Source organism: Pteropus medius, unplaced genomic scaffold, assembly GCF_902729225.1.
Source record: "Pteropus medius unplaced genomic scaffold, Ma_sr-lr_union100, whole genome shotgun sequence".
NCBI lineage: Eukaryota > Metazoa > Chordata > Mammalia > Chiroptera > Pteropodidae > Pteropus > Pteropus medius.
In genome coordinates, this window is record NW_024340693.1 from 4,262,928 (window position 1) to 4,388,810 (window position 125,883).

Sequence of the window (125,883 nt, forward strand, 5' to 3'; positions counted from 1 at the left end):
AGAGGGGAGGGACCTGGGTCCTCGGGGACACCGTGGATCAGCCACATCGTGCTGATCAAGCCTCCTTCTCATTCCACATACGGGTATGGAGACCTGTTACCAGCAGCGCAAATGGATCCCCAGGTCACACTCAGAGCAAGCGGGTGAGACGAGCCTGTCTGATGTGACTCCTGGAAGCATGTGCTGAGTGCCGTATTCAGCCAGGGCTGTGCCAGACGCCGGGAAAACGGCGTGGGCATCGGGGACAGGCACGGGGAGCGAGGGGGGGTACGGGGGGCGGGGAGGCTTCTGCCCTTTCCCGTAACTGGGGCAAAGACAACAAGAACATTTACAAATTCAAACCATCACACTGGAAACTAAATCACTTCTATAAAGTTGGAAAACATGTAATTATGAAAAACATCTCCCTTCCAAGTAATATATTATGAAATAATAAAAGAAAATAAGGAAGTCCAAGACCTGAAACCTGACATGGAAAACTGCATGCGGGATGCAGTCTGCGTTAAACCCGACTACGAACTTCTGGTCGCTGGATCTCAGCACCGAGCTCCGGAGAAGCTGGACAGCGAGTGACCCGGAGAAGCGGGGCAGCAAGTGACCATGATGACAGATGTGGCTTTTTTTTGTTGCTCAGTATGAAATTCATAATTACCTATTAAAAATGATTCTAAAAGAGACTACCGTTGAATGACGTTTAAGATCGGATTTCCTTACTGAGTTTTCCCCTTCGCGCCCGTAACTGGACTGGCGAGGACAGGGGGCGGGGTGCAGATGGGGGGCCGAGGACTTGGTGCTGGTCCCCAGGAGCCCAAGCGCCTGGTGCAGAATGAGGCCGCCGCGATGCCTGTGCCCCGGCTACAGGTCAGCCCCATGGGGCCCTGGAGGAGGGCTCGCATGAGGCCACCTGTCACCGAGGAGCTGGGCCTCCGGGGCGGGCCCGGCATTGGTCTGCAGCACCATCACGTCTGCCCGTGCAGTTCTTGGTCAGGGCTAAGCCACGGTGCTACAGAGCAGACGACAATGCCCAGTCTTCACCTACGAGGCTGGCAGGACCCAACCAATGGCCCATGTCGCCTAACACTACGTCTTCCAAGGAGGAAATGCTCGGTGTGACAGAGCAGGTAGCGGCAAACAGCACTTGTGACCCCCACAGATCCGCAAGTGGCACGTAGGGGAGATGCTGACATTCGCACTACATGCCGGACGAAGGGAGAAGGCGGCCGAAGCGGTGGCCGCGCAAACTTGCAGCCTGCTATTCCTGCAGGCCAGCCCGGAGGCCCCGCCGCACACAGACGCCGCCGCAGCTAGCCAGGCTGGGCTGTGACGCTGACCCCGGCCTCTCGCTTGTCCGCCCCCCGCACTGACCTTGCCCGCCAGGCACTGCAGCCTGCTCTCTTCTGCAGACCCCAGGGACTGCAGACCCCTGGCTGGCCAGGGCCCGTGCCGTGCACGCGGGTCAGCCACTCGGGGAGCAGGTGTGTTCCTCGAAAAGTGTTCTAGACCTTGCATCCTGTTGTAGCGGGGAGGAGCCAACGTCGGGCACTCAGTGAGAGCGTCCCCACGTGTGGCAGTTTTCTGCTACTTCTAACTGAAGGACTAAGTACCCAGGGACAAACTCGGAAAAGCGCTGCGTGGGGGAAACTACAACGCGAGGAGAACAAGTGGGGGGCGGGTTCACACTGGGGCTCGGACAACCTTCGCGGCCGGCCGGGCGTGAGGGACTCGTCGGAGCAGAGCTGGTACCGCGCAGGCGCGGCAGGTGTGGGGAAGTCTGCGGGAGGCGAGCCCGCTGGCCGGGCCACAGGGGACAGCAGGGAGAGCAGGGGAGAGCGGGCAGCAGAGGCCCAGAGGCTGCAGCGCGGGCCCTGCCTCCGGCCAAGACGCCACCCCAAGTGCGGTGGAAGAGGTTTCCAGAAAGAAGTGACAGCGTCCCTGGAGGCTCCTGCGGGGGCCAGGCAGGAGGGGAAAGGTCAGGCAGGGGGCGGGGCCAGGCAGGGCGGGGCCAGGGAGGGGCGGGCAGGGCGGGGTCAGGAGTCAGGAGGGAAGATGCGGGCTGCGGCGGGCTGGGGAGGGGCCAGCACACCCTGGAGAGACCAGGAGCGCTGGGCGGTGCCTAGGTTAGGGGTGAAGAGGGACGTGTCACACACGTGGCATTCTGTAGCCACAGAACTGGGATCGCAGTTTAGACACAGTTTGTGGCCAGCTCTTTCCGCCTGTCACCTCTGGCACATCCCTCCTCAACTTCCTTAACTTCCTTGAATTAGAAAAATTTTGGCCGCTTTCACCAAAATGCTCAGAGTGCTCATATCTGGGCTAATAGAATTATAGACAATTTTTATTTTCTTTTTATTCTTTTCTATATTTCCTCAACTTATGCAACCAACACACAGCATGCTAATAACCAGGGCCAGGGGGTATGACACAAAGGTGTGACTGCTTGTGCCTGGTCAAAGCACTCTGAAGTAAACCCTACTTTAAAAAGGTATACAGCTTATCTTTCCTCAGGGCCAAACTTAATTTGAAAGTCAAAAGGAAAAGGGGGGAGGGGCGGGGAGGGACCTCTACACCCAAACCCACTGAAAGGGCTCCTGACATCCCATGACATGTGACATCGTAACATCACTGACACTCTTCAAGCTAAGTGCTTCTCTTCTGCCCCTGGCCCATGTTTCCAGTGCTTCTGGGAGGCGCTGGGTGTCCCTCTCTGAGGAGGAAGGACAGGCATGTCCTCTCAGCCCTTCATGAGGCCCTGACGCAGGGTGTCGTGGCGGCTAAGGGCTGGAGGCTGGTGGCGGCCTTTCTCCGACCAGCCAGCCCGGCTTCTGTGGGCCGGGCTCCTCCTGCCGGACTCACTCACCCTCAGCCAAGCACATACCGCAGGCAGAACGGGGGCCGTGGGGCCGGGCCAGGCCCGGAGCAGCGGCACAGGACAGGGGACGCGTGACGGGCACAGCGACGTGCCCGAGGAACAGGAAGACAGTGGCCACAGAGTCTGCATGGGAGCAACTCACTGGCGGATGGGTCAGGAAGACCCTCGAAGGCAGGCATCAGAGTTGACCCGCCCAGACCCACGCCCAGACACAGCTGTAGGTGCAGGACCAGCCAGCAAAACGAGATGTGGGCCAGTGGAGGGCGACAGGGAGCGGGCCAGCCACAGGGCAGGGGTGGGGACAGGCCAGCCTGGGGCTGCAGAGGCTGCTGTCCGGCTGGCCTGGCTGTGCGAGGGGCTCGGGGACTGGAGAAGCTGAGCAGGCGCTGCCCACGGCAGTGAGAGCAGAGGGGTAGCGCCCCACTGGACGAGCGGGAGGGGACAGGAAGCAGTCCCAGGACGGGACGCACGGTAAACCCAGAGGTGACGACGGCTGCAGCAGTCCACCCTGAGGTGACAGCAGAACACACCGGAGCACCGAGGGAGCACCGCCATCCTTCCCCGTCACGTGCGTGTGACAGACACGGCTAGTCCGCACCTGCCAAGACACAGGGCGCTGAGAAGTGCGGAGGCACCGGGTGGGCAGAGCCGCAGCCACCGCGTGACCCCACGCTGGGGGAGAGCCACCGGGTCCAGCTCTAACGGCTGCCGTAGTGCGGCAGTGACACCGTGTGACCTGGGCTCAGAGCAGGACCCGGACCGCGGGCCACTGGGAACCCCAGACGCGTCCTCCCAGGGGGCTTTTGGCAAAGGGACCCAGCGGGAGGGATGCGGGAAGGATGGGGCAAAAAGCCTGGCTTTCTGGACTTTTTGGCTTGAGAATGCAAAGAATTCCGCCCCCTTCTCCTACTAAGCACATGGCTCTGACCTCTCCACGCTGCCCCCGCCCCGGGCGTCCTGACCGCATGGAGCACGGAACTCGGCAAATAAATCGACCTGCTTGTTTGTTTGCATTTCCTCCCAACCTCATTCCATTAAAGATTTAGATCACTTAACACGAATACGAGAGAGAAAGCCTGACTGAATCAGGATCAGGAAAATAACACCAGCATGGACATTTGGACATTCGGACATTCGAGAGCCGAGGAAGGCAACATGCCAGGCCGGCCCCGGGCCCAAGAGTTCGCCAAGCTGCTGCGGCCCACCCCCCAGTCCATCTCCTGCCCCCCAGCCGATCCCCCGCCCCCCCAGCTCATCCTGAGGAGGGGAGGCTTGTGGAGGGCAGGACATAGTTCGTCCACAGATGGAAAGCCTGCTGCCTGCCCTGGGAGGCGAAACGCTTCCTGGTGCCCACACAGGAAGGAGATGGGACCTGTGTTCCTCTAGGGATACACGTGCTGACGGGCTCCGATACCCTGAGGGCCTGGAAGCCACTGAAGCAGCCCCTGGGCCCCCAGCCCACCCCTGACACCCAGTGCTCTGAGCACAGGGAGCACACCCACTCCTGGAAGGCCCCGCAACCAGTGAGAAGACATCACACGCTTCCGAAAAGCACAGATGGCACGTGTGCAAACGTCACCGCCAGATCAGATGAGTGGTTTTTAACAGTCAGAGGAAAAAGAGGAAACCTGGAAATGTTATTTGAAACTATAAAGACTAAAAGCAAAAGCAAGGGTTATAAGAAATAAAAGCTAAATTTAAATTATTTACTTATTCCAGTAATAAGGGCATCCAACAACACAGAATATGACTCAAAAACCAAACACTTATCTTTCCTTTTCCTCATGGCTGCATTTAAAGCACAGCTTCCTTCCTCAAGGAGTATCAATCTGTCCGCCTCAAGTATTTCCCATAGAAATTTTCATTCTTTAGTAACTTATGCACAAAAGATTTGTGAACATGTCATTTGACATATACATCATTACCTGGAAAATACTAAAGTCCTTTACTTTTCCAGAAATTTCTATTTAAAAATATTTTAGTTAAAAACATACCCATACCTGCTAGTCACATGGCCGTAATTCACTAGGTAAAAGTCACAGAGCTGTACACTTAGAAATTGTGTACTTTTCTTATATAAATTTTATTTTAACGAAAACTTTAAAAGAAACACTCATTTGTAAACACTCAAGTAAATACTTTCAATAAGTCTTAAACCAAATAAAATGAAAAAATGTGTGCGTGCAGGTGCCACAGATAAGACACTGCACGTGAAAGTGTGTCACCACTAAGCACCTGTAAGGCCTCGAGAAGACGGGGTTCGCCACGATCTGCTTTCCTCGGGCCACACGACCCTCGGGGGCAGCTGGCCTTTCTCTCTCCCGTGACTGGGGCTCCCATATTGCCTTCTGGCGGGACCCTCTGAGAGCAGACGCACGCTCTGTCCAGACAGAATAGCCAGAGTCGGGGCGAGGGGGCGGCTGGGCAGCCTCAGGCTGTGAAGCAGTGCACACCAAACCCTGCCCTGGGTTGGGAGTGTGACCCAGGGGACTGTGCTGACGGGGACCTCCGCTTCCTTTACTGTGCCAGAAGCAGCACCGGCTTCGCCACTTCTCGCGCTGTGACTACCACTAACAGAATCCACCACCGTGCGAGCCCACCTGTATTTTGGACTATTTACTCGTTGCTTTCTGTCACAGTTGAATCACAAATGCAAAGACCGACCATCTGATTCCCTCCCTTGTTGGCAAGTGATTTGCAGGAGGAGATTTTCGCTCTGCTGTGGGGCTGCCAGTCTTGGCAATGTCACCCCAGCATCCCCTGCAGCGCTCGGCAGCGTATTCAGCGTCATGTTAACAGCGAGACGCACCCGGCTCTGCTGTCAGCTGCCCCCGCGGGAGCCCTCGCACTGCACGGCCGTGGCGGGCATCATGAGGCAGCTCCCGGGTACGTGGGTCCCGGCCCGACCCACGTAGCAGAAAGGCCTGAGGCACAAAGCTCTCCACCGGAGTCCTGCAGGACCCAGCACAACGAGAGGGGACAGGCCGCTCCGGGAAGCTCCGAGCCTGTCCCTGAGCCCAGGAGAGCAGGACACTTCTGAGCAAGAGGGAGCACGTGAGCTGCCTCCGGAGCTTCGCGCATGGCACCTCGCCCCCTGGCAGCAGGGCACCTAACTCGTTTCCCTCTCTGCAGCCGCGACGTGAGCTGGCGGACGGTAAGGAAGCACTGGCCTGAGGAAGTGGCGTTGTGGGACAGCGGCATTTTTACTAGTTAGGCCCACGCGGCACGTTTTTCCTCCGCGGACACTGGTCCCACCCTGAACCCAGTCTTATCCGGCTCTGTGAACTGCCAGAGGGTCATGGAGGCCCATTTGTGTGCCATGTTTACACGGGGCGACTGTCACCTCCAGTAAGGTGTCCTGAACTCTCAAGCGGCCGAGTGGTCAGGCCGTCGCCACCACGCAATGATTTCTCTAGCCCGTCTCACTTCTCACCGCGGGGCCCTCTGCCACTGCGTCACGGGACTGCTTATCACACAGGAGAAAACAGAGTCCCGGGAGAGACGTCGGTCACCCTGCCCCAGCAGGCAGACTGCACAGATCGAACACCAGAGGGAAGCCAGCCTCGTCCCCAGGACAGCCCGTGGGAAGCCACCGGACCCAGGGATGGCGCTAAGTGGGAGGGCCCACTGCAAGGACAGGGCACGCCGGGGTGCCAGCGGCAGTGTGCGGCCCCTCAGGGTCTCGGCGGAAGGGAGGGGCAGCGGAGAAGGCCCTGTGGGGGGCAGAGAGAGCCCAGGGAGCCGGGAGGCCTCCGGGGGCCGGGACGGTGGCGTGGCGCACCTACCTGGTCACAGCCAGCGCCCACCAGCTCCTGCAGCATCTGCCGGTTCACCTGGGGCTCGTTGGCGAAGGGCAGCAGCGAGTAGCGGATCTCCCTCAGGGCCTTCTGGTGCGGCCCGAACCGCGGGGCGGCCCGCGGCTGCTGCCGCCGGGCGCCATCCTTGCCCCCCAGAGCCTTGGCGTCCGCGGCACTGTCGCCCGGCCCTGCGGGCGGCCCCTGAGCCGGAGCCTTGGGCGGCTGCTTCAACCCCTCGCGGATCTCCTGCAGGCGCTGCCGGCTGTTTCCGGAGTAGGCGGTGGCGGGGAACGTCTTCGGCCTCATCGTCCGCCCCGTGACCGACCACGGCCTTCGTCGCCGCCTGAGCACTCCTGGAAACCGTCACTGGTGGCGGCCAGCGGTGGACGCGCTCCCAACCGCTGCCCTCAAAGTGCGCTTCCCTTCGATCTCTGGAGTCCTACGGAGAACCCGGAGCCTGCAGGGCCTTCATCGCCAAGATCGCAGCTGCCTGGAAGAGAGCACGGCAGACGGCGTTCACACCCGGTCCCCACGGAGCGGCGTCCCCTCCTCCTCCCAGGACTGAGAACCAGCCAGTCCCAGTCCGCTCACAGTGACGAAGTGCTGCTCGAATCTGGTCGGCCCACAGGACGCCAGGGCTGTCCCAGGCATCCCTGGCCAAGGCAGTCTGCAGCGTGGCAAGCCCCACCGGCTCGCACCGGCTCAGAGGCTCCAGCTCCGGCGGGGACAGTGGCATCAACCACCGAAGGCTGACGGCCGCTGCAGGGGCTTCGTTACGAGACAGCTCCACCGGGCACAAGTCTCTCTTACATGCGGCCCTGGCTTTCTGGCGTGTCCCTAACAACCCGGTCAGCTCCCGGTCCCCACCATCGTGCTGTATCCCCGGGACCCCACCAACCTTTCACCCGCTGGAGCCGAGGTTCGTCCACGTCTCTGGAAATTTTTCCTTATAAGCTCCCCCACCCGCAATTTCCCAGAAGATACCACAAAACTTGTCACATGAAGGTGTCTTATATTGCAACTGAAAGTAGTCCCAGCGCAAAAGTATCAGGAGACTTTCAAGGTGACTACTTCCTTGATTCTTTATAAATTGGTCAACTTCTTATCAGCATTCTGACCTAAATACCAAGATGAAAATGACTTTCCTGTACAGACTGACACTTACAAGGAAGGGGACTGGCAGAGGCACATGGGTGACTCCTTGGAGAGCAGGGTGACCACACTAGCAGCAATGTCATGCACGCAGGCCAGCTAGGACACCACCACACCCACCCCAGGCCTCACTGCACACCCCTGTTCCTGCAGCGCAACCCGACACTGCCCTTAGCAGCCAGCGAGGCGTCCAGCTCAAGTCACTTATCTGGGTGACCTTGGGCCAGTCGTGTACCTGCCCAGCCCCCACGCCCCCGCAGAGCAGGCTGACACTTGGCAACGGGGGGTGGCGAGCACAGAGCGAGATAGTGCGTGAGTGTCTGTGCAGTCCTTGGAGCAGTTACTGTCACTTCCACTGGCTGCCACAGCCTGGGCACTGAGGCCCAGTGGCTGGCCTCTGGGCTCAAAGAAACACTGACCCAGAAAAGAATGTCCTTTAAGTGGGGAAGGTGAGGAGGGCTGGGGTTTGCCTCAGTGAGGGACCGCAGAACTGTGAAACAGGACTGTCCCTCACTGACTTCCTCACATGGGAAAAAGGACAGCTCATCTTTACTACGAGCCAGGCTTGTTCCGGTGCCATGTGAATGACCTTACACACACCTGCGCATAACCGTGCACGAGAGCAAACCGAATAGACAACGCTGACACCGAAATGTCTTTTCTTCCCCACGGCTGGAGAATGGGGCCTAACCACGCCCTTTCTCAGCCTGAGCGCAGGTGCATTCAGAAAGAATGCCAGACCAAGAAGACTCCTCGACGGGAAGCCCCTGCTTCGGGGTCGATGTCCACCCCAGGCCTGTCGTGGAGCCACGCAGAGCCGCCGAGCCAGCGCTGGCCATCTCCGGCGTGTGCCGGCCACGGACCAGAGGCCGAGAGGTTGGCCTCATGGCGCAGAACACAGCCCACTGCGAACACATGTCTGGTTTCTTCATGGTCAGAGCATCTGCTGTGAAGCACCTCACTTTCCAAAACGAAGAGGTCCCCAGGACGCGCTCCTGCTGAGCATGGACGGAGGGTCCCAAGGGACTGTCTGGGAACAACGGCACGCTGGACAGCTTCTCCTAGGGAGCGCGTGCCACTCGCTTTGCTTCCAATCTGGTTTTCTTCCCTTTCTTTGAGAACTAAAATCCAGAAGATGGAAATCATATCATGTCTGCGGCAAGTAAATATGCCAAGGAGGAGCCTGACAATTCACTGGGAGGGCTTCTGGTAGTCAGCGTGCTCACACCCTGTGCCATCCACCGTCTCCCCAGCCCCACCTATCCACCTGGTGAACATGTATCCCAGGCCTGCATCCAGGCACCGCCAGAATAAACAAGAACCAGGCCCGGCCCTCAGCCAGTTTACAGCCAGGTGGAGGGGGAAGGGGCCCAGGCAAACAGCTTCCAAGAAAGATGCCCAAGAGGAGAACACATCATCATCAAGATGGGAGAAGGAGGAAGCCAGAGAGGCTTCAAAGAAGAGCCTGAGGGGAGGGAGGGCTGGATGTCGAGCCAGAGGGAGCACTGTATGCAAAGCAGCAGCATGTGGGGGCCCTGCCAGCTCGTCTGGGTCTGTGGGGTGCAGGCTCCTCCTGGAGAGTAAGGGGGATGAGACGGGAGGTGCAGTAGGCCCCCACAGCCATGTCACCTGTCAGGGCCGAGTGCACGGTCTGCAGTTAAGCTGAGCAGTGACACGGCTCAGTGCCCTGTAGGGAGCCGAGCCTGGAAGGGACAACCGCAGCCCTCCAGGTGGCCAATGGGAGCTGGGTGAGGGGCACGCAACCCGGGATGTACGGGGCAGGGCAGTTCAGGAGCTACACCTTGGCCCCGGGTCTGGGTTTAAAGATATGGGGGGTGGGGGGCGAGCCGCCAGCACCTGAGACATTTACCCAGCTGGTGGCCTGCATCCCTCAGGGGAGCAGTCAGTGACCCAGCTGGTGGCCTGCATCCCTCAGGGGAGCAGTCAGAAGCAGGGTGCTTCTCTCTCCGCCAAGAAAGGGCAAGAGCCCCAAGAGATGTCCACGCAAAAGGAAAAGGAGCTGTGAAGAAACCAGCCAGGCCACGACATCCTCACTGCCCGGCCACCCCGGCAGACACGGGAGTTGGGGACAGGAGGAGGCCGGCCCTGGCTGACTCTGAGGGGAGTTGCCGACAGCAAGTGCACAAGTCCGAGGACAGACCAAACTCCGGCAGCAGCAGGGGGCGGAGGCCGCACCCGGCCTGAGAGGGCTCACCTCCTCGGCCAGCCTCGGGGCTCCCCACCCAGGGGGTTACTCAGCCTGGACTCCAGCGTCCAGCTGCGCCATCCAGCCTCCGTCTGGTTACTTGCGCTGCACTGTGTGGTGGTGCTCTGCCACCTTCCATTGCTGGGTGAGACCCCAGGGCATGACCACGCACTCCTTTCTGGGCTTCCCCGTGGAAGGAGTCGGGGTTGGCCCTGGTCTGGGGCCACCGCGAACGGTGCTGCTGCCCCCAGGATGCTGGTGCCATGAGGAGTGGGCGTCTTGCTCCAAGGCTGTGCTGCCGCCGGCAGAGCAAACACCTCCGTGTGGCTATGGGGGTCACGTGGTCCCTTTGTGGGCTACAACAAGGCGCCCCCTTCCTCGTGTCAACGGGTTTGCTATGTGACCTGGCACCACGTGTCACAATCCACACACGCACACACCAGGTGAGGGGGCGGGTAAGGGCTGCATCAAATGGAGGGTGGGGACTAGGCCTCTGCGGCACAGGAGGGAAGGTAATGGCCTTGCTGCAGGTCCCAGAGGAGTGTGACCGCGTGAGCTCACCACACCCTGCACAGGGCACACGTGCCGCAGGGCCACACCCTGCACAGGGCACACATGCCGCTGCCTGTCTACTGCGGGTGGCCCAGAGCCTCCACGTGGGCTGAGCGCACCCTCATGCGTGTCTGCATGATGTGAGGCCCTCAAGTGCAGGGCGCTTGAGCAGTACGCAGCCAGAACACCTGTACGAGGTGGCCCCGTCACTAGGCCTTAGGAACTCGTGACCAGCCTCTGGAGACAGACAAGGAAACAATGATTTAAACAACCTAACAATTTAAATAACACGAGTCTAACATGATAAAGGCGACAACAAAGGACCGTCCAAAGGATGAAGGGCCCGAGATCGCACAGCAGCAGGACAGAGATGGGGTGCGGGGCCAGCCATATGTGAGAGGCGGGGCCCCCAGCTGGCAGTGTGCCCTACAGTGACCGCCGGAAGGACGGAGCCCCAGTTTCTGCATGAGCATCCGGAGCCCACGGTGGTGCCTCCTCTGAGCCGGCACTGGGACCTTCAGGAGGGCGAGTACAGGCTGGGGACCCTGGTTCAGGAGACGGCGGTTTCAGTGCCAAGAACAAAGCGTGGGCTCTGGCACCAGCTCCGTGTGAGCGGACAGGCGGCACCTCGCTGAGTGTCTCCTGCTCGCGGACAGGCCTCGCTGCCTCTGAGGAGGATGGCAGGCGACTCTGCGTGCGACTCTGCGTGCGCGCGCTCTCCTCGGGGAGAGCACGGCGCCTGGCCCACAGGGATGGCTCCTGGTGGGCTTAGGGCTGGAACCAGGACGACAGGCTCTGCTGGAAGGAGATGAGGCCCGGGCAGAGCGCCAGCGGGCTCCACGGCAAAGACGCCAAAGTGGGCGCAGGGGCGGCGGGTTCTGCGCACGCACCCAGTTAAAGCTCCTCGCTCCTCACTCCAGGAGGAGGCACACGGAGGGAGGCTCACAGCAGACTTCCCACTCCCCAGGTGGCCAGGGTGGGCTTCAGCCTGGGTGACCCGGGCTGGGTAGAGGGTCCCACCCTCCCTGCGCCCCGTGTCAGCGGCCTGTTGACTCAGAGCCCCGCTTCCCCGTGCCACCTTCCTGGGACTGCTGTGGGGCAGGGCTCACTACCTGCTCCCAGGAGCGGGTGACGTGTCACACACATCCTGCGATGCTGTGTGCCAGGAGGTGGGCGGGCAGGTGGGGGTACTGGTGGGGAGCAGGGCGCTATCAGGGGTTTCAGATTGGCACCCAAATGATCGTCCTGAGTGAGGGTTACACGTAGCGGGTCAGTAAGTCTCAGAATCACGACGCTACAACGTGGGTGGACCTGGCACTGTGCCAGGCGAAACTCACCAGACGCGCAGGCCAACCCTGCATGGCCGCACTCACATGAGGCAGCCAGTGGGCACGCCGAGAGACGGAGACCGTGAAGGGTCCCGGGCCCATCGGTGGCCGTGTGATTCCCTGAGCTTCCGTTTGGGATGGCAGACAAGTCCTGAGCACAGAACGCGGTGAGGACCGCGGCAAGGACGTGAACGTCCTTAACACCAGCAAACCACACCGGAGGACAGTTCAAAGGGTGAGTGTTACGTATATGTCGCCCTGACTTTAACGGTGAGGGCGAGGCTGCCTACCTATTCACACGCAGCCAATGGGTGTTGGACAGGGCTCCCCCTAAATACAATAAAGAGACTGGACCTCGGGACCGGGTGCTGGCGGTCGGGCCAAGTCCCCCGGCAGGGGAAGCCTGAGCTGCCGGACACACGGTCACCTGCCGCCGGGACGCTGAAACACACGTGGGGCGCCCACTCTCAGAAGTGCCGAGTGTCCCTCGGACATTCCGGTCACGAAGCTGCCCGGCGCAAGACACACAGGCGCTCCCGTGCTCAGGTCCGTCCGTGTGCCCGAAACAGAGCCCGGGTCACATGTCCTGGTTTCTTTCCCCCCAACACTTCATTATGAAAATTCTCAAACATACAGAAAGGCTGGAGAGTTACTCGTGACACCCGCACCCCCGGCACGCGGGGGCTCCTCCGTTCTCGCCACCCCTCCGGCCTTCTAGGAAGCTGGGCCAGGACGCGGGGGGTGGGGGAGATGGGGGCGGGGAGAGAGGTGCTCTGGCGCTGTCCTTTCCAGGGAATATGTCAAACGGCACCCACGGGCAAATGGCACTCTTCCCTGAGTGACCTGGAAAGGAAGAAACTTCCCTTTGGTCTCATAGAGAATGAAAGCGTTTTCTCAGCTTGAGACCTAGTGTTTTAGGCTTTATTCGGTTTGAAGACAGTGGATTTCATGGCCGAATTATGAACTTCTAAAAATTCTTCATGAGAATACTCGTCAGTCAGACTGAGGTTGCGGTTGGAAATGAGCTGCTTAGGCACACGAACACATCATTTTAATGAGGGTTAATGCACGGAGACTGTCCTCTCGTCATGAATTTTATAAATACGACCGTAAGGCCTCGCAGATGTGAACTTTAAAAAATGGGGGTATCAATCAAAATAAATCGAACTTTGGAAAATTTCTTTGGTATCATCAATTGATTTAAATATACTTTAAAAGAAACTACAAGACACTGGAGTTGTAAACCTGTAACAACTTACAAAACGAAAACACCTCATTTGCCAAATCTGGAGCTGAGAGCATTAACCCTACACTCAGTATGGGTGGCTCGTATAAAAAAGTGAGAGCAATATTTTAAGCATCTCTTAATCGGGCCCTACCAAGCCCCATTCCGATTCTCGATCCACTCCTGGAAAATACTATCAGATATTCAAGGATTTTTATTCTAGTTTCTCCTAGTGCTTCATGAACCCGCACTGGCTGCCAAACACTCATCAGCCATAAACCAACGCACCAACAGCACCTGCATCTCGGGGGACCTGCACTGATGATACACATTATCATTTTTAAAGACAGAATTTCTTGGACCTAAAATTCTAGCTATTATTTAAATCCTATCCTTACCATAATTAACTAGCAAAGATGAAACTAAGTTGAGCAGATGGGCCAGGCCGCCACCCAGACACGGGAGTGTCAGAGCCCTAAGCGGCCAGGCAGATGTACCCCGCTTCTGCCCCCAGCGCTGCGAAGGCCAGGACCCACAGACCGACCTGGGCTCCCCTCAGAACGAGGCTCTGCTGGGGAGTCTGTGCTCACAATCGCCAGGGGTCCAGCAACACTCTGAAGCAATGCATGGCCACGAGGCCCCACGGGGCTTTGAAGTGTCCCGTGTGTGCCGCGTACTGTGGTGGGCGTTATCAGATCTCACCCAGGTAAACCAGGGTCTGGCCTCTACATCGAGCCGACGTTCAGGGAAAAGGTGAACCACCACACTTTCTATTCACTTTGTGTGACATCTGCATGACACGGGGGACAGGGCGGGTCTCCTCATATCCAGCTCCAGCAGGGGTTTTCAACCTTCCAGAAAGCCCTGCCTCCTGGGCAGCGGCCCCTTCCCTCCGAGTTCCAGGGGCCCCGCCAGGGAGTCAGAACACCCACCCATGTGACACGGCACCGCTTCGCAAACGGCAAGGCTGTGCCGTCCAGAACCCTGGCGGCGCCCACTGGAAGCCTCCAGGCTCCCCCCAAACTGGACACGCAGGCGGTGGGATGTGGCAGAGGAAGTGTGAGGCTATTCCTGGGGTCTGGGACTTCCTATGACAAGGCTCAAACCAGGACGGCAGATGAACAGGCGGAGGACAAAGCTGGGGAGGGGCGGGCGGCTCTGGGGCGGTTTCTGGAGGGGGCGGGAGCCTCAGTGGGACCTAACCAGTTATCAGGCGGGAACAGCCTCAGCGGGAACAGCCTCACGCCCAAGACAAGCGCCTGGAGGCAGTGCAGCCAGACCGCCCTTCACCCTTCACCCTCCAGAGGCCGGCTCCATTCAAATGCTAACTTATGTTTTTAAGCAGACCCTTACCCCCTAATGTAGGGGCTGTGGGATCTGCACTCTACCACGTTGTCACTGTTGTAAATAAATACAAACCACTGCTACTCAGTATGAGATTTTTCATTTGTCCTCCAGAAAAAACCCATATGAATGACAAGTTGGCACAGAAGCAAAAAGAACTTAATTAATTTACAAACGACTTGTCACAATTAGGTTGACATGGTCTAGATTAGCAGTCCCCAACCTTTGTGGCACCAGGGCCAGGTGCTCCTATGAGAATCCGATGCCTGATACTGAGGCCGTGATGCTAGCTGGGGAGCAGCTGCAGATACCGATAGAGCTTCACTCGCCAGCCACTCGCCTCCTGCTGTGCGGCCCGGGTCCTAACAGGCCGTGGACTGGTACCAGTACGGGACCGTGGACTAGGGGATAGGGGATAGGGACCCCTGGTCTAGATGGTAAGTGACATACAGTGAACAGTAAGCAATGTCAAACTTCCACCCTAACTTCGGCACGACAACCATCGGTTCCAACGTTGCCTTGTTTTAATCACACTTGCAGAATGAAACTATAAATCAGATACCATCAGCCTTAAAAGAACCGGGAGCACAGCAGACTGGCAGTGAGACGCGGTGGCCCGAGCAGGCTGCGTAATGAAGCCCCATGCCACGGAGTGGCACCACACGGTGTACAGTGGGGACGCTGACCTCTGGGCTTGTCCAACTTGGAGTCTCAGTTCAGTTAAGAGAAATTGCTAAGCGACGACCTTTTTAAAAAGGAAAGTGGTTCCCAGAACTTTCTGAGGGAGGCGGTCCCGCCAGGGGCTGGCAGGCTGGCCCTGCATCCTGCTGGCCAGGTTCGTTTGCTCCCTGCTGCAGTGGATTTATAATCAAGACAAAGTAAAGGCACTGAATTTATCCTCAGTACTTCTTCAAGCCTACTGTTTTTAGAAGTCGATGGGGAATATTATTTAAAGTCTCCCATTATTATAACCAGGATATAAAAAATAAAGCAGCTTTTCAAAAATTGTTGGTCTATTTTTTTCCTGAACAAAGCAGAACACCCCCCAAAGCTTCCCCAAATCCTTCCTGGGTGTTGACTGCAAATTTATCAGCTTGCACACTCCCCCACCTCCACACACAGTGGGACTGAGGAGCCTGGGGCTCGCTATTTACAACGCAGCATTTAAAATAACAAGGCGTCTTATTGTACAAACATTCCCCTCCCACCAAAGGGAAGTCCCTCCCACCACCCCTGTGATTTGCTAAGAAAAAAAAGAAATATGTACAGCTCCAATTTACCCTTAAGTCAAAACTATTTCTAACTGGACAGAGAGGCTAGAAGAATCTCTTCCAATTCTAAAACGCCGTGACTCTAGTAATTCGCCATAATTTTGCATGACACACTCTGCTCAGATACCATTTTAAATTGCTTGATGTTTTGAGATTAAATATTCAGCAATTTTAATTTCAAAGGAATGCTGGCATACTCATTAGGAGTGCGCTATATACCGGGATAACGAGACCAAATTTTACGAGGCTGAATAACGAACGAGTCTTGTTAACTATAACTCAGAGCAGACTGTCCTGAGCTCTCTGCCTTCTTATCTCGGAACAGTTTTGTGTTACTACCTGTTACAACAGCTGCTAAAGAAAAAAAACAAAAAAGATACAAAGCACCTTAGTCTCCTAATTTGGCACTTAAAAAACGGCCACCCATCACGCGGGGGCTGAAGCTGGGATTCCACAAAATGTACAGAGCCAGACCCGTTTAGCACGCGTTCCCTAACATCGCCCCACTTACTCTCTCCGTTACCAAAGAGGGCCCTCAACCAGGAAGTCAGTTTCAACACGACGCTGTACCAAGGTCACACAGTGGTGACCTTCCATTCCCACGCAGGCACAGCCCCGTTCCCGGGGAAGACCTGGGCAGCTCCCTTTACACAGGTGCCCAGTGGCCGCGGGTCCAAGAGCACTGCTCCGCCGTGGCTTTGGACTGGTGTCCGGGAGAAGGCGTCACATATGGAACACTGTCACCTGTATCCCACGGGAGTGTGGAAAGGCCAATGTTCCCATTTAAAACTGTGTCAGCATAAGCAAACCCACAATAAAGTGTACTTCCACGGTCATGCCAGCCAAAGAGGGCTTGTCCCTAGCAGGCTCGGAGCACAGGTGTGTTCACGTGGGCGGGGTGAACCGCCCCAGGAACACATGACTGCCCGGCTGGCAAGGCCCCCCACAAGACGCTCTTCCTCACCTCCTGGCAGGTGAGGCTCCAGGGGACCTGCTGGGGAAAACGCAGACACAGCGCTCCTGAGTCCGCAGGGCAGAAGGCCCAGGCAGCAAGAGGACGGCCAGCTGTCGGCCACCGTGGTGACGGGCCGCTGGGGATATCGGTGCGGCCCTGAGGGGCGAGAGGGACATGACCGCGGGCCCTGACGGGGGTCATGGGGGGGCACGATGGCGCGGCCTGGCGGAGGTCATGAGGGGAACGACGGCGGGCTCTCAGGGGTCATGGGGGACGGCGCGGCCGTGGCAGGGTGGGGGGACATTCCTGGGCCAAGGGGGAGCCGGTCCCGGGCCGGGGCGGTCCCCCGGCGGCGCCCCCGCCCGCCTCCCCTCGCAACAAAGCGGCGCCGCCCGCCCCCACCTCCGGGCCGCCGACTCCCGGCCCGCGACCGCGACGCGGACGAGGACGGGGACGCGGAGGCCCCGGGCGGAGCCCCGGCGCACCACGGTCCCGGCCCGGCCCGCCCGCCCTGCTCACCTCGGCGCCGTCTACCGCCTCGGGGGCGCCCTGGCCCGCGGCTCCGGGGCCTCGCGCGCCGGGGGACCGGGCGCCGGTGGTGGCAGCGGCTGCTGGCCCCGCGGGGACCGGGGCGCCTCGGGCGGCGGCGCGGACGGCGGCGGCTCCATCTTCGCGGGCGCTCGCGCCGCCGCTCGGACGCGCAGACCCAAGTGGGACATTCGCTACATTGTTGGCATTCCACGGGCGTCACGTGACCCCGCCGCGTCACGCTCGGCCGCCGGCCCGCCCGGCGCTCGGCCCGCCCCGCCCGCCGCTTCCTGGTCCCGCCGCCACCTGCGGCCCGGGCCGCTGTCACCGCCCCGTCGCGCTGCCCCCACGGCACTAATTCCGAGTTGCTCACTGTCCCTCGAGCCAGTGTCCTCTCTAGCGTCTCACACCGGCCTTGGTGCAGACAAGTTAACAGCCCTGGAAGATACCCAGTCGGGGCCAGCTGCCAAAGAGAGGGCAGCGACGGACAGACAGCGGCCGGCTATGGAATGGAGTCACAGAGAAGCACGTCAAACACACATCCAAATGGAATCGGTTTAACTTAGTCACACCTGGTCCCTCACGGTTTGTGTACCTAACGGCAGCGATGTGTGCCAGCAAGTGACATCTCAGCCGCTGGACAGTCTCTGCCCTGGGGGCGAGGCCTTTGGTACCAGCGCTTGGGCAGGGGCTGTGCTGAGACGTGGAGCAGAAGTGACACTGGAGGCCAAGGGTTAATCAACCCTTGTGGCATGTTTAAATTTTAATATTGAAAGAAACAGTGATGAAGGTCATCATCTGCAGGTGATTTGAATGCCTGCTCCAGCCCTGGTCTGCTACCCTCTCCTCCCACATGGCAGAGTCGGCCCTACCTTGCCTGAGCCCTTCCCCACCCCTCCCGCCTGCCACCTGTATTCCCCCCTCCGTGAGCTCTGGTTAGGAGACCATTCCTGTGCATCTTAGAACCGAGTCTCTGCTGGATCCCAGCATCCCTCCCCGCCCAAGCAGAACGAGCTTCCAGGGCTCTTGGTAATGGAGCCCCTGCGTTCACCTGTGTACCTTTCCAGACCGTCCCCACACTGGCCGGGAGCCACAGGGCGGGCTGCCAACGTTCTTTTGCATGTGTTTTAAGGTCCTGCCCTTGCTCCGTCTTCAAAGACGTAAACATTTTTTTTTCAACTTGTCAAATGAAATATTGAAAATAAGAGGAATTTAATAGCCTTTCAATTTTATGTGTAAAACAATAAAATGTGATTGCGATGAGCACTACGGCACCATTTGCAATAGTGAAAAATCAGGAAGAACCTAAATGTCCAGCAATAGGGAGTAGTAGGAAAGAAATAAAAGGTAGCTATTAAAATGATGAAATATATAAAACAGCTCAGTACTTTGCAAAGGAGAATTCAAAATCACTGTAGAGTGGGGAAAAGCAAGTTGCAGAACTATCTATACACTATGATGCCATACTTTAAACTAAACAACCCCCCTCGAGCCTATGCTAATCACACTTTCTAAAAGTATTGAGTGAAAAAGGAGACCAAAAGAGCACACAGCAAATGGGTGACAGCTGCTGCCCAGGCGGAAGGAGGGGGATTAGACAGACTGAGGACAGAAAAATGTGGACTTCGACATTATCTGCAACGCTTTCTTTTATTCAAAAAAAGTGAAGCAAAACTGTCAAAATCTTAAAATTTGTTGATTCTGGGTGATTAGGGTTAATAGCAGGGGCTGTTATTCTTGGTGCCATTTTTTAAAACAGCTTAAATTTGTCAGCCATACATATGAAGCCTTTGGAAACAAGTTAGTCCCCAAACAGAGGCTCGTTTGGGGCAACCACGACACACCTGCATAGAAGAATATTCCAATTAACGACTCTATGGGTATGCATTTATTGACAGAGTCATTCATTCCTTTGCGCTTTTTGGTTTTCGATTTTTCGGGTACTGGCTATGAGCCACAGGCTACACCAGGCAGCGAGGATGACACGGTGGGCAGAACCACATGATTTATCTCCTCATGTTGCGTGCAGTCCTGCAGATGTATGGGGGTGGGGGAGGGGAGCAAGTGACAGTACCTAATTTTGTGAAACAATTAAGAATATACACGTATGTGTATATGAGAGAGTAAACTTTCCTCTGGCTTTATTTCTAATTGCCTTACTTTTAGACATTTGGCAAACAGAACCTCCTGGAATTTTGGTAAAAACCTCTCGTGCACGGTTAAGTCCCAGCGAGCCTTTTGGGGTGGCCACCTCGCCGTCTGTCTCTGCAGACCTGCCCCCCGCCCCACCGCCTCCACCAACAGCACAGTTTCATTCTGTGAATAGCCCTCTGCTTCTGAGATGAGTAATGAAGCATGTGATTGCCTAAGTCAGAATTGCTCAATAATTAAAGATTTGTTCCCAGAAGACCTCAAAGAAACCCTGTCAAGATAAAAATCACACTCTGTATTTAAAGAATTTTATGTTGACACTTTACATTATTAAGAGATGAATTGCTAAAGTGTTTTCTTATGTCTTCCTTTAGCTTATTTTTTGTGCTGAGTGAGCTGTGACGCCAAGTACTTCTCGTTACGTTTACGCGTGGCTGCAACTTCTGTTTCATTTGCAGACACGGAGCAGAATGTTGTGTCTGTGACTGAAAAAAAATTTCACCCAGAAGGTTCATATGCTTCTATATGCTCTAAAATCTTCCATTCAAACTTTTCCTCTAATCTTTTGAAGTTAACGTTGTGAAACTTGCTTTCAGAAGAATAAAAAGGGTGAGGCTCGAACTCTCCTCTTCAGTCTTTTCTACAACAAAACGAAAATGTAGAGCTAATCCACGGTGAATGCCTGGTGATCTGGCATAGCTCTGTGACTGCAGCTCCCGTTAATACTCGGGGGAAGAGAGGGGCTGGAGGACACTCAGGAGACACCACAGAAGGTGACAGAAAATTACACCGAGCCGCGGTCAAGACAGGAGATATGAGAGCTGCACTGTGCTTGGAAGCCCAGGGGTCGCAGTGCCCAGTGGTCACAGAACGACAGGTGGCCCCACCGAGAAACAGAAGCTCGGGCTTGCTCCGGCCAGCCCACGCTCTCTCTCCGGGCTTTCACGCAGACGGGAGCTTTGGGTGCCTGCGTGGGTAGTGAGTCATGACGCGCGTCGCAGAGCCCTGTATACTGTATTTCGTTTGCACACTTCCAACCGCTCGCTAGACGCTTTTACTTTCGTGTCTTGACAACCTTTGTAAGTCAAAATGGTCTAAAACGGAACGTGTGTGTTCACCCAGTGAGTATTTACTGAGCACTCACAACCCGCCAGGCACCGCGGCCTCTCCAGCAGCACCCGATGTGCTCAACACATCAGGCACCCAGGTGTGCTTGGCACCGGGCACAAAATAGTGAAAATGGGGCTGATGGGTCTCGTGGGAGAGGTAAGTAAGAATCAGATAGTGCCACAAACCAGCGGAAACTTCCTTCCAAATCAATGCTATAAAAGGCACGCTTTCTGCCAGAGCTTCCCAGAGGGGTGCGACCTGGTCTGAGAAATAAGGACCCACGTGAGCTGAGACGCAAGAGACGAGAAGAAATGAGATGAACGGGGAATCTGAAAAGGGCGAGCAGCACATGTGCAAAGGCCCTCGGGGGCAAGACACGGACGCAGCGTTTGAGACACTGAGAGACGGCGGGACGGCGGGAGGAAGAGGCGCGCGGTGGCCGCGCCACGCACTGTAAGCGCTTCGGTCCTTCACTCAGAACAGCCGCAAGCACGCGGGCTGGCGGAATGACAGGGGCGGCCGCATTTCCGAAGACCAGACCGCTGGGCCGAGAGAAGGGGGTGAGGATGGCGACAGAACACTGCGCAGTCGGGGAGAGGGCGGCTGCCGCTTGGGTGCCATGGTAGCAAAGGACATCGGAAAAGGCAATGTGGAGAAATGGCACAATACAATGATCGGGTCCCAGCGACCAGGCAGCCGAGGTGGCGGTCCCTAAGTGGGGCACGACGGCGTCCACTGGGGAGACCCGAGTTTGATTTTGGAGGTTCCCGTTGTGAAGGAGTGGAGCAGGCGGTGGGAGACGCGGGCCCGCAGCGCGGGAGAAATCTGACCCGGGTCGCTGCCCGAGCCGTGTGTGGTCGCCGATGCCGAGGGCCTGGAGGACTCTGCCCAGAGGGACCGCAGAGAGCGGGACGGCGGCGGGAGGCGGCGCGAGGGGCGGGGTGCGCGTGCGCAAGCGCCGAGACCCATCGCCGAGCACGTGGCACGGGGCATGTGGCTTCGCAGCCACCACGCGGGTGCTTCGAGGATGCGGCGACAAAGGTACACACTACTGAAAATGCAAGGCACAGGGCGCTGGACACCGTCCACCGGAGTTAGAAACACCCCAGTCACGCCCCGGCAGGGAGCTCCACAGGAGTGGGGGGCTGGCGCAGGGAGAGGTGGCGGGCCAGGGGGCTGCGAGCAAAGACGACCGAGGGCTGGGGCGGCGGCGAGGTGGGTGAGGGCTCAGAGGAAACCTGTTTTCCGCGGGCGATGCTAGAGCCACTGTAACAAATCACCGCAGAGCCGGCGACTTAAGGACGCCTCCCTTTACTTCCTACTCGCCGTGGGTCAGAAGATTCCATCCACAGCCCAGGGGACAAGCCGGCCTGGGCAGGTGACCACAGCATCACCGTCCCTGTCGTTTTCACACTAACAGGACGGCCCAAAGGGGCCCCCGCGTTCGGTTTCTCCTTTCCCCCACCCAGTCAACACAACCCTAAGCCAGAGTCGTTTTCCTACCTCTTGCCTAGCACATAGAAGCCGCGCGACAAATTATTCGTTACGACATGAACCGATGGGAGTCCCCGTAAGGATGGCGGAAACGAAAACACCCAGAGTAACCCGCTCTTTCTCCTCTCTTTTCCTTCAGGGAAGGTACGATGATCTTAACTGTGAAACCAGAAGCCATTCTTTCACCATCATCGGTGGCCCCCAAACCACTTAAGTATTTACTGTTCGCAGGAAATATTATCCGTGTCATATTGAGCAATTTTAATTAGTTATATTTCATGCCTTTCCTCAGAAGAGGACCTTAGGACTTTAGGGAATTAACAAGACATAAAAATGGATAAAGTGACACTTTGACCTGTAAATCATTGCTGACAACCAAGCTATTATTTTCCTTGATACGTTACATTTATACGAACAGGACGTGGCTTGTCTACGAAGGACTGAGTCTGCATTTGCATGTTTCTGTTCCAGGGTGGAATTGTGATGGAGGGAAAAATACAATGGTGAATAGAAGGCGCATTTAAACTTAGAGGGAAAAAAAGATCTCCCCCAAACCAAGGGGCACAGTCATGTCCATCCGTGCTAAACAAACATCATGATGATACCAGCAAGATGGACAGCACAATTATACACTAAAACCCAGAGACAGGAAGCTACGGTGTGCAAGTAATCACCGCGAAGCATGGAGAGTCGATGAGACATCATTGCTCCCCTGATGCTGGATGCGTGAATTTCACAGATCCCAGAACTAGAAATTTAAGAAGCCAAGACCCAAGGAATTCGGTTTTAAACAGCTGAAACTACGCTAAAAATCGCAGCCCGGGGCTGGCCTAGTGGGTCACTTTTACGTTGCGAGGCCGCGGTGACGGACTTCGTTGTTCCCGGGCTCGGGCTGCCTTCTAAGCCTCCATGGCACCTCCCGGTACACCTTTCAATTAGCAGAGCACACAAGCTTTTTTCCCAAAATGAACATGAGCTGAAGGTCTCTGTAACGAATGTGCCGCTACTCAGATGTCGAACGGGATGAGCTGCAGCAATCTAGAGCAACGTTAGGTAGGATCTGGCGAGGAAGGGAGGAAGTGGCAGGAACCCGGGGGGCCGAGAACTGCAGCTGCAGCAGAAGCTCGGGACAGGAACGACCAGGAGGCGGCCCAAGCGTGGGGAGCGGAGCTCCTGCGGGAATAACCGGGCACTGGAGCTCCTGCGACAGACAGGCTGGGGGACAGGGTGCCCACCCTGCGACTGCAGGATTGTTCTCGGCAGATTTCTTAGTTTTCTTGCCTAAATTAACTTTTAATTACCAAATATAGAAAAAATGGTGTAGGATCACACGGGCTCCCAAGCCCGGGTCTTTTTTATTAGCGGGCGCTATGATGGGGTTGGAATAAGAGAGGAAGGTCTTTGAAAACGCTCTCCAAGGTCCTGGGCTAACTCTCCGGAGGGTAACGCCACGTTGCCACATAGGAGTCCAGGGCTGGACCCGCTGTAGTCGCCCCGGGAAGCCACATCTCGGCCCATTCTAAACTGTGTTATTTCCTCTGTGAACTAGTAACAACCGGGAACCCAAGATACGGAAAGCCTTAAGATTCAAAGGACTGAGTCTCTCTAGCTGGAAGTTCAGGAATTATAAATATCTCCTTCCACAGTCATTCTTCACTCATGCACTGAATTCCAGGCACAGGGCTAGACACAGATCACAGTGGTGACCGAGCTCAGGCAGGACCCACTGTCACCGAACTTACAGCCTGGAGGAGGAGGAGGCAAACTGCATCAAACTATCGTCAGAACAAATGTGTGATTAGAAACAGTATCAGCGCAGCCTGTGGCAGTGGAGGCATCAGGGCTGGTTCCCCAGGGAAGGCGGCGGTGGCACTTCCAGCCCTGCGTCAGCGGGACGATGAGCGGCCGGCGCTGACCCACAAGTGTGTACAGGTGTCAGCCAGTCTGCCCGTGTTGGACGTCCTCCCTTTTTTTCACCAAACGACTCTCCTCTTGGTGGCACTGGTAAGAGTGACTTAGGGGTCACGATCGGAGTGGATGAGTAGTCCCCAAAAAGCTTTTGCAGAGCCAGCAGCTGTGTTTTAACAGGTTGTGTGTGTGGTGGGAGGGGCGAAGGAGATGTTGGTGGCCTAGGTCCCTCTCTCGTCCCCCTTCAGCCTCCCCTCAAGGCAGGGCAGTGACAGGGCGATGTCCCCCGTCAGGCCCAGGGCCCACAAGCACGGTCTCATTTAAACTTCCTTTAAAACTGGAAGAACCACGGCTGTGCAATGATAAGCCCGGCCAGGATCCACGGGGCAGAAAGATGCAAGCGCGACAGGGACGAGCTGGTGGGCGAGAGCGGTCGGGGAGGGGGGGCGGGGCGAGGTGAAGCTCACGGGGAGGAGCCAGCAAGCGGCCCCGCCTACACGTGGGCAAAGCCATGGCTGGATGACGCCCACCTGGCGACCACAGTCAGGCCGGCTGGCGGGCCGCCCAGTCCCACCGCCGGGGCACGCTGGCGGCGGAGGCCAGCCAGGCTTACAGGAGAGGGGAAGTCCTATCCTTTGCCAACGGTCAGTGACCATCCCGTCACCTGTCCTCCTGGGGCGCGACAGCACCAGGCGCCCGACCCGTCTCCTTCTAGAACCTCGGCACTTTCTGGGGCTCCCTCTCAGCCCTCCGAGCTCCCGCCACCGGCGCCGGCCTGGGAGCCCATGTGAGCCCAGAGACAAGGAGGCCGGCGTGGAGGCGGCACCTCCGCGAGGCCAGCGCGTGGGGCGGCAGGTGTGCCGTGTGCGGGAGGCCAGCAGCACCGCGCCACCGGACTGGAGCGGGACTCGGCCCAGGGGCTGGGAGCCGAGCAGATGCACGCGGCCACCAGCGCCTGCCTGTGTCCCACGGGCAGGGCGACCCACCTCCGGACACGCAGACTCCCATCCCCTGCCAGGACCTGCTCCAGCCTGGACCTTGGTCTCCTGGAGGCCCTTCTGGGGGTCCAGGAAGAGGGAGGCACGAGGGGGCTCATCAGAGCAGGCGGGGTGGGAGGAGAGGCCTCACCACTGGGGTGGACAGCACCAGGACAGGGGTATTTCACTCCTAGCTGCATCCTGGGCACCGCCGACAGGGACTGGCAGGTCAGAAGTGTAACAGACTGACAGAAGGACTAAAACGAATTACTTCCAAGCGCATGACTTCGGGCACCCAGGAATGCCCTCCATGCATCGAATTTCTATTTATTTTCCATATGGTTTTTCTCCTTAACGCTTTTCCCACTCACTGTTCTGAAAGCTCCCATCACTTTGATCTTAAATCAGCTCCCCACCCTGCCACTGCCTCCAGGAAGGCTTCCCTGAGCTGGTCGGCCAGTGTGGAGCCTCCGTCCCCGAGGCAGTCAGGGCGCTGGAAAGACCCCACCTCTGGAGGCGACACATCTGGTCAGTTGTGAGATCCTGACCAGGCTTCTTATGACTCTGAGAGCCCTGCCTTCCTCACCTGTGCAACAGGGTTCATACCTGTCCCGTAGTGTCATGAGGACCAGACGAGGCCACGGCTGTGAAGTGTCTGGCACATGGTAGGTGTTTGCTGAATAAATAAACCTTTTATCCAAGGGGACATTTTGCAGAGCTGGGCTTAGCAAATGTCAAAAGAATGAAAAGAACACCATAGAGGGAGATCAAAGCCAGCCATCGTTCTGTGAGTTCTCAGTCTGATGAATTGAATTATTAACCTCAATTCTGGGAGGAGAGTGAATTTCTACAGAAAGTAAAAACAGCATCACACATTGCCAATGACAGCCCACAGCTGTGCATTCTTAGGGCTCATGAACAGAAAATCTAAAAGGGCATTTATGATAACCCTTAAGTAAGGCATAGTGGTGACCAGCTTCCTGTGGCCATTAAATTGTCTTTTTATAACATTATTTAGCTATGTTCAATTCCACATGCTGAAAACGCTAAAAGAATTTGGGGACTTTGAATGGAATTTCCCTGACCTCGGGAGGGAACGCAGCCAGTCCAAGCTAGTAGCCGCGCTGTGGGACAAGCACGGCCGTCCCAAGGCCTGACGGCTTCGTTCACGGCAGGGTCGTTCAGGGGCAGACCCTAGCTTCCCGCGAAGGCTAGCACGTGAAGAGGAGAAACCAGGCTTCCAGGTGAGGCTGCAGGCGTGCAGGAGATGACTTGGAACTCGCTGACATCCCACAGCATCGTCACCACTTCACTGTTTTTCTGGAGGCTCATCTTTACGGTCATCGCATCATTAGCTGAATTGATCAAAGTCAAGTCCTATCCTTTGTCAAGAAAACACACACACGTGGACGCACGCACACGCACACACCATGGCCTCACTCCCCTCTGGGAGTGAGGGTGAGAGTCACCCATGCAGGCAGCTCCCCTGAGCCGGCGCTGGGGGACAGCACCCTGTCTGGTCAGTCCAGACGGACAGGGAATGTGTGTCACTGAAAAGCCCTCAAGCATCAGGAGCCGGAGACTGTGGGGAAGGTGCCCGTCCCTTCCAAGAGAGAGGCCACTCCCAGGAGACAGGCCTCCAAGCTGGGGACACTGTCTCAAATGCTGAGCCGGCCCATCCAGGCCAAACCGGGGACAAAGGCCAGTGTGAGGGGCGGGGCCCTGAAATTCTCGGGCGGGGTGGGCCATGGCCTTGCAATGAAGTCATGACGAGTGAGTTCCACAAAAAGGCACAACTAGCAAAACACTGATGCGCGCGGTTTCACTGCAGTGGGAACAAGTCCCTGTCTGCGCAGCTGGGGACAGGGGGCGTGACCGTCAGCGCTGAGCACAGGTCCGGGCGTGCCTGGGTCACGAGGCGGCGTCTGTGCCGAGGGCGCCGGGTCACTGTCCCACTCCAGTGCAGTGGGAGAGGCCTCGTGGGTCCCGCAGCGACCCGCACAGCACTTGGGCTCAGACGAAAAGGGCTGTCGGGGTGACCCGGACAAGGAAGAGAAATGACGTGGAGCGATGTGACAACCACACGGGCTAAGTGACACCCCGCGAAGCCAGGTCCAGGATGCGGCCTGAGGGGACAGCAGGCGGGGTGGGGGTTGGGGGGGGTGGCAGCCTATGTGCTTTCAACACAGGCCGTGGACTCCGAAACGCGATGTTAAAATAGTCCCTCCAATGAGGCTCCGAGAGCTATAATTTCACCCTTAAACTCTAGAAATCAGAATTTTTTTTTTGTAGTCTAAAAAAAAAAATCCCCTAAAACTTCTCTCCTTCTATTGAACTGCTAAGTCATTCTCATGTGAAAAACAGAAAACTGGTTTGTTGACATTTGGTTTTAAGGCAATTTATGTTTAGACATGCGGTGCTTTATAGTGATAAGACGAAAGGTACAGACCCGTGGGATATTAATTCAAAAGCTTGGGTTCAACCATTTATACTTGGCGTCACAGCCTTTTCTTGCTGGAAGTGGTCTAGCTGAGTGGTAAATTAATGAAATTCAACACTTTCAAGCAACCAAAATATACACTGCCAACATATGAATGGCACTGTGCCAGGTCACGGGTTTCTGTGGTGGCAACAGGGCACTCTTCCTCATGGTTTCCTGAACCCAGACCTGGCTTTGGCAAAGCACAGGTGGTGGAAACCTGGAGAGAAGCTCTGTTCGTTTATTCACAGACTTGGACAGAAATCCTCAAACCGCATGATCTGTAGGGACAATCCAGGGAGCTTGTTAAAAAAGTGAACCCCTTACTCACTCCTCCCAGAGGTTCTGAGTCCGAAAGCCTGTGAGGCCTCCAGGAAGCTCAGCCTTTTGGTTCTTATGGACATTTTAAAATGTTTACAGCAGTGATTAGGACACTGAACTCCATGTACCCACAACAGCTTCAACTCAGGGCCTCTGCTGTTTTGCCCTACCCCTTCCCCCGCTGGCCCACATTATTCTGAAGCAAATCCCAGACATCATTTTTTTTTCTGTAACTATTTCAGTATTTAACTCTAAAAGATAAAGACGCTTTAAAAAACAATTAAAGGCATCCAGATTAGAAAGGAAGCACTAAAATTAACTTGAGTTTGTAGATAACATAATCTTATATAGAGAAAACCTAAACAACACACACACACACACACAAACTACTAGACCTGATAAATTTGTCCAGCAAAGTAAAACGATACAAGAGCAACACACAGAAATCAGTCGCATCTCTGCACACTGGCCCAGACAACCGTCCTGCTGCTGGGAAGCGTGAGGAGGTATTCTGAAGGCAGAATCGGCCCTATTTCCATCTCCTCAGCCTCCGTCACAAGAAAGAAGAAGGTCAACGACCCGGTTTTCCCGAAAGACGACGACTGTCCCCCCACCCCACCCCCACCCCACTGGACCATTCCTGAGTGGACAAGCCCGACAGTTCTTACTCTGTATCACAATCGTGATCGGTTTGTACTTTGCCCTTCCTAAGGAAGTATGTTCAGTATAAAAAGCATCTTAGCCAAATTTTTGTCTGAAAACAGCTGAAATGATTCAAGTCAACAGTGCCTTTCACCATGTACGTATAGAGACGCTCCGTTTATGTTGTGAATTCAATTTGGCTTCCAACGAAAATTAGAGAGAGAGAAAAGGAAGGTACAGTGTGTGAAATCAGTGAGGCAGGAAAGAAGCCCTCCACCTCTATAAACATTGTTCCAAGAAGCAGTGAACACAGGCTAAACGCTGCCAGGGACGCTCTGAACAAAAATCCCATCTGGACTCGGGACACATGGGCAGATGGCAGCCAGCTGGCAGGAAGCGCTCCGAGGCTTAAGGAATCAGGAAATGCAATAGGAACATTTTTAAAAGGCTAGCTGCATTTTTATTTTTTGCTTACCTGCATTTTCTGATTTTTTTTTTTTTCTGAGCAAATGTTGCTTTTGTGATCATAAAACAACAATAAACTCTTGTCTCGGAGAACTGGAAAAGGGCCCGCCCACGGAACCGGGGGTTCAGGCTGGAGGGGCCGTGTGCGTCCAGTCCTGGCACCGGGGCTCATCATCCCCATCCTCTGCCTGTTCAGCGTCGTGGTGGCAGAAGGATGTGCAACCGCAAGTCCTCTTGGGTGGGACCTTTTATGGCTAAGGGTGTTAAAAACACATATAAACGGAGCCCCTTTAAAATGGAGTCTGAGCTGCCATGCCAGAGGAACTGACTTGCACATCTTATATCTCACCCCTTTGGGATGTTACAACAGGGCACGATGACCTTTGGACTGGGCCAGCCTAGAGCAGCACTGGGGCCCAAAGGGCTGTTCGCAAGCATAACAAGAAAGCAGACCGAAAATCAAAAACGTTGTTGAGGATTAGCATCACTCTGCTATGTTCTCTGCACCGACAGAAGTGCCCGCCTTCCATGGACGCTACTGTTCCCGTTCCCTTCTCAAAAACACCGGTGCTCGTGTCTCCTCGTCCGAACACTATCTGGGCTTCGGCCTGAGAGCGTCGGTGCTTCCCGCATGGCTATTCTTACTGATCTCAAATAAATGCTTCTAGCTTCTCACTTTAAAAGGTCTCTCATTTTCAGGTTAGCAGCGGTTTACGGCAAACGAGTTTGTTGGCTTTATACTGTGGCTGTCAGTTCTTTAAAATGCCAGTGCTCCAAGACGTGAAAGCAGCCTGAGTGTCGCTCAATGGATAAATGGCTAGGGAAATGTGTGTGTGCGTGTGTGGGGGGGTGTATAATGGAATATCATTCTGCCATAACAAAAAAGAAATCCTGCCATTGGTGAAAACGTGGATGGACCTTGAGGGCATTATGCTAAGTGAATTTAGTCAGAGAGATATATGTTCTCTCCCTTATATGTGAAATCTAAACAAACAAACGAACTCATATATACAGAAAACAGATCGGCGATTATCACAGGCTGGGCAGAGGGGGCGGTTGGGGAGGATGGGTGAAGGTGTTCAAAAGGTACATAGTTCCAGTTATAAAATAAGTCCTGGGGATGTCACGTACAGTATGGTGTCTATAGTTGATAACACCGCATTGTATATTTGAAAGATGCTGAGAGAGTAAATCTTAAAAGTTCTCATCATGAGAGAATAAATTTGTATCTGTGTGTGGTAATGGATGTTAACCAGACTTACTGTGGTGACCATTCTGCAACAATAACAATAACAAATCGTTATTGTTATATCTCCCTTCTAACTCAGTTTAAAAAAGAAAGAGTATTAAAATAAGTGGTTAGTATTATTACTAAATAAATAAATAAAAATAAAATGCCAGTGTTTCAGTGGACCTGGGGTGGGGACAGGCAGTATTTGGAATGTGACAGGTGACAGTTAGCATCTGCTGGGGACGGAGCTCCTGCTGGGAAAGATGAGACAGTCCTGGAGAGGTGGTAATGATGGTTGTAGGGCAGCGTGAACATGCTTCACGCACCTAACTGCGGCCCTAAAAATGGTACAACGGTAAACTCTATGATGTGTAAATTTTATCAGAATAAAACAAAAACACCGCCACCCCCAGCCCCCTCCCCCCCCCCGGAATCTCTCCCTGCAGCCAGCCAGGGAGCCTGGTCAAGACTTGTGCTCACCGCTGTCAGGCCCTGGGCTAAACCCCTTCCAGCATTTTCTTCTTCAGATCCACAGAGCGACTGTACAGAGAGCTACTCTGATAAAGTCCACTCCGCACTGAGGAAATGAGGCTCAGAGACTTTACTGTGCCTGACGTGTCACAGCCAGCAAGGGGCCACACCAGGTGTCAGATCCAGATCTGATGCCATTTTACAATGCACTCAGCAGACCGCAATGCCGTCGCCATCAAAACCAACCAGAAGACGCCACTCGCGAGCACCCTTGCACTTCCCGTGCCTTAATGAAGGTGCCAGGCTCTGCGGCCCCCCACCCCCGCCCCACTAAACACACTGTCCTGCGCTGGGAGCACCTTCCTGCCTGGTCACAGCCACAGGCCCAAGGCACCTGCACAGCGGCCAAGGCTGAGCCTCACTGAAAACTACGCGATACGTTGACACGTTGGCAATAAAGCGAAATACCGAGGCTGACACCAAAAGTGAGGGATTTGAAGAGTGCCATCGGTAATAGCAAAGGCCGTCACCGTAACAACACACTAGCTGTCCCCACACCCAAATGGGACAGAGGAGAGCTGAGGCCAAGCCTGCCCCTCTGGTCTGCGTCCTGGGCGAGCCGTTTCCCTCAGCCCCCCGGCCCCTCTGCACCCAGACTGAGGGGGGAGGTCTGGTGGCAGGACACCTGGGGGCGTCCAGCCCCTCCCACTTCTGAACGGTTTAGTGGAAGGTCTCTTGGTCTGGCTAAGCAGGGGTCCTGAATCTTTTTCAAGCCATGAACCTCTTCAGAAGTTGCAGGAGGCCTGCGGGCCCATCTCAGAATGTTCTCTAATACATTAGAATATGTATGACTACAAAGGAAACCAATTTTATTTTAAAATCAGGTGATACAGTGTGTGTTTCCTTATTCACACATTACGGCCCTGATGGCAGAGCTAACCACTGCCATAGTTTGGAAGCAGGGATGGCCATAAATGGTATTTTGAGAATAACTAAAATTGTCACAGGAAAATATCTGTGATTTCTACTGGAGACAAAGTCACAGGTTCTGCTGATGCTGCAGGGATGTGCTGCCTACGAGCACAGGGAAAGCACTGCTAACCCCAGCATCAGAGAGAGCCAAGTTCACAAGCCCCCAGAGCTCCACCCATAGGCTCCTGGGGGGCCCTCTGAACCGCAGGTTGAGAACCCCCAGCCCGGCATTCTCGAAGGGCTGGGCAGCAGGTAAGGGCTCCCTGAAGATTTACGCCACGAGTCACTGCTTGCAGATTTCCTCCCACGTGGAGTCGGCCAGGAAACATTTTCAAATTCAGGGGAAGAGGTCATCTGGCTGACAAGAGAAGGCCGGAGGGCCCGACCAGAGATGGGCGCATCTGGGAGCCGTGGCCCCAGCGACCAGAGCTCACGACGGGCTCAAAGCCTCAAAGCGCGGCGGTGAGTGGCCAGGGTCCTGGCGAGGGGCCCCACGGAGTTTCCTAAACAATCCAGCGCCCCGGGCTGTGCCCCTGCAGTTGTGTGGCCTGAGTTAATCTGGTCCCGCAGGACCTGCTTCACCAGGCAGGTAGGCGGGGCCAGCGCTGGCCCCGCCCCCAGGACCGGGGAGTTGGGGTATGAGGGCCGGACACAGACACACAGGCATTCGTAAGACACCTATTAGCAGAGCGAGCACGAAACAGTCCTTATAAGCTGCTCTGGGAGCTCAGCGACGTCCCGGCTCTGTGCCCAGGCCCCGCAGATGCTTCGGTCTTGAGGCGCCAAGGCGGACATGCCATCACACCTCGGGCGCAGCCCTCTCCAGCTTCTCACGGCTCGCTCCGGCCGCGGGGAGAGCGTCCGCAGAGTGTTAGCCAGTTCACACTCAGCACCTTTGCTTTAACCAGCGGGAGGCCATCCTAGCATTGACCGTGCTGGGTGACAAGACGCTGCTTTTACCAAGGAAAACCCATTTTCGAGCGGCACGATGCTTATAAGAAAGGCCTGGGCTGTTGAAGGCGACGCGGGCAGCAGGAGGGCTCGCTGACCACCGCGGGACTCACGCACCCTCCTCTCCGCCCGACGCTTTCCTGTGAGAGTGTCCGAGCTCACGGACGGCTGGGAAGACGTGCACCACCAGCTCCCAGATGCCCGTGCCTCGGGCAGCAGCTCCCAGGTCTGGCGGGCACCAGTCGCCCCCAGCACCTGCCCAGACGCGCACGACGGCTTCGCTCTCCAAGGTTCTGACTCGGGGTCCTGCCTGAGGATGCGCGTTTCAGACATGGCCAGGTGGTGCCGATGCTGCTGGTTCATGCACTCGCCTTGAAAACCACAGGCCGCGGTTCCACCATTAAAACGTATTTACCTTATCGCACATCTACCCGCTTATCCATGCAGCCATCGGTGTGGCTAGCGGCCACTGTAGCGACATCGCAGGTGCAGAAGTAACCGTTAGCTGGCGCCTGCGGCTGAGAGGCGGAAGGCTCGAGCTGTGGAAGACCTAACAGTCACGACAACGCATCAGGGCCGGTTCCGGCTGGCAGAGGCTCCGCACGCATTGCCTCGTGCAGTCGTGTAGCAGCGACAAGAGCTAATTATTTTACCATCATCATTTCACAAAGAAAATGAAGGCTCTTCACGGGCAAAGGGGCTTGCTCAGCGTCATTCGGTGAGGGGATGATACAGCCCGGCTTTTCTCCCTCGAGGCGCGTCACCCCTTCATGGGCGCGTCAGCCCCCATGAAGCAGTGGCCCTATGATCTCGTTGTCACCGAGGAACACGACAGAGACGGGGTGCTTCCACAGTCATCCTGGACAATGGCTCCCAGAGAGGACCGCTCACACTAAAACGATAAAAGGCCAGTGGCTCTCACGACAATTTCCCAGGTGGGGTGATTTAAAATGAAGATACCTGGGCCCCAAACCCTGCCGCTCTTAGTAAGACAAAATCTCAAGGATTTCGTGGACAGCCCCATGCTGCCACAGGTGTCCTGGAAGAACATGCGGGACCTTGAAATAAGAGCCCTACTTAAGAACTGATGTTCCCGTCCAGAAGTTGTCTGCGCTTGCCACCCCCGAGGGGGTATGTTCCAGAAGTGGAATGCTGCCTGCTAGGAGAGGACTCAGCGACATGTCTGAGTGCTTGTTGCATGACAAAGGAGGTTGCTGGGTCTGCGCATTCTCTGCAGTAAGTTATAGTCAGATGGAAAGTTTTTAAAAAGGAGATTACCAAACAAATGTTAGGTGTCATTCGGTATGTCTATATGTATCGACATAAAATGAATGAAAAATACTCAAATATTCACAGTGGTAATCGCTGCCTGACAGGGTTATGGATGATTTTTAAGTTTCCTTTCACCGGAATGGTTTTTCTGCACTTTGTACACTTAACGTATGTTATTTTAATAAATAAGAAAAAAATTAAGAAAATAACTAATCATAAGGAGAGGTCTTGAAAAATAAGTCCAACCAGTAAGCATTCATTCTATACATGCAGTCTTAGGAAAAATGACAGTTGGTAGTTTAAGAATCTACATTTTCTCGTTTGTGGTGTAAACGAACACCATTCGTGCTCAATGCACTAGCACAATCACTGTGAGTGGGAAACAGCTCCGTCAGGTCCACTGTGGGCTGGGCGTACCTTAGAGGGACCTCTGTCCCCTGGGCACTGACTAGACTGCCCGCGCTGAGCATCTCGGGGCCCCAAGCCCTGAGGGAGGGCGAAAGCTCCAGATCTACCCTGTCCACCGGGCTGCAGGGACCAAAGGTGAGGGAATGAGGCCACCTCCAGGTTATGTGACATCCGACCCGGGGGAGGGTGGGGAGAGGGGGGTGTCCTGGAGCCATCACATGCGTGGCTCCAAGCAGGTCTGAAACCTGAGCGTTGACGGCAGCAACGTGCTGACGCAATAAAGAAGCGGGTCGCCCCAGCCCCGCTTTCTGTTTCAGATGGAGAATGCCGATGCGCTGCGGCCGGCAGCCTCCCGGAGACAAATGAGAGCGCGCGCGCGTGAGTGTGTGTGTGTATGAGTGTGTGTTAGTTAAACGGTCTAGAAAGTGAACACATCTTTTAAAGACAAAATAAAAACTGTTTCTGCAGCTCTGTGGCTTCTGGGAGTGCCCGACACCCGTAGGTAAGGCCCTGCAAGGGTTCGGGAGAGGCCCTGCGCCCTAGTCCCTGCGCCCGCGGGCGAGCTGCCCTCCGCCAGGGTGCGCGCGGAAACCAGGGGAGCCCCGCGCTGTTTCCGTCCCCCCCGTGGCCTCTGAGACCCGGCCGAAGTCATGTGCGCGGAGCGCGAGCGTGACACCTGCTCAGAGGAAGCTCGACGCTCGACACTGTGCCTAACGGCGCACCGCTGCGGGACACCGCTATCAGAGACTACGTGGATAAAAGGGAGACGCTGTGTGGCCAAAGGACCCTGCCCAGGGCGAGGCATAAGCAGGTGGCCCACGCCGCAGGTCTGTCCCCACAGCGTCCCGCCTGTATCTTCTCCGAGCCTCCCAACAAAACCTCGCTGGTCACCCTGCCGGCAGGCTCCAGCGTCCAGCCCGCGTCTACTTTTCCCCTTCTTCTTTCGGTTTTGTGCCCCTGCGTCCCCGGCAGGGTGCGCCTGTAGATCAGAACCCGAGATGACAGCTCTGCTGCCCCAGGTGGCACTCCGCCCATCGGTGGGGGGTGGGGAGGCCACGAGCAAGTGGCCAACAGAGCTGGGAGACAGGGCTAGGGACCCTCACCCTTTCGCAAGGGCCGGCAGTGTCCACCGCCTCCCACAGAAGCCGGATCCCCGGAATCGGCAGAGGACAAAGCAGGCACTGGAAAGCACCAGAGGGAACTGAATGACAGCCACCCCTGTCACCCATAAAAATTCTAGGTTTTCTGATGAGAAAACAAACTGTCCCTTCATCCTGCACAGGAGGTTGCATTTCATTTAACAACAGGACCCAAAAATCAACTTTAAAGGAGACACCCCCAGAGCACCCATGAGGCCAGCAGCCCCTCTGCCCACAGAGCCAGGGGTGGCCTCTAGTCTCAGTTGTGGGCATCCAGCGCCACCACCGGAGAGGAGATTCAAAATTCCACACATTTCTGACATTGACATTTCAGAAGTTTATCACTTTTTCTTCGTTTAAGGAAATACTTTTGCTATGGGTACTGTGTCCCCACAAAAAGGCGTGTTGGAGTCCTAACCCCTAAGACCTTGGAATGTGACTAAACGAGAAACGGGGTCTTACAGAGGTGGTCCGGGTACAACAAGGTCCTTAGGGTACAGCCCTAACCTGGTGTGACTGGTGTCCCCACAGAGGGGAGACCTAGATGCAGACGTGCCGACAGGGACAAGTCACGTGATGGGGCAAGGGAGACCGCCTGCAACCACCAGAGGCTGGGGACGGGCTGGTGTCTATCGCCGAGGGAAACACTCTGCAGCACCCGGCCCTCAGACCTCCAGCGCCCAGAACGGGAGACGACACGTTTCTGCCGTTTAAGCTGCCAGGACTCTGATGGTGCCACTGTGACTGCAGCCCTAGCAAACCAATGCAACCTTAAAAACATTTTTCTACTGTAATGGTAATATATGCCCAGCATAAAACATTTCAGAAAGTGACAAAAAGTAGCAGGGAGAAAGATTAATGGTCACAGTGACCCCATCAGCAGGAGTTCGTTCCCTCGGCACATCTCCGCTGGGTTTCGATGTTTTATAAATAACCCTGGAACGGCCATCCTCACAGCCAGTTAGTCTTGGAGGAGGCAGGATTGCGGAATCAAGCGAACACACAGGTTTTAAAGTTTGCCACCTGCTGCCCGATGCGCGCTCAGAAGGTTCCCCTAGACTCACCCTCCCGACGGCCTTACACGCCTATGCCTGCGTCCCCACACCTGCACGAGCACGGAGGTCCAGAAGTCCGTCGTCACCTGTCCCACCTTCACAGGTCTAAGTGTATGTGCTTCAGGACGGAGGTTTAAGAGCCCTTGAGACAGCGACTGGCAAAGGGGCTTCCTGGCAGGTCAGGGAAGAGAAAACACGGCACAGCAGGAGAGTGTGTTCGGACGGGACACGCTGCGGCACCGCCAGGCTGAGCCCGAGAGGGGCGGCAGCCCACAAGGTCCTGTATACACGTGCTGTGTTTTCTCGCTAAAGCTGGCACCGTTATCATTATTATCACAAAGCATAGATACAGAGGACAGGTTGTTGACTGCCAGAGGTGGGTGGGAGGGGGCGTGAAGGGGTCCAAAAGGTAAATAATAATAACCATAAATAATTTGGTAAAATAGTAATGTTCAATTAATACGTGTATATGTAAATACACACACACACACACACACTTTAAGGTAGAGGATCCAACCATGTCTCAAACACACACACGCACAATGACAAGTGCAGGTGAGGACATGGGAGACCGGAGTCCCTGCGCCCGGTGCGGGGACTGTATAGAACGTGCAGCCACTGCGGTGACCGGCTGGCTGGCTTCTCAGCAAGTTAAAAATACAACCACCACGTGATCCGGGATTCCACCTCTGGGCGCAAACAGACCCGGAACAACTGGAAGCAGAGCCTGGGAGACCCGCACACCCGTGCTCGGTGCAGGGCTGTTCACAGCCGCCAGGAGACAGAAGCGACCCGAGTGCCCGCAGATGGGCCAATCCACCGACGACGAATGCGTTCTACACCACAACGGATTATTAGCCAGCCTTAAAAAGGAAGAAAACCCTGCCACACGCTACACTGTGGATGACCCTTGAGGACACGCTACTAAGTGAAATCAGCCAGTCATAAGAAGACAAACACTATGTAACTGCTCTCATGCGAGGCACCCAGAGCAGTCAGATTCACAGAGACAGACCGCAGGACGCAGGTCTCCAGGGGCGGGGGCGGGGCTGGGCGGGAGGCGGGCAGCTGTGTGACCGCGACATTTCAGTTTCTCCAGATGAAAACTGGTGGAGCTGTTCATTGCACAACAACGCAAACAGCTGACACTACCGAACTGTACGCTTAAAAATGGTTAAGACGGTAAATTCTGTTATGTGTTTTTTTACAATGAAAAAAACCCCAGCACCTAATTATCAATTCTCGATCCCCTGTGGACTAGTTAATATCGTTCTTGAGCTATTGCTCACTCCTCCATGCCTTTGACTCAACCAGGGCCCTTTGGAATTTTGAGAACAGGTAACCAACAGCCCTGTCACCATGACAGTGCAGTGAAAGCAGCCCAGGCACAAATGGCTTCATTTGCTGTTCATGTTGGTATCTCTCTCTCTGCTGTTTATATGAAATCTCAAACTCGGTATTTGTTAAACAATCGAATATAGAAATTCAAATAACGAATTCGAGTAAAATTTACTATTTCCTCAGCTTTGAAAATAGAGAAATTTTCTTAGTTTTTCAAGAGTTTCACTTTCAATTGTAAAGATGTTCTCAGCTGTTCTCACTCAGCTGGAAGGAGGAGGAAGATGGTTTGCGGGCCAACAAGATTCCAGTGCTTCTTGGTAGAGCTACAAACGACAGTGCGGGTGTCCCCGACTTAAACCGGTAGCGCTCAGAGGGGAAGGGGCCGATCTTAAACACAGGAAGAGTGCGCGGAACTGAGTCCCTCTCTGAGCCGCGGGCGCAGCGACCTACGCTGCACTGTGCCTCGTGATGGTTCAATAGTAGGACATTGTTTTCCCTGGGGAGCCCGGCTACATTTGGGTTACTGTGCTGCTTCACATGCATTTCCTTCTACTTTCTTCTGTTAAGTGGACTCTGAATAAGACATACAGGCTTTCGCAGGGCCATGTATTGAAAAGCTGGCGAGGTCGGCCGCAGTCTGCGGGCGTCACACACAGTCTGTCAAAGCAGACGAGGAGCTGAGGGTGAGAACGGGCACAGCTCGGCAGCCATGCAACTCGGCTCGTGGTGGGGACACAGTGTTTACCAGTGCGGCTGCGGGGTCGAAATTCACCAGGCCACACTGATCCATCTATAAAACGGAGTGGCTGGATGACATCTCCTGTCCGCTCTTAAGATCCTCTCCTGCTCTAAAATGCTGATTTAGTTCCTTCAGAGATCACCGGTAAGCCCCTGGCCCCTCTTCCCCCCTCCACGCCCACACCCCTGCGTCCCTTCAGTCCCTCCGTGCGGGGGACCGCCACAGCTCCGGCCCGGGTCTCTCCTCCGGCCACCAGCGCCTCGCGTTTCTCCCTCGTGGCGGGGGTGCTGATCCCCGCATGCGCCTGCGCACTGGGCCTTCAGGGCACCCAGAGTCAGGCCCGCCCACGTGGCTGGGCGGCTGCAGCGGTTCCTGCGGCCAGGTCCATGCCGAGCGAGGAGAGTGAGGGGCCGGCAGCACCTTCGCGGGCTGTCCGGCAAGTCGGGGTGGGGCGGCAACGCGCGCGCAAAGGCCGAGCCCACACACTGCCAACCACCACCAGCCCATTCAGCACAGCGGCCCAGGCTCCCTGCACCCCGAAGCCCCACTCCCCGCTCTCGCACCCAGCGGGCCAGCTGGGTGCCCATCCTACCTTCTGGAACTGCCGGCCAGGCCTCGCTGGGGGTCGGCCACCCGGGGCAGGGGCTGGAGTACCAGCAGGTGACAGCGACACATCCTCCCCACCTAGGAGAATGGAGAGAAGCCTGAGGTCAGAGACAGGGACACGGAGGGAGAGCAGAGCGCCCATAGGGACTGCAACGTCCGGTCCCCAAGGCAGCCACTGGGCAAGGGGTGCAGCTGAGGCTCTGGCCAGACCGGCGGAAAGCCAGGAAGGTGGGAGGCCCCAGGTCGGGGGGTTGCCACAGCCTCAAGGCCTCCCTCCTGCTCAGCAAGGAACACAAAGCAAAAGAAAAAGCAGACAATCGAAGCAAAGGGAGTGGAAGTCCAACATAAAAGGCTAAGACACTTAAAAACTTTTTACTTTTCAATTACAGCTGACATTCAACAGTTTTATACCCACTAGTTCAGGAGCATGGCATGGTGGTTGGACATTTACACACCTTACAACGCGATCCCCCAATGAGTCCAGTCCCCACCTGACACCGCACATAGTTACCTATGACATCGTCCACTGCGGTCCCTAGGCTGCACTGCACATCCCTGGGACTATTGTGTGCCAAGACACTTTTTATTTTCAAGGCGCTTTTTAAAATCAACTTTTTTGAGGTATAACTTATATGCGATGAAATGTGCCCACTTAAGTGTACAGTTTGAGTGGGAATGCTGGGAATGCTGCCCTCACACCGGAAAGCCCCTGCGACCCCCTTTGCAGATGACCTCTCTGTCCCCAACCCCAGCACCCACCATCGGCTGCCTTCTGCCATCGGAGATGACTAACGCCTTCTTGTTAGAGTTTCTTGTAAACGAAATCAAATGATAGGTACTCTTTTTTTTTCTCCATTCTGCAAAATATCTTTGAGACTTGAACATGTGCTGTATTGGAGTACACCCCACTGCATACAATGTGTTTGCTCGCTCACCTGTAAACATGTGGGGTCTTTGTAATTTAGGGGCGTGAGTGTGTCCGAGTCTGCGCATGGACGTGTTTTCAGGTGTCTTAGGTCTCTGCGTACGCAGCAGTGGGATTCTAAGAACAAGCTCGATGAGAGCCCGCCAAGCTGCCTTCCAAAGTGGCTGTATCGACTCACACTCCTTCCAGCAGTGTATTAAAACTCCAGTCGTCCACGCCACTGCCAGTACCTGGTGGGGCCCGCCTTTGTGATTCTAGCCATTCTAATGTGTGTGGGAGCGTGTGAATGGTTATTTTTATTTGCCTTTTCCTGATGACTAATGAGGCTGAGCATCTTCTCATGGGCTTATTAGATCTTTTGTAAAGTGTTTATCAAATCTTTTGTTTATTTTTCTACTGAGTTCATTGACTTTAATGAGAATATTTGTACTGTTTTACCATACAGTAGGATGCTTTTGTGTGTTTGATAGCTATACTCAATACCAAATCAATGATAAGTTTTCTGTCTCTTGCTGGCTTGGCAGGTAGAGCAGAACGCTCATTGCTGAGGGCACTTAAGGCTCTAAGCTTCTCCGAATACAACCCTGCACGTTTCTAAGGAACATAAAGAAATATGATGCTTTTAATATGAATTAGAAATTGTAAAATGTGATGTTTCTAATTTGATGTGGAACATAAAGAAATGTGATGTCTGGGCATGGCTGATACTTGTTCCACGGTATAAAAAGCCAACAACCGCAAATCCAACGACTACAGATATATAAAGGCGCAGATGAAGAGAAAGCATTTTAACTGGTTCCCTTGTAAGAGGAGGCAGACAAAAGAGGTACAAGAATGAGCAGCCAGATCTCAAATCACATTTGGGGACAGCAGTGGCTGTAATGGGCTCATCTGTGGGCAGTCGGTGACAAACCACAGGAGAGACTGAGTCACTTATAAACTTCTGATTTATTCCAAGTTTGCAGTGGGCCCTGGGGAGTCACCCAGGGCCACTGCAGAGAGGTGTCAGGCTGGGGCCCTTGCACTGCGGCTGTGACTCCCCCACTGCATGCCCTCACCAGCCAGCATCGCCTTCCTCCGGTCACCCGGGCTACCCCTGCAGGGAACTGTCACCGTGAGAGGACCGCCACAGCGAGGACGACAGAGCTTGCAGGAGGGGTGACAGCTGAGTGTGTACAGCTGTGAGTGGTGGCTTTTCTGCTGTCAGCGCACAGTGTTTACTCTGCAGTTCATCCTCCCGAGCCCCCGGAACCCTGCCACGCTGGCAGGTGGACCCAGGCAAGTTGGTGGGTCTCTTTATTCAACGATGGAAAGCCGGGCAGCATCAAACCGAGCCCCCCAACACATGCCACACGGAGCCGCCCCACACCAGCACCCACCACTGGGCGCATGTGGGCCTGCTGTGAGCACCCTACACACGCCACACCCTGGACCCAATCCCTTAGCGCTGTCGCAGGGCTGGTCCCGTCGCCTCTGCTACAGAAGAGGACTCTGAGCCTGAGAAAGGCCAAGTGCGTTCGCCCCGGCCACCCAGGTCAGTGGCGGAGCCAGGGGCAAGTCCAGGCAGCAGACGGTCACCCTGGCTCCTAAGCACTACCGCTCGCACCAGAAAGGAAATGGCAGCAGGCAGAGCTGCGCCCAGACAGAGCGCGGGGTGCGGGGCGCAGGGCGCACGCAGGCAGGGGCGCCGCCCGGCACCATCAGTGTCCACGGGGGCGCGGCCACTGGCCTGCACGTGGTCTGAAGCAACCGCCTGAAGTCCCCTTCAGGAAATGCCTGTTTTCTACTTGTATCGGCTTGGGGACTGAGGACGTGTCACCCGCGTGAAGCCAAAATCCTTAACCAGAGCACGGGCTGAAACTGCGGGAAAGAGGTCGTCACATTGGAACCTGACGTAAGATGAAAATGGGACCAGGACACCGAGTCGGGCGGCCAAGGGCTCGGAGACAGAGGAGCCGCTCAGAAACACGGTCGGCAGCGCACGCGAGGGACCTTCTCTCCGGCGGGACCGGCTGCGTGCTGCCGTCTGGAGACCCCGCGTGGGGACGGGGGCGGGGAGCCGCAGGCTCAGCTCGCGCCCAGGCCAGTGGGCGGGGCCACGGTGGACAGCGGCCACAGCAGAGCCGGGACAAGGACCCCACCCCGCCCCAGGCCCCGCGAGCACCCCGGCACTTTAACGAACCCCGAGCAGATTCGCACACACGGTGCCACGTCCAGTCGGGGCCACCGTGTGGAGAGTGGCTAGAAGGGGGACCAGTTAAGCCACAGGATGTGGCTGGGACACTGCACGGTCCCAGTGATGAAGGGGTGCGGGGAGTGGAAAGGAGGCACCTCTGCCAAACTGGCCTGTGACAGCTACGGTCACAGACCTCAGTCCCTTCATCTTCCCAACAACCTTGTGAGTTTTTAATCATCCCAATATATATGTGGAAAACCCGGTGTGGAAGAGGGCAGGTGACGCGCCCCAGTCACAACCAGGGAGCGATGACGCTGCAGTTCATCCAGGACGATCGCGTGCCACGCCCAGACCTTTCTCCTGCGTCTTTCGTCCAGGTGAGAAATGTCGTCAGGGCACTATCGTTGTCACCTGGTGTCTGCGGTGGACTCAGAAATGGTGTTTATTAATCATAATTACTGGCTTCTCTTTTCCATTTTCACTAATTTCTTTTCTTTTTCACATAAGGAACATAACCAAGAAGTCTGAAATGGTCTCTATGGAGCATCACGGGCAGAAGTATTTTTCAAAGCTTACGGAGGCCAACGCAACGGTCTTGGAAGAGCGGACGACGGGAGCAAATTTAAATGCCTGGGAATCTCGCGTTGGCATCACCTGGATTCGGAAAGCGAAAGTGTGAAATTCACAGACTAAGGATCTGAAAAACACCATGCTCAGCACTTCCTGTCACTGCTCTGTCACTGAGCTTCCTGTTTGGGGGACGCTGCTTCCCGGTGATGGAGCCGGCCATGTTCTCAGCCATGAATTGCGGCTTTGCCTTCTCTCCAAGGCAGGCCTCTGGGAGCCAGGCGAGACTGAAGCAAGGCAGTCCTACGACATTGGGCATCTGTCATTACTGCCCGTCCCCGTAATCAGCCTTTAGAGCACGGCCCTGGAAACAAGTGCCTCTTGGCAGTGAACGCAGATCCTGAGTGCGGTCTCCGACACTCCCTCCAGAGGCCAGTCTACTTGTGAGCTTGTGATGACATTGTGGCCCGAGGGTTAGGGCTTTCCTACCTTGCTTGTGGCATAAGACTGACTCAGGATGCTCCTACAGTAACCACCTCTGCTTTATACTCGTCTTTCTAATTTAAATGTACTTGGTAGGACCGATTTGTCAGTCACTCATTCATTCACACTCAGTTTCAACCAAACCTTCGTTGAATTTAGATCTCAGACATAAGCTAGACCTGGGGGCACATGGAAAAACATACAGACCCTACTGTCTGGGAGAAAGAAAAGCAAGAGAGAACATTTGGGAAGTGCCAGTCACCTCTGTGCCCAGCGTGGGTTAGAAAGACAGATGTATACAAACCGACGGTCACACAGCAGTCACGGGACGCGAATCACAGCACAGGGGACACAGTCAGTAATGCGTGGTGTCAAGTGGGTACAGACCGGGGCGATCACTTCGCAAGCTATGTAAAGGTCTAAGCGCTCTGCTGTACGCCTGAAACTCACACAATACTGTGTCAACTGTAACTGAAAAATAAAATTAAAAAAATAAATAACAGATGTGGTATCAGAGAATTAAAATAAGTTTTAAAAGTTCAGAGGGTGGTCATTCGTGATTCCGCGGGCCCACGAGGAAGCGGTGGTGACGTGTCCTCCGGATGGAGGCACTCGGCTGGTGCCGACTCGCTCGTAATTTCGGGTTCCACCCGTGTCCTGGTCCCCCTCCCTCCAAGACGCAGGAGCCCTTCAGGAGAGAGGCGACTTATGAGCACAAACTCGTGTAGTCTCAGCTCCTTGGGTGAGTGTCGTTCTGCTTCCTGTGAATGCACAGAACGAGGCAGTCGCTTCTATAGAGAACGCCTTGCAGCGGTGCCTCTGTATTTCATGCAAACACGAACTACACATGTGCCTCGTACGCGCTGGCCACCTCTGCGTTCACACGTAAGACGTGCACACCACCTCGAGACTGCACCTTACTGCCCTCACTTCACGATGTATCCTGGACAATGATGGTGTCCTCATTTTTTGCTGCTGTATGATATTCCATTTTGTGAACGGGTCATAGTTGGTTTAACCAGGTCTTGGCTGAAGATCATGTGGGCTTTTGGTTCAGTCTTTTGTCCTGGAAGCTCAGAAACACAGGATTTCGTACGTACGCATGTGGACCTGAGCGGTCCACACTCGGAAGAGGAACCGAGGGTCCCACGTCACACGGGGTGTTGACAATGCATCCGCCACAGGGCCGTGCCGTACTGCAACGCCACGGGCACACGTGAGAATGCCTGGTTCCTCGACAGCTGGATTCCTGCCAGTCTTGTAGGGGAACAGCGGTGTCCCGCCAGTGCGGACTTGCCTTTCTGGTGTGTGAGCGGGGCTGGGCTCCCTGGGCTCTGCGTGTGGGCCATTTGCACTTCCTCTGCAAGCTGCCCACGGCGTTTGCCAGTTTTCTTCTGGACCCTCCTCTCTTACATGTTTCTAGGAACATGAGTGAGAAAGAGAAGCCCTGTGTCTGTGGCAGGGTTTTTTCCGGGCTCGTCGTCTGTTTCCTGACGTGATTACATTTGCTGTCTCTACCACTGTGCGACGTGACACATCCACAGGACCCGGGAGGCGGCCAGGAGTATCGGGGGATCACCCCGCCTGCCACCCCTTCGTCCCTGCCGGCTCGCTCCTCCTCTCCTCCCATCACGGCGACCGTTCGAAACCACAGCACCCACAGCCACCCGGCACACCCAGCTCCTCACCCTGCTTCATTTCTTTCTCATGGCCACAAACACTTTCTAAAGTAATATGTTATTTACTTGTTCGCTGCCTGTCTTCCTTTAGAATACTATAAGCTTCATTGGGACAGAGACTTATTTTTTTTCTGGTTTACTACAGATCCCCAAAGCCTATACAGAGCCTGCAACACAATAAATGTTCACTAAATTTTTATTGAATAGATGAACTTAATCGTTTTTCCTTTTCTATCGGAGTTCCCATCTTTTTTTAATGAATTCTTTACATATCAGCCCTTTGCCAATATACTGTAAACATTTTTCTTAGAATACATCAACAGATTTCTCCATGCACATTGCAGGCTCCACACTATAGGCTTTTCCTACTAAACGTGACCATATACAGTTTCCCATGTTCTAATAAAACCTTCTGAAGTCAGGGACCCTCCGCTGACAGAAGCAGAGGCCTGCTGCATCAGGGGACCTGAGCTGGAAGAGTGTGCCAGATGGCCCCATGAGAAACAAGGTGTGTCCCGGGAAATACGGGATCCCGAGAGGAGCCAGGCGCTGCGAGCCTGAGTCACTATTCTAAGACGTGTTTTCTTCCTCCTTCTCATTTTAACACTTCTGGGTCAGGATGCACCTTACACGTGATGGCATCCTACAAACACAATTGTCAACGTTGCCCCTGTTACTGGTAACATAAAATAATGTGTTCCACATCCGATAGGTCTTAGATTTGCTGAAATACAACAGAAAGTCTGGGTCACCTGAGGGAGGGTGACTGACACCAGTGTTCAGTTCGCCCCTCCCTCCTGTCTCCAACTAGCTTCCCTGGACTTATTTTTAATTTGCAGGGGAGTGGAGGGAGGAGGGGGAGGCAAAGGGACTAAAGAGTAAAAATGAAGTAGCTGTTTCACCAGGTACTAGAGAACAGTGGGGTCACAAGAGGGAGTGGGCTCCCTGATACCACAGTGCGACACTCGGGGTCGGGGCACGCTGCCCCTTGACCTCGGAACTTCCTACGCCTTGGCCGCAGGCGTTCGGGGACACGGGTGGTGCTTGCCCAGTGGACCTGCGCCCAGGGAAGCTGGGCCTTCCCGGGAAGGGCTGTCCTTCGTGGTCCGTCTCTTCGGCCGTCCCCCTCCAACCCCGGCCAGCAGCGAACTGCTTCCGTCCCTGTAGCGCTGCTTTTCCAATGGCGCGTGGCTGACAGCGCACAGCATGCGGCCTACAGCCCTCAGGGCTTCGCTTCTTTCACTCAGCAGCAGGTATCGATGATCCTCTGAGGATTTTAATGGCTTAGTAGCGCATTTCTCTCTAGCTGAACAATATTCCCTTGTCTGGATGGACCACGGTTCATTTATCCACCACCTGCTGAAGGACGTCTTGGTTGTTTCCAAGTTTTGGCCGTTATGAAGACAGCCGCTGCAAACGTCCACGTGCAGTTACTGGGTGGATATCTATTTATTTTCAACTCCTTTGGGTACATGCTGAGGAATGTGATTGCTGGATCCTAGGGAAAGAGGATGTTCAGTCTTTGTTAAGAAACTGCCCAACCGTCTTCCAAGGTGGCTGTACCATCTGCATCCCCACCAGCAATAAAAGAGAGTTCTCATTGCTCCACGTCCTCTCTAGTGTGCTGGATTCATCTATGTAAACAATCATGTCATCCTCAAGATAAGACAGTCTTCTTCCTTCCCAATCTGCATTACTATACCTTCCTTTTCCCACCTCACTGTACGAGCTGAGGCTTCCAGCACGATGGCGACCAGGTGTGGGTGAGGGGACGTTCTTGCCTCCTTTCTGACCTTAGTAGGAAAGCTTCGGGTTTCTCACCATTACCTGCGATGCTGTCGGTGTTTTGTAGATGTTCTTTATCAAATTAAGGAACTTCTCCTCCATTCCTCCTTTGGTAAGGGTTTCTATCGTGAGTGGGTATTGGATTCTGGCAAATGCTTTTACTGCACATACTGATATAGTCATGTGATTTTTCTTCCTTAGCCTGTTGATGTGATGTAATTAATTTCGGACTGTTGAAATGGCCTTGCCTACCTGGGATAAATCCCACTTGGGCACAGAGTAAAAGCTTTTATGCATCCTTGGATATGATTTGCTAATATTTGTTGATGCTTTTTACATCTACATTTGTGAGAAATCTTGGTCTGTAGTTTTCCTTTCTTGTAATATCTTTGTCTGGTTTGGGTATTAGGGCAATCCTGGCCTCAAAATGAGTTAAGAAGTATTTTCTCTGCTTCTATATTCTCGAAGAGACTGTAGAGAATTAGTAAAATTTCTTCCTTAAATGTTTGGTAGAATTTGGCAGTGAACCCATGTGGGTCTGGTATTTTCTGTTTTGGAAGGTTAATTATTGATTCAATTCCTTTAATATACATAGGCCTATTTAGAGCATCTATTTATTTTTGTGTGAATTTTAGTAGAGATCTACTTTTTAATTTCTAAAAGTATGTACTCATTATGAAAAATGCAAAAAATACAAAAAAGATGGAAATCACAATTATCCATTATCTTCCAACTCAGAAGTATCTATTAACATATTTGAATATTTCCTTCCAGAATGTTTGTGTGTATGCGTGGACATATTTTTAAAACATAACTGAAATACTTTATTTGTAATATTTTATCCTTCTTTAAACTTAACGTTGCACGATCAGCAAAGTTTTACCCATTCAGAACTCTTAAAATGCCCTTCGCTCATCAGGGAGGTCGAGTAACCCTACGTCTCTTTTCCATTTTCTCATCCATGAAACGGGTTAAATATACACATCTTATAGGATAGTTGTGAAAATTAAAAGAGACAACGTATGCAAAACAGGTGTCAAAGTGCCTAGCATGTCGACTGTAAAAAAATGGCCCCCGCCCCGCCCCACCGCCGTGTGCGTGCCCTTCGCAGCGTGCCTTAGCTGTGCCTCCCACCAGGTGCTGAAGTCAGTTTCTCTCCCCCTGCGTGCTGGGCGCGGCCTGCTGACTTGCTCTGACTAATCACGTGGCAAAGGTGAAGCTGAGCAGCGAACGAGCCAAGTCCTCAAGATGCCTTGCGGCACCTGCTCTCACTCTGCTGGAACTCTGAGACCACAATGTGGAGAAGCCTGGATTAGCTGCTACAGACACGTGGCCCTGCCCACAGCCACCACCATCACTAGACAGGGACGCGACGGTATCTGAGACCATCCAAGCCCTGACACCCAGTAGAGATGTCAGATAACTATGGCTGCAGGAGGAAGCCGGTGGACCAGCCCAAATGAAACAGTTTCTGTATTCAGGTGGTTGCTGTACAGCAATAAAAAGATAACCGAAACAGCGATCAATAAATATTAACTATTATTATTATTACCATGCAAATCTAAAAGGGGAGCATATGACGCTGAGACAGTTCCTAAGCACTTTAAAATGCTATCGCTCGTTTAATACACGGCTCAGTGCCAGCCATTTACCAAGCGGGATTAAAGGCCATCCCGCCATGGTAGACGTCAGCTCCAAAGGGCATCTATTCACACACATTTCCTGATCCCAGAGACCGATAAATTATTGACACCTTCTTTCCCTTGCAACCTTAGAATCAGGGCCAGAAGAGCCACCACGAGTCTCCCAACACAGCACCCCAGACAGATTTAATAGTTAAATACCTAACCAAATTAATTCCCATAGGTGCTTTTTTTTCAATTGAATAAACATGTTGTCAGTATTTAGTAGTGATAGAATATGAGTACATCCCTATTTGAGCGTGTACGAAAACTGGGATAGATTTATAATTAAGTAATTATGACAGCAATGCTAGTTTTTTTCGTAAAGTTTTCATGGAATCAGCTATCCATGGGCAATTAGTCTCTTAATTCGCTCCCTCGCCTCACTGCAAAAGGGGAGAGAATCCAGATGACATTGGTGATTTTACCGGCTCACATTCGTTGAGTGCTTAGTGTACAGCAAACGCTGAGCCAACTCCTTTAGATGCATTCGCCCCTCATAACAGGCTATTTGGTATGGTTAAAAGTTAGGGTTCAAGAATTTGTGACTCCGAGTAGTTACGTGATTCAAGGTTAACCGGCCAGCTGGTATGACTGAGCTGAAGTTTAAGTTCAAGGCCTAAGCGTCCTGACCATGGGCCAGGCACTTTAGCTGCCCTCTACAACCTGTTTCTGGTGAATATGTTCTTGGCACCCAGTAGGCTCTCATGGAAGACGATGTCTGTTTAAAACCATTTTCGATCTAATCATTCAGATGCGTAAAGTGGGGGTAAAGTGAGATATTTCAACTCTGTGACAAGCAAATGCGACCCCTCATTCTGGTCCACTGGCTTAAAATGTGCTGTACAGGAGAAGCAAGGGGCTGATTTAAATGTGCATTTCTCTGCTTATTCATGGGGTTTGGCAGATTTATATTTTTATACTATGGAGGTTTTGAAAAAGATTTCACATTAAAATCACAGAACTGGGGAACAAATTGAAATATCACCTTTTTTTAAAATTGACTATTGCAAGGTCCCAGCCCTAAGCTGAGTTAAATATTTTTTTTTTTTTCACAGTGATCTAAATCATACACACAGAGTATCTAAAATGTACGGCTACAATGTAAAGAACGGAAAACCATACCCCTCCTGGTAAGAAAGAGCAGCTGCTCTGGCCTCAGAGGCTCTCTGAATGCCCTGCATAAATTGCATCGCCCTAGCTTACTCCCAGAGGTAACACGAAGCTGAATTTAGTGTTAATCAGACCCTTGCTTCTCTTTATAGTTTTACCACTTGGTGTTTGTTTCCCTAAACAGTATTTGGTGGTGGTGGTGGCGGGGGGTGGGGGAGGAGTTGCTATTTTTGAATTCTGCATAAATTGAATCCTGCTGTATATTTTCTGACTTGCTTTTTTAATTCTACCTTTTCGAAAGGCATACCGATTCATTCACGTGCTTTAAAGTTTATGGTATTCCATTCTGTGGATACAGCCTTGGTAGGCAGTCATGTGTCTCTAGCTGAACATTATTCAACATGCCGCCAGAGGCTCAAGTGTAACAGTTTCTCCGGGATACACGACAGGAGTGGAAAGGCTGAGTCTTAACACGTACACATATCCGAACTTTCTAGGTAGTACCAGCTTTTCCAAAGTGGATGAGGATAGCCTATAAAAATTCCCTTTACTCCATCTCCTTGCCAGTACTTGTCAGACTTTTACATCTTGGCCAATATAGTAGTGAAATGTGATCTCATTGTGATTTAAATGTGCATTTCTCTGATTATTCATGGGGTTTGGCATCTTTTCATATGTTTACATGTCATTTGTGTTTTCTTGTCTTTGAAAGGCCTCTCATGCTTTTTGTCCATTTTTTTTACTGGACTGTTTATCTTTTCCTTATCGACGTATAGGCATTCATTTTTTCCTTGCTGTGGTATTTTTTTAAAAATAGATACAGCATTATGCAGAAGAATGCATAAAACATAAACGTACTGTTCAAAGAATTTAAAATCAAACAACTGTGTCATCAAGACCTCTGTCAAAAAAAAAAAGAAAAAAAGAATGTTGCCAGCACTCCAGAAGCACCGCCTCGACTCTTCCCTGCTGACAATCCCCTCTCCTTCTCAGAGGTAATTACCATCCTGACTTTTGTGGTAATTACTTCATTGCTTTTTTTTTTATAGTTTCATCACCTGGGAATGCGTCCTGAACAATAGGGTACTGCTTGCTTTTGAATGTTATAAAAATAGATTCGTATGGTGTATGTTCTTTCTTTTTTGGCTTTCTGGCTTCTTCCGCCCACCACTAGGCATGTGACATTCACGTTGCTTCACACAGTTGTGGATCCACGAGTTGGAGTCTGCTCTTTTTTGTTGCTGTGTAGTATTCCAGTGCTACCTGGTGGCTCTGCTGCTGTGCAGATCCCACAATTCACTGAACTACTCTAATGCTGAAGGACATCTGCTTTGTTCCTAGCTTTCCATTCTTATGAAAAATACTATGGACGTTCTTGCAATGTCTCTGGGTAGAGCTGAGCAAGCCTGTCTCTAGGATGAACGCCAGGGAATGGGGTGGTTAGGTCTCGAGTATACGTGTCTTCTACGTCGCTAAAAAACCCTTGGCTGCTTTTCCAAGGTGGCGCAGCGGTTCATACTCGCACCAGCACCACGAGGGAATTCCCGTTAGCCAGCAACTGTCGGAACCTCGAATTTTTGCCGAGCTAGTGGGTGCAGTTTAAAACCAAGCAATTCAAGCCAATCGCTGTGGTTTTAATGCGCTTCCTGACTAGTAACGAGCTCCAGCACCTCCTATGTCTGCCGGCCGTGTGGATTTCTCTATTCTAAAAGCAACTGTTCAACGACTCTACCCGCTTTGCTATCGGGGTGTCTGCCCTTTTCCTTAGTTCACAGAGGTGCCGGACACTGGCGTTTGTCGCTCATTTGCACCCCAGGTAGCTCCTCCCACCCTGGGGTTTATGTTTTCCTCTCTTTATGATGTGTTTTGAAGGTCTGATTGGGTTTTCTCCCTCCGATTTTAGTCTAATTCGTCAATCATTCCTGGTTGGTGCTTTTTGTACCACGTGACCCTGCCCATTGGTCCTGAAGATGCTCTACCGTGTCACTTCCCGGAAAGTTCAAGTTCCGCGTTTCACTGAGGTCTTTGACGCCCCCGGAAGTCTGCGTGGGGGTGGGAGGCGGGAAGCCCCTGCTCCCTCAGTACAGTCCACCCGCTGCCCCTCGGCTCCGCGGTGTCTCCCTGGCTTAACTCGGGGTCCCCGTTCGCGCCGTTTCGCAACCAGTCTCGCTTCCTCTACCGAGAAGTAGCGCCTGGTATTTCGCGAACAAAGGCGTGTTTTGCTTACTCGCAACAGTACGTCCTGCACTGTCCTCAGGCGTTCCTGGTTAAGGTTCTCAGGTCGTGTGGAAACGCCCCTGTGAGCTTATTTGGCCTGTGAACATTTCAGGAAATGCATAAATACCTTGGCCACCGAGGTCCGACGACGTCCCTCACAGGGCCCGACGCGGGGGCTCCAGCACCCGCCTCTTCCCGGACGACGCAACGCGCAAGCGCGGCCGGCCCGGCCCCCCGCGCGGCACCACCAAGTGCGCTTGCGCCGGGGGACGCCCCGCCCCCGCCCCGCCCCCTTCGGCTATAAAACCTCGAGCTTCTCCTCGCGAGATACTTGGTTCTCATGCTCGCTGCGGGGGTCGGAGGTCAGAGCGAGCGTCTCCCGGGCCACAGGAGGAAGATGGCGGTGGAGTCGCGCGTCACCCAGGAGGAGATCAAGAAGGAGCCCGAGAAGCCCATCGATCGGGAGAAGGTGAGGGGCGCGCACGAGCAGCGGGGGGCTGGCGAGGCGGGGGGCGGCGAGCGGCGGGGAGGGGGGTCCCGGAGGCCGCGCGCCTCACCTAGCGCCCGGGCCTTCGCTGCTGTCCGCAGACGTGCCCGCTGCTGCTGCGCGTGTTCACCACCAACAACGGCCGCCACCACCGCATGGACGAGTTCTCCCGCGGCAACGTGCCATCCAGCGAGCTGCAGATCTACACCTGGTGAGCGGGCGGCGGGCCCCGGCGCGGCGCGGGGGTCCCCGGGGCGGGCGGGCTGCGCTTGGGCCTGCGGGCGCCGCTCTCGCGGAGGCCGCCCCGGCGCTCAGGTGGCGCGGGGTCGCGGCTGCCCGGTGCAGGCGCGGTCCATGGGCCCTTGACGTGCGGTGGCCGTCCCTGAGAGGCCGCTGGTCCAATAAACGGTACTGGGGTAACGGGGCGGTGCTGTCAAGGGGTGTTGGTATCCTCACCGCGTTTCTCCGTGACTGGGAGCCTCTGGTGCCCCGGCATCAAAAAAATCTCAAAAGCCGAGGATTTCAGATCTGGCTTGGCGTGGGAAAGCTTTGACTGTGTCCAGCGCCTGACCGTGCGCTTCTCGCCTGCACCTTCCCTCCCCCGCGCCGGCGCGCTGTGCGTACACCCTGGTTTGGCGGCATAATGGCTTTTTAGTAGCCGTGAAAGGTACGTAGTTTTTGAAAAATTGCGTGGTGGTCACGAGACAGGCTCTTGAGAGAGGATTCCATAGACCGCCGTACCAGCGTTCAGCCAGAAAAACGGGACCAGTAGCGGCTGAATATTAGCGGGTCTGCTGCAGAGCATTGGCTTAACCAGTGTGGGGGCTGCCTGGGCCCCTGAACCCCTGATCCGCAGGCAGGGCTCTGCGGGCTGGAGCTAGAGCTGGGGTCCCAGCCTTAGGAAGCCCTGCCAGCCCTGGAGGTGAGCCTACTCCTCCCATCACAGGAGAGACTCAGTCCACTGAGGGTAGACTACTCCCATCCAGGACATGCAGCTCCTTGCCTTACCCTGGGGCTGTTTATGTCCCCATAAACCCTGGCAAGTTGAAAATGCCATAAGTTGAAAGTGCGTTTAACAGCATACGCAGAGTATGGGCTGTTGACCAGTGAAGGTGTGTGTCGGGGACAGTCTACCTCACACAACACCACTGGTGTATTGAATGGGGGCTGCAGCATCACCAGACTGACAGAAAGCTGACCCTCAGTCACCCAGCAAAGGCTGCAGCCCCAAGGGGCTCTGGCATCCCTCACCTGTGTCCTTGGGTCTCAGTCCGTGGTCAGAAAGCAGCCCTCGACCCTCCAGCTGCTGGAGTGGGAGGCAGGCCGTGGGGGACCCGCACTGTCAGCTGGTGCAGGTGGGAACCGGGCTCTGCAAGCTCATCATCAGCAGGGTGACAATATGGAAAACGTTTCCGTAAAGGCAGAAAGGATGCTTTCTGGGACACGTTGTTGGTGCACACTGCGTACTAGGGAGTAGCTGGACCACTGGACAAAGCTGAAGTAACCAGGGCAGTCGCTGCAGATGCAGTGTGAACTCTAACAGCAAAAATAGGCTGCAGAAGGACGGTGAGGAAGGGCAACATCATCTTTATCTGAAATTTTACAGTCCCTTCAATTTGACTTGTTTTTCTTCTATTTAAGTTAAACTTAGTTTTCTTAAAACTCCGCTTAGAGTTTGAAACGACTCATTTTCGTATTAGTCTCAGCATATGTAATATGCGTGAGATATTAAGGAACCTCTTTTCTGTAGCATGGTGTATATGCATGAAAAGCCTGAAGTGATGTTGACATCACGGGTTGTTTCTGGCTGGTGAGGTTTGGGGTGTGATCTGTTGCATCCCCGCGTGTGGCTTAACCTCTTTAAATAGTGAACGTGTGTCTCAGGTTGGCAAGGCAGTCTTGCACAGCTGCTCACCGGTCGCAGGGCCGCAGGGAGTGGCCTTGGGCCTGAAACACTCGGCAGAGAAAGCGCTCTCACAGCCTGTGCAGAGCACAGCTCTTGGGGAGCCTCTCGCCTTCTGGACTTGATGGGTGTTCTTGCTCTGCCAGCAGCACATGACACCCAACCAGCCCCACTGCTGTATCCCTTCCCAGTGAGGGCGTGGGGTCTTCCGCCTGCAGCACAGAGGATGAGGGATGCGTGCGGGCCGTCTGTGCACCGGCTGCAGGGGGACACCTGCTGGCAGTGGGGACCCACGCTCACCATCGGAGCGGATCTTGTTCTGTCCCATCTCTGCGAGTCTGTCTTGGCAACTCCAACACCTGCAGCCATGCAGTGGAGTGACATCCTGGGATGCTGCTTCCGTGGTAGGCGCTGTGCAGCTCCTTGCTGTCCTCCACGCAGTGGGATGTCTCCCCGGAGCTGGGAACAGGTGCTGCTTGCTCAGCATGTTTTCATCAAAAAAGACATTTAAAAAACAGATGAGTCAAAGGCAACATAAGAGTTAAATGATGAGAGGGTGAATTAAAGCAGTAACGGTGGGATGGAGGAAAAACAGACTTGATCTGTGTTTACGAGATGGGAACAGCAGGGTGGAGAGGGGAAGGACTGAGCAATACTGAGCTTTCGGACCCGGGCAGCTCAGAGGCTGAAGGTAGTTTTGATGGTGACGTGAGAGGAAGGATGCGTTTGGGGGAACACTGCTGAACTCTGTGACAGCACGTGGGAACCTTTCGGCTGCAATCGAGAATCCTGGATGCTTTTGCTGTCAGTGCAGTTGAAGCCATGCTTTGACTTGGGTGTGATAAGGTTTGTCAGGGGGTGCAGAGGGAAAGCTAGACGGCCTCGGCCGTGACTGCCTGCCTGACACTGCATTTTAGAGTAATTCCTCAGGGCCTGGCGGCCCTGCGCCCTTTCCTAGCGCCCTATGGGCAGTGCTATGCCAAGTTCAGGTCATTATTTCAATTTTTCTGCTTGTCATGTAAGAAAATATGAGATTCCGTGTTAGAAGGGAACAACACTGGCCACCTTCAAGCAGATGTGTTCCAATTTCAGAGACACTATAATGTGGAAAAGTATGTGTCTTAGAAATAATGAAATACGATTATTTTAAATATTTGGATTAATTTGGACTAGTTACCCTTAAAGGGGTAAATAACCAGGCCAGTAAGATGTTACATAGCGACAAAACATAGCATATGTACTTCTGAAGTCCCTTTTAGCACTAATGGTCTGATATGAATTCATCGAATTTCAAACACTAAGGCTGGTTAAGGGGAGTAGTACTTGGGGACAAATAGTATTATTAGATGCTTTAAAATTAATTCAATCAAAACACCTTGACATTTTGACATAAATTGCAATTCAAACACGTGTAATTAAATTAACTCGTTGATATCCTTGTTGTATTATTGCTGATTAATCAAATGTAATGTCTTTAAAAAAATTCAGGATGGATGCAACTTTGAAAGAGCTGACGAGTCTAGTGAAAGAAGTCTACCCAGAAGCCAGGAAGAAGGGCACGCACTTCAATTTTGCAATTGTCTTTACAGATATTAAAAGACCTGGCTATCGGTGGGTAACTTCCAGTTTAATTCCTATAATCTTTTTGGTTTTGATGTTTTGACTGATAGGGGCAGCCCTGCTAGTGAATCTCTCTAGTGGTTTCGCTTGACACAGCACTCGACAGAGAACTTAAATCTCGAGCGTGCTGGGAGACGCCGGGGTACCCAGTCCCGTGCCCCCTGGCAGGGCGCGGGGCCTTGCCGATTTGCATTGACGGCTGCTTTTCCTCCCACAGAGTCAAGGAGATCGGCAGCACCATGTCTGGGAGGAAGGGGACCGACGACGCCATGACCCTGCAGTCGCAGAAGTTCCAGATAGGAGACTACTTGGACATAGCCATCACCCCTCCAAATCGGGCACCACCTCCTTCCGGGCGCATGAGGCCGTATTAAATTTTATTGACTTTTTCTCGAGTTTATTTTTCGTTCAGTTCTCTAATCCTGTGCTTTCTCCTGCCCTCATCGTTGCCATTGCGCCTTTTAAACTCTGAACAATGGCGGCGCATCTGATTAGGCGCTAGGTTTGGCTCTGCTGTGGTGTGAGTGTGAACAGGAGTCCACGCTTCAAGCCCCTCTGTAAAGTCCGAAGAAAGTGCGCTTAGCATTCCGTGTAAAACTTGTTAAATACATGTGTGCAATCAGCCTGTGTGTGGAAGTTACTGGGAGCGTGGCAAAGGCTGAGTTGGGGTTCACCTGAGTAGTGCCGTGTGGTGGGTTTAAGCCCCAAGGGCAGAACTGGAAGTTAGGACTCCACTAAGCACAGGAAGGGGTCTGCACCATGGACGAAGGGGCGCAGTTTGGGGGCGGGCAGGGAAGGGGCTGTGTTTCTGAGCCGGGCAACAGGCAGCTTGAAGGAACCCTGTGAGGAGAGACTGGCCCAGCCGAGTCATGGTGCAGTGACAAGAGAAATGGTCGCCTGAGGGCTTTACGTTTTAGAGACGGGAGGCTAGGGCCTTGGGAGGACCTGAAAATGGAGGGATGAAAGGAATCAAGACCGAGGGGGAGGAGGAGCCAGGGGTGAGGGCCAGCGCCTGTTTAAGTACGGGGCCCCCTCATCTGGAGGGACACGTCCTAAAGCCCCCGTGGGTGCCGGGGACAGCAGAGAGTACCAGGCAGACATGCACCGTCTCTCCTGTGCCTGCACACCTGCGATGACCTAAGTGATAAATCCGGCACAGCGAGGTTGACTCTGGAAATGAACAGACTGAGTAAAATAAGGGTGCTGCGAACTCAGCACTCAGAGCACTGCCATAGTGTGATGGCCGGGAGGGCCACTAAGTGACTGACAGGCAGGAAGCGAACACAGCACGGTCACTCTGGACAAGAGTGTGTCACAGACAGGGCGGAGGGAGCCGGACTGCGTGAGAGATTTCATCACGTTATTCAGAAGAACGCCAGTTTAAATCAATTCCTGTAATAACTGCGGGTGACTGGGTGACAACAGGCGGAGAGGGGCCAGCCGTGTCTGACTGAGTGGCAGAGCGCACAGTGTTCGCATGCAGCTGGGTCAAGGGCAGGTCCTGGCCGCCCCGGGAGCTCTGCGGCCTCTGCAGGCTCCTCGTGTCCACCTTTTGTGATGTACAAAGTGAAGGGACCGTGGAGATAGTCTGCAAAGGGCACAGAAGGTGCCCGGCACGCACGGGACACATCTGCCTTCAGGCCCAACCGAGCCAGACCCCAAGCCGCGACGGTCCCGAGGGTGTAAGCGGGGCGGCAGCAAACCGAACGTGCGCATCCCTCAGTGCAAGGACACGCACTAGTGCTGGCTTTCGGAGTGACACTGCAGTTCTGTCTCGTACACATGAAAGCAGCCTTGGATCTCGTGACCTGGGGGCCTGCTGTCTCTGCTGCGACGTCTGGCAGCAGGTGGCAGACAAGCCTGGAGCCAGCCGGGTGCCTCTCCCACACGGGCCCACCATGGAGTTCTCAGTCCGCGAAGGGTTCACCCCTGGTGTGCGGGGAGAGAGCCCCCGCCTGCTGGGGGTGCGGGGCCAGGACGACGCGGGAGGCGCTGGCGCAGATTCCATGCAGCGTCGTGAGCTTCAGTGAGGGCCGCGACTCCAGGCCACCCTCCCACAAGCCTGGGACACGGCGCTGCATCCTCAGTTCCCAGGCCAACACAGGGACGCCAGGGCGAAGGGCCAGCCTCACCTCCCTGGCTCTAGGTGACCGCGCTGCTTCCCCGGGTGTGAAGCATGCCACACGCCCATCTGCGTGCCCCAAGGCCGGGCCCTGCACACGCTCACGAGGTCTCACAGTCCTTTCCCTCCGTGGGGCGGGTCGCAGTGCATGCCAGGCCTAACACCATTCGGCTCTCTTTGCTTGCCAAGTCCCCAACAGGGCGTCGGGACATCAAGTTTGAACTTGAACCTTACACGCTATGATGGGACTGCTGGCCCACAGCAACCACTGGCTCCGGCCACGAGGGCGGCGCATCCCACGAGGTTGGAGGGCAGGGGATTCGGGGTGGGCAGTGGGACGTGGGGGTGAAAGGCCGCCAGTTAAAGCCACCACGCCTGCGTCTGAAAAACCGCACCTACTTCAGAGTTAATCTAAGAACCATGGAGGCCTCAGCAAGTGCCCCTGTCACCACTTTGCTGGCTGGGGGCCCGCGCACCAACAGTGTGCCAGCCCTCACTCCGGGGCCCACGCCCGTGGGGGAACAGGCAACAAGGAGACGCACACTTGGGTGCTTCACGACAGCCTGGCAGGCACCGTGCTTGGCAACGGCATCTCCTAGACTGCGGAGTGGGACCGTCTTCCATAAGATGGCATTCATCTGGGCCTGCTGCAGGCAAGCCAAGACTCTTCGGAGGTTCAAATATGGACTGACCTGGTCCCCAGGCCCTGCGTCACTGGGTTGCACCAGTGTCACATTCCGACACGTTGAAGGAGGACCTTCTGCAGGCAGACGTCACCATTGGCTGCTCTGCCGAGTCCCCGAGGTGTGCCTGCAACGAGAAAGCAGCAGCGGCGTCAGCATGGTTGGTCCTGCGTCAGCGACCGAGGGGCGTTCGAACCACCTGGCCTGGGCCTGCGGGACCACGGCTGTGTGGGCCTCTCCCTCCGCGGAGGAGATGGCAGTGGGTGGCTCCCTGCATGGCTCTACCCCCAGAAGACGGGCGCGCCCAGTCCCAAGGGTCCCCACTGTGCTACCTGGCAGTGCGGACGGGTCTGGGACCCTTGGCTGAGCGCAACAGCAGGACACTGTCTTCCTTTAAAGCGCAGGCGTGGCGGGCAGACGCGTGCCAAGTATGTGCAGCTAGGGTTGAGGAACAGTGGCCCTGGGGAGTGGGTGGCAAGTGCTGGGGCAGAGCACAGCCCTGTGGGGCCTCAGGCAGTCAAGAAGGTGACAGAGGGAAGGGACCGAGGGTCAAAGTGCACAGGGCCTGTGGCATCCTGAGCATGCTGAGCTTCCTTCCACTGCCAGGGAGACGCGCCTGAAAGACCCTCAAGTCTGAAGCTCAAGTGGCCGGTGGCCCCTTAGTTCCCAGGAACAGAAATGCGGGTCACAGGAGGGGAGTGGTGAGGCCAGGCTGAACTTGAGGGTCCATCACAAAACAAGCGCCCACGTTCGCAGACAGTAGGTGGCAGATGGTGATGCCTGTGATGTCCACGGGGCAACCCCAGGCTGGTTCCCAGCGCCTCTGCCCTGCACCATCTCTCCCCTCCCTTCTCCAGAACTCACAGAGCAGTGTCCCAGCTGTCCCAGGGTCCTCCCGCCCTCTTGGTGACGCCCGTTCTGCCAAGTGCAATGGTCAGTTCTGTCTTCTTAGCAACACCGACAGAACCACCATGCTCCCTGAGGCGCTTCCGTCCTCCTTACTGGCGCTCCCGACGGCCTGTGCCAGGTGGCTGGGCCCCTCCTGCCCTGTGGTGGCCCCCACACTCTGCCCCAGCCACTGAGTCCATTCTGGGGCCTAGGACAAGTGCTGTGGTTGGCGAGGAAGGAAAGGCTGAGAAGGTTGACTAGAGCTTGACCTTAAAAAATAAAACTGAGTATTTTGAAAGTAGTTTATGTTACATCATATTTAACAAACATTGTAACTACACATTAATTCCAAGAACAGAGAATCGAGTTTTGTTTTAGTGACGATTTTGACCAGAGAGCACGTGACAGGTCTTCCCATGACTTTTAAGGCACCATGATGGAGGGCGCCCTGCACCCCATCACATGCCCCGAGGCCAAGCCTGAAGCACCCTGCCAGCTGCTTCTTCCCCAGTTCTTAGCTGGTCTCCTCAGCTGGGTCCTTACTCTCCCACTGGCGGTGGCCAGCAGCGCTCCCCGGACTCACGCGTCAGGTGACACCGCCGCCAGCTAGACTTGGGCGAGAAGGGTCTTGCGGGGTGGACAGGGCAGCGAGAGCCTCACTGCGGCATAAGGCTCCTGGTCTCCCGTGGCACCGCTGACGGTCTAGAGAGGGGCAGATGGCTGAGGACATCATCGGACTCTTCCAGAGTGAGGCCAAGCTGGAGAGGGGAACGCACCGAGGCCGGCGGCCACGTGCCAGAGAGCTGAGCAGAGGGTGGAAATGAACCAAGGGGAAAGCTGAGGGGAAAAGCAGAAGCGCACCCTGACGCAGACAGGCCACTCGCGCCGCTGACACCCGCCCCGTGCAGCGACCCAGTCCGCCGAGCCCCTCTCTTTTCCTAAATTCAGTGACTGTCCTCAAAGCACAACGCTGAAGTGGAAGGTGTAAGACCTGGGGACAGTCGTGAGAGGAGATGTGAGGGCAGAGTAAGAATCGAGGGGCCCCAGACAGTAGACAGCAGCACCCATACGGCCCCGAGGAGACCAGGGTGGCCTTATTCGAGTAGCAACCAGTAACATTCACATTTTAAGTTATTGATCCTGCTTCCTAATATTCATTAAACTACTATTAGATTAGGTAGGGCAAAGCAAATCAATGCAATAGTACTGATATCTAAAAACGGAACTGAGCTACATGTCAACAAGACTGAGGTTAAACTAAATCAAAGCATAGTAAAAGGCATATCATGGCATCAGTGTCCACGTGCATCTTTAACATGGGCTGGTGTTTCGAGAGGAGGAGACACACAGGGGCTGTGACAGCAAGGTCAGTCCAGCTCGGCTTCCATCTCACTCTGTTCAGTTTCTTAACGGGCGGACGGACCCACTGGAGTCTCTGCGAAAACACAGATAAAAAACATCAGGTATACTTAACAGCTGTCAACAAGTGACACAACCCTGTGGTCACATTTTACACTTTACATAAACAGTTGGGAAGAGGTCGCCAAGGACATGGTCAGACTTGCATTGTAGGAGTCAGGGCGGCAGGGGGTCAACGATCCCCACTGGGAGGAGGAAGCTACTAACCCAAACTGGCAAGTGAAGTGTCAGTTACAGACTTTTACTACCATTCAAATGTTAAATTTTGAAACTGCTCTCCTCAAATGACACACTCACCCCACTTCTCCGAGGCCCCGTCCTTCGCCTCTAGAAAGGAATGCTGCTCTGGGTGGCACGGCCTGAACTGTCACTGGAGTGACTAGGTTTCGGTTGTATTTTGATAGAATCTAAAACCAAGCAAATTCTTTTTTATTAAGTTGCGTGAACAACATCAATTTGGAAAGTGTTAGAAAACATTAAAAAAAAAGCCCAGGGGCGTCTGAAGGCATGGGTTACTGGGAAACGCAGGAATTTTCTAGCAGTGCAGAAAAGACTGCAATATTAGACGCTTAACGTGGGTGCGCAGGCCCGTCATCTGACGCCCTCTGAAACGCACGGAAGGCTGATGTCAGCACGCAGCAGCGGACCGAGGCCTTTACAAAGACGCCAGGGAAAACAGAGAGGAAAGAGGCGGGTCAGATGCTCAGGAGAAAGATCACTGGTTACATGAATTATAAAAAGACAACTCTGAAATATCAGCTATGATTTTTTTCATAAAGAGGTGATGCATTAAACAGGAGCTTTCTCTGTTTTAACACAGGAATAAAGAGAAGTTGGACTATAAAATGTCTAGACAGGAACTGCCCCTGCCTCGCTCTGTTTCCGTCAAGGCCGAGGACACCAGGGAGACCAAGGGCGCTGGCACACGCTCCAGTGGGATCTCGGGATGGGTCCGTTCTCGTGGCGCCCAGTATCTTCCAAAGCAGCTTCCTTCCTCTCAGGAAGGTTGCCACAATGGTTACTGGGAGTTCCATCCACCTAAGCAACAATAGCCAAACACCACGACTTCTACGAAGGCGGGGACGTGTGCCACATCGGGCTGGTGGCCACTTAGCAGATCTGGAGTTAGAACTCAGTAGGAGACTAACGATAAACAGTGTCAAAGAGTTCTAATATGTTTCAATCACTGTTTCTCAAACTGAAGTACAAGACATCGCAAGTCCAAGAAACACAGGTAGTTATTCACGACACCCCACTCTGGGAACTGCAGGGTAAACGGCATTCCTGGCTTTGCCAGCGACACCGCCCATGGAGACAGTGCTCAGCGTGGCCATCGCAGGGAAATGACCACGAGCTGAAGAGAAAATGCGCCACGAGGCCGTAAGTCTGATGACGCCAGCACCTGTGCTCGGCCAGGCAGTGCCAGGAGGGCCTGGCCCCCGGAATTCAGACGTTATCAAGACCCGAACCAGCGCATCAGCCCTGCGAGAAATCACGGGCTCCGTAGCGGATGTACGAATATCTAACTTTGAAAAACTAACCTGGAGAATGTCTTCTGGAACTGCAGTAACTTTTGGAGGTGTAGGTGTTCGGAGCAGGTTCTCGTACGAAGAAATCGTGGGAGAAGAGGGAGCCATGAAATTGTCAAAGCACTTGTCTGAACTCAGAGCTGATGACGTGCAGCCTTTCACTTCCCAGTCGCTGGATGAACTATTTGTTTTTGAAGGTGGATAATTCGTGGATGCCTAATGAATAAAAATAAATCGTCAAATTACGCTGGTATAAAATAATACAGTAAATAAAAATTGTTGGTTCTGTTGGGGTCTCCGAGAAGGCCAAAAATGACCCCTCCCCCTGACCAAGCGCTAAATAAAACCAAGGAAACAAAGGAACAGCACTCGGAGGACAAAGCTCCAGCCTCGTTACTAACAAAGCTGGGCTAGAGCTCAGCACGAAAACTGCATGAGCTCCAAATTTAGAGAGGCGCCTCCCGGCCTCAGGCAACACTGAACGGGCCAGATGGGGGACACGGCACGGATGGGCGTGACGGTGTGACTCTGCCCCAATGAGGAAGAAAGCGGGTGTGAGGTAAGCCCAGCATTCTGCTTCCCTACAGCCACCCTGTCCCACAGAGGAGTCACAAGCCGCCAGGGGTGGTTTCAATTTGATAAAATTAAAAAAATTAAAAGTCAGCTCTGCAGATGCGCTTGCCACATTTTATATGCTCAACAGCCAGCTGTGACTGGCGGCTACCGTGCGGGACAGCACAGAACACACAGCATCTCTACTGCTGCAGAATGTCCCACCAGCCAGCCCGGCCCACCCACTGGCTGTCCTCAGTGTTTGCACCGACTGCAAAAGGGATGAGGTTTGGAGGAAAGTAAGTTTGTTTACTGGGAAAAACCTGGGAGAAAAAAAGGATAAAAACCACCCACAGCTAAGCACGTTTTAGTGTGTTTCTATCCATTCTTTTTCCTTGAAACGCAGCAGTGCCCCCTTATCCATGGGAGATACGTTCCAAGGCGCCCAGTGGAAGGCTGACGTCCCGAATGATGCAGACGCTGTTTTTCCCTACACGCATCTGCCTGTGATGCTGTTTAGTTTATAAATCAGACACGGTAAGAGAGTAACAATAAAACAGAACTATCATAGCAAGATACTGTAACATAAGCAATGTGAATGGCTTTGGGTCTGTTATTAAGTAAAACAGGGGTGCCCTGAACACAAGCCCTGTGACCCCATGACAGTTGATCCGATAACCCAGATGGCCACTATGTGACTAGCAGACAGGTAGTGTCTACGGCGTGAGGATGCTGGACAAAGAGGATTCGTGTCCCCAGCAGGATGGAGTGGGAGGGCGCAAGATTTCATCCCGCTACTCAGGCTGGCGTGCAATTTTAAACTCGTGACTTGTTTACTTCTGGAATTTTCCATTTAATATTTTCAGACTGCAGTTGACCACGGGTAACTGAAACCACGGAAAGCAACATTGTGGATAACAGGGGGACTGCTGTGTGTGTGTGTGTGTGCACGCGCGCGTGCATGTGTGCACATACACACACATATATGCCATTTTCCATTCCATTAAGCACTTCTTAAAAACATTCTTTTGATAGGTTCTCATCTATTTTTCAGAAAACACATGGCAGTAACAGCAGACCCTGGGATTATACTGGATGGATTTCGCTTCTTCCCTTTTGACACTTGGGTTGTTCCCCATGTTTTGCTCTCATGAGTAATGCTGTCCCTCCTCACCGTCCCTGTCAGAAATCTTTATCCCAGTGTGCCCTGGAATAAGTTCTGAGACATGGTTAAAGTCAGGGAAACTTGGAGGCTGCGAAGTCACCCTCCAGAAACACACAGTGAACACACGACTAAGGCTGCCTCGGGTTGCGTTCTTTAAACACACGGCCCGAGGCTGGAAAGGGTGTTGGAGTCACCAGAAGCCAGACGAGCGCTTTGGTTTTGTGGAGATTTACCGAAGCTGCACTGCCCTCTACGCGAGGGAGCCTCAGGCCCGGGGTGCAGAAGGCAGGTGCGGAGGGGGACGGTGCACACGCGACATCTGGAAGACACGCAGCAGCGTGACAGCGAACACCTGAAAATGAAGCTGAAGTAAGATTTCAACGTTTAGGTTACAATCCTTGTCTATAATTTGTGCGCTTTATTTTTAATAACTTAAGGAATTCTAACCAGTGTATGCTCGATTGGACAGGAAATAACAAAACTGTCACATTCACATATCTAATTATCATTAGCACTAATAAAACTCGGGTACAAGTACAGTACACCAAAATGAACAGTTCTGGTGTAAGAGTCTCCGGAGGAACGTGGGCTACTCGGGGGTGGTGCTGCCCAAGACACGATAGAATTTGAAAACTTACATTTTTCACAACAGCACCAAGAAAGAGCAAGGTACTCGCAAATAAACCTATGAGCAACTGTGTAAGAGCTTTATGGAGAATCTCTCTGAAGAATGAAAAGGAAGAGGAGGGTAAGGAGGTCACTCACCTCCCAAGATGTCACGACCTACTCGAAAGCTGCACTGACTGAAAAGCAGTGTGACGTTAGTCAGGGGTGGAAAAGTGACTCCTAGAACAAAGCAGACCCAGGAGCAGAAGCGCACATGCAGACACTAGCGCCAGCCTCAAAGCGGCGTCAGAGAGAAACGCTGAACATGTCAGAAAAATATGGTCGAGTCTAATTGCCATCAAGCACTGGAACAGGAGGAGACACAGGAACTCAGGTACCGCTGGGGAGAGTAAACCAGAGCAGCCTCTCCCAGGCAATTTAGCATCTTCTAGAATGAGTGACCCGGAAGGTCTCCTGGGTGTGAGGAACACAGGTACCCAGGGACAATTTCATTACAGCACAACCTATGATGGTAAAGAACAAAATTGTAACCGCTCCCTTAACGAGCAAATGGATAAATACAGTGGCTGCTTCGTACAGTGGCATATTGCTGACCCCCCAAAATGGACAGACTGGACGTACACAAGTCAATGTAAAAAACATGCCGGGAGTGAACAAAGCAAGTGACAAACGAGGATGGATTGGATGGTGAAATTTGAAAACACGATTACGCTTTAAGCGTCATTTGGGGAGGAGGAGACGGAGGGGACTGGGGATTTAGCTCATGAATAACTTTAACTTAAAAAAGCAACTGTGGTGAGATGCTAGCCTCTGCTTAACCTGATATTTCCATGTACAAATGGAGCACCTGGGGCTTCGGACAGGCACAGACAGGGTCAGGGCACAGGCCCGTGAGGGGCGTCGAGGGCCTGGGAGAGAAGCACAGTCTATGAACCAGGGACCGGAAACCTCTGCCCACTGGCATGACTCCAGGGCACAGGAGGACAGCAAGCGAGGCTGAAGGTAGAAAGCTCAGGATACCAAGTCCATCGAGCATAGAGCTGCAGGCGCTGAGTTCAGCCATGTCTGGGGCAGGTCACCTGAGCCGTCCAAGGTGAACCTGGAAACCTGTCTGCCATGGGCGAGCCCTGGCTGGGGTAAGCGTGGGACAGCTCCACGGGGCACACACGGCCTCATTTGAGATGAGATCACAGCTGTGAGGAAACAAGCCCCAGAGAGACAGAGTGATAAGCAAGGAATCAACACCTTAAAGAGTCTTCCAGATACATGTATCTAAGATGATCAACAAAGGCACAGAAATCATAACGCAAGAGAATGGTACATAAGAGAAAAAAGGAACAGAAACTCATAAAGCAGAAAATAGTAAAAATTCAAGTGATGGAATAAAATAACCTAGACTAGGGCGAGAGAAACAGCAAATAGGAAGGAGGCTCCACGGGCGTGGGCGGCAGGGCGCACATCGCCTTCACCCCCAAGCTGAGCGCTCAGGGGGAGCGAGCCACCCAGGGGGCCGAGGGGTGGCTGCGAAGGACAGTGCGGAGTCTCTGGAGGAACGTGGGCTACTTGGGGGTGGTGCTGCCCAAGACACAATGCAAGTGTTTTTCCAACGCATGGCGAGCCCTTCGCTTGGAAAACCAAATTCTCAACACGACAAATGAAAACAAATACACATGTGGATTACAGAGAAGTGTGGAATGTCACAGGTAAAGACAAAACCCTTAGAGACTACCAGAGGAGAAGAAAGATTGTCTACAAACAAAAGCCAGCCAGACCAATACACCCTGCTCACCAGGAGCAAGACAGCAAATCACAGTGCACTTCAAAATCCCGAAGAAAAACAGCCGCCGATCTAGTCCACACCCAGCTAAATCATCATTCAAGAATGAGTGAAAAAGAAAGAAAGAAACGTTTTCAGAAATGCAAGACCACTGCGCACAGCTGAACTACCGCCTCTGGGAGAAGGGCTGAAGGGTGCACTTGAACGAGAAAACCCGCCCAGAGCGACGAGCGCGACACAGGCAGCGACGGCGAACACGAGCGTGGCAAATCGCTACGTTTTAGTCAGTACAGACTATAAACACTGTCATAATGGTACTTGTGTGGCATTAAAAACTGGGTCAAAGACACAGCAGAAACTGAACGAGGCTCCTCCAAGCGAGGTCGCCAGCGGCCAAAGCCAGGCCTTCCGCGTCTCCCACGGTGCAGTCTGCCGACGTCGTAAGGGCGTTCTCGTCACTACTGTCCATGGGGAACTGACTTCTGAATATGTGTGAGGCGGGGGCCCAAACGCTCTTTCTTTTTGAGAAAGAAATATAGGCTACTTTTAACACAGCTCAGTTTTCTGTTACAGGTTGAGCTCTACGCTTACCGTAAGTCAGTCGTATTCTTTCACACTTGTTTATACTTATTAATAACAAGTCACTGAAACCGGTACAAAAAGAATTTTTCTAAAAACATATCCAAAACTTTGAAAGACCTGATAAAGACAAGTTACTTTTAAAAGTTTGCCAATAAAGCTGGTATAAATTAGACAATAAAAAATAATTATTCAAAGAAATCACAGAACTCTAGGATTTTTTATTTTATATTTTCATGAAAACCAATGTTTTCATGTTTGCTAGGGCAAATATAAAAAAACAACATAAAAATTTCTACAACATAAATTTCTACTATTTAGAAAATGCAAAATTTGCAGTGGTAGCTGACACATTCTGGGTGTGGCTTCTGTCAGAAAGTCACTGTAGAACTCTCACGAGAGGCTGAGCTACAGTTAAAAAGGGTGCTGCCGGCTCTACATCAAAAAGTTGGTGACTAGATACGCAGTTACGTGCTTTAATCTAGAAAATTAGAAACAAACCCGCTGCCAAATGCAGAATACAACCAGGGAGAGTACGAAAAGCAGATCAGAAAACTCCTCTCAGGTGAAATCATGCTGAACCTAGGGAGTGGTCCTTCAGGACCGCAGTGTCCCCAGCTGGGACGCAGGACTCCTGGACACCTGTCCAGAAGCAGTCTGGGAAGACACGGCAGAGAAGCAACTTGTGTTTACACTCACCATTTCTTCCCAGCCGCTGGTTCACGAGGCCAGGCGTGGCACAGGAATCACCGCCGGACACTGGTTCTGTTTCTATGGCTTCCTCACTGGTGTGAGTAACAGGGAAATCATAAGGTTAAAAAAAGTTAATCTTCCTATAAATCATCAAGTCTGGATGCACTCATTCGTCCTGTTTTAGGGAACAGAAGGCCCATGGAACAATTTTCTTTTTCAAATGTGTAATCTTGACTCATAAAAGATTACAAGTCATTTTCTATTGATAGTTTTGACTTAGAAGTGAGTTAAGAATCTCTGAGTAAAAGGAAAGCCCTAAGTTCAACTTATTACATAAATCAACTCCTATAAATTAGAGTGTCTCTTGGTTATTCAGTTCCAGTTGCAGGCCCAGTCTGCGACAGTTTCGTACTATTTTACTTTGCTTTATATATTTTAATGTCTGGCAGGTCAAGTCCCTTTATTACTGTTACTTTTCATTATTTTCTTGGCTATTTTTTATTCTTCCAAACAAATTTTTGAATCGCTTTGTCAAATACCCATCTTTCTCCACCTTAAAAAAAAATCCTATGGAGACTGTTATAACTGCATGACACCTACAAATTAATTCAATATGATTGAACATCTTGCTAATATTCAGTCATTCAATTCAGGAATATCTTTCTTCATCCTAACTTTCTCTTTATATAACTCAGAAATGTTTTATGGTTTTAATCACATAGGCCTTTCGCCTACAAATGTATGGGTATTTTACTTTTTTGTTGCTAATTTAAATGTTTTTTCCCCACTACATTTACTAACTAGTTATTTGTAAAACATAAAGAAGCACAAGTTAAATGGCTTCTTTTCATTTATGTGAACTTTCCAAATTTCCCACTATTATATTCTGTATTATTTCTACCAGCTTAAAAAATAAAAAAATTATAGGCCTTAGTTTGTGGTTTTGTTATCTGCATTTGTTTAAGTAAGCGCCAGTCCTCAGATGTACCAGTCCTAACCTTCCGAAACTCTTTTGTAATGACGTTTCACTTCGTCTTTGTGTTCACTCCCATCTCTTTTCCCCAGAATTGTGTGGCCTTTTCGGACTCTTTGAGTTGAATGTTCATTTTCCTTCTTTAATTACGGGTCTTAAGGATTTATGTCTGGATACTGCTTGGCTACTTTGACACATGGTGCTTTAACGTTCGATATAACTCTTTGATTACTAATTTCACACTAATCACTCCTAACCTCTTCGGTCTGGCACAGAAGTCATCTCTGGGCTTCCCATGGACATTAAGCACCTCAAAGCCAGGTGTGGAAGCGTCACCTGCTCCCCACCCCCAGCGGCCTCTCAGGTCCTCCCCTAGAGCCGTCTGGGCGACCGGACAGAAACTGGCGGCTTGTCCCCGACCTGCATCTCCTCCCGGGTCTCCATGCCAAACCCGCACATTCTGAACAGCTTCACCCCCCTCGCTTACCCTCGCTTCTCTAGCCCAACAAACGCCGTAGTATTTCTAGACCTTTATCACTCCTTCTACAGCGTCTATAGCCCAAGGAAACCGATTGCCGAGCTTTCTGACGGAACTGGTGATTCGGGAAAGTGGGAAATGAGAGAGCCCTGAAACCCGTTCGAAGGAAAGGCACGGTCTGGAATACCACATTTCCTCTAGGAAAGAATCAACACACACAAAAGCTTCAGAGCCAGGGAGACCGCGCCTTGGAAGGAAGCCGCGTACCTCTCATCCTCCACACTTCCGAGGCCCACGGTGAGATCCCCATTTAAACTCGCGCTGTGTTGGGAGATACTGAGGTGCTGCAGTTTCGGGGTCACACACTCGAAATCGTCGGCGCTCAGGGCGCACGTCGTTTTCCGCACTTTGGCTGGTGACGGCTGGGACGGTGGAGTTAGCGCTTCCCGCCCCTCGGCGTGGCTGCGTCCGGCCTGCGCGGCGACCAGGTAGCGCTCCAGCCCGAAGTCAGCCAGCTGCGGGCTGCTCGGGGGTGTGCTGCTCACAGACGTGCCGGATCCATGGCTGCGTGGGGCGGCGGGGGGCGGCGCATCGTCCTCCCCGTCGGGCCCCGGGCGGGTCGCGTCCCCAGCAGACTCTGGTGCAGTGTCGGCCTCCTGCTCGCCCCCTGGGGAGACCAAGGCAGTCACGGTCCACGCAAACACGCGCCAGGAACCCTCCCGTGCTAAACCCACGGGACACAGCTCCATCTGCAATGCCCCGGGCGGGCTCCGTCCTGATCCTCTCCTTAGTCTCCCGAGTTTTGCTTCGAGTGTACCTTTGGGAATTTCCTGCAGTACCTCTTGTCCACCCACGTCCCATTTTGATGACGTTAGAGAAAGGAAATAAACGGAACTGTCAAAAGATGAAAAGTCCATGCGCACAAATGTAAGTCCAACTTTCTTACTTCCCCACTCGATGTGACTTAGTGGCTCTTGCTGTGTTAGGGAACCACTGTCATTCGGTGCCATTCATTAGTGTGTAATTAACTACAATCTAGAGTCAACACAAAGCATGAAAATATTTACATTTTTAACTTACAGATGCCTAACAAGGAAAGACTTAGAGATAACTGTTTATCCTACATCAATCTAGAACACATCACAGGCCTACTGAGAAACAGCAGGCGAGCATTAAAGACATGCGACTTCTCAACTGTGAACAGGTTACATCTGGCTCCAGACCCCAACACTAGCCGCCACACTGCGTCTCAGATGAAGTCACTTACTGACCACCTTACTCCTTCCCACAGTCCTCTTCAACCCCTGGTGCACTGCTGGTTAATGAATCTGGACAGCACCTACAAGGCCAAGGCCCTTTCTGTTTGCTTATCTTTAAAGGGAGGTCTGTAGCTGAAATGGGGTCTCTCAGATACTGGCACACTGGATCCCTGTCCGAAGGAAGAGGAAAGAGACAGATTTAGGCTGTGTTCATCTGAGCAGCTAAGAGGTCCAGCAGACCTGAGGAAGCGGAGGTGTGCTTCTCCTCTGAAGGCGCCATGTGCTTTTTGATTGGCAACTGGAAGTGAACGAGGATAGGGAACTGTGTCTGTGCACGAGCCAGGACACGTTAAACCTGGACGGTGCCCCACACAAAAGAAAGTGATCAATGTTGATTTCATGGCTTCTGGCTCTCAGAAGAGGCAGCCACTGACTGAGTTCTGTTTCGACAGTGCTTTCTGTTAATTCTGAGAAATGTTACTTATCACAAGGCTGTCATGGATGAGATTAATAAAATAAAATCGTCACCGTGATCACTGCCCCATGGGGAGGTATTATCGTCCCCATTTCACAAATGAGGGAAAGCAATTTAGAGACACTGCCCATGATCATGCATGTAGTTGCATGTGTGACAGGTGGGGCCAGCGTTTGAAGGCACGGCTCCACACCAAAGTCAACTGAATTCCTTCCATCACACCGTGTGGACGGGTTAATATACCTTCCATGCATGTCCTCATATGTATTTGTTGAATTTAGAGTTTTACTTATGTACAAAGACCATTCTCATAATGGAAGCGAAGGCACGGAAGACGCTGACTCAAGCTGACCAGAGGAGCGAGCCGAGCCCTAGCAACAGGCAGTGCCTGGCGAGTATCATGCCAGGCGCTGTTCCAGGCAGCTTCGCCTCATTTAACCTAATACAGCCTGAGAGGTAGAGACCATTAAACACTTCCACTTCACAAACCAGAAAAAGGTGCGAGGTGAAGTCGCTGGTCAAAGACAACACAGCTAGCAAGGGGTGGATCAGAGGTCTGAAGAGGCGGTTCGGCCCTGAATTTGAAGCCACCGTGCTATCCCGCCCTTCGTTAGAATCTAACACGAAGAGGGCTTTATCAATTTATCTAGCCCAAATCTCTCAATCTACAGAAGAGGACATTGAGAACAAAAATGGATCGATGCCTGATGGCAAGTCTCCATTTCTTAGGGGACTGGGGACCGGGCGCCATCAAGTCACATAGATCTCTCTTGTCCTCGTCTTTCACCTAGCACTGCTAGTTCTTTTCTAAAAGTAATTTTTTACTTGTTGACAGCCAACATACACGTGTCAGTCCTTGTCTAGCATTTGGAAAGGACAGCAAGGACAGTCCTTACACCGCACCACCGACCAGCGCCACGTCCAGCACAGGGCGCTGTGTCACACGATGGAGCAGCGGGCACCGGAGACAGAGCGAGAACGGGGCCGCGGCCAAGCCCACAGCGCTCTTCCCGACGGTGCTGCCCTCTTTACTATGGAAACGGATGCTGGAAAATGCAAGCGATGCACACCTGAACCGTTCTTGGCCCGTGGATTATATCCATACTTCTGGAAAACTTCTCTTACTTTCATGATGTCCACTGAATTCTTCTTCATCAGTACTTTCGCTGCCTTTATGAAACAAATGCTTTCTTTACTTTCCAAACTTGCTTTGTCAAGAAGAGTGCTGACATCATCCTTTTTCAAGGAAAAAAAGTACATTAGAATTTCTCTAACTTTTGACTAGGTCTATTTAGATTTTAAATTACCACGTAAAAAAGATAAATTAGTATTGTAAGAGTGGTACCTTTAGAGTCCGAACTTCTGAATGAAGGTCATGTAAAATTCTCATTGGATAAACTTCAAAGTCTTTGATATAAATATTGAAAGGAAAAAGTGTAAGAGAAAAAGGAGAAAAAATAGAAAATATAATTAAATATATTTTCTTAAAATAAACTTTTGTATTTATTTGTAATTGATAACCCGTCAATCACAAAGTGCAAAGGCCCTTCTTTAAAAGTCTTATTAAACTATAACATATAGAAAAGTACAGAAATCATATGTATATAGTTTGGTGAACTTTCAAAGTAAACACCTGCAACATCAGCACTCAGGTCAAGGAGGGAGGGAGGGGAGAATGGAGGGGAGGAGGAGGGAACGTGGCCCTACTGAGCAAATTTTTCCTTTATGGTGAGCACTTTTTGATTCCTGTTCTAAAAATACTTGCCAGTGACAACACTTTTGTTTTCTTCTAAAAGCTTTATTGTTTTGTCTTTTGCATTCAGAGCTAAAATCCATCTGGAATTGATTTCTGTAAATGGTACAAGGTAAGGTTCAAGATGCATTCTTTTTTCTACAAGTGTACAACTGACCTGGCACCATTAACTGAAAAGACACCCTTTACCCACTGTACTGTCACCTTTCTTCTTAATCATTTGGTCACGTATATAGTGTAAAAGCAGGTTTTTAAAGGGCTATATTTCTCTTTTCTAAAATATAAAATATATCTCCTTTGAAGGTCTCCTTCCACCTGTTAAAAGTCAACCACTTTTCATTAGGGAAACGCAAAGCCACACCACAACGATTTTCTTCTTCATACACACTAGCATGGCTATTACCAAAAAGACAGACAGTAACAAATGTTGATGGAGAAACTGTAACCACCATTCACTGCTGGTGGAGCTACACCATGGTGCATCCACTGGGGAAAACAATGTGTCAGCTCCTCAAAAAGGTAAACATGGGACTGCCCTGGCGCCACCAAACCCACGTGTAAGTGTAAGCGTACCCCTGTCTACGCATGCACCCAGCTAAGCGTGCACCCGTCTACGTGTGCACCCGGGAGAACTGAAAACGTTAGTCGAGTGCACATAAACAGTGTACCCCTGTCTATTCATGCACCCAGCTAAGCGTGCACCCGTCTACGCGTGCATCAGGGAGAAATGAAAATATTAGTCAAGTGCACATAAATACTAACACATGGAAGTTTACAGCAGCACTTTTCACAACAGGGAAAAAGTGGAAACAACACATGGTCATCAACTGATTAAGGGTAAATTTGCACAAGCTTGGTGGAAAGCAATTTGGCCATATCTCAAGAATTCAAAAATGTTAATAGAATTTTGTGTCTTACAGCATTATCTCAACTGTAAACAAAATCAGACAAAACCAAAGCAACTCTAAAAATAAGGTAAAAAAGCTACTAAAATACTATTAGTGGTGACTTCTGATGGTGGAGTTAGAGGACCTACGTATTTCTTTTTTCTATTTTTCTGTGTCTCGAAATTTCGTTGTGCACGTTGTTTTTCCAGTCACAAGAATGAATATTTTTACATGGCTGGGAAATCACTCATAATATAACTTAAGGAAAAGAACTCTGTGTCTACAGGGTGCAATATGTTAAGGACATTACAATTATGACATTTATTAAACCTCAAACGACTCTTGTAACAACTCCAAAAAACCTGTAATACAAAGGTTAGTGGTGGATAATTTTGATTTACATACAAATAAATAATAAATAAATAAGTCAAGGCGATGCTGAGTACCGGCGTTTGCGCGAGCAACACGGTGTGTTGGGGAAAAGAGACATTTACTGCACCTGTGGAGCCGAGGGCGAGACGAAAGTCACTCACTACACATGTAAACAGCAGAGCTAAACGGCTGCATTTACGGGAAACCGTTTAACTTTGTTCCTATAGCATGTTTGTCAATGAGCACACGTCCTGCGCGACTCGAAAGCACACCGTGTGTGACCGGGGACGCGTCCTGGGCTCTAGCCGTCCCGGGCGCCGCGTCTTTCGGGCCCTCCCGACGCGGACAGACGGCCCTCTCCGCGCGCGCGGCCCCGGCCCCGCTCACCGCTGTCCTCCCCTTCCAGCGCCCGCTGCAGCCGCGCCGTCTCGCTGTCCAGGGTGACGGCCAGAGCCCGCAGCCTCCCGCAGAAGCTCCGGATCAGCTCCATGGCGAGAACACCGCGCCGCGCGGGTGGCGCCCGCCACTCGTTTGAACCTCTCGGCGCCGCAAGCGTCATCCGCTAAGCGGCGTCGCGCGAGTCCTTTCTCGCGAGAGCCGCATCCTCGCGCGGGGATTGCTGGGGCCCGGCGTCGCGGGCGCACTTCCGGCATCGCGGGCGCACTTCCGGCGTCGCATACGCCCGCAGTGAGGGACGTGGGGCTCCGTGCGCGTGCCATCGGTGAGTGTGCCGACGGTCGCCGACGTCTGGGGGGCCGGGGGCGGGCGCCCCATTTCCCTCGGGGCCGGCGGCGCGCGGTCTCGTGGGCGCCGGCCACGCCGCCACCTGTCTCTCCGCCTCCGCAGGCGCCATGTTCCTGACCGCCCTGCTGCGCCGCAACCGCATCCCCGGCCGGCAGTGGATCGGGAAGCACCGGCGGCCGCGCGCCGTGTCCGCCTGGGCGAAGCAGAACACGCTCCGCCGCCTGGAGACCGAAGCCGAGAACCACTACTGGCTGAGCGCGCCGCACCTCAGCGCTGAGCAGGAGCGCGGCCACGCCGCGGCGCGCCGGGCGGCCGCTTTCCAGGCCATCAAGGCAGCCTGCGAGGCCAACTTCCCCCCGCACCGGCGGCTCGTCGACCAGCTCAGCCACCTCAACGTCACCAAGAAGTGGTCCTGACGCGGAGCCGCCGTCCCGTCGCCACCTAGTCCGGAACCGGAACACGCGGGCCTTTGGACCCGGCTCCCGGAGCGGCCCGCGAACGTGCGCGCGACGTGTGACTCGTCGCCCCGTGGGCTCGGGATGTGACTCGTCGCCTCGTCGCCGCTGGGTCGTGTGTCTGTACTCTGCGAGGCGGACTCCGGGTCCCAGGTGGTGGGAAATGTGTTTGCGGTGAAAGCTGCAATAAAGCTGCAAAGCATGTTTTGGGGTGTGTGTCTGGGACCCTTGGGGTGAGTTGGCGGCGTGCCGTCCGTCCGTCAATGAAAACGTGAGCCTTTCAGTTACACATTTCTAAAAATAGTATTACAAAAAAGTTTTTTCTTTTTCCTCTGAGATTTGGTATTCAAAGTGGACATTTAAATAAAGCGAAGTGTATTAGAACAGATACGTAAAAGTTCGTTTTAAGAAACATCTTGAGTTATAATTAACATACTATACAATTCATCAGTTGGAGATGTTTGTTTTTCAAACAACCTTTTTCTGAACATGAAAAAAGTCACATGTGTTACGAGACGATTTTAAAAGTGAGGAAACACTTAAGGAACCCCCAAAATTACACCCGCAGTGATGACATCGACTTGCACTTGAATTGCTACATAATCCAAAAATCTTTGTTGTTTATGCTTCTGTATGTTGAATAGAAAAACTTCAGAATGCCGAGAAGAAGAAAGGTCCCCTCACTGCATCTGTCCTCCCTTTGGACTCTGGACACAGAGGTGGACAGGTAAACGTCGTGTCCTTTTAAACCACGGAGTGGATCACACCATGTGTGTGGATTTCTGCAATTCGATTTTTGAAAACAATGTTTTCAAGATCTTTCCCCGGCAGATACTTCATTTTTTATAAACGTAGCTACGCAGAGCCTTTAAATGCCTCCATTGTAGTCTGAATGCAGTAACATAGCCAGTTTCCTGTTGGTGGACATTGGTTTTCCTTATGTGCTGATGTTTTAAAAAGCCTTTTAAACAACTAGCCTTATGTGTAGGAAACGCTCAGATTTTTTTTCCATGTAGGGAATAACCCAATTTTTCTGTTTCTCCTGTGTCTCAGCTCAAAACACTTCTGGTCACCAAATGTGTGGTTTTACCCCCACCAAGCAATTCTCCGTGACACCACCTGGCTGGCCTACAATTCAGTTCACTCTGACACCGTCCGTGGGGACACAGAAACAGCTCCGCAGGTTTAAAGGGCTCAGTCCCATGAGACGGCTCCCCCTCTTCTCACCTCAGATGTGAGTTGTATCTAGGTCCCAGGTTACCCACAACTTCTGTTTGACTGCAAATCAGAGGTTCCCGCAACCCACTCCTCAGCTTTGATCAGTTGTCTGGAACAGCCAGATGGAGGTGCAGGGGCAGGTGGAGGGCCCCGAGCCTGGAGATGTCTCGTGGGGTCAGGCACACCTTCCTGGTGTGCACGTGTTTGCCAGTCAGAGGGCTCTGGACCCACCCCACGATGAGAGTTACTGGGGCTGGCGGGCTTTCTCCAGGGTTTCGTCCATGAGTAACTCCATTTCCAGCCCGCCCCAAGGACGGGGTGCCACTGAAAATCCCAAGGCCCTCGCCTTTTTCTAGAAAAACTGGCCGGCACCCGAGTCACTCTGGAGCCCACCTGGTCAGCTCGTTAGAACAGAAGATACTTCTAGCGCCCTGACCATCTAAGAAGCTGTGAGGGCTTCAGGAACTGGGCCAAAGACCAGACAGACTTGCTCTGCCCACACCACACCTGCATCTCTCCCACTTCTAAAGGTCGGGGTGGGGTGGGGGAGTGCCTGCAGTTAAGCACAGAGAAACACACACTGCCAAATTACTTCTTGTTACAGCTGAGCCCTTTACACTCCCACTAAAGACACCGCTTTGCCCACACCCTCACCAGCACTGGCCAGGGCCTGTCGGACAAAGATAATCTCATTGCTGATTCTACTTACGTTTCTTCAACAAAGCTGAGCATCATTTTCCTTGCTGTGTGATTCATCATTCTCATTTCCTGTGGCTTTCTTGTTCTGTCTCCATTTTTTCCCATTGATGCTAGTTTTCTCCTAAATTTTCATGTACTCAAATGTTTTAGCAGCAGCAGCATGCCTACCTAGAAATAAATGCCTGTCCTATGCCATTATAAAACCCTTTACTCATCTTTTCTTGCAGTACATTTGTTTTCATTTTCTAATGTTTCAGTGCAAGAGCCTTCTGGAATTTAATGTGAGATGCGAAGCGACTTTTCTCCAAGTGGCTAGCACATTGGTGCATCTTCATGTCAACCAACCTCTTCTGCCACCGATCCGTAGGAACGTCTGAGGCACTGTTTTTTGTTTTTACAACATGTGCACGTAGGATGAAAACAAATCGCATGAGAGGGCACTCGGTGGACTGTGACCCATCGCTTGCCTGTCTTCCTCTCTGCAGGCGACCCCCTTCGTAGTTCAGTGTCTCCCGCACACACAGCTGTAAACGTGGGTGGGATGTTGTTTCCAGTCCTTCGTTGTTTCAAACAGTACTGCAGCGAATATCCTGATAGTTATTGCTCATAACGCAAAAGCCAACCTACAAAACTCCTAAAAATAGAACCTTATAGGTCAAAGAATGTGGGCATTTGAGAATGGTATTGTCAGAGATACTGCCCCATAAATGTATATTTCCACTAAAAAGTGTGATAGTTGACTGATGTTTTTCAACTTTGGGATAATTTTAAAGGCTGTGGTGCCCACTTTTGAGAACTTAGGTAACACAACAGATACCAAATCTGAGGAACATGAAATTCATTACTGCAGTTCTTTTCTGAACTCGTTTGTGGGCAGCTAGTACAAAGAAAAAGTCTCAAGAATTTATAACCTAGTGAGCTGACGTGCAAGTTAAGTGTAACCAATACGGGCAAAATGAAATCCATCCTGGAAACAGTGCTCCAGGCAGCACGGAGGTGCTCAGCTGTTTTGAAGGCCCTGGGGACAGTGACAGGCCCTGGGGGTGCTACAAGAGTTGGAAATCCTGGATGAAGAGAATTATCCGAGGGGCGGGGAAGAAAATGGGCAGGGAGGGGACATTCTAGGGTAAAGAACAGGATGCCATGAATCAGAACACTCGGCTCGCCGGCACACACCAGATGAGAGGCGCCAAAGGTTAGGGACAGTGACACCACCTCACAGCATTGTTAACACCCGTGGAACCTGTCCCACAGGCGCCAGCATCTCTCAGCGCTTGAGAGCAGTCCTGAAGAGCTAGCTCGTGAGAAATGAGACAACTAAGGCCATGCGACGCATCACAGTGGCCTTCTGGCCATTTCCTAGTTAATCCTCCTCCCTGCCCCAAACAGTGCTCTGAATTGGGGTGGGGGCGGGATTGCTTCGACCCTACTGGCCTCTGCTGGTTCCTGGGGCCCAGAGCCCCACCTCAGGCTCTCCCTTCACTCAGCAGCACCGCCCGTCAAAGCCAGCACTTGGCAAGGGAACTGGAACACAAACGCCATAAAAGATGAAATCACTCAGCATCTTGAGAGCTGCAATTCAACTTTCAGTGTTTCAAACGTCTACCATCCAAAAGTGACTTCTGAATTGAAAATTATGTCAGTAAAAACTAAGCTAAAACCTTTCTGAAGAAAGCACCTAGTCCAGCCTAGGAAGACTATACTGTTACTGACAACTTAAATGATACCTTAGATATGGTCACCCAAACTGTTAGCCAGACCTTTCTCTAAACACTACTTTACCAGATTTTTTTTTTTTTTTATAGCACCCGGTCTTCCTAGGTGGTCTCCCATCCAAGTACTGACCAGGCCGGACCCTGCTTACCTTCCGAGATCAGACATCGGGCTTGTTCAGGGCGGCGTGGCCGTAGACCATGGACCGTGGCTTCACTGGGGCGCGAACCCAGGACCTTCTGCGTGTAAAGCAGACGTGCTCACCGCTACACTATGGAACCATGTCCCTATTTTACCAGATTTTTGACAAAATAATAGTCATTCTCTCATTTGGTAAATAGCACTTTGTACAACAACAAAAAACTGTTCAAATACAGTATTTTACTTTTGTTTATTAATACAGTAACTTATGATCTTTGAAAAAAGTTTAGAATGTTCATTCAGCCTTTATGTTAAGGTGGATTAGACCATCCAGTGGACAAAGCAAAGGGTGAGCATTCAGTCATGGTCCAGGGGGACACTCCTGAGAAGCAAACAGAAGACCTACGGGACTGGATAGCAAAGACAACTCCAGTAAACTGTTTCAAATCTGTTTATATAAAAACATTGAAGATCACTTTAAAATAGCATCCATCTTTTCTTTTAAATGGGCATAGACCCATCTGCAGTCATGTACAAATATAATGAACTCAACTACCAGCTTTCTCAAACTTTTAATACAAATACAAATCCTTGATTCTTCATACAACCCAACAAAATATAAAGTGAACTCGTTAGAAAAATATGGAACTTTCTGAATCTATATTGCATTTTTAATTTAAATTGGAAAATACAGTTCAGATTATATGAAACACGGATTTCAGGTTTACATATTAGCTATAGCTTAGAGATTATTAGAGATTATTATGGTCTTTATGTTGGCTGAAATGCAAAAATATGATTAATTTCTTAATAACAGATTAAAAATACTTTTCATCGATAGCAGTGCTAGTCCTAGATCAAAAGCTAGACATCTGGTAATTCACTGCGTGTGTGGTCAGTGCCCCGAATATGCAGATCCTAACACCAAGCCCTTAATATACACGTACTTTAAACATTACTGAATGGAAACCTCGTCAGATAATCCTGAATTTAAACAACCCTGTAAACAAAGTCAAAATCTGCTTTCTAAGAGAAATAAAATTCAAGTAAACATTGCATATTTGATTTAAACTAACCTTGCAGTTAAATTATGACACATTGAATCATAACCATTAAATATGTAAAAAGACTTAAAAAATCATCCGTGTGTAAAGACGAATCTAAACTCTGTAAACGTGTCCCTGTTTAAGGACGACTCTACCACAGCTGCCCCTGGCAAGGGGACACTGGTCGGATGCCTCGGCTACTGAATATTCAAGTAAGTTTGTGCCCAGGTAAAACCGAGTCTCCGGTCACTTTGTTTTTTAATGGCAGTGGCAAGACCTGAAGTTCGATTTGATTTTCCTTAAATATCACACCTGTTCACACATTTGAAAGGCCATAGATGGTTCTAATAAATTCTCCCAGGGCTTCATTTTGACCTTTCTCCCCACAGAGTGACAGCACTAATCAATACCAGGTGCAATAGCAAACAGGCAGCCTTTCCCCGGTCCCCAAGCCACCTGGAGGCCCCTGCTGAACGGGGCCTATGAGTAAACTCAGCCAAACGGTATTCAGAATGTGGCAAAATGTTGGCTTTAAAAGGTGTTAACTGAAAATTTCTGAAAAGGTGTTTACTATGCTATTAAAGCTGACGTTAATTAACAGGAATTAAAAGAACTGAGAAAGATTACAACACCACAAAAGTGCCCGGATACATTGAAGGGGAAAATTAGGTCTCATTGGTTGTTAGGTGCATGCAAATCCTTTGATCTAAATGTAGAAATACTCATAACGGTCCCAGGAGAACACTTCTGAAAGTAGTAAATTTAAACATTTACTATTTCCTTGTAATATATAAGCTGCCAAACTGAAGTGATCATTTTGGTTGGTAATTGGTATCCCTGAATTCTCATACTTAAGGGTTTTCCAGAATCAAGATTATTAAGACTACAGTTAGAATAAAGGTGGAAGAATCCATATGATAGTATTCCAAACTACATTTTCAAAGCTAACACATTCCTTTGGTTCATGGGGGAAAGTTACTTCCTCTTAAAATCTAATATTAGTATTAACCAATGGAATTAGATAAATCCTATAAACGGAAAAACTGGAATAGTTGAGCAGAAAGTTTATGTGACATTTGAGTAGAGAGTTATCCCTTGTATATTGTTTGGCATGCAGAAAGCACTCTAAAAATATTTGTTGGATGAATGAAAACTAAGGTTATTTTTGCAAAATCAGAAATCGAATAATGTTAGAGGTCATCCAGCCCATCATCCCTAACCGCTCCCCGCCCCCGCCCCCACATCGGTCCCATCCTACAGAGAGGAAAACTATAACCGTTGGTACTTCACAGATGCTGGTTAAAACTTATCTCTATCCACTACTGGCAGCAAATCACATTGTTTTGTGTGTGTATTTGAACACTATAAACAAGGATTGACATTTCTACATTGTTACTCCTTTACAAGATACTATATTTCTCTTTAGAATTAATGCAACAATTCTTGCCACTTAGACTGGATTTCAAAAGGAAAAGAGGATATGTATCTAACTCGGCAGAAAGAGGCTGCTGTTAGAATGTCAGCTTTAGTATTTTGCATCTAAGAGCGGAAACTGCCTTTCAGAGACTTGAAGTTTTAAATGACGACTCAGGTTAGACTGTCTTTCCTGAGAGCAGCATTATGCTTGACAGTTTCACTTTAGTTTAAATTGCCTTTGAAGTCACTGATTGAGCTGTTTATAGCCTCGCTGTGAAGTTTCAGAGTAATTTTTCATCATCTCCTAAACTGAAATTTGATTCAACAGCACATCACCTCTACACACCTTGGGAGCCTGCCTGTTCTCTTTATTTTTCTTTTAGCCACTTCTACCTGTTCCTACTGAGTCCAGTATCTCTACAGCACATGCATCTGTGTCTCCCTGACCTACGGTCATGAAAATTCAACAACAAAAGTAACCTAAAAGCAGGGAGAAATGAAAATATTTCTTAAACTGCTAAATTTTCTTTAAGCCTTGGGCACAATGCTTCACTAAGCCTTCGATGAATTACACAAATGTGCTCCAGGTCTTAAATCATCGTATTTAGGTATCCTAATCCTGCTGAGTGTTATTGTATAGCCAACAATAAAAAAAAATCTGTATTAAAAATGTTGAAAGTTTAAAACAGTAATTATGAATTAGCAAACACCCAGTTGTAAAAAAAGCAGTTCCTTTCTTTTCCTTACACAGTATAAGCAACAGTCGTTTTGATTTATTATTCACTTTCAGCCACCAAACTGCCCTAGATGTACTTCACTTAAGACAAGTTTTTCTTACGTTTCAGGAGTGAAAATTTATATGGACCGTAAGAAAGAAGTCTGATACCGTAACTTGGGTATTAAAAAAATAGACATGCCATGTGAACGCGATAGGCGGCTGCTGTGGGCATCTCATCACAGGCACGTGTTATTTGCAAAGGGCCAGTCAGTCACTTCTGTGGCTGTAAGCCGCTGTTGGCTGATGTGAGATTAAGGCGTCTTCCCGCTTGGCAGTCCGTGGACCCCGCGATCTGTATGAAGGCTTCCGTTTTGAAAAAAATATATATCTTCTGTTATACTTCAATTTTTTCATTCCACTGATCATTTTCTTGCAAATAATACTGAAAATAGCAGTCCATAACATGTCTTTATAAACCTATAAAAACAGAAACAATCGAGTTATTGCTTAAAACTTGCTTTTACATTTTTGAAAACAAAATGATTAACTGCTTCTGCGGGCCACGGTGTAAAGCCGCTAGTGGAATGAGACGGCAGTGAGCAGGGAGGTGGGGATGTCGCTGGCCCTCTTCCACTGGCGCAGGCGACGGCATTTCCCAGTGGCTGTCGGAGCACCCTGCTGTCGACACCTGCCGACCCCGCAAGGCCCAGGCCTTGGGAGTCGCCGTGGGGGTGTGGCGCCCACAGCCACAGTCCCTGCGCCTTCAGCAGCAGCTTCTCGGGTGGCAGCGAAGCGGGGCCGCGCACCCCGTCCGCGGAGTGGCCGCGCCTCAGGCTCCGGGAGTGTCGGGCCGGGTTCCGGACACAGGGCATCCTCACGGGAGGCCGCAGAGCCACCGCGCTGGCTCCTGACCACGCAGACAGCTGCTCCGTCTCCGGCATCAGGAGGCCCCGCCTGGCACAGTGCAGATGTGGCCCTGCCGCCGGCCACCTCCATCTGCTCAGCCTTCAGCTACTCTCTGCTCTGGATCAGATTTCAACAACGGCCCAAAGTCACCTTTTCTCCTTAAACTCATTAACACAAAGGTCAGTTGTCCATACACCAATCCTACACAATTTTTATCAGTTTCATGAGTCTACCAACGAATACTCACTAAGCTTGTGCTGGGACAGGTAAGGAAATGGGATTTAGGGTGACACCATCCAGCCTTTCCTGAATTACCTAATTCTGCTGATACAACTGAAAGAGTAAAAATTGGGATTGTGAATTTCGAGATGATAAAATATGCAAACAAACTGCATTCGTTCAAGGAAATTACCTTTGCACCGTCTTGCCTGCCTCTGTCAACTGCTTAGTTATGGACAAGTGGTACCTAATTTCCTATTGCCACTGTGACATGGTTATGTGTCCCTGTAAGCACATAAGTGTATATGATATGACAAAAATGAGTGTTAAGTTTCTGGCTAAACAGCAACATTGATGATTGCAGCGAACACCAAACAGGCTCATGGCGCTGACCACTTGTCTTGGCGCTGACCACTTGTCTTCCCACAGACCCGGGAAGGCAGGGAAGGAGCGCTGAGCACTGGACGTCCAATGAGCACGTCGCCCGCTGAGGACCTGGATGCTGGGCAAGGGCCACCAGCCCCATGAAGACCCTGGCCGCGCTGCTGCCCAGTAACTGAAACGCTGCTGACGTCTCAAAGGACGCGCGAGCCCGAAATTCTGACAGCAAGTTTTCAAGTTTTAGGGTATTTCCTAGAGTCAGCACGAAGTGACCTGAACGTCCAAATTACTTTTCTACAGTGCAAGAAGATTACGACGATGCTATTACTAGTAGGAGCTGCCACAGATCTCCCCCAGGCTGCGATGCTCGCTGCTCACGGCCCCTTCTGCTTTATTGGCTGCTCCACCGTACACCCGTAATTCAGGAAATGGTCAAGGATCATGAAGAAAAGGTTAAAATCTACTCAAGTACACTTTTCTTAATCAGACAGCTTTTCAAAACATTATTTCCAAATAAGCAAAAGCTAGGACCCTAAAGAATAACCTTGTTTAAATTTTATTTAGAATATTATGCCAAAATTACTTTGTACGTCCAAGGTAAAGAAATACGTGGCTGGGTACCAACCAAAAAAAAAAACAAAAAACCTAACTGTGAACAGAACAAAACAGAGCTGTAGCAGCACACTGCCTCGCTCAACCCCCTTTCCGTGAAAGCTACCAGTAAACAGTAACACCCTGTGTATGCATCTCATTAAAAGTTCCACATGTTAGTATTCTAAAAGGCGTCATTATTCTGATTTTTGTACGTGTATTAAATCTGGCATCTTCCACGGTGAGCGCCCGTGCCACGTTACCTGGTCTGCCTGCGTCTTCGGACCCGTTCCCGGCCCACGCAGACTCGGCCTCCAGCAGTCGGTTTTTCGACTCACTAAGCGGTTTGACAGGGAAGGGCTGGTTTGAGCCAATACTGCAAAGAAGAGTAAATAATTTAGTAAATGGTTGAACGCTCAATTATGAATATTCGATTAATAAGCAGCAAATTAGTATTCCTTCTCCTAAATCTGTGAGGGCGGCTCATAAGCTGTCAGCCTAGTTCCAAAAGAAAAAGATGCCCCTCCTGCTGAACAGCCCGCTAGACCCAAGACTGAACTTGGCACTGGCAACGAAATCAAAAATCACAGGCGAAAGGAAAAGCGTCAGAGGCCGGCCTGAAACATCCTGAACCTGTGTTAATCAACAGCCATAAGTAGCGCAAGGACAAGTGAGGGCCTATGTCCCTAGCCAGGACAGAAAATTACCTGTCATTTCCCAAGTTTTCTGCTTTCTACCTCTGCAGCTTAGATCTAAAGGGAAAAAATGATTTGGTGATTCAGCGCGGACTTACTTTTCCAGCTACCAGACCGAGGAGAGCGAGGACAGGCCAAAAGAGGAGGAAGGAGCTGGGCACGTCCTGCCCGTGAGGCCCAGGCCCTGCGCTCGGCCTGCGGCACATTACCGCAGCCTCCGCAGTGACCCCTGGAGGCAGGTGTGGGTACTCCGCTTTACAGAGCTGCAAGCGGGCTCAGAGTGTTCTGGGCTGTGTTCAAACCCGCGTAAGTTAAGTGTTAGCGCTCCGGGCCGAGGACCTGAGGGTCCCGGCTCCAAGGCCGGCTCCTCCACTGCAAACATGCAGCGGGGGCTTTGCGCCCCTGCCCCCTACAACTAACTGCTGTCGCAGGTCCCAGAGGCTTCACTTGGACAGAGCATCTCTGTCTTCTTTACCGGTTCATTTAGAACAAACGGTGTCTCTGAACGCACGAACCAGCCCGCTTGCCTCGTAAATACGGAGAAGAGGCCTCCGAGATGAATGAGAGTAAACTTTATACTTGTGCTTCTGAATTCTCATTAATATTTTCACACTGCCATTAAAATGTTTTATCAAAATAAACTGGTGAACAGAACAATGACTACTTTCTTTGAAAAATAGAACCGACATAAACCAATATAATCCAATCTTGAAAGAGAATCTTAGTCCCTGGGAAGACGCAGCACCCTTAGGTGGCCCTGCTGCCTAGTTTACCCAGACAGTCCCAGTCCTAAGTGACTGTCCTGGGACAACTAGGAAGGGCCAGCGTTCTCTTTCTTACTCTCAAACGTGTCTGGTTTAGGTGGCTATTCTAAGCACGTTGGGCACGGATGCTTGTTACCTAAGCGTATGTGTTACACGACAGTATCACATGTAATCAGACATATGTCACCGCATTAACCCTCAGCGGCATCTCTCCTCTCCCAGCTGTGCTGGCTCGCTAAGTCGCTAGCGTGTGTCTCCGTCAGACGTGCACGATGGCACGCGTGTGCGCTTTGCTTCCTGACGAGCACTGACAGGCTGCATGGCAGGAAGCGCACCTTCTGGCACACTCGTCCTGAGCTGTGACAGAAGCTTGTTCTGGGTCCATCCCCACGAGGCGCGTTGGGAAACTGCAGCCGTCGCCCAAACTGCAAATAAAACAGTAATAACTTAAATCACACCGAAGCAAGTCAAAGCGGTTTTGCCACAAAGCGAATATTAACTCCCATTTTTCAGAGGCATGGTACAAAGAAATTATCATAACTTGTCACTTCAGAGGATAATTCCTAAGGCTTCTTAAGGTCGATTAGCCTCTATTGAAAATAAACCATTCTCTCTTACAATTTACATATATTTAAAAACATATCTTCTATAATAGCGTATGCCAATTATCCTTTAATAAAAAGTTATCTCCCATGACTATGAAAAGTACGATACCTCAAACACAAGAATTCAAATATCTGGCTGACTGACCGGCTCACCACAGTCATTTAAGAAATCATAGAGGCTCGGAGTGAAATTCAAGACGTTGGTCCCACAGGCAGGCCGCGGCCGCCTTCGCGAAACACGGGTCTGGGATGCGCACAGTGTGCCGGGCGCTATCTTAAGTGCTCTGGGTCTAGCAGTGAGCAGAAGGGCTCCGTGCCCGCGAAGGCCACCCTCTGACGTGGGTACAGATGTGCCACATTCCTATTCTAAAACCCCCAGAGCTGTGCACAACGGAGGCGTCGCTTCCGGCCAAGGCGGATTAAGCAGCAGATCGGACGCCCCGCCGTAAACCACCCGCAGCTGGGCACAGCGGCGGGCAACCGGCCTAGCAGGCACAGGGGACTGGGGTCTCTGGACCGGGTGATGGGGACAGGAGCGCACCGGGAGCGCCGGGAGTGCGCCGGGTCTCGCGGCGGTCCTCCCATGCGCCAGTGACCAGAGCGGAGGTCCAACTCCGCACCTGGCCCCGCGGGGCCTCTGCCCCCACCCCCATCGGCAGACCTAAAGGTGCCCCAGGGACAATGCACCTCCAGACCCAACTTAGTCAGGCTTGAAGCCAGCCGCAAAAAGAACACAACACACTCAACTGTCCCACGACAAGAGTCAACATTCTTTAAAGGGAAACAAGATTTTACACACTAAGAATTCAAAATGTGCAGGACCCAACATAGAATGACCGGCATGAAATGCAGCAGGAAAATGCCCTACACAACTGGGAGAAAATCAGTCCAAAAAGAATTAGAAATGACCATGAAAACTCAAAATGAGGACTTTGAAACAGTGATTATGGCTCTGAATTAGCCGGAAAAAGTGGATAAAACAAAAAGAAAGATGTAAGATATAAAAAAAGAACCAAATTGAACTTCTAGAACTGAAAAATATCATATCTGAAATGAAAAATTCACTGCATTCGCTCAACAGCAGAGTGGACATTACGGAAGAAAGGTTCACGAACTTTAAACTGCGACAGGCACTGCCCAACCCAAAGCAGAGAGAAAAAGGAGGAAGTGGAGGAGGGACACGACAGGGTGGCCTGTGAGTCACAACCAGGCAATTTAACAGTATCTGAAAAACGAGGGCGGGGCACAGGAAGAGTGGGAGCAGGCAGCGAAAACAGCTGAGGACACGCGATGACAGTTAATCGAATCTGACGAAAACTATAAAATCGGATTTAAGAAAAGCAGTGAACCCCGGAGACAATAACACCACAAAGAAAACCACGGGGGTAGGGGGGGAGCATCACTATCAAACTGCCTAAAACTGCGGATAAAGACATATCTTATAAGTAGCCAGAGGGGAGGAAAAGACACAGTAGTTTACAAACAATGAGCGAGGCTGATTTCTTGTCACAAACGATGTAAGCCAGAAGATAAAGGAACCACATCTTTAAGGGGGGAAAAAAAAACCTGTTAATGTTGATATCTGTTCCCCAACCTTCCTGGCACCGGCGACCGATGCCCCTATGAGAATCTAACGCCTGAGGATCCGAGGCGGAGCTGAAGCGGTGATGCTGGCGCTGGGGAGTGGCTGGTCCACCCCTCACCTCCTGCTGTGCGGCCCAGTTCCTAACAGGCCACAGACCACTACTGGTCCATGACCCGGGGATTGGGGACCCCAGGTCTAGAGAAAATAACCTTAAAAAATAAACGTGTGTTCCAACCAGTCAGCGTGAAAACCTTGCAATACAGAAGTCAAAGGACAAAGCTCGGGGGAGAGATGGGGACCTCTCCGATGGCGATGGCGATGGCGATGGCACACAAAAAGCCTGACGCGCCCACGGCCAGGGGCCACTGCGCGGTGGCGGGACTGCCAGCCTCGGGGAGCCCTGCAGCACTGAGGGGAGGGGGCGGAAGAAACGGCTGAAGGAATAATGGTTGAAAAATTTCCCAAATCTGATGAAAGCTGTAAAATCACAGATGCAAGAAGCTCCACCAATCCTCAGCACAAGGAACAGGAAGGAGACCACACGGAAGGACATCATGATCAAACCGCAGGACACGAATTACAAACAGAAAACCTTCAAAGCAGCCGGAGGGAAAAGGCACGTGACATGTCAGGTAAAGAAGAGAAGAGTGACTGCAGACGTCTCATCTGGAAAAAGCCAGATGGCAGGGAAGCAATGTCCAGATTTCTATAGCACGCAAAAATGTTCGAATGGAGGCAATTAGGTCATTTTTGGGAAAAAAAATAGCAATACAGTTAATTAAGGGAAAAAACCCACAACACCTGCAAAAGTGTGACTTGAATTTCAAACGGTTTTTCCTTTTCCGTAAGGACTTTTGCATGGACAGCCCAAGGCTGGGAGAAAGGGGAACTCTCATCTGGAGCACTGGTTCTCATTGAGGGGTGAGCGAAGCCTGCACTGTGTGTTGGGTCTGATTTAAGACACAACAGAACACAATCTGTGCTGGAACTTTTGATACGGTTAATAAGTACGAAATTTTATGATTCTCTGCTTCAAACAACTTATTTTCATTTTAAAGAAAAAGATTATTTTTCATGAATCTTTTTTCAACTTTACATTCGAATACATGCCCTTTAAAAAAAAAACCATAAAAAATGAAATATTATTTTTACCCTAATAAAAAAAACATAAAAAATAAAATATTTTATATAATCAAGTCTTTCTGAGATTTCATCCTCAAGGCTGGTAAGAATGTCACATGTGCTATATTCTCTAAATCCTAAAGACACTAAACCAGAGATGTAGATCATCACAAATTCCATAATTTGAGACCTGCATTTTATAAATTACCTTGAAAATACTGGAAGTAGCCAATATTTCTTTTCATCACCAAAGACTTGTCTCCAGTTTTTACGGTATCCAAGAGAGAAACCATTTCCGTCAGGTCCGTATGAAAATGTGGGTGCGCGGAATGACTCTGTCACATGCGGACACAAAAAAAAGTTCATCTATTTAAGATTATAGGAGAGATGATGGTACCAACTTGTTTTATATCTTTGACACCAAAAGCTATAAATGTAATTTAAAATAAAGGATACATTTGTAATGATTAGATTTCTGAAACATCTTGGAAGAAAAAATGTCACCTCGATATTTCATCACCCTTATAAAATGACAATGTCAGAATAACTAATATTATTGAAAGTCTACTGAAGTACGTTCAGCATGTCTTGCTCTTTTTTGAAAATGCTGTAACTCTTGCAGCTTCATGCATTCGTTACTTCTAAGCTTCCGATATGTGCCCGATGGCATGTGGCCAGGTGTTTGGGATCCGAGGGTAAAGCAGATGAAATTCTCACCGAGAGCCAGGTCCTACAGGACCGCAGGGTGACGGACGAGCATGCGTGGGGTGAGGGGGGAGGTGCAGCATGGAGACGCTACCTGAGCGTGACCTCGCACGGTGGATGACGGCGAGCAAGCAGACGGTGGGTAAGGACCGCCCTTTCGAGCTTGGTTGTGACGTGGTGTAGAGTGAGGGTCAGAGAAGAATTTCAGTTTCACGAAAAGTCGTTTCTTCTTTATTTAGAAATAGAGTGCATTTCAGCATGTTTTAGAAGCCAAGGATAAGAAGCGGCCAGGGAGAGACCGATGGGGACAGGTCGGTAATACGGAAAAGTAATGCAAAAACCGATGAAGGAAAATTCTAGAAGAAATGGACACCTCTAGAAGAGTTCTAGAAGGGTTCTGAAGACCAGCCTCAGAAACCGGGGAAGACATCTCGCCCGGAGAAGCTGGAGGGCGACAGGGCCGGGTTTGAAAGCAGAAGCGTCTGGGTGAGTGTCGAGGCGGGAAGGGAGAACGCGCCCGTGCCGCTTCGGGCTGCTGGGAGGCTCACAGAGCGGGCGGGAAAACGGGAGAACGGAGGAGATCTGGAGTAACTGCCGCGGGCAACGAGGTGGCCGATCAGGGCCCCGGTGGGGGTCTGAGACCTCGCGCCCGCAGGCGTGCCGGTCGCTGTGGCCTGCTGCAGCCTCGGACGGGCGCGGCGGAGGGCGCCGTCAGGAACCCCATTTACTACAGGGTCTGGCCTGGGGGTGGGAAATGGAACCAGGCTGGAAAACGGGGGGCTGGTGACCTGGGAAGGAAGACGGCAGAGCACGGAAAGCGGGCTGCCGGGAGGGCGGACGTGTCACGCTGACCCTCTCGGCCTCGGTCCTAGCTGAAGGACAGGTCGGGGCTTGGTCTCAGGAGCCACCGCTTGGGGCATGACAGCTGTCTGGCCACAGAAGCTCTCTGACGTGGGGAAATCAGCCTAAGCATGCAGGTGACAGTTACGAAGAAGGTGAGGGGATAATCTAAGGACAGTGACACAGCGTCAGGGGACAGAACCCGGAGGGAGCCGTGGGGAGCGTGGAGGAGGAGCCGGGGACCTGGGGCGGAGGCCGAGCCTGTCCACTGACCGCAGACGAGAGGGGAGCGCTCACGGGCCAGAGCCGCTGGCGGCCCCCCAGCCCCGGCGCTGCGTGGACGGAACGAGGGCGCACTAGCGCCCCGTCGCCGACTCGGCGGCTCTGACGAGAAGAACCCTGCTCTCTGTACGATCTCTAAGTTCTGAGCTGTTGGGGAAGACCTTAAGGGCTAGACTCTGCGTGTGGGCTGATTCTGTCACCTGGTTAAAGGTGAGGAGAGGGCAGGACACTGCGAACAGCAGAGCCGGTGGGCATCGGGACGTGTATCCGCAGGCAAGGGCTCAGGCCCAGGGGACGGGAGAGACGGTGGGGGCGGCACAGGGCGGGCGCGTCGTAACTCAGTGAGACACGAGCTCAAAACGACCCCGAAATGGAAGTCTCCAAGTGCCCCCCTCAAGGCCCCCGTCCCGCCCCCCAGTTCTCCGGGCAGATGCGTGGCTTGCACCTTTTCGTGCGACACCACGACAACCTGAGTCTGTGCCACTGCAGCACGCGGTGCTGCTCCCATCCACGCCGCCTGTTGAGACATCTGTCCACTGCCTGAACGCCCTGAACTTCCCATAAGCGAGGAAAAAGCCGTGGTGAATGCTGACATCAGCGACACGGTACAGAGTCCCAGTGGCAACAGTGGCCAAGGTGGCAGCGACGCGCATGTCGCACGGCCGGCAGCGGCCGGGAGAGCAGAGACGGCGCGTCGGCTGCGGAGGAGCCGCGAGCGTGGCTTAGGACCGGCCCGGCAGTCAGCGAGCTGCTGCCAGTGCGCGTCACGCCCCGTCCTCCAGGCGGATGTCCTAGGACCGTGACTGCGGGAAACGGTTTTTACGTGCTCGTAAAGCGCGGCCAGCTCTCAGCCCTCACGCACACCGCGAGGAGCCGCTACACCTACACGCGGCCACTGTCCCCGCCGGCCACCGTGAGCGTTCACACACGATCACCGGACACCTGCTCCTCGCCCGCCCACGGCCCCGCTCTGACTTCGCACTCGCCCGCCCCGTCCGAGCGCCTTACCTATGGTCGTCCTGTTCTTCCCCACCAGCCAGCAGTGGTAGCTGAAGAGCGACAGGACGCTGACGAGGAACATGGTGGACACGAAGAACAGGAAAAGCACGTGGAACTTGGCACGCGTGTCCGGCAGCTCGTTCTGAGGGGAGGAAGGGCAGCGTTCGTTTGGGAGACACTCCGCCTTGGAGACACACCATCCTCTGGTTCTTCTAAACCCACCAGAAAAGTCAGATACGACGAGTAACGGAACCCATTACACAACATATCCCAAAACGACATTTCTGGACAGAAAACACGTATTATCAAAGGAGCTTACTTACATAAAAAGTCAGAGCCACTTGAAAAATTGCTCTCATTAAAATTTCGCAATAATCAGTAACGAGATGGAAAGCCGGGCTTTGGGCCAGCATCCTGCATCCGGCGAGCCTTCCCCAGCACCCAGGGTGCGGGAGGGTTTCAACCGGCTGCTTTTAACTCTGCGCTGCCGCCCAGGAGCTGACTGGGAAACGCGTTTCTGTCCTTTTCCAGTCTCCATTTCTGGAGCGCGCTGCCACACGCCACCCCCGGGCCCGCTGCGCCTCCAGCCTCTGCGCCCCTGCCCGGCTCCTGCAGCTTCTCGTTGGGGAAATAACTTTAACACGAGGCGGCAGGGAAGGAAGGCAGCGTCCCGGCGCCCGTTCGCACAGCTGTGGTCCCTGCCCAGAGGCCAGTATCTACTGCTGGGAGGAAGCTCCTGCGTGTTAGCTCTCAACATAAAACCACATGGGGTCACGGACGCCACTGGCACACGTGGTGGTCCTGCCCGTTGACAGGCTAAAGGGCAGGTTTTCAGCATTGCGTAATCCTGGTATGTGTCTTTTTTCCTTCTCTCCCAAAGTTAACTATAATACCTGTTAAACACACCAAGTGAGTCTTCTATCTCCCCACCTCGTGAAGCAAATGAGCATTACGTATCTTCGCTATAAACATCATAAACGAGATGACAAGGGTGTCATGGCAATAACGTATTTTACCTTTGGACAACTGTCTGGAGACTTCCTGCGGCAAAGCTTGTACAAATAGAGACAATGCATTAAGAAACCAATGTTCACACAAAATCCCCTGGACGCGACTTTCATAGATGTTTGCAGGAGCGCCCAGAGGCCACTCTCCAAGGTCACCAACGACCTCGTCTCAGAAGAGCAGACAACACACAGCCCTTTAAGCACATTACACACACACTTTACACACACACTTATCCGCTCAGCTTTCAAATATTATTAACCATGGTCACAACGCTGGATGTTACTTCTCCAGGACTTACTTTACTTCGGCCACCTGTATCTATGAGCCGGGTCTTCTACGTTCCCATAGAAGCGGGATCATATGGTCTTTGTCTGCCTTATTTCACTTAGAAAATGCTTTCAAGGTCCATCCATGTTTTCCCAGCTCCATTTACTATCTCGAATGGCAGGATTTCCTTGTTTTGTTTTGTTTTTTTTTACAGATGAATAACATTCCATTGTACACAGATTGCACAATTTCTTTATCCGTTCATCCATCGACAGATGTTTGCTTGTGTGCGTGTCTTAACTACTATAAATGCTACAGTGAATCTGGGGGTGCAGATGTCTTTTCGAGTTAGTGTTTTTGTTTCCTTTGAATAAATATTCTGCAGTGAAATCGCTGGGTCATAAAGTAGTTCTATTTTTAGTTTCTTGAGGAGCCTCCACACTGTTTTCCACAGTGGCTGTACCAATTTGCAACCCCACCATCAGTGCCATGGGGGTTCCCCTTTCTCCATATCCTCACTGACACTGCTGTATGTTGATTTCTTGATGATGGCCATTCTGACAGGTGTGAGGTTTGTGGTTTGGGTTTGCATCTCCCTGATTAGTGATGCTGAATATTTTTTCACATACCTGTTGGCCATCTGCACGTTTTCTTTGGAGAAATGTCTCTTCGGTTCCTCTGCCTATTTTTTAATTGAATTGTTTTTTTTGTTTTTTGTTTTTTTTGCTACTGAGTTACGTGAGTTCTCTATATATTTTGGATATATGGTTTGCGAATATTTTATCCTATTCTGTAGGCTGCCTCTTCACATTGCTGATGGTCTCCTTTACTGTGCAGAAGCTTCTCAGTTTGACGTAGCCCCACTTGTTTATTTTTGCTTTCGTTGTGAAATCCAGAAAATCACTGCCAAGGCCTAAGTGAAAGGGGGCGGTACCTGTGTTTCCTCCTGGGAGACTTGCAGCTTCGGGTTTATGTTCAGGTCTTTAATACATTTGGGGTTGATTTCTGGGTATAGTGTAAGACAGGTGGTCCGGTCTTCCCAACACCATTTACCAGAGAGACCGTCCTCTCCCCGTTGTGTATTGGCGGTTCCTCGGTCCTAAGTTGAGCGTATAGGCGTGGGTTCACTGCTGAGCTCTGCGTTCTGTTCCACTGATCCGCGCGTCTATTTTCATGCCAGTGCCGTGCTGTTTTGATCACTATAGCGTTGTAGTATAGTCTGAAATCAGACATCGCGACTTCTCCAGCTTTATTCTTTATTCTCAAAATTGCTTTGACTATTTAGAGTCTTTTCTGGTTCCATACAAATTTTAGCACTGTTTTATTTCTGTGAAAAAATGCTCCTGGGACTTGATAGAGATTGCACAGAATCTGTACATTGCTCTGGGTAAAAGGAACACTTTAACAAATTAATTCTTCCAGTCCCGGAGTACAGACCATCTTTCCATTTATTTGTGTCCTCTTCAAATGCTTTCACCTCCTTAAAGTTATTTCTAGGTATTTTATTCTTTGTGATGTAATTATCTTTACTTCTCTTTTTGATAATTTATCAGACATGCAACTGATTTTTCTGTACTGATTACGTATTCTGTGACTTTACTGAATTCGTTTATTAGTTCTAACGATTCATTGATAGTCTTTAGGGTTTTCTATACATAGTATCATGTCACCTGCAAACAGAGAGTTTTACTTTTCTTTCCACTATCAATGTCTTTATTGGCCTTGCCTGATTGCAGTAGCTAGGATTTCCAGCATATGTTAAAATAAAAGTAGCAAGAGTGGGCGTCTTTGTCTTGTTCCTGATCTTAGAGGAAAAGTTCTCAGCTTCTCCCCACGGAGGATGACGTTAGCTGTGGGCCTGTCACAAATGGCCTTTATTATGTGTGGTGAGTTTCCTCTATACCCACTGTGTGGAGAGATTTTATCATATGGATGTTGAAGTTCGTAACATGATTTTTCTGCGCCCATTGAGATGAACGTGTTTTTTAGCTTTCGTTTTGGTGATGTGGTTTATCACACCGATCGATTTGCAGGTGGAGAAGCATCCTTGCAGCCCTGGAGAACAGCCCACCTGATCGTCGTGCACGATCCTTTTACTGTGTTGCCGAATTCGGTTTGCTAATATTCTGTTGAGGATTCACCAGGGATGTTAGCTTGTCATTTTCTTTCCTTGTAGTGACCTTGTCTAGTTTCTGTGTCAGGGTAATGCTGGCCTCATAAAATGAGTTTGGAAGTGTTCCCTCTTCTTCTATTTTTTGGAAGAATTTGAGAAGGACTGGCGTTAGTTCCTTAGATGTTTGGTAAAATTCATCAGTGAAGCCACCAGGTCCTTGGACTGCTTCAGCTGGGAGGCTTTTGGTGACTGATCGAATCTCCTTACTAGTCATTAGTTTGTTCGAATTTTCTATTTCATCGCAGCTCAGTCTTGGAAGGCTGTATGTTTCCAGGAATATATCCATTTCTTCTAGGTTGTCCAGTTTTGGCATCTAACTATTCGTAGTAGTCTCTTATAATCCTTTGTATTTCTGTGGCATCAGTTGTAATGTTTCCTCTCACATTTCGGATTTTGAGTCCTCTCTCTTTTCTTGCTGAGTCTCGATAAAGGTTTCTCTATTTTATCTTTACAAAAACAAAACAGAACAAAAAACAAAAAAACAGCTCTTAGTCTCCCTGGTCTTTTCCATTGTCTTTTTATTCCCCCCCGATCTCAGTTCCTTCCTTCCTTCCACTGGCTCGGGCTCCGTGTGGTCTCCCTTGTCTCGTTCCTTGAGCTGTAGCTGGGAGTGAGATCTCTCTTGCGTCTCAGCGTGCAGTGCTGTGAGCTTCCCTCTCCGAGCAGCCTTTGCTGCACCCATACGTTTGGTCTGTCGTACTTCCGCTTTTATTTGTCTCAAGATATTTTTTGATTTCTTCTTTGGTTGTTCGGTGGCATGTTATTTAATGTGCACGTACCTGTGAATTTTCCAGTTTTCTTTTTGTAACTGATTTCTAGTTTCATACCATTGTGGTTGGAAAAGATGCTTCATATAATTTCAGACTTAAGGTTATTACAACCTGTTTTTTGGCCTCGCACAGAGCTATCTTGAGATGAGAATGCTCCGTGGGACTTAAGAAGAATGTGTACTCTGTTGCTTTTTGGACGGAGTGTTCTGTGATGTCTGTTAAGTACATAGGGTCTAACGTGCCCTTTGAGGCCAATGTTTTCTTATTGATTTTTTTTGGTCTGGATGATCTATCCATTGATAAAAGCGGGGTCCCCTACTATTATTGTCCTGCTGTCTATGTCTCCCCTTAAGTCTGTTAATATTTGCTTTCTGTACTTAGGTGCTCCTGTGTTGGGTACACGAATGGTTTTCTCTCGGATGTCCACTAACTCCCTTCCAGGCTTTGCTCAAACCTTGTCTTCTTACTAAGGTCTACGCTGAAGGCGCTAGCACTGCCACCTGCCCGTCCCGCCCACTCCCACACCTGGCCAATCCCTTACCCTAGCTTCTTCGTAGCATTTACTTTATAATATGCGATATAATTTATCTCTTACATTTACTGTTTGTCTCCCTCTTCTCAAAGGTAAGCACTACAAAGACATGACTCTTTGTTTCATGTCCCAGAATGCCTGGCACATTGTCGGTACTAAATAAGTATTTATTAAATAAATGAAGAAAAAAGTAGATTTACGATTACTCGTTTTCCCTTACTCATGATGCATCTTAAAAAGTAAGTAAATATTTGCTCTTTAATTAATGAATCATTACATGAAAACGCTGCTGAAGTTTCTGGTAAGAAAATGTGAAATCTACAGCTGGGCTTCATTCACTCTGGCCCTGAAGCGTCGTCCTTCTCACAGCACCGCCAAGTGGTGCTGAGCGGGTGTAGACAGAGCGAACCACTCGGCCCGGACGCGCCTCCCCGACTCAGCGCCCTGCTGGAGCCCACTTGCAGCCGCCCCTTCCGTGTGGCCTCACACGGCAGGAGGCGCGTCCCCGCCCTCACCGGAGTTCAGTACCAGGCGCCCAGGGACAGCCCGTGTGCCCAGAGACCGCCGAGTTATTCACGCTGGGCTGGCCAGCCCCAGCCGCCCACCCCGGGGCCTGGCCTTCCCCGCAGAACCACGGCGAGGGCCCTGGTGCCCTGGGTGGCCTGCGGGGCTGCGGGCATGGCATGGCTGCCCCTTGGGAACTGTGAGTGACACACTCTCTGTTCAGTGGCAATCATCTCCTGATCTGCTGGCTTCACTGCACCCGAGTAATAGTAAAACTACATTCTAAACCACCTTCATAGGGTTTTTGGGAAAAGCAAATAATAAAGTACTTTTTAACCACCGTAATCTCCCCTTCAAAATCAAAGATTTAAATGTGAAAACAAAAACAACAAAAATCCCAAAAGAAAACGCAGGTGATTATTTGTATAAATTTAAAGAAAATAGACTAAAGCCAGAAATTATTAATAAAAAGGACTGCTTTTAAATAAAAAGAAAATCAGAAATCATAAAAGTAATACTTTAAAAATACAAAACGTTGAAAAAACATTTGCAACTCATGACAGGAAAAGGATCACTATCTAGAGACAGGAAAGAGACAAGTGATGCCCAGTGCGGGGGACGTCGCTTCCGTCACTGGAAAGCCGCAGTGGGCCTCGTCAACTCAGACAAAGGCAGTCACTTCCCTGAGACTGACGCGTCTGCTGTCAGAGTGTGGCTGACACAGCCTGGGTCACTCTAAAGCAGCTCACTGTATCCTGTTTAATATTCACTTATTTACAAGTAAACACGTACCTGTGAAGGTAAATATCACCTGTTTGCCCTCTGATCCATTATAGATTCTAACTAGGAAAATTAAAGTGTAGCTACTCATAATAAAGAATAAATTCCTTGCGAATATAGCATCTTAAAAAGTCTTAAGTACATGTTTTAAGAGAGAAAAAAGACTTACCGTCCAAAATTTTATAAAGTACTGTAAAACTGTTGCAGCCACGAAAAGGCAATATAATAAGGAATACAATAAAAACAGCAGGAAGAACTTGTAATTAGAAAATCCCACACAGTTATTCACCCTAAAAGAATAAAACAGGACAAATCATAAACTCACAAAAATCAAAATCAGAGGCTGGAAGGAGGGGAAACGGGGAGTCTGTGGCTGGCCGCACGAGGTGACACATTCAACACCACCGGAGTGACCTCAGAGACGGGTAAGTTGGTGAACTGTATGCTTTCTTTTTTTACTGTAATAACAACGATAATAAGACTTTTCAAAAAACTTAATTGTTATTACTTGGAAATGCTCATTTGGGCAGTATGGAGCAATGCCTTAATTGTGGATGTATGTTTTTAATAAATGCTATAAGGATTTGGAATTTTGACGTTAATTCTTAATGTTTAATTATTTGGGTTAATATGAAAATGCATTTTTAAAGGAAAACATTTAATATAAAGATGTATATACATATATATCTATGAGTAATTAAATTGACCTTGAAAATTTAGGAATGCTGAGGTAAATCGCTCTAAATTCTCTGCTCCCGCCCCTCCCCTACCCCGTGTGAGTCCCTGTTTCAATACATACCAAGGACAGTGATGGTCCATCTTAAGAATACATCTAAAAAACAAATATGCATAAGAAAACCCATGTAGGAAATTCTCCTAATTCTAATTTCTGATCCTTTTTTCCTTAAAATTTTCCCTTTACAGATATATCTTAGAAAAACCAACCCAGTAAACATGAGGTTAGAGACAATTTCTGATATTTCCACCAATACTTTCATAGGCAAGAGGTAAAGATTTTTTACCCCAGGAATGCAGCTGAGCACAGGCGGTCAGTCACCTGGGACCACAATTTGCAAGTGACATTTTAATATACAGATATTGTGCAAATAGCACTTGGTCCGCTAGCTTGGTCCAGCTGACAAATCGGCTGAGGGAAATAAAACGAAATACAGAAATCCCTATTTTAAATATGTGCAAGTCATAAAAATAAAACTTTAGAAGCAAATCTGTTAAAATATTAACACTGATGGGCTTATAGATGGTTCTTTTTTTCCACATATTTTATAAAATTCTATCCCATGGATAAGCACTACTGTACTTTTATAATCAGAAAAAAAGAATCCCACAATTTGCATCCCGCATGTATGTGTAATTTATTTTGTACGAAGTTGGACCGTAGATCATCTCAAAAAATACACTAAATGAGTAAACGAACACTCAGAAGGTTGAACAGCTTGTCTAACTCAAGTTCACGGACTAAGTGGGATTCTCAAACTGGAGGTCTTCCCTTCGACACACTGCCTTCTCACGGGTGCATGGGAATCAGCCTTTCAAATTTTTCAGGGAACAATGTTACAAAGGGTAACTGAGAACAGTATTTTTGTGGTTTGTTAGGTTTTAATATCAACATTAATAATAAAATAAAATGATTGTCTTTAGGTCTTTTTAACCCAGGAAATAAAGTTATCATTCTCAAGGGGGATATTACATACTTGCTTGTCAATATTCTGTACAAGCATGGACATCTATGTAAAGAAAATTCTACCAACCAGTACAGGAACTGTTATCGAAGATCGCCCCGAAGAATATTCTAGCTTACAGGAATATCCGTTAGCCCGCGCACGTGGCAATGATGGGGAGGGAGAAGCGTTTGCTGAGGATGAAGCACGGGATGCCCCGTCCCCTTCTGCTCTCCCATCGGCCCCCAGTGCTGGGGCGTAAGGAGGGCGAATGCGGGCAACACTTACGTGTCACACGCCGAGCAGTGATGCGCGCGGTCAGGCTTCATCAGCTGGCATCTTTCGCAGTATCTGATGGCTACATGTAAGAGGTAAGAGGAACTGGGTGAAGGAGGTACACGCCCAGTGAACTTGACTATGATGTCCGCTTTCATTCTTTTTTATTTGACATTTTTTTTTCTTTGCTTTCATTTCTTGTATAAACAGCTCAGGGGAAAAGGACAACTACTGACTGTCATCAGGTTGCACACTAGTTCTACTGACTGGGTTCCTGGGTCAGCAACTCACTTTCTATGAGCCTCAGTTTCCTCTTCTGCACATGCAATGATCGACTGTGCAGATTAAAACACATCTTGGGAGCAAATCGTACTCTCAACAAAGCACTGAGCCCCGTCTGGGTGAGTGCGGGGTGGCCCAAAGCTGCTCTCCGGGGCGGCGGGCAGCGCCACCAGCGGTGAGAGCGCGGAGGCCCTTGGCGCAAACGCTTCCTGCTCGCGGCTCCCAGCACGAACCGCTGCGGACATCAGGGGGTCGCCCTAAGAGCAGGCCACTTGACCTTGACCCAGAGTTTTGAGTGTCATCTTGAGGCTTCATAAATTCTCTAAAATCTTGAATTTGGGGTTAAAAACATCTATCTAATCGGCACAACTACAACTACTGAACAATTATTGTACACCAGATCCTTCGTAATTAAATATAAAAGGGGATTATTTTAAATTAGCTATCATTTACTGAAAACTGATTCTATATCAAGATCTATACCCAGTGCGCGTGTCACTGACGGATCCACTAACCCAGAGACGCAGGCATCATCATCCTCATTTACAACGAGGAAGCCAGTGGCTCTCGCTGCACTGCTAGCAGAAAAGCTGGGGTCTGCGCTGAAACCCACACTTCATTCTATGCAGGCAATTTACTACATATGCAAAAAAGGACAGCATTCGACCCATGAAAACTCAGTCAAGTACCCCCTCAGAAAACCTCGTGCAAACTCCACACTTGAAGTCGCAATGTGTGTGTCACTGCCCACGGGGAAGGCTCCTTGTCCCTCCCCTCGGGGTGAAGCACAGCGGGCTCTGGGCCAGAGCGCCTCGATTCACACCTGCTTCTTCACATGACCTGTGTGACTCTGTGACACGTTACTTAGCCCCTGTGCGTGTTTCTTAGTCTGTGAAATGGAGACGAGAGGGCCCGCCTCGCAGGGCCGTGGCGAAGCCGAAGTGGGCTCCCAGGCACCCGCACTTAGAACCGGCAGCCTGGCCCGCGCCCTCATTGGCCAGGCGAGCGAGTGGACTTCGCAGGAATGACCGCTCCCTAGACAGTCTCTGGAAAGAAAAGCTTCGGGTTTGTTTTCCTTACTTTTCGAGGCTGAGGTGGTGTAGATAGGTAAGTCCCTTGCTGTTCTTCTCAAAATTGCTTGTTGTCTTTCTTGGCTGAATTCTTTTTCATAACGTTCCTTTTCAGAACTGGACAGGTAGAACTATAAAAGGAGAAATAACTGTTAATTCTTTTCGATCCCCCGGTTAATTACCATCACACTCAGAAAACAAAGTTTTACCCAAAACAGAAAAACAAAACTTTTCCTCTATGAAGGCAAAACTTGTCTTCAAATTTAAGACGCTAAATCAAGTACACCTGAACAAAACCACACACCTCTGACACACTGAAGGATGTTCGCGCCACACGATGACGGCAAAGGACACGAACGCAGTATTTCTGCAGCTTTGTTTTTATAAAGTTAAATTCTTCCACCCAGAGAGGTTTAATGTATTTTTTCTATTAGTAATAATTTTGGTGTTTGAAGCTAGTGTCAAGAGATTTTTAATTTTTAGAAAACTGTCCAAAGAGTCACTTGCTTTGGGTAAAGGCTAAATCACAGACCTCGGGGTCCTACTATTTCCTGCCAATGTCTCCATGAGGTCCACAAGTCATTCTTTCGCTACTTCGCGTTGGCATTTAGACAGCTACGGGCAGACCCTTCCTCAGAACAGTGAGGACCGTCAAGGCAAGGACGGTCTCTGTCATGCAGAGATGGAGCTGTTTCAAGTTCACGTCTTCGCTTCGTTCCCGTGGCGTGGCGGCCTCATGTTTGCCTCCTCCAACAGAGGTCCCCTTCAGAGGAGTAGTTGGTGGCCCCTCCACTGATGCCATCCCAGCATCAAGGACCCTCGGCTCCACGCTTCCGTTTCAGGGGCCAGAGGTTCACAGCTCTACTGGAGGGAAGCAGAGCCTCGCCACCGGCAGCTGCCTTTCGGGACACTGGCCGTAGCTGTTCATGAAGAAACAAGCCTGGGAAAGGGCTCTGCCGCCACCCACCTCCCGCTTCAGGACCCAGCGCCCAGGGTGCGGCCTGCGCCTGATGCGAGTCGAGGGTGCTGAGCCCCCGCCGTGTCCGGCTGCTCCTGCCACGTGCGCTCGGCTCGCCCTCAGCCAGCTGCAAGTCGCTCCTGTCACTTCTGGACTCTGAGACTCCGTGGACCTTTCTCCTGTGTCCAAAATGTCACATGACCCGACGCTACCTCCCTGTGTTGGAACTTTCGGGCCTGCGTGACCCCCGTGCCCAGGTCCCTGTGGATCTGTGTCTGCTCGTCTGGTCACCAGGGCACTGCGGTTGGGGGTGGAAGAGGCCATTTCGATCGCCTAGCCCGGCTGCCACAACCAAACCCTGCCGGTGCAAGAAGTCTCAGGTCACTTACAAGGCAGGAGAAGTAACACGGCCACCTGACCGGGACGGAAGGGAGCAGCACGGAGGCCGCGATCTGACAGCTGAGGCTCTGGATGCTGGTCATCCTGCCCCTCGGCAGGGAGGAGCCCCCTGAACTCTGTGGTCCAGAAACCGGCCCCCGGAAGCAGCCCGCCCCTTCCAGGAGCTGAGACTCGCTAGTTCTGAAGCATCGTGATGTTAGCGCACGTCTAGGCAGCAGAGCTTCCTGTGAGATCTGGGCAGACGGCCCGGGCTGTCCTCCTTCTGGCCCGCGCAGTACCTAGGCCCAAACGTCGTCACTTCTTAGCAACTAAGGTTTCAAATTATGAAACGCTTACATCAAATGAACATCTCAAGAGATGTGAGAATTTTAGATGGGGAATGGAATAAAACTAATTGACATGCATTAGTTTTGAAATTATTACTAAAAGTCTATTTTTCATTAAAAAGTACCAAACAAAATTCAAGCTATGAAATGTCATTATTTTAAAATCGGTGTTCAGGCAGCTCAATTTAAATACATATTAAATACCAGCTAAGAGCTTGGCATCCTATATGCCAGGGACCAGGGACCCAAAGACCGAGGAGAATGCAGCCCGTGCCATCGAACGTGCACCCCCAGTCTCGTGGGGATGTCGGATCGGCCACGTGAAGAGCTGCAGATTACAGGTCAGTATGATGATACGGCGCCGACAGCACCGCGCAGGTAAGACAGAAGCTCCCTTGGGGGTGCTGCCCACGAGGGCTTCCGGGAAGAAGTGGTCCCTAAGCTGCGTTTCGAAGGATGAACAGGAACCTGCGGGGAGACACAGAGTGGGCGAGGACCTGGGCAGAGCGCGTAGAAGGCGCAGCCGTGCGGGGCGTGAGGCCCGTGGCATCCCAGCTGCGGAAGGGCCTGGCACCTCACGCGGGAGCATGATCTCTACGGGCGGCCGGCTGACAGTCTCCGCGGGCGGCCGGTGACGGGGACACTTCCTTCAGAGAGATGACTCTTAGTGAGTGTGGACACCGCCAGCTCTTCCTCTGCTGCTGCCGCTGCAGCGGCCACTCACACACGTGTGTCACAACCTGTGTGTCAGTCACACACCAGGCTGACTCCAGGGGATGAGGGGACGGCAGTAAACAGCTTCTTCCTCCCGACGGTCACCCTTCAGGGCGAGCCCTCGAAGCTCGTGCCAGCGGCCCCTCAGTCAGGTTCGCGGCCGCCCTGCCCGACCCGCTTTCCTGCCAGCGGCCCGGCCTGCGTGCTCCACCACGGGGCTGGTTCTTTTGCAAGCTGGTCACAGTCTGTGATCCTGTCCCCTCGCTGACCAGCAGTCTCCCCCTTTAAGACATAACAGCGCTGTCTGTCTTGCTGTTTGTGTTCCCAGAGCCCGCCACCGTGTGACAAACAGCAGGTGCTCAGTCCTTGCTGAGGAAAGAATGGGAAATCCCCAAAATGGACGTTTTTGCTTTTTATACCAATCGGTTCCCGTGGATCTGATGCCACTGCCGCTCTGAGCGATGAGCTCCGGAGTCCCCTTCCCGCTGCCACCGGCCTCAGGGCTTCGTGCTACTTGGAGGAGCCACGCGGTCCGCGCTCAGCAGGTCTGTGGGGGAAGAGGCCTTGAGGTCCTGCTCTCGGTCGTCACGGCCGCCCGGCGGAGCTGGCGCCTCGCGGGTGCGGCGTTCGCCCTCAGCGGGGCAGCGAGCGAAGGCCCACGTGCTGGCCGGGAGGCGATGTGGAGGAGAGCGCGACAGAAGTGATCTGTCCCTCGGGAAGTGGAGGTTCCAGAGGGGACACACGCAGGGACACCGGCAGGCACAGAGGCAGATGGCGGGCGAGGGCTTAAGCCCGGGCAGAGCACAAACGGCCCGAGCAAGGCGATGAGGCCTAACGACGCCTCACGCGCTGCCACTGCCCGCGGCGCCCCACAGCCCGTGCTGACCGTGGCACCGCACCTCGGCTGACCACGTGTGTTGTTAAGCGACCTGGCCGCCACGACCGCCTCCGCAGCTCACAGAGGTCACGTGTGAGCTGCAGACGGCTGAGCAGTCTCCGTCACCTGGCTGCCAGGTGGCAGGGGTCTGGGTGGCCCGTCCGAGGTCCTCGGCTCTCCACCACACTGCTCCTCTGAAGTGTCACCCACTGCTTCTCTTGTTTCTCTTGATTTCCTAGATGAGACCTGAACATTCACATATGCTACGTTTTCAACAGCCATCCCTGCTAGTTGTCAGTTAAATAAGATCAGGTCATTTCGACTTAGAGATTACGACATGGATGGCATAACTTTAAGGGCTGGCTGAAGAAACACTAAGTTTTATTAATGGTCATATTACCCCTTAAAACAAAAGCACTTGGTAGGGGAAATGGGCACAAAGTCTGGCTCTGACTGTACACATGCCTCACGATCCAGCGACCCGCTTCCCGAAGAACTGCCCGTGCTGGTGCGTGTGCACCACGCACGTGTGCCAGAGCATCACAGCGGCCTGTGGTGACCTTCCCCTGGAAGCTGCCCAAACACCCGTGACCTGAGCAACACAAAGCATGTTACCTGCCACGGCTGGACAGAAACGATGAGCATGAATGGCCCGCAAGTGGGCACAGCGACACGGACACTTGTCACAAGTAGAATGCCGATGAAAGCCAGACACACAGCGCACGTGTTGTGTGACCCCATTTACGTGAGGCACACAACCAGGCAGACCGCGGAGGAGGTGGGAGGTGGCCGAGGAGCTCACGGGAGGCTGGTGATGCTGTCCCCTGAGCTGGTGGCAGGTACTCAGCTCTGCCCAGTCTGTGAAACGTCACCAAGTGTACATTATGGTACGTATACTTCTCTACATATATGTTCTTCTGTGATAAGTGAAATAGAAGCTAATATTTTTAAACATATGGTCTATAAGTTTCAATGAATTTTGATGAGTTTTAATGGAGAGAAATAACTACATCGTTCCCGTTGGCTAATGCTACGTGAATGCCATCGTGTGAAGGGGCTGCATGAAAGCTTTATCCAAGTGCGTCTCACTTAACCTTGACTGACACCCGAAGGAGCCTGGCACTATTAGCAGCTCCCTTGTCCAGCGAGGGACCCGAGGCTCAGGCTGCAGCAGAAGCCCCAGACCCAGACACCCCCAGCTCCAGCACACACTCTGGCGCGCCTGGCCGCACGGTGGTTCAGGCAACATCACGGTGAGAGAGACGTGCCAGTCAAAGCCTAACTCCACGGGAATGTTCGCTCACGTCTTCCAAGTGGGGCCGTCCCTTAGCCATGCTAAGGGACAACAAGCCATAACCTAGACAAGTTGTTTCCCTCCAACGCTGTCTTCAGTTGCAGCCTGTTCGTTCAGGCCTGAGAAAATGCAAACATCGGGGTTCCCACAAACAAACCCCGCTTTCCCGACTCGCTTCCACCCCTTAAGATGTTTACCCCAGTGAGATAAAGTGTGTCCCTAGTTTAAGGAAATATAGCATGGCAGAAAAACATTAGTACAGCTAAACTCTGATACCACAATTCGCCGCTGGCGTGCCGCGTCAGTGGGCGGTGGGCCGTGGGCCGAAGACTCACACCCACGACGCAGTTACCAGCACGTCTCATGAACGGAAACAGAACAAACGCGTTAGGTCATAAAGGTTTAGCGAAGGTCATACGGGGGAAACCCACAATTAGTTACAGCATTTGGCAATTTACCAACATTAACTTTACCTCTTTGGAGGGGGAAGCGGGAGACGTGAAAATTGTCATCCAATACGACCATACAAACATAACAAAGAACAGATGGAAAGCCACAAGGTAAACAACGGCCTTTCCTGGTAAATAAAAACAAATAATATTTCATTGATCCCAGTGAAAACAAGAAAAAAATTACATTAGAACAAAAATTTAGGGTCAGGAGGCTTAACCTAATAAAACATTTAATTAAAACATATGAAACACATCAAATATACAAAGTCCTTTACCTGCATGATGTAACGTTACAGATACGAAGAAGCATCCTGCTCCTGCATTTCAGAGTTATCGGTATGGTTTGTAAGTAAAGACTGCGGTCTGAGATGCAATGAGATTTTATAAAGTTGCTAAACATTGAAATTAAAACTCCTTCACTCACTACAGTTCAAGCTCTTCCTAAAAGTTAGACTTTAAATGACTTAAAACAGATTCCATCACTATGAACATTAAATCCAAGGAAATATAAACTGAAAATGCATAAAAGAAGTTCCTACCACAGTGAATAATCAGCACGTTTGAAAAACTCAATTCCTGGATTGTTCAGAAAAGGCATCTTGAATTTCATTCTCCTTTTTGACATAGGATAATGAAAAAATTTCAGCCAATTTGAATTTCTGCCATAACTGTTTCCTAGGTAGATCAGTGTAACATTCCAGCATCTTAAACACCAAGTATTAACTCGCTGATATAACTCAGAGCTTTTTGCTGTGTTCTGGAGTTTTCCTACCTGAAGAAGTGGACTGGCTTCTACGAGAAGCCAGAACTGTCTAGCAGGTGCTTGAACTCTTTCCGTTGGGAATGTAGCATCACAAAAATGCACAGACGAGCATAAAAGTCTGAAATGTTACTTTTTAAAGTTCAGATCGAATGTTGCTTCTTCCACTAAAGCCTTCTCCATCACTCTCAGAATTCATCACCCCTCTCACTCTACTCCCCAAATAACTCGCTCAGACTTCAATTAACTGCTTAATGTTGATGAGCTCCATGCAAAACACTTAGCGCCTGGTGCAGAGTAAAAAGCCTCAATAAACGTGGCTATTATCACTGCTGAAGGGAAGCAGAGCCTCGCCACCGGCGGCTGCCTTTCGGGATTCGGGACACTGGCCGTAGCTGTTCATGAAGAAACAAGCCTGGGAAAGGGCTCTGCCGCCACCCACCTCCCGCTTCAGGACCCAGCGCTCAGGGTGCTGCCTGCGCCTGATGCGAGTCGAGGGTGCTGAGCCCCCGCCGTGTCTGGCTGCCCCCGCCACGTGCGCTCGGCTCGCCCTCGGCCAGCTGCAAGTCGCCCCTGTCACTTCTGGTCTTTGAGACCCCGTCGGCCTTTCTCCTGTGTCCAAAATGTCACATGACCCGACGCTGCCTCTCTGTGTTGGAACTTTAGGGCCTGCGTGACCCCGGTGCCTGTGCCCGTGTCCGCGCGTCAGAACGTTACTTTCCCCTCCCATCTGCTCTGCAGTCTGGTCACCGCCCGGCCAGGACTCAGCGGGCTGCAGGAGGGCGGGTTTGCGCCCCACGCCGCGACTACTGCGCAGGCGCCCTGGTCACCTCGCGCGGCTCCGGGTGCGCACGCCCGCGGGTGTCTCCCAGGGGACCGGGACGCACAGCCTACTGACCTGCGGTGCCGGGAGCCACCTCGGAACGAGGCCACCAAGCCTTTACGGCGCTAACGTGTTCAGAGGGCTGTCCTTCCCTAGGCCTGGGGTTGTTTCCCTTATATTCTTGGTTTTAAGAATATCCTTTTAAAATAAAGTAATACAAAGTTGGCCACGGCTGGGAGCCTGGCACTTTCCTGCAGGTGTCCAAGAGGCAGTGCGACGGACCCCAGTTCCAGCCGCCCCACCCTCGGTCCGCGGCTGCTCTAGTCCTCGCCCACGTGCCCTAGGCCTCGGGGACCTTGGGGGCGACCCCGACGGCCGCTGCTCGGTCCGCCACCTCGGCCCGAGGCCGCTCGCTGGACGGCGAGCGGGGCGGACCCTGGGCCACCCTCACGGCGTCCTCTCCGCTTGCAAACGTCAAATCCGGGGCTCGGAGAATTGAGCGTCTTGCCGCGTGTCCCTCAGCTACTGAAGAGTGAGGCCAGAGTCCAAAGCCCCGTCTGCTGATGAGCCCATGGCTGTCTGCCCTGTCGCACCCGCCGTCATACTCTCCTCCAACGCCCTCGGCCGTCAGGGCCACCTGGGCCCGCGGCTGGGGCCGAGATGCACCCGGCCACAACCTGCTCCGCTCCCAGCTCTACTCTGGGCTCAGCTCCACTGACCTGTCACCCTTATGGGAGCTTCTGTGATCTCAAACTCACGTGGTGCCAGCCCGGCGCCCTCCAGGGGGCACCCACGGGCGACCACCGGGTCGGGTATCGCTCCCTTGTGTTTCTCCTTTGGAAAGTGCGCTGGGCTCAGCCTCCAACTGACACACCCACTGTCACCTGGCTCGCTTGAGCTCTTGCCTAGCCCCTATGAGCGGTTGGCAGCCCTCACCCACACACTTGCTTAGAGGTAAATGGCAACTTCAAGTTACTTTAACGGTCTTGGTCATTTAGGTACCTGCCACTAAGGCTAGCATGCAAAACAATATACTCTAAAAATACTTTTTAAAGCATTTAATATATTTTTAGAATATTTCTGCTTTCCGTAAGAACAAAAACAATGGCTTTTACTTTAAAAAATTCTTAATCCTCCGTTAAAAAAAATAGATAAATCAGCATAACACCTGGAAAATAGTAAGTACTTAACAGATGGCTAATTATCAAATTATAATGTAAAGAATAATAGAAAACGTTGCTTTTAAACTAATTCGAATTCATGTGGTTGCTACTAAGCAAATTTCTGGTTACATACATGTATGCTAAAGAAATATATAAAGTAAAGTTAACGAGGCAAACTAAATCGAAGCGGAAGGAAAAACTGAACCTATGTCAAAAAGTCTGAATCGAAAATCCCCTGTGACTGAATTAAAAGACACACCAGAGAGGAAACAGAAACTTCATCAAAAGACTCTTTGAACGACATGGGGAAACAGCCCCAAGAAATAATAACACAAGTTACAACTCCTGTTAGAAGCACTCCAGAAATTCTCTGCTTTCTGTGTGTGTGCTTTCAACACAGGGGAGACAGTTTCGATTTAAAGGGAGAAAAAGAAGCCTTGCAGATTGAGTCTGTGTTTATTCTGTTACTGAGAAATGAGATTCAGAGACAGCTCGAGATTTGCTTGCTTCATGCCTAATTATTTCCAATACTAAGAATAAATACTAATTTCTAACTGTTCAACTGTTCTAGACATCCTCTGGATTTTTGTATCTCTGATCATATTTTATTTTTTAAATTTGATGTCAATGGATTTATAATTTTATTTTCTTTCCATGAAATTTTAAGCAGTGATATTTCCCTCTAGGCACTGTCTCTTTGACCAGTCATTATAAAAACTTTAATTCCCTTTCAAAATGAACTAGTAAAACAATTTACAGTCTGGTTATTTAATTAAACGCCTGTGAGTAGCAAAGTACTGTTTGTAACAAACACATAAATAAGAGAAAACAAAATCCTCAATCAGCTAGAATTGATATTAAAAACTTTAAACTACTACTATAAAGAGTTCTTGGCACACAAGGCAGAAATTCATATATCAGTATATCAAACAAGTGTGGGTACTATGTGCCTTACAAAAGTTAGTTCTATTAATATAAATAATGCAAATGAGAATATATTGAAAGTATAGCAAGAAACCCAATATAATGTCTCATTTTAATTACTTAAACTTTAAAAACATGTTTTTCTTTCTAAAAACAAGAACACATATAGTCATCACTAATAAAAAACTGCACTTGACACCATAAGCAGTGTACTTAAATTGAGACTAAAAGGGCCTTACCTTTTTCTCCATTTCCAGAAAGAGTAACTAGAACAGAAGAAAAAACAGTAAATAAACACACTTTTGAACATTTTGTGCATAAATTTTACTACAGGTTGACTGTTCATCTACCATCATTTTCATAAAAATGAAATTTAGTATAAAATGTAAACACTCATGCAAATTCAGAATTGCACACTCGAAAAACCCTGAAAACACTAAAATGCTAAAATTCAAATTCTTTATTATTAACGCTGTGATCCCATTTAAAACCCTTTCTGGCCTTGTTAATAAGAGTTGTGATGTCGCTCCAGCTCTTCCTCAGTCCCACCTGCAGAACGTGCGGCACTCAAGCTTAGTGATTAGCCTGTACGTTCCTTTATAGAGTTGTTTCTTAATTTCTTTGGCACCATATCTGTATCTCTTTGCTTTTACAATGAAAACCTTAGTTCCTAATTAATTTACTTATTTGGTTTATCCTAAAATACATGTCAAAGAGTTTAAAAACTGTGTTCTAGCTTAGGACTTCTTTGAAGCTTTGTTTTGGCTTTAAGTTACATCCCACTAAGCAGTACCGTGTTCAAAAGTCACCTGAAATAATTCTTTCCTCTGTGTGGACAACCTTTATATAAAATCTAAGTTAACTTGTTTCAATTATTTAATTGATTTCGAATTCTACAGTTTGCTTTATTCCTCCCGTTTAAATTTTGTTTTTTCAATATGTAAAAAATATCAATGTTTTAAAAGTCAAAACTATATAGAAAAGTACTTAGAAAGGCCTGGCTTTCATGTCTCCCTCCCCCATCCCAGGTAATCATTTTTATTAATGTCTATTTTAACCTAATGTTCCTTTCATCAAAACGAGCAGGTATGTATGCATTTCCAATTTCTCCTTTATATACCGTTCCATGCCTTGCTTTTCTCGTCACTACACACGAGTACACAGACACTGTCACTGCTTGTTTTTCTTCACACTGCACAGTATTCCATTGTGTGAGTGTTCCAGTGCCACAATCGGGCCTCTATTGACAGACATCTGGGCTGTCTCCCACCTTCTGCTGTCACAAACGATGTGGCGATGAATAAGCTTATGCATGTGTTGTTTATCCATGGAAGTTTATTTTCAGCATAGATTCCTAAAAGGGGGATGACTGGACCAAAAGTCCATCTGTCTGCTCATCCTCAAACTCCCATTGTAGGGTGGCACAATTTAGACTCCCACCAGCAATGCGTGACAGTTTCCCCTCAGCCGACCCAATAGTGTTCCCAAACTTTTGGGACCGCAGGGTGCTTTTCCTTCGCACTGATCTTAGAGGTGAGGGCAAGCACCTTTTCCTACCTTTATGAGCCATTTTCATTTTCCTTCCTCTGAACTATCAATTTATGTCACTTCTCATTTATTTCTATAAGGCTTTCCTCGTTTTCTGGTTATAAGGTCACCCACCTGTGTTTTCTTCTAATACTTGAATGTTTTATTTTTGAACATTCAGCTTTGGTCTATTTTGATACAGCAGATTCCAGGGGCCGGAAAAGTATCAGACGAGCCGGAAAAATCTCGTGGTGTCAGAAAGTAAGGAAGAAACAAAGGATGGAGACGCGTCCCAGGACACAAAACCAGACCCAGCTTGTTCCCCTGTGCCCTGTGCGGCTCCACTGCCCAGGCGGAGAGCCTGGAGCGTGGCCTGGAGATGGGGTCGTGGATAGGAAGGAACCACGCCCACCCAAGTAGGTCCTTCTATCGTACTACTTCCCTCCCAAGGACCGTCACGTGCAACACAGGGATCAGGGGTCAAGACGGCGTCGAGGGTAGTGGCTGTGCAAGCCTCTTGCGACCACAACAGTCCCTGGAGTCTGGTAAGCACTGGCCATCCCGACAGGTGGCTCCAGTAGCAGAGGCGCCAGGGAACGGAGCTGTGGCCATGAGAGTGCGTCCCCGCTTCCCTGCTCTGCAGCGGGACGGTGGCCACACGGCCCAGCCCTGGCCCAGCCCTGGCCCAGCAGACACCACCCTGGGGCGCTGCGCAGGACCTGCTTTAGGTTCCGGGCACGCGGCAGTGAACACACTACTCAGAAAACCACAAACTGCCCTGTCATCGTGGTGAACGGCAGGGCCAGGAGGAAGAGGGGGAGGAAGGACTCATTTAACAGGGGGGACGTAGCTTCAGCTTCGGGATGGGTGGAAGCTGACAGAGCTGCTGCGGAGGGCGGCGAGAGGTGCTCGGCGCTCGTTGAGACGGGGCTGCTGGGACGGGGCTGCCGGGACGGGAAAAGCAGGGGCCTCGCCCACCCCTCACACTGTCACACTGCGGTGCAGGCGGCCCCCGCAGGCGCTGGCGTGGCCTTCCACACCAGCGATCCACGTTCGTCTCTGTGTGGGGCCGGCGTTCACACGAGTGGGTGGGACGAAGCCGTGGGAGCAGTGAAAGGACACAGGACAGAAATGTTTTAAAGAGAATCTAAAGACTATCAGCAAGACTTATGCGCCTTTATTATAGAAACCTGTTCTCCATGAAAGCATAGTCACCCTCCTGGGGACCCAGTGTTCAGTGACTCGTATCAGCCACACTGCATCTGTGCAGCTTGTGTGTGGCGGGAGTGGCCATGGGCCAGCCTCGTCAGGTCCCGTGAGTGATGTGGAGGGCGCCCTCCCTGGACGACACACGCCGGACACTCTGCCACCACCGGCGGTCAGAGCTAAACGGGCACAGGCTTGTGCAACGTGGTCTGCAAATACAGCCACTTAGGAACATACTTGTTACTACGAACTGTGTGGGGACGCGCTCCTCAGTCACTAAAGATGGTGCCGGGGGGACAACATGACTCTAAGCATTAAAAACACGACAAAGCAAACCTCCCACCAGAAAAGGGAAGGCGACAGAAGGCGAGCTGACGGCTAGCGAAGTCCCCCCCAGCCCCCACTGGCACCCGAAGGCGGGCCCCCCTAAGCTCTCCGGTTCTAGGATGGCATCGCCCCATTTTCTAGCGCGAGAACAAGTTCAGCGACTAAATCCCCCGAGACCCCGCCGCAGCATTACGGCACAGCCAGGACCAGCGCGGCGGGCACAGACCAATCGAGGCGGTGGGAAGGAAGTGACGGGGGAGGGGCGATGGCAGGAGGAGACGACGGAGGGGGCCTCGGGCTTCCTCGACGCGGCGGGAAGCAGCCGAGGTTTGGGGAAGATGTGACGACGGGGTCCTGACGTCACAGGGGTCCCTCACTGCTTCGTGGAGCCCACACAGGATAAGAGAGAGGACAGGGTGGGGTGCGGAGGGAGGGCCCGGACGCAAGGTGCCGATGATGCGGCGACGATGCGCCGGGACGCACCACCAGACTGAGCGACTTTCAACGCCGCCACTATTCTGTCGCAAGGCGGCGATCAGCGCTTCGGGCTGGGACCTGCTGGCGCCGAAGGCGGCCTCGTGCCCGCGTCGGGGGCCTGGGCACCGCGCTCATCCCGGCTGGGCGTCTCTCCCCACACGGTCCCTCCCGGGGTGACCGGGACGTTCTGGAGAGCCTGGGGAAGGTGCACCCGGGTGCGGCTGCAGACCGCACACATCACTTCCCCACCAAGGCCAGGCCAAGGCCGGCCGCACTGACCCGGGCGCGGCGGCAACGGACGGGCCTCCTCACGAGGCGTGCGGGGTGCAGGTTACCGCACGTGTCCCCACCCCGCACGCCCGGAGCTCCCCGCAGCGGGGAGGACCAACAGCCCGGCCAGTTCTGGTGAAACGACAGGACTCGCCGGTTAACCGGATGTGGAAGACAAAACTGTCACTTACTCGGTAGGAGGAGCGGGTTCAGGAGAGCATAAGAAACTCTCGATTCGCTCTGGACCTAGGAAGCCCGAGGTGCCCATGAGATGCCCAAGCAGGAGCGCCAAGCGCACAGCTCCCGGGCCGGCCCTGGGGAGCCGCTCTCCCCGGCTGCAGGGGCCAGGGCCAGAGCGGAGGCCAGGTGAGGGCTCTGTGCTCTTCCAGCACCTTTTCCCTCCACATGTCCTGTCTCACGAGACAGTGGTGACGGTCCAAAGAAGAAATTTTATATGGAATTTATACCGAAGAAAACATAAAGGGCTTTTTGTTCGTCTGGGTTTGGGTTTATGGACATACAGAAGTCCTCTCCCACCAATTTACTTTCTGGTGTCAACATCTGGTGCCAGGACCGATGAACTTCCCAGCAGTTTAAGAAAAAAATCCGTTCTTAAAAAAAAATAGAGGCAGGGCACTATAGCTTTCAAAAGGCAAGTTATATAGAAAATTATTATACTCCAGCTGTGAAAACAGATAGGAAGTAACAAAATTAGTAAAAAGATTTTTAAAAATTTTCCAATTCATGTTTTAACTTTTTCTATAACTATGTCAACCACTGAGAATTACATAAGCCAGATTTTTAAAAACACTATCAGCACAATTTCAAAGACTCACTGTTTCATAATCCAAAACAAAGACTGCAGAAACAATACACAATTATCATGTCTTTAGCCCCAAAGACTGTGGCGACATGTTTGGTGATTATAATTTAGTTAGTGTTGCTATTGTGGATGCTCATTCTAACATTTTCAAACATGATTCAAGTGAGTTTATAAGGGCATGATTCTATTCAGCTCAACACATCTTAATTGAAAGCCTACCAGTAATGAGACTCTAGAGTAGTGGTCCCCAACCTTTGTGGCACCAGGGACGGGTGCTCCTGTGAGAATCTAACGCCTTAGGATCTGAGGTGGAGCTGAGGCGGTGATGCTGGCGGTGATGCTGGCGCTGGGGAGCGGCTGCAAACATGGATGGAGCTTCGCTAGCCTGCCCGCTGCTCACCTCTTGCCAGGTAGCTTGGTTTCTAACAGGCCACGGACCGGTACCAGTCTGTGGCCCAGAGTTTGGGGACCCCTATCCACTAGTCTAGTGGATACAAAAATGAATAGGACCTGACCATACCATACATCTCATAAGCAGGATTTTTCAAATATTTAAATATGATATAATAAAGTACATATTTGTTTATATTCTAATTCAATGTATGAATGATTTCTGGAGGCTTATGAAAAACATATTCTTAAATAAAACTGCAAATATATTTTTAAAACAGAAAAACACAAATTAGAATGTGAAGTAGAAGAAAAGGGAGAAATACCGATACATACTATAACACGAATAAACCTCAAAAACATGTGAGAGACAGCAGACGCAAAGACCACTTAACTCTGTTTACGTGAGATGTCCAGAAAAGGGAAACGTAGAATGAATGCAGATTGATGGTTGCCTGGGGATGCAAACCGGAATTAACCATATGCAAGGGATCTGACTGCGGTGACAAATATTCTAAATGGGGTGGCCGTGATGACTGCACAGCTTGGTGAGTTTACTATAAATCATTGCACTGTACATCTCAAATGAGTGAATTTTATGGTATGTAAATTATACCTTGATAAAGTTGTTTAAAAAAACAAAGGCAAAATAAAAACTTTTACAGAATACAAAAGCTGCAATCATCTATCGCCAACTGACCTACACTACAATAAATGTCAGGCAAAAAAAAATAATAGCAGATGTACATACTGATCTAGAAAAAAGAATGGAGAGCACTAGAAATGGTAACTACATGGGTAAATACATAAGATTTGTTTTATTATTAAAATCTTTTTTGAAAATAAACTGTTTAAACAAAATTGCAGCAATATAGTGTGAGTTTTATGACATAAAATGCATGACAACATAAAAGCTGGGAGGGAAGAGACAGAAGCTTCTTTAAGGTACTATATGTGCAGTGGCATATTACCTGGAGGCTGATTATAAGTTAAAGGTGTATGCTGTAAACCCTAAAGCAGTCACTAAAATAACAGAGTTACCCCTAATAAGCCAACAAAGAGAAAACGATCATAAAAATAATTCAAAGAAAACCAACACAATAATTCGTAAAGATCTATGCACTTCAATATTTATGGCAGCACAATTTACAATAGCCAAGATATGGAAGCAACCTAAATGCCCATCAAAAGATGACTGGATAAAGAGGTTATGGTTCATATATACAATGGAATATTACTCAGCCATTAAAAAAATGAAATCCTACCATTTGCAACGACATGGATGGACCTTGAGATTATTATGCTGAGTGAAATAAATCAGAGAAAGATAAATACCATATGATTTCACTTGTATGCGGAATCTAAGGAAGAAAAAGAACAAACTAATCAAAAACAGACTCACAAATATAGTGGACAATATGGTGACAGACAGAGGGGAGGGTGGTTGGGGGCCTGGGAGAATGGGGTGAAGGGTTAAAGAAGCACTAATTAGTAGCTGATAGTTGGTCACAGCACTGGGGAGCACGGCAGAGGGCATGCAGTCAGCATTAATATGATGGCAGGTGGAGGGCCGGGGAAGGGAGGGAGCAACTGGGGGGATCGTTTTATGAACTATATAGAAGTCTAACCAATGTACTATATACCTGAAACTAATTTAAATAAATAAATTTAAAAATAAATAAATTACAAAAGACTATATTAAAAAAATAATTCAAAATTTTTAAATCATTAAAAATTTGATTAATTCAAAAGAGGGCAGAAGGAGGAGGAAAAGAGAACAAAGAACAGATAGGACGGATTAAAAAATAGCAAATGATGAGATGTATATTTAACCATATCAATAATCACATTAAATGTAAATGGTCAAAACACCCCAATTAAGAGGCAGCGACTGTGCAGCCCGGTGCCGAAGGTTAATAATACTGAGCTGTGTATCTGAAAGTTGCTGAGAGCACATCTTAAAACCTCTCATCGCCAGGAAAAAAAACCTGTAACTATGTGTGGTGATGAATGTTAATTAGAGTTACTCTGGTGATGAATTCTCAATATATACACATACTGAATCATTATGTTATATACCTGAAACGAATACAATGCTGTATGTCAATTATTATACTTCAATTTAAATAAAGGTGGGATGGCTCCATAGTGTAGTGGTTAGCACGTCTGCTTGACACGCAGAAGGTCCCTGGGTTCACGCCCCAGGTGGAGCCACGGATCAGGCTCCGGGTGCACCAGGCCCTGGGTGTGTGCCGTGAGCGCGTGGGAGGAGATGCCTTCAGAGATCCAGTTCTTAAGGGGAGACAGCAACATCCGTAGGTCAGGGGCGGAAGAGGGAGTGGGGAAAGGCAGATTTTCAGATTGCATTAAAAAAACAAGACCTAACTATATGCTGCTTACAAGAAATGCATTTTAAATATAAACAAATAAACAGGTTCAAGTAAAAGGAGAAAGACATACCATACTAACACTAACTAAAAGAAAGATGAGCAGACATGATCCTGTTTGCCAAAATAGATTTCAAAGCAAACGGTATCACCGGGGATAAGAAAGTCATTTCATAATGATAAAGGATCAATTCCTCAAAAGTACATGACAATCCTAAACATTCCATGTACCTAATTACAAAGCTATAAAACATGAAGCAAAAACATAGAACTACAAGGACAAGTAGACAAATCCACAATTATAGTCATACTTCCCTTGATAATTAATTGATAGAATAGAAAATCAGCAAGAACAGAGAAGACTTGAACAACACTATCAACCAACTTGCCCTAACTGGCATTCGCGGAGCATTATGACATAATAGAATGACCAAAACACAGCAAAGGATACTGCTGGATGCAGAATATATTTTTCTCCAATGCGCATGGAACACTTCTAAGACAGACCACATTCTGGTCCATAAAACAGCCTAAATACATTTCAAAGCAACGGTTCCCAACCTTTTTGGCACCAGGGAAAGGTGCTCCCATGAGAATCTAATGCCTGATGGTCTGAGGCGGAGCTGAGGCGGTGATGCTGGCGCTGGGGAGCGGCTGCAGATACAGAAGAAGCTTCGCTCGCTTGCTCCTCCCTGCTCACCTCCTGCTGTGCAGCCTGGTTCCTAACAGGCCATGGACCAGTACTGGTCCGTGGCCCGGGGTTTGGGGACCCCTGTTTTAAAGGACTCAAGTCACACAAAGTATGTTCTCTGACCATATGGAATTAAATTTTAAGATCAGGAACAAAAAGATACCTGGAAAATCCCCGAATAACTCCAAAGTAAACAGTATACTTCTAAAATAACCCATGGGTCAAAGACGAAATCAAAAGTGAAACAGGAAAATAATTTGAATTGAATGAAAATATAATATATTACAATTGATAAGATGCAAATAAAGCAGTATTTAGGGATAAATTTATAGGACTGAACACCTAAGAAAGGACTCGAATCAATTATATCCATATTAATTAACTAGAAAAAGAGCAAATTAAATCCAAAATAAAAGAAGAAAATAATAAATATTAGATAAGAAATAGATGAAATCGAAAATAGAAAAATCAATGAAATCTAAAGCTGATCCTTTTGAAGTCAATAAAACACTGAAATCAATTGTGTCGAGACAGGGCGCTCAAAGTTGACGGTTAAGCTATTTATTCTGTCTCACTGCACATTTGAAAGAATTATGAAGGAGACATATATTACACATAGAGACCCATATTTCTCTCTGAAAAATATAAAAGGCTTAACAATCCCTACACAAACCACATAGTTCTACCAAGCAACAGTTTCCTCAGGAGTGAAATAGAGACTGAACTAGATCACCTTAGACTCTCCAAGGTCCTCCACATGCCAAACGAGAGTGGCAACTACTGCTGCTGGGTACAAAGGAGCTGAACGGGAGGTTCTGGGACAGCCCCGGGGACCTGAACAACCGTCTTGAATAAAGTGAAAAAACTGGTGAACCCACCGATAACTAAATTCATATGTGTGACTACCAGTCCCAGGAGAAGATCGAAGGAGAATTTCAGTTTGACTTAAAGTCAGGCATCACTGCTACTGATCACTTAATCATCCTCTGTGAGTGGCCACCTGAGATTCACTGCTTCTTACTCAACTTCATCAATCTCACTCCTTCCTGTAACAGGAGTTATGAATCGTGTGTGTGTCTGTGTAGTTACAAAACGAGGAAATTACAGAGGCTGTGATGAAATGAGGGCCCCTCAGACACAATTCATCTGTTCAAGTGTCCTACGGAGGGCTAGGCGTTTTTATTACCCGAGTTACTTAGGAGCCTTCTGCTGCTACCTTTTAAAAGAACTGCCTTACACAAGTGGGTCATGAACGAGACTGAAATCTGCCCAGTGTCCAGGTCTGGATAAACGGGCAGCCTCGCCTCGCACAGCAGCCAACTGCAGAGATGCGGGCCCCAGAGGAGCCCCAATTCTGATTGTGCCATGCGCCCGCCTTACGCCCCTGGACAAATCACTTACCTTCACGGAGATTATTATGAGTAATAAATAAATTAACACATGCAAAGATCTCATCATTATCATCCCTCCCATCTAGTTTGATAAATACGAGAAGCTATGAAAATTCTCTAAAAATTATTTAAACAGCACTTTAAGTAAAACACACTTCACTCAATTTTAAGCTCCTATAAAGTTATATATTGATATATTTCAATGAGTGGGTCTGTGCTAATGAAAACATAATTATACACAAGTAGTTCAAAGGGCAGTTTTATAGGAGAGTGAACGAGCTTTTGTGCTCCACTGTACAGTCCAGCGACACTGCAGACCTCCCAAGTTCTCCCTCATTCAACATGGGAAGTCAGAAGCATCAAGCGCAAGCCCCGTGGAAGAGCTGTCCCCACAGGGCCAAGCACCGGGCCTTCGATGCTGCAGAATGCTTTAACCGAATGAAATCCTGGGGTATGATCCTGCAGAGATGCCAGGGGCTCAGATCAGACAACCAGGCCGCCCTCTGCTCCCACTGGCACACAGTCCTGCTCAATTCAGACCATTTTCTTTCTTCGCTTTTGACGGCACCTTTTGATAGGTTAAATGTAGCTTCAACATAAACACGTTTTTAGTGTTCCTTCAGAAGCTTTACTCAAAACTGCTGTGGCATTAAAACAGGGTGGGAATACTCTTCCAACAGCACTAAGGCTGGCACAACTTTTGGAATAAATGCCCACTTAAGAAAAGATGAGATAAAGCATCGTCATAAACTGGTAAGGATCCTATGGACACCATCGCCTTCTGGGAGTTGCCTCAAGAAATACCTGATGCTAGTCGTTTAATTGATTCAAGCATCGTTTTTGCCAAACACTTTGATATCCAAAAGGATGAGACCAAACACTACCCAACAGGTTATTATTTGGAAATGTAGCCCACAACTAATTAATTCTGGGCCTACTTGCAGAAATAGTTTTCCTCGAAATTAAATACCCTACAGGTACAAAATAACCGTCTTACAGGTAGATGTTTTCATTCAGAAGCCTACCCTCAAACCTTCCTCCATGCGCGGGCCTGGGTTGTAAGCAGGTGCGTATCCGAGAGCCGTAACTGCACGTCCTCAGGTGCCACCTTCAAGGGGGTGGGAGCCCGGCTTTGCACCCCTACGTTCCTATCTATCTCATCTGGCTTTTTTTTTAAGTATATATAACAGCGGTCCTTTAGGCAGCTGTGGACTCAGGCTGGACACTGAGACTAGGTCATCCCGGGCCACCAAGGGGATCCTCTCAGGAACACCGCTGACCGTGTGGCCCTAAGTTTCCGCGAACAGCGGCTACGTACGAGCAGCAGACACACGGGACGCCGCGGAGGGGGCCGGAGCAAGTCCGAAATCGCTGCGCGGACGGGGCCACTACTCAGTGTCACAGAGCCGCAGCCCTCCATGCTCCGAGGACAACCAACTTCCTCCCGCCGTAATGACCTATTCAAAGCGGCACCTTGCGTCCTAGAGGGGTGCGGGAGGCCCCCCGCTCCTGTGCGGCAGTGGGGCGACCCCGGGGACGAGAGCTACCGAGGGGAGTGGCAGCCGATAGCGCAGAACGCGACCTCGGACCGAGGGGGGCGGAACGGGAAGCCGCGGGACGAACGGCCACGAAGAGGGGACGCGTCCCGCTCGCCGTCGGTCCGCAGGCAGCGTTCGGGAGCCACGGCTGCGGCCGCGGACTGATGCACGTCCCCGCGGGCCGGCGCCCCGGTCCCCGCGTCACGACGGCCACCGGCCTGCCCGCCGCCGGCGGAAACGCGCCTTGTCGCGCCGCCACAGCCGCACGCCCAGCACTTCCGCGAAGCTCGACGCCCCGCTCCGGCAAGTCCTTCGCAGCCAGCGCCCCGTCCCGGGCCGCGGCGCCGCCAGAGGGCCGCTCACGGGCCGCGGCCGCCGCCCAGGCCCCCTGGTACTCACACACGCACAGCTCCACCACGTACGCGTAGTAGGACCAGGCCACCACGAAGGCGATGAACAGCACCGGCACCCAGCCCACGCCGCGCTGGCAGCAGCGCCAGAACCGCCCCGGCGCCATGTTCGGCGGGCGGCTGCAGCACCGCGGCGGTGAGGAGCGCGGGGCCCCGGCCTGCGACGCGGGCGCTTCGGCGGCAGCTCGTCCCGCGGCCCCGCCCCCGAGGCCGGCCCGCCGCAGCCCGCGCCCAGCAGGCCCCGCCCCTGCCCCCCGCCGCGCCAGGCCCCGCCCCCGAGGCCGGCCTGTCGCAGCCCCGCCCTTCGCCGCTCCAGGCCCCGCCCCCGAGGCCGGCCCGTCGCAGCGCCGCGCCAGGCCCCGCCCCTGCCCCGCTTCCCGCCCCGCCCCCGAGGCCGGGCCGCCGCAACCCCGCGACCAGGCGCCCCGCGGCCCCGCCCCTCGCCGCGCCAGGCCTCACTCCCTAGGCAGACCCGCCGCAGCCCCGCCCCTCTCCAGGTCCCGCCCCCCCCAAGGGCGTGGCTTCGCGGCCGGCAGACACCCCTGTGCGTCGGGGGCGGGGCCTCGGCTCAGGACCGCCCAGGGGGCGAGGAGGCCGAGTGGGCGGAGGCGGTGCCTGACGGTAAACACTTCCGGGACGGGCGAGCGTGCGGGTGGGCGCTCTCGGCTTGCGCGCCCCGCTCTCGCAGGGCCCATCTGGAGTCGGGCGGGACCCGGCCACCCGGTGCGGGCGCGGTTCGCACGTTGTGTCAGGCCCCCAGGGGCGCGATGTGCGCCCCTGCGGGCGAACCGCACTTCGACGCCCTGTGCCCCGCACCTCGGGCCGAACCCCTCCGCTTCTCCAAGGTGGACGACCCCGTAGATGCCTGTGAGGCGGGGTGCGAGCCGCGTGGCGTCTGTCGGTTTGAAGCCGAACTGGAGCTTGGCCGGGCGGCGGGAGCCGCAGCTCTCTCCCTGCCCCGCGGACGCCTCCTGCGCTTCCGAGGGTTTCCGCACCGGCGGAGCGTCTGGTCAGCAATGCCAGAGACCGCAGCAGCGCCCGGTCGCCCCACTGTGCAGACAGCGGCTACGCGCTCCTCCGAACCGCGTTTTTGGTTCTGCCGTGTCCACCGCGCTTAGACCAAGATGGGAATTAGCTGCTGTCACCGAGGCCCGCACGAAGCACACGTCCCCCTTACAAAGTGGGATAGAAAGGCTGTGAGAGCAAAAAGCATTTAACCGCCGCACACTTGTGTTAGAAACACTAACAGTGTGTAACATATTTTGTTCTCCCGGATCGCATACCTTGATAGTCATATCCGTGGCAACGCTGACAGTGAGTCTGACGCATTAAAGTGAATCGCATTCTGCTCGTTTTGCACAGAGCCTGCATATGAGGGTCAGGCTTCCAGGTGGAATTTGGATCGACGCGGAAAACGACGACTTAAAGGCTGCCGCCATCCTGCCATCTCTAAAGCTCCGCGCAAACGCTATGTCCTCCAGAAGTCTCTTGAGCGCATCAGCTGCACACAATCTCTTTCTGTTAGGCCATTTTGCTTATGACACAGCTGTTAGTTTCCTAGGGTTATGAGACCACAGCAGTACAAATCAGATGGCTTAACACAACGGTGTGACAGTGGAGAAGGAGATAAGGAAGCTGTTTAAGACTTCAGATCAACTGACGCACCCACTCTGCTCCCAAAGCAGCAATGGTAGATGTAAATCTAAAAATAGAAAAGCAACAAACCCGGGTTCAAACCTCCATCCCCAACCTCCCTCTCCCCCAGCCCCCAATAAATGAAGCAGAATAAAAATTGTGCCAATCAGCCCCCAGGATGGTGCCTCTTAACAGAGACAGGAGGACACACCGAAGCTCCCTGAGATGGAAGTGAACCGAGCTGCCAGTGGGCCTGGTGACTAGATCTATGGCTCCCCACTGTTAGGATCAACTAGGAATCTCAAAATGCCATTTTAAGTTCTAGTTCTGAATTGAGGTCGGGAGAAGGACAAGGGCAGCTCGGAAACCATGTACCAGTCCAAATAGAGCAAACTTCCTCAGTCCAATGGAAGGTCAGAAGAGCAACAAAAAGGGAGTGGAAACAGAAAACACGTGAAAAGAGGAAGTTACAACCAACCAGCTCAGTAACTAGAGTTAATGGAAACAGAAGAAATGCTACATTTCATTTTTTACATAAAGGTGCACGAGGGGAAAGATGGGGGCAGAATGTTAGCAGCAGAGATTTGCTTTTGTATTTTCCACAGTTCTACAAAAACATGTAATACTTTCGTAATCATTGTTAAGACGATGCCTGATGTACAGTAGCAGGTGGTGATTAATGTCAACATGGGAGGTGCCGACACAGGCCTCTGCCTCGGCTTCCTGCTGCAGTGCGGCCGAGTAGTACCACAGTCTTTTGAAAATGTCAAGCCGTAAAAGTGGGGGGATCGGCCGAAACCCACGAAGAAACGTAAAACCATTCTTCCCTCTTCTCCCGACAATGTAAATATTCTTGGAGAACCTCAGAAGGGCCGTGTCTGGCGTCAGAAACACATGAGTCAGAGAAAGTGGCAAGTCCTTTGGTGTTGACTCCCAGGTCTGGGGAAGGAGGAGGAGGGCGTGGGAGCGGCTTCTGGAAGCTGGCAGCCCCCAGGCTGGCCCACTTCCGGCTCAGCTCACCTGCCGCTGAGCCCCTCACCGGCCCCCTACCTGCTGGCAGGCTGACACTGCCCTCCTCCCGTCACCCTCCGCGTTCCTGCCTTATTCACTCACTCAGCAAACACTGCTTGGCGCCAGGCACTGTCCTCAGCCCGGCGACAGAGACAAAATCTTGGCTCAGCGCCGCCCTTGTTCTTGCTGGCGTTCTGTTCGCCTCCATCCACGCCACGACTGGAGTGGGCCTTCGGAAAATCAAACCCGCTGAGCACCTGAGTGCCTGGCACCAGCCTGCCCGCCTCGGAGGCCCCACAGCCCCGCGCCCCTACCCTTCCCATCTCCTCGGCCCTTTCTCCCCGGCTTGCTCCTGGCCGTTCTCACTTGTGTCCCCGTGACTTCCTTCCTTCCCCGAACCTCAGCACAGGCTCCTCCGTCCTGGCGGAGCTGCCCCCACCTGTACGCTCTGCCCCGCGTCCCCTCGCCCTGTACTTCCTACGCCTCCTTCAGGCCTGGCTCACCTGAGTCCCTTGTGGCCTCGCCTGGCTGCTAAGGGGTCGCGCCTCGCCTGGCTGCTAAGGGGTCGCTCGCAACCTTACAGGGCCGACCTCTCCTCCACAGAGCGTGACTTGGCTCAGTGCGAAAGCACCTGTCCCTTGGCGCTTCAGCAGCAGAAACGCTGTGCGCGTGCGTAGAGCTGGGCTCCAGCTTACGGCGGCTTTTTTCCCTTTTCTTTTTAAATCTTTTCATTCCTAAATAGTTTTAAATTTGCAGAAGAGTTACTAAGATAGTGCAGTTCCTCCGCCCAGCTTCCCCAAAAGCGACACCTTACGTGACTGTGGTGTGTTCATCGAAACTAAGAAAGTGGCACAACGCTTTGGATGGAAGCGCAGACTGAGTTTTACCAGTTTTCCCACCAACGCCCCGTTCTGTTCCGGGCCCCACATTGCACTTAGTCGCATCTCAGTCTCCTCCAGTCTCGGCCGCTTTCCAGTCCTTCCTTGCTTTGCACGCAAAAGCGCTTTCCAAAAGGTTGCTAGTCAGGTATTTTGTCGAATGTCCCCCAATTTGCATTTGTCTGTTTTCTGGCTTTGCACGCAAAAGCGCTTTCCAAAAGGTTGCTAGTCAGGTATTTTGTCGAATGTCCCCCAATTTGCATTTGTCTGTTTTCTGGTAGACTGGGCTATGGATCTTGGGGAAGAAAACCACAGAGACTGTGCGCCCCTCCTCACAGCCTGCCTGGTGGGCAGATACAACACGCCTTCTTACTGTGACATTAGCTTCGATCACTTGGTTAAGGGGCTGTCTCCACCGTGAAGTCACACTACATTATCCATTAGAAAACAGTCATGAAGTCCAACCACACTTGAAGGAAGAGGAATTAAGTTAAATCGGAGGGATGTCAGGGAACTGTGGACATCTGTTGAAACCATCACAGTAATCGAGTTTTTGGGAGAGGCGCCTTGAGGCTGCGTGACCACCCTGTGTGTCTGCAGCTTCGCCCTCTAATCCGCACGCCATCTGTGGGCCGTGGCCGTGACAGGCCCGTTGCTTTTCCTCTGCTGCATAGTTGACTAATGATCTGTTCCTTGGCTAATAAAATGTGGTCAAAAGGGAGTTCAGAAATTTAGCTGTGGCGGTGGAGTGACAAACAGACTCCTGGCCCTGATACAGCAAGAGTTTCTGGTCTGGTGAGATCTGTGTTTGCACATCTGGGGGTCCGTCCCCCAGAAGCCTGGCCACTTGTCCATGGATGGGTGCAGGCCTTGTTACTGATGGCATCCAGGCCGCAGGGGAAAGCTGGGCGTGGCTGCTGCCACGGAAACGTTGATGGTCTCGTGGCCAGAGGGGAGTGGGGTTTTCAGGGAACATCACACAGCTCCACCTTCATTGCTGAGATCTCCACCTGAGGTCACTCTGGAGTGAGGACTGACAAGTCCCAGCCAACAAAAGCCCAGGGGACGTGCCACTGCAGATGGCAGAGGAGCAGGTGCTAAGCTCTTGGGTGTGTGCTTGTGTGCAGTGCGTTTGTGTCTATGTGTTTGTTCGTGTGTGTGTTTATGTATGTTTGTGCATTTATGTGTGTGTGCATTTATGTGTTTGTGTTTATCTGTGT

At 51.3% G+C, this 125,883-nt stretch overlaps 5 protein-coding genes and 1 non-coding gene across 11 annotated transcripts in view; 3 read left to right on the forward strand and 3 right to left on the reverse strand.

Moving 5' to 3' along the window:
* LATS2 (large tumor suppressor kinase 2) overlaps positions 1-17,392 on the reverse strand; it is a 31,999-nt gene extending 14,607 nt beyond the window's left edge. Inside the window, exons 1-2 of one of the 3 annotated variants that reach the window (XM_039863212.1) lie at positions 17,219-17,389; positions 6,655-7,156 (exon numbers count right to left, since the gene is read on the reverse strand). In XM_039863212.1, coding sequence (XP_039719146.1) covers positions 6,655-6,972 — 318 coding nt within the window. In that variant the 5' untranslated portion in view covers positions 6,973-7,156; positions 17,219-17,389. Of the gene's footprint in view, positions 1-6,654; positions 7,157-9,085; positions 9,098-17,218 lie in introns of those variants that run through there. The other 2 variants (XM_039863222.1, XM_039863227.1) reach the window with 2 other exon arrangements.
* Positions 17,393-51,893: 34,501 nt separating this feature from the next.
* On the forward strand, positions 51,894-56,218 carry SAP18 (Sin3A associated protein 18). Its single transcript, XM_039863283.1, has 4 exons — positions 51,894-52,055; positions 52,175-52,284; positions 55,465-55,587; positions 55,814-56,218. Exons 1-4 carry the CDS (start codon positions 51,927-51,929, stop codon positions 55,968-55,970), a joined length of 519 nt encoding a protein of 172 aa, XP_039719217.1. The 5' UTR covers positions 51,894-51,926; the 3' UTR covers positions 55,971-56,218.
* Positions 56,219-59,577: 3,359 nt separating this feature from the next.
* On the reverse strand, positions 59,578-74,413 carry SKA3 (spindle and kinetochore associated complex subunit 3). 3 transcript variants are annotated; one of them, XM_039863235.1, is made up of 9 exons: positions 74,215-74,413; positions 72,161-72,222; positions 71,886-72,051; positions 69,349-69,748; positions 67,637-67,722; positions 64,188-64,318; positions 62,250-62,453; positions 61,006-61,115; positions 59,578-60,724 (listed from the first exon to the last, which is right to left on the reverse strand). In XM_039863235.1, exons 1-9 carry the CDS (start codon positions 74,384-74,386, stop codon positions 60,688-60,690), a joined length of 1,368 nt encoding a protein of 455 aa, XP_039719169.1. In that variant the 5' UTR covers positions 74,387-74,413; the 3' UTR covers positions 59,578-60,687. The 3 variants fall into 3 exon arrangements, with proteins under 3 accessions (XP_039719169.1, XP_039719178.1, XP_039719187.1); XM_039863244.1 differs by having other exon boundaries at positions 64,188-64,306; positions 74,215-74,410; XM_039863253.1 differs by lacking the exon at positions 74,215-74,413 and adding an exon at positions 73,955-74,109.
* Positions 74,414-74,453: 40 nt separating this feature from the next.
* On the forward strand, positions 74,454-75,414 carry MRPL57 (mitochondrial ribosomal protein L57). The gene is made up of 2 exons (XM_039863292.1): positions 74,454-74,548; positions 74,674-75,414. The coding sequence occupies exon 2, from the start codon at positions 74,679-74,681 to the stop codon at positions 74,985-74,987; it is 309 nt and encodes a 102-aa protein (XP_039719226.1). The 5' UTR covers positions 74,454-74,548; positions 74,674-74,678; the 3' UTR covers positions 74,988-75,414.
* A 3,614-nt stretch (positions 75,415-79,028) lies between these two features.
* Positions 79,029-121,341, reverse strand: ZDHHC20 (zDHHC palmitoyltransferase 20). Of its 2 annotated transcripts, XR_005652909.1 has the most exons (13): positions 121,129-121,341; positions 109,942-109,968; positions 106,054-106,157; positions 101,023-101,143; positions 99,673-99,742; positions 98,505-98,537; positions 97,875-97,995; positions 91,681-91,813; positions 89,054-89,180; positions 85,869-85,958; positions 84,782-84,826; positions 84,338-84,450; positions 79,029-82,454 (listed from the first exon to the last, which is right to left on the reverse strand). XR_005652909.1 is itself a non-coding variant. In XM_039863268.1 (12 exons), the coding sequence occupies exons 1-12, from the start codon at positions 121,244-121,246 to the stop codon at positions 82,447-82,449; spliced, it is 1,065 nt and encodes a 354-aa protein (XP_039719202.1). In that variant the 5' UTR covers positions 121,247-121,341; the 3' UTR covers positions 79,029-82,446. The 2 variants fall into 2 exon arrangements, 1 of the variants encoding a protein (XP_039719202.1); XM_039863268.1 differs by lacking the exon at positions 84,782-84,826.
* TRNAV-GAC (transfer RNA valine (anticodon GAC)) lies at positions 116,862-116,936 on the forward strand. The gene has a single exon. It is a non-coding gene; the product is annotated as a tRNA-Val (tRNA).
* Positions 121,342-125,883: the final 4,542 nt, after the last annotated feature.

Coding starts and splice junctions, on each gene's coding strand:
- SAP18 (XM_039863283.1), top strand. CDS start 51,927: ATGCTCGCTGCGGGGGTCGGAGGTCAGAGCGAGCGTCTCCCGGGCCAC. Junction 52,285..55,464: donor GAGCTGCAGATCTACACCTG/GTGAGCGGGCGG, acceptor AAAAAAATTCAG/GATGGATGCAACTTTGAAAG. Junction 55,588..55,813: donor ATTAAAAGACCTGGCTATCG/GTGGGTAACTTC, acceptor TTCCTCCCACAG/AGTCAAGGAGATCGGCAGCA.
- SKA3 (XM_039863235.1), bottom strand. CDS start 74,386: ATGACGCTTGCGGCGCCGAGAGGTTCAAACGAGTGGCGGGCGCCACCC. Junction 72,223..74,214: donor GCTGGAAGGGGAGGACAGCG/GTGAGCGGGGCC, acceptor TTTATATCAAAG/ACTTTGAAGTTTATCCAATG. Junction 67,723..69,348: donor GGAAGTGTGGAGGATGAGAG/GTACGCGGCTTC, acceptor TACTCACACCAG/TGAGGAAGCCATAGAAACAG.
- MRPL57 (XM_039863292.1), top strand. CDS start 74,679: ATGTTCCTGACCGCCCTGCTGCGCCGCAACCGCATCCCCGGCCGGCAG.
- ZDHHC20 (XM_039863268.1), bottom strand. CDS start 121,246: ATGGCGCCGGGGCGGTTCTGGCGCTGCTGCCAGCGCGGCGTGGGCTGG. Junction 106,158..109,941: donor TTCTGGAAATGGAGAAAAAG/GTAAGGCCCTTT, acceptor TTTATTTACCAG/GAAAGGCCGTTGTTTACCTT. Junction 89,181..91,680: donor GAAGAACAGGACGACCATAG/GTAAGGCGCTCG, acceptor CGCATGTGACAG/AGTCATTCCGCGCACCCACA.